Source organism: Lepidochelys kempii, chromosome 9 (assembly GCF_965140265.1).
Source record: "Lepidochelys kempii isolate rLepKem1 chromosome 9, rLepKem1.hap2, whole genome shotgun sequence".
NCBI lineage: Eukaryota > Metazoa > Chordata > Testudines > Cheloniidae > Lepidochelys > Lepidochelys kempii.
In genome coordinates this window covers 74,695,418-74,839,596 of record NC_133264.1, presented here as the reverse complement: position 1 = coordinate 74,839,596, position 144,179 = coordinate 74,695,418, and the positions used below count along the sequence as shown (strand labels likewise).

Here is a 144,179-nt window from a genome sequence, read left to right as displayed (position 1 = left end):
TATATAAAATGAATTCATTTCTTGATTTATAGCTTGCTCCACTCTAACAAATTTTCAGGATGCCTCACTGATTTGTAAGGCTAATCTCTGAGCTGGTTATCATTCCTTTCTCTTTTCTCCTCCTGGTGATTTTCTTATGGCAGCTATTCTCTTCCTGGCTTTAAACAGGAGTGACTGAATTTTAAAAGCGTCCTCTAGTTGGGGGTGGGGAGTAGAGAAAAGAGAATCCTGGTGATTTCCTAAAGGCACTGGCTTCCTGCATTGGGAATTTTGAGGAAAGTTATAGAGGATGCTGTAAAATACATAACCCCAACTGCCTTTTTATGATGCTGGTTGATGGTTTTTAAATGCTTCATTGTCTTATTTTAGCCTAATGTTGGTTTGCAAGCCACAAGAGTTATGCATAACAAATGATCTGACTCTGCTTGACCAAAGGGGTCATCAAATCCCAGGATAATTTTGGAGTTCACTCAGAGTTCAGTGACATTATGCTGTAGACTCTTTACACTTCTTTTTTCTTTTTGGCTAGAAAGGCTGGCAACCCTGACAAGAAACCAGGCAGACAATTTTTAAAAAGCCAGGTGCACGTTTCCCCACAAATTCTGGGCCCACTCCTGCATAGCAATGAGTGGACAGGCCAGTGGATGACATTGTTATAGTCAAGACATGGCACATGCCTTAATTCAGCTCTTGGTTGGGGAAAAGATCTGAGTGGAAAAAGCTGTAAGTGATAAGAGTAGCCAACTGGCCACCAATCCTCACAACTGTCTACACAAGCCAGTGAATGCTGCAGTCCCAGATAATAATTAGTCTAGACCATGTGTTTTCAATTTGGAGATTTGCAATGTTCATAAGACTGCAAACAGGTGTCAGGAGGGCTGTGACCACCCTGCCTTTCCAATATTGCTATGGGATGTGATGATGTCCTGAGGGTGGGGACTCCCCAATATGGAAAAAGTTGAGCACCAGTGGTCTAGTCTATGGATGAGGAGCTTGAACCTAATAGTGATCTCTCACTTAAGTCATAAGTTCATTAGAAGAGGAACACTGACACCATTTTAACCTCTAAGTCTTTTTCCCCCCTTGCTCTCTCTCTCTCTCGTGTCTCTTATTCCACAGCCTGGAGCAAAATGGGTCCAAAAATTCTTCTAAAGAAAGAATCCTTTTCCAGTTGCAGCAGCCTGCTTCCCTGTGGATAGCACATACAGAGGCTGGTAGCAAGGAATGGTTCTTCCCATCAAATGTTACTAAATAAACCCTGTCACGAGTAACCATGCTGCACACAAAACCACTGCTCACCAGTGATTTATAGAGGTAATTAGATTGTTTGGTAATGGCCTGAACTGTTGAAATGAAGGGAAGAAGGGGTACAGGAGAGACATACTGGTTTAAAATAAGATTCAGATGAGTGCACTGAACAAACTTTAATTAGATCATTCTTGCAGTTTCCGTTAAAAAGTGAACCAGATTTATGGAGATCCTTATCACATCAAATTGAATGTGTTCTGTGCTCCCAGTTCAAGTCAGGATGCTGAAACGTGTCTATAAGAAATTGCATCATCATCTTGGGGCCAAACCCCAGGAGGTGCTGAATGTCCTTCAACCCCTAGCAAAGTCAGTGGGAGCTGGAGGATGCTCTGCACTTTGCAGGACCAGCCCAACCTGCTATTAGCCAGGCTTAAGTAAGAATGATGGAGTGAAGAGATAAAATATAGGATTCCCCTCTGCCTTTCTGTAAGCAGCAGCTTCATGTTTACTGCTCTCATGGACATGGTCTCGTGGCAGGTGAACTGCAGTCCAGCTCCATTCCTACGCAAGCAACAAAGCAAATCAGAAGATAAATGATCACGACATGTTCGCTTGATCTGACCTTGAAACATGTTTCCCTTTTTCCTTTCTAAATGCAACTATTTTCCTTCTCCCCTCCTCCCTTCGGGGAGGGCATTTGTTCTTTTTTAAAATAATGGGGACGGGGGGAGGGGAGGGAGGAATTTTACAATTTTTCCAAGACAAACCCCTCTCATGTGTTGTCAAAATGACAAACCCTGGGGGGAGGGAGGGAAAAATTCCATGTCTGTTGGAACACCTGCTGCCCTTTCCCTGGCAGTATTTCACTATGTGGTAAGTACAGTTATCTGCATTTCAGCACTTGCATTTGTATTTGTTTTAATACCAAAATTACCCACAGCAGATTTAGATCTCTCTCAAAGGGCTGCCTTCTTACCCCTGGAGAAAACAAGTGAGATAAATATTGATGCTGCTATAATCTAGCCTGCCTATAGCCCAAGTCTCCGGACATGCCTTCACTGCACAGTTAACCCATGATCTTACCTGGATTTTAGCCCAAACCCCTCTCCCCCCACCTTCCACACAGAAAACCCCTGACCTGGGTTTGGAAGTGTTTTAAGCCTGGGCTCACTTACAAGGCTGGGAATGTAGGTCAGCGTTTAGGTAAGTTTCAGCTTAATTCAGGCTAGAACCCAGTCACTTTCCAGTGAAAACACAAGCAAAATCACTTGAGTGCCAATAATCCTCCAATGCCTTCCCACCATGCCTCCCAAAGCACAGACAAGTTCTCCCACAACTGATTGGGAAAGAGTCCGAGAGCATCACAACACAAAGAACCAGAGGATATGCCCCCAGACACACACAGGCAAGTGCAGAAGCTAAGGGCACAGTAACATGTGGAGGACTTTGCTGTGGGCACGCTCACCCCAGGCTGGGCTAACCCAATCTTGCCAATCACCCAGGTTAACTGTGCAGTGAAGACATATCCTCACTCTCTGCAACTGCTTCCTGTCTATGTGAGAGAGTCAGAGTCCACCAGAAGCCTGGCCTCACAGAGGCCTTGGGGCAACTTTAAACTTTTCACTGATATTTATCCCTTGAGAGTATAGGTATAGGGAGCCTCTTCCCACTATGCAAGCATCAGGGCAAAATCCCTCCTTAATGCACAAGAGTACCGGTGCATGACCTTGCAGTCTCCTTCTTGCGGGCTAGCACAAGCAGGCCGAGTCCCTGGAATGACAGTACAGACACATGCTCAGTAACGGGAGAACGTGTGATTATTACTGTATGTATTACCTCTCCCCTCCAGCTGCTGGTGCTTGCTGACCCCGGAGGACACTCTCCCTTTTTTGGGAAGGAAGAATATCCCCACCCTGCCTCTCTGGGTTACTTGCTCAGTCAAGGCTCCTTCCCTCTGGGAGGATCCACAACTTTTTAGAGGCTGCCTGTCTGTGGATGTGCCACACTAGCGACCAGCCAGCACTGGAGCCTTGTGACAATACACTAGGAGCTAGGCCTGGCTAACATGCCATGCCAAAGCAGTTTCAAGTGTCAGTTAGAGGGCGTATCTAGGTACCCTAGGAAATAGCACATACTCAGATTCTAAGGCCAGAAGGGACTATTGTGAACATCTATTCTGACCTGCTGTATAGCATGGGCCATAGAACTTCCCCACAATAATTCCTAGAGAAGATTTTTAAGGAAAGCATCCAACCTCGATTTAAAAATTGTCCGAGATGGTGAATGCACCAGGACCCTTGATAAGTGGTTAATTACACTCACCGTTAACAATTTTCTCCTTATTTCCAGTCTGAATTTGTCTAGCTTCCACCACCAGTCATTGGATTGTGTTATGTCTCTCTCAGCTCGGCTGAAGAGCTCACTATTAAATATTTGTTCTCTATATAGGTACTTACAGATGGTAATCAAATCACCCCATAACCTTCTCTTCATTAAGCTAAATAGACTGAGCTCCTTGAGTCTATTGCTATATGGCATGTTTTCTAATCCCTTTTATCTTTCTCATAGCTTATCTCTGAACCCTCTCCAATTTACCAATAACCTTCTTGAAGTGTGGACACCAGAACTGGACATATTATTCCAGCAATGGCCACACCAGTGATAAATACAGAAGTAAAATAAGAGGTAAAATCAGACGTTCTTGTCAACTGCTGGAAATGGCCCACCTTGATTATCACTACAAAAGGTTTCCCGGGGCCCACCCTGCTCTCCTGCTGGTAATAGCTCACCTTAAGTGATCACTCTCTCTTGTTACAGTGTGTATGGTAACACCCATTGTTTCATGTTCTCTGTGTATATAAAATCTCCCCACTGTATTTTCCACTGCGTGCATCCGATGAAGTGAGCTGTAGCTCACGAAAGCTTATGCTCAAATAAATTGGTTAGTCTCTAAGGTGCCACAAGTACTCCTTTTCTTTTTGTGGATACAGACTAACATGGCTGCCGCTCTGAAACCTCTCTACTCCTATTTTACATTCCCTTGTTTATACATCCAAGGACTGCATTAGCCCTTTTGGTCACAGCATTATGTTGGGAGCGCATGTTCCAAGATTATCCACCATGACCCCCAACAAACTCAGCACATGGTGAGCATGTATACAGCTGCTTTGCCATTCCCTATATAATCTGGCTGTGGTAAGCAGTAGTTTCCCTGTGGCAGAGGCGGCACCGAGCTGCAACTCTGCTTCCCCCAACCAGTAAAGGATTTTGCCCTTACAAAAGTAGCAGCAACTTTGTCTCCTCTCTATATGCTACAGTCCTCTTCCTTGTTTGACCTTCCCTCCCTTAGACATCACACTATCTTTGCTAAATGGCAAATTTACTCTGTAGCAGAAAACACTACAGCCCATGATTCTATTACCATATTTAAGGCATTCTGTCACTTACACTTATTTTCAGTTTGCCCTAAAGATGATCTGCAAAGGGGGAACAACAGGGCTGGTGTACTTTTTCTTAAAATAATGACAGGTTTCAGAGTAACAGCCGTGTTAGTCTGTATTCGCAAAAAGAAAAGGAGTACTTGTGGCACCTTAGAGACGAACCAATTTATTAAGCTCATGCTCAAATAAATTGGTTAGTCTCTAAGGTGCCACAAGTACTCCTTTTCTTTTTTCTTAAAAAAACATTGCAGGAAAAAATAAACTTTAAGAAGATAGAAAGGGTTTTTAAAAAAGCAGAGAATGGCATTAACCCAATTTAAAAAAAAACAACAACAATGTTTGCAGGTGACCTGTGAGATAACTCCCATCATGCAACCAGGAAATGATAAAACTCAGATGGTTATATGCATTAAACTCCAAGCAACTTTGAACAGGGTTCTCCTGGTGCCAAATCTCCATGCTGTGGATAGAGAACTTTTGCTGGGAGAAGTTTATTTCATATGATGGCATTACTGTACAAGCTTTTCTCTAGCAGCTGGCTCCTCAAGAATTCTTGGGATGGTCAGCATCCCCTCCCCATTTCTGTCTTCTCCAGTAATTCTTCATTATGACATTCTACACAGCAAAAATGTACCACAGAGTAGACTGCAACCCCTCTGACAGCTTGGGATTTCTATAGGGAGACCACATGAGCTGATTAAACAGCAGGCAAAAGCCAGGTTACAGGAGGGTATAATCTTGAAATCTTCCTTCCATAACAGGCTAGAAAGGCTCTTAAGGATTTAGCCAGTGACCAGCTGCAATAAAACCTGAAGTTTCAAGTTTTAAACTAAACTTGTGGCAATGAACACCTTGTAGAACAGTTAAAAAAAATCTGCACATTAGATAATAGGGTTTAACAAACACAGAAAAAAACAAACCTTAGAAATGCTCCATCTTGTGATGGTTTTGCCACAATCAAAGCAGATGAAATCCAGTTTGGTGCAATATGTTTTAGTAGTCAGAAGAAATGATGTAGCCATTGTTTTGATTTTACTACTTATGCCCATTTCCTCATAAAAGGCCTGACCCAGAGCTGACAGATCTTAATGGAAAGATACAGAGGCAGTGTTATCAAGCATTTGAGCTAAGAACTGGGAATCAGGTGGCTCAAATTCTATTTCCAGGTCTGCCACTCTACTCATGGAGACTTGGTCAAGACTAGCACTTAAAGGTATAACATTAAACTGTGTTGGCTAAATTGATTGAACTAACATCATCTAAAAGCTCAAGGCAAGTTGTACTTTAGCACATGCCAAGCTGGTTGAGTTAAAAGGACTATAAGGTGGACAGAAAGCTGTCTAGATCATCAGGCTCAACGGGTAGTGGTCAACAGCTCGATGTCTAGTTGGCAGCCAGTATTAAGCAAAGTGCCCCAGCGGTCGGTCCTGGCTCCGGTTTTGTTCAACATCTTCATTAATGATCTCGATGATGGGATGGATTACACCCTCAGCAAGTTCACAGATGACACTAAGTTGTGGGGAGAGGTAGATATGCTGGAGAGTAGGGATAGGGTCCAGAGTGACCTAGACAAATTGGAGGATTGGACCAAAAGAAATCTGATGAGGTTCAACAAGGACAAGTGCAGAGTCCTGCACTTAGGACAGAAGAACCCCATGCACTGCTACAGGCTGGGGACTGACTGGCTAAGCAGCAGTTCTGCAGAAAAGGACCTGGGGATTACAGTGGACGAGAAGCTGCAAATGAGTCAACGGTGTGCCCTTGTTGCCAAGAAGGCTAACGGCATATTGGGCTGCAATAGTAGGAGCATTGCCAGCAGATCAAGGGAAGTGATTAGTCCCCTCTATTCAGCACTGGTGAGGCCACCTCGGGAGTATTGGGTCCAGTTTTGGGTGCCCTACTACAGAAAGGATGTGGACAAATTGGATAGTCCAGCGGAGGGCAATAAAAATTATTAGGGGGCTGGGGCACATGACTTATGAGAAGAGACAGAGAACTGGGCTTATTTAGTCAGCAGAAGAGTGAAGAGGGATTTGATAGCAGCCTTCAACTACCTGAAGGGGGGATCCAAAGAGGATGGAGCTAGGCTGTTCTCAGTGGTGGCAGATGACAGAACAAGAAGCAATGGTCTCAAGTTGCAGTGGGGGAGGTCTAGGTTAGATATGAGGGAAAACTATTTCACTAGGAAGGTGGTGAAGCGCTGGAATGGGTTACCTAGACAGGTGCTGGAATCTCTATCCTTGGAGGTTTTTAAGGCCCAACTTGACAAAGCCCTGGCTGGGGTGATTTAGTTGGCGTTGGTCCTGCTTTGAGCAGGGGGTTGGACTAGATGACCTCCTGAGGTCTCTTCCAACCCTAATCTTCTATGATTCTATGAAAAAGTAGACACCCACAGGTTGAGCAGAGTTTTAGAAGGTGTTAGCCTGAGGTAGCACCACACCTTTAAATTCTAGTCAGCACAAAGGCTCTGAGAGTTTGACCAAGTCATCTAACTTCTCGGTTTCTCGTTTTCCCCAGCTATATTAGAGGGCTAATATTAATCACACCTATCCATACCATCTGTGAGGTTATTAATTCGTATTTGTAAAGCACTTTGAGATCTTTGGATATAAGGTGCTATATAAATGTGAAGCGGTAATTTAAATTGGGTTTGTTCATCTGCAAATGTTAAAATCTCTGCACTTTAGTTGGTTAGTCTATTTTTTGAGAGAGACAAGGTGGGTGAGGTAATATCTTTTATTGGACCAAGTTCTATTGGTGAGACAGAAAAGCTTTTGAGCTTACACAGAGCTCTTCCTCAGGTCTGGGAAACGTACTCGGAATGTCACAGCTAAATACAAGTTGGAACAGATTGTTTAGCATAAGTAGTAAACACAAATTTCAGAGGACCATTCAAGGTGAAGTGGCCCACTAAAACCCCTCCAGTCACAGGAAGGAAAGGAAACGTGTGCAGGTGGGGTTGTTAGTGGGTGACAGATTGTTGTAATACACTATGAATCCAGTGTCTCTATTTAGTTCATGATTTTTAGTCTCTAGCGAAGTTATGAATTTAAGCTCCCAGGCTCATCTTTTGAAAGTGTTGTGCAGGTTTTCTTTGAGGATGAGGACTGAGAGATCATACAGAGCAATCACTTTGTGAATAGTGTTCACCCACAGGTGACAGGGTGTTTTTGTCTTTTATAATTTTCCTGTGTAAGTTCATTCAAGAGCATAGTGATTGTCTGGTTTCACCCACATAGTTGCTATTGTGGCATTTAGTGGACTGAAGGAGGGAAGCTACTTACTGTGAGAAACGTGTAGGACCCATGGATCTTGAAAGGTATATCATGGGGAACGTTCATCATTGTAGCAGTGTAAATTTTTCAGTCTTTCTAGTTATTTAAACGGGCTCCATCACTGAGGAATCTGAGCACCTCCCAAGTAATTAAAGAAATTTCTTTTTCTTTTTCTTTCTTCCCAGCCTATAGCAAAAATAGCTCAATTAAATTTAGAGGTTTTTGCTCGGTTGTGATTCTGTGAGTGAAAGGGCGTGCTGTATGTGTGTGAAGAAATTAAAGCAAATGGATTTTTCCCTCCAGGTTATATTGGCTGTTTCTACAAGGTACTACCAATATGACTATCTATCTGTTATTTCAACATCAGTCCCCACCACTGGGGTTCACAAAGTTTGCTAAGATTGAAAATCCATCCATTTAGTGACATGCCTTGCAAGATTTTCCAGCTCTGATTTATTCTGGACTAGAATGAGTCTCCCCTCCATTCAAACAGTTCATTTGCTCCTGTCATAAATATAAAGGGAAGGGTAACCACCTTTCTGTATACAGTGCTATAAAATCCCTCCTGGCCAGAGACAAAACCCTTTCACCTGTAAAGGGTTAAGAAGCTAAGATAACCTCGCTGGCACCTGACCCAAAATGACCAATGAGGGGACAAGATACTTTCAGATCTGGAGCAGAGGGAACAAAGGGTTCATCTGTCTGTGTGATGCTTTTGCCAGGAACAGATCAGGAATGCAGTCTTAGAAACTCTGTTAAGTTAGAAAGTAATCTAGCTAGAAATGCATTAGATTTCCTTTTGTTTAATGGCTGGTAAAATAAGCTGTGCTGGATGGAATGTATATTCCTGTTTTTGTGTCTTTTTGTAACTTAAGGTTTTGCCTAGAGGGATTCTCTATGTTTTGAATCTGATTATCCTGTAAGGTATTTACCATCCTGATTTTACAGAGGTGATTCTTTTACTTTTTCTTTAATTAAAATTCTTCTTTTAAGAACCTGATTGATTTTTCATTGTTCTTAAGATCCAAGGGTTTGGGTCTGTGTTCACCTGTACAAATTGGTGAGGATTCTTATCAAGCCTTCCCCAGGAAAGGGGGTCTAGGGTTGGGGGGATATTTTGGGGGAAGATGTCTCCAAGTGGTCTCTTTCCCTGTTCTTTGTTTAAAACGCTTGGTGGTGGCAGCACACAGTTCAAGGACAAGGCAAAGTTTGTGCCTTGGGGAAGTTTTTAACCTAAGCTGGTAAGAATAAGCTTAGGGGGTCTTTCATGCAGGTCCCCACATCCGTACCCTACAGTTCAGAGTGGGGAAGGAACCTTGAGAGCTCCCATGTAGAACTGCCCATGCTCATTATAGAGCAATACTTCCATTAACACAGAACTGCCATTATCATTTTGGCAAAATACCACAGTGCTCACTTCTTTAATTGTCCTGCATCTGCACTGATGCAATCTCTCTACATTCTATAATTTGAAGTGGGAGCAAGTGGTTTGAGTGGCCTGTTATTTGTGTGACTGGTGAGAAGAATCAAAGAGAGAGAGAGCGCTGAATGCCATGGAGCAAAGTGAAACTTCCAAGTAGAGTTAATTCCAGACTATGCCCAGCAGTGTCTGCAAGTCCCTCATGTGATCTCTTTAGTCTTTCCTCCAACCCCCATCCCCCATTTGCATCTTCTAATTTGTTAGGAAAGAAAATTGTTTTGGGTTTTCTCATGTAAAAATATAAGGGCATAGTAAATCTGCTCTCCTGGCATTTAACATTTTTATTAAAATAAACTCAGTTTTCCAGAGTACAAATATTAGTGTATAATATACAGTAAGATTCAATGAGGTTTCCAGCAGGTTACTTTTAAAACTCTATGAGATGCATATGGCAGGTTATTTACCTGTCTAATTATGCTATCTATTATGCTGAGTATGTAATTCACCCCTGCACCAGCTCCTTGATGATTGCTAGTGATCAAAACAGGTGAGTGCCTGGACAAGTGCAAGGGGTCATGTTATCAACTTTCATCATATGCTTACAAGAAAAAGTCCTGTGAAACACGCAACATCATAAAATAAAGACAGACCACAGACAGATTAAAAATGATAGAGGGGATGGGAAAGAATTAGTTTTTAAAAGCTGACTCTGACAAGACCTTAACCACAAACTTTATATCAGGCAAAAAACAAACCCTAAGTTTCCTAAGCAGTGCACTTCTGCTCCAAAAAAAGCTTCCCAAGCTGCCTCTTCCTGTGGAAGAAAAGCACTTCAAACTGAAACAATTTATGCCACCTACTGAAAACAAGTATTACAACAATTGCATTTCACAGGCCAGCCAGAGAGGAGAATCTGCTGAACTCAAGTCAAATTGCTCCTGCCTACCATGTGCATAAATTAAAGAATTGCTCTGAATTTCAGTTTTAAAACTTCCAACAATAAGAGCAATTTAACAACTCTTGTACATTTTCTAAAATACAGACTTTCAGCTGCACTTGGAGCTTTTCTGGTCCTTCTTTACTACTGCACACCAAATCCAGGACATTTTCAAAAGGAAGGGCATGCCACATATTCAGAAATGCATAAACACAGGAGCATTGCTTCTCTGACCTTAAAAGGGAAGATGAGCTGTAAGGTGCCTGAAGCTCAACATGGTTGTCCATTGAGAGGTTTTTAAATGTTAAAACTAACACCCTGAACAGCAACAGGCAGCCAGAGCAAATCATGTAAGAGTGGGTAGGTAGAATCCTCTTCGTTCATTCCCAATAATAATCTTACTGCTGTGATCTGCAGAAGGCACAAACTCAGTTTCCTACTTAGCCGAATACAGAGTATACCAAACTTGATGCCACAGGTGTATGCCATTAGCTAGGTTTTTTTTTTTTTAAAAGTGGTAAAAATAAGCAAGGATCCCAAACCACACCAGATATCTGGTTTTTAATTAGCTCCTGGCCCTGACACACTGAAATTGTAACTCCCCAGCAAAGCTCAAGCAGCCAAGGAAAATGTCACCTGCTTCATACCATAATACAGGTTTGCTAGAAGAGAGAAATATTGAGCCATGTAATATGTATACAGCAAATATAATCCATGGTATAGCTTTCCCAAAGGCACCTCAGAGAAATGCAGCATGGGGACTGTACACTTGATCACCGCATAGGCCAATAAGAATTGATTCAGCGTCACTGGGATGTTCTGTCAGATACAGCCAACACCAGTTGTGCATTCTAGACATACTTAACATACCCTCCACTTGGTAGTGCAACAATCAGCCACGGCAAATGTTGCTGATGAATCCAATATCACCACCACAAAGGCCTCCCAACCTGTCCATTGTGGCAAGCAGAAATATCATGACTTCAACACAAATCTAAATACAGTGACCACACTGGTATCTGAACTGAACTGCATCTGACAGATAACTTTGTATATATTTTACTCAATTTTTTGTTCCATGTTCCAATTGATTATATTTAATGTAAGAAAAAAATACTAACCATGTACTATATCTGTATCTAATTAAAATATATTAACTTTAAAAATAACCTTGTGGAACAAAGGAAGGGAACAGTAAATGGAACCTGTGCTGCATTCTTCAGAGGTACCCTTGATAGTACCTTGCCATATACATTTGGCTAGCAACATCCATTGTTCATGGAATACATTTCAGTGCAAATGTTTGGAACACTCAAAAGTATATTTTAACCCTAATGTAGTAAGGTAAACTCTTAATTTATGTCATTCTGTGCTGTTACTTTCATTCCACATTTTTATACCACTTTCACAAAAAGTTGTTCAGATTAATGCATGCTTCAGCACTTGCATTCAGTTAAACTTACAAAGAGAACATATTGCAGAAGTGCTGTGTCAGTTCAAGCATGTGGGAAATAATGTGTCAGCTCTGGCTTATGACCAACAACAATAACGTCATTTCTGCATTCATGGAGATTACTCTTAGTACAAGAATAGTAAAATCAAAAATGAAAATCCAACTCCCCAGTTTCAGAACTATCTCCCTTAGAGTCATCAGAGCCCATTTGGTTCTTGAACATTTTTGACCACGGAAGAGTGCTTGATCATTTATAACCATTAAATTAGGTTTCAGAGTAACAGCCGTGTTAGTCTGTATTCTCAAAAAGAAAAGGAGTACTTGTGGCACCTTAGAGACTAACCAATTTATTTGAGCATAAGCTTTCGTTATGCTCAAATAAATTGGTTAGTCTCTAAGGTGCCACAAGTACTCCTTTTCTTTTTTCATTAAATTAGGGTGTTCCTCACGATGTTTATTAAAACAGCGTTACTTTAGTCTGAACATCACAAGCCTACCCAGTTGATATCACTGATGCTTTCCATTACAAGAGCAACATGTCCCACTATTAAGATGCCTTTCACCATACAGTAGTGAGGCACCAGACTGCTTTTTCTAAAATAGGTATATCACTAACTGCTGGGCCTTTCAGCATCCAATCTTCTTAAAAGGCATTCCATCCACAAGACCACTAAACCCTGACCCTCCCTTGTGAGGACTCTCCCCACTGTATTTTCCACTGCATGCATCCGATGAAGTGAGCTGTAGCTCACAAAATCTTATGCTCAAATAAATTTGTTAGTCTTTAAGGTGCCACAGGTACTCCTTTTCTTTCAACTAGACCACAGAAAATCTTCCCTCCAAAACCATGTCTTCATGTCTTTTTGCACGTGTTGGCATTATCCAGATAATGAGATCAGTCCCAAGATTATTACACGCACTCAAGACTGTATGTATCCCTAGGTAATGGGATTAGGAAATAATTTAATACAGAAATTTAACTCATAATTACTGTTTTATATTTTACTATTCTACAATTTAGAACCATTTCTAGTAGAGACAGACCTACAAAAAGAAGGTATAAACTGGTAGCAGCAACAGCCCTGGTGATCAAGTCAAGTCACCAGTGGTATTAAATATACATGAAATCTCGTGAAAAGTCCTTTCATTTCAGCTATGAATGCCCTGTGGAAAGTGGATGGCGCACTGCAAAAGCTACATAGGAAACTACTTTTAAGAAACAGTTTATCAGAGAACCAAGAGGAAGCAGATCAGCAGCAATTAATGGAGTGAGTCACCCAAAAGGCAGAGTGGGGGTATTACCAGACATAAGTTTTCATTGCTTGAGATGGGTGTCTAATGTCCTAGAGCTCTAGCCCCTACTATGTCTTTTTTTAATTTGCATCTGCATGTTAAGCCACAATTACCCTTTGTACAAACATATTCTATTTTGTCCCATCAAGTCCAGAAATCACCACACTTTTACATAGTAATCAACAAGTCACCCAGATGTTTCCCCTCAAGGGGCTTTATTTTCCACTCCTGCACTAAAAAACAAAGATCAGACCAGTTCTCATTTCATTACACTGCATTTATTTCTAATCCCACCACTAAGCCTATATCATTGATTCTTTCACCCACAACACCACTTAATGTCAGAGTCATCACTTGACAAGTTAATCTTGATTAAACTCCAGTATTTCTCAAAGGTGGATGCATCATTGCATTAATAAACCATGATTTGGGATCTGCCTGGCTCAGGTAATAGAGAGAAAAAGCTCTGCTCTCTATGTCCCCCGTTCAAATCCTGCTCCCGTTAACAGAGCCCAGTGATGAGCCCAAATGAAATCTCTGGCTCAAAATACCCCCCAAGCTTTCAGGCAACAGTATCTACACTTTGTCCTGTCTTTATAATAGGACAAACCAAAACTCCAGATTGGAATACCTGTGAAGTTTGAGGGAGTTTGGATCTGGACCTAAACAGCTCAGTCCCAATTCCAGTAGTGACAAAAAAAATTCCATCTGAAGTCTTCTTGATGACAGACTTCAAGCAGGTACATCTCACCAACGCAAAATTCACTCAGCATTATTGTCAATACATTAAATATTTACCTGTTATAGGCTTACTTTAGTGGGTTTACTTTAGTTTGCTCTCAGAAGTTAGAATGTATACATAGGAACTAGTTTTATTTTTAAAATATCAGAGGAGTAGTTAAACTAAATAAGCACTCCCCCCTCACACCATCTAAGCACACTACAGCTTTGATCCTGCATTTAAATGCACACAGGCAAATTGCTGCACCCACATGGAGCCCAGTTGAAATATATGGGGATTAATCACTTTTGGGATGTATTAGATATTCCTTCCTATTTGAAACATGCTTTATAACTCATTAAACTACCTTAAAAATTAAATTCTTATCTGTCTATAGCTCATAATATGGTTAAGAAAATTAAGCACAGTAATAAATGGTGAAGAATTTTGAAATATTAATTTGGCCTGTAGCGTTTAATATGTTTATTTGCATTAATTAATTTGAAACCAAGTTTATATTGCCTTTGTCAGTAGTTTGCTAGGAACTTTCAATTATGTTACTAATGTTCCAAAATTTACCCTTCTGGTGGTATAGTTCATCACTGATTGCCATTGCCAGTGCATTTAAATTAATTATTTTGGCCAGCTAAAAATATGATCATTTTTATGAGATGCATGAAAATTTAACAAGATTGCTACAGGGTTTGTTTTCAGTTTGGTGTGTGGGGAATTAGTTAAAGAATGCTTGATATTAATGGTGGTTAACTTCTTTGCCTCTGCACACAACACCTACACGGTAGTACTTGTAACAAACCCTCAGGTATCTTGATCAGGTTGTTAAAGATGGGCTAGAATGATAAACATATTGTTGAGGCTACAAACTGCATGTTTTGGGTGCCACAAACAGATAACAGAGCTGGATACTCAGCCTCTCTGTGGAGCAGGAGATATCCTAAAACATTAACTCCAAGGAAGTTGATGTTCAGACCAGCTGCTCTCCTCTTCAGATCTACCTGGCAGATGACCTTTATCCTGGTCTTTCGACAGCTCAAGTTAAATATGACTTAGTTGGTGCCAGGAACTCGTGTCCAGTCTAAATGAGGACCACATGGATTTATGATGCAATCAGTACAGTATAGAGATATAATATCTGGCTCAGTTTTGCTTTAAACCCCACTAGAAATGTAGACACAAGTCTCACATTATTTGGTTTCTGTAATTGAGACCATATTTGGGGCATTTGCCCTTCCAAATGAAGTACTTGTTTGTCTACATTTTCTATAGATTACTTGGTTTAATTTGCTAAGGAACAACAGCAATGACAGTTGGAACATCAGTGACAAATCTGGAGCTCTGCTGATTTTCCAGGTGTAGCCCACATATAAGGCCAGGCCCTGAGACTCCCTCCTCAGGGCTTATCCACATTGGGGATTTAGCTTGATGTGCTAAGTCACTGAGTTGATGTGCACGAATTGTTGCACAAGACCTAACCTGCACTCACAGCCACTCCTGTGTCATTTCAATGGCCCATTCTAGCTAGGCATCAAATCCTCTTTCATTTTAACTTCTGATATGGGGCCAACTCTAGATGGGGCTATACAGGCTTCTCTAATGCTTTTCCCTTGGTCTTTGCCCACACATCAGATGTCACAACAGCGCACAGGGGAAGGGCTGTAGGATGAGGATCTAAAGCCCTGCACGTCAGCCAAAGACTTTTGCCAAGAAGGCTGACATCTTGTCTAAAAGCTCATCCTTTGAAGCAGGGGGGCTGGCTTATGAGGACTGGCTTCCACAAGCCATCTTCCATGGCTATTTCACTGGGGACTGTAACAATCTTGGGATTCATTAAATAAAAAGCCAGTGAATGAGAAAGGAATAAAACTTTAACAAAACTGGAGAGCATCTTGGCTGAACTGCTGCACAAAGCCATGTGGTGTTCCCAACCACCACCTACAGGGCACAGAGCCAAATTTCCACACTCACAACAGAGTCCCAGATGAGGGAGCATCTCCAGATCACAATCTTCCATAAACATCTCTCTGCAGGGAACTGCAGGGGTTCCACTACAATCAAGCAGTTCACATAAAGCCACCTAGGCCTTATCCTCCCTCCTGTTCTCAAGCCCTCACACTTTGCTCCAGGCACTCCATGGCTGGTCTCAACTGATCATTAACTGTAGGCTTCAGCAATCACTGTTACCAAAAGGGATATTTTGGGGGTCAATACACACCACTTTGCACCTGTAAACTGCTGTGATGCCACTGATGTAACTAAAATATAATACAAATATTTTGCTTCCCCACATCGAAGAATTACTCAGGAAATGCTTGTGAGGGACACTAACCTAGAGGATCCTGTAGGAGCCTCCAAACATAACTCTTCTGACAGGTGGTTAACAGCAGCAAAAAGCGTCCTTCTCAGCAAATAACTAAACAGGCTCAAACTCTCAGTAATCTGGGCAAACTAAATACACCTTCCCTGGGTACCCTTAACTGACAGATCTTGCCCACTCACAAGCCCTCCAAGATAGGGTACACACAAGGAAAATTTTCTGGGGTAATGGAACACAGTCAAACTTGGGGAAATACAGCAACAGTACATATATGCAAATAAAGAATAAAATACCATCTCCCCCTTTTGGCAACTTTGGCAGTAGCACATCTAACCTCCTCCTCCTCCACTGGCAAGAATCTCACAGGGGATAGTCCCTTGGCTGCATCACTTCATCAATCCATGAAACTGCACTCGCAATTTTAATCAGTTAGTAGCAATAGTCCATGTGTCTCTTTATGGGTCTGTCTCCAGTCCTAAAGGAGCTGCTTGCCTGGTCACTGAGGCATCACCACCTGGACTAGCTCAGCAGTTCAGTTTTCTTTAAGTTCTGGGTAGGCTGGGCCTTACAGGAGGCCACTCAGCTCAGAGTTATCCCTCGCAGCAAAATTTTCATGAGCAGGGAACCAAGAGCATTTAGGAACCTTAAGCATAGTCCTTACTGATTGGAAATGATCTCATTACCACAAGATAAGAATCCCACTATCCCCCTCCTCCAAACATAAGTTCATGTTTGTTTATGGTAACTTCCCCAGTTTCACTTCAGGAACTGTGGGTAGTAGCCTAGGCAAATGAAGCTCTCTGTGGCAGCACTTTCCCCTTTTCAGCAATAGAGGAAGTAAAGTGCTCTTTCCCCTCTGGAGCTTTAGGCCATAGGCTTACATAAGATTGATATTAATATCCTAGAAGCATGTTTAAAACAAAGAGGAATCATGCAAATATACACCAACATTGGAAATTTGGCCTCATTCTTCCACAGACCTACAACATAACAAGAAATGGTTCCATGCTGCAGAAAGACGCAACGTTCTGTCCAGACAACACATACTGTTCTGGCAACCTTTCCTTAAAGTGCAGGCTGGAAAAGGAGGTAGGCTAGCCAGAAGACATTACTTGCCCTATGACGGACAGGTGATGAGATGCAGAGAGGTCAGGGAAAAGACCTAGGGAGGTTCTATGGGATCCAGGAAAAATACAAGAGATCTGCTATGATGACTTATGGAGGCAGACAAAAAGATAGTTTGCCTAGTTTGTCAACACACCTCCACAGCTATGTCCCAGTAGCATGCTTTGCCGTGATTATAGACTTAAAGGTTTGTCCACAAAATGGTTACGGGTAAAAATGTAATTAAAAAATTGAATTTCAATCCTCCCTTTTAGTATTTAGCATTTAATTATAATCTGACTTTAATAATTATTACAGATTAAAATCTATTTAATGAAATAAAAAGGTTTGTAAACTCTCAGTCGGATTACTCAATGGTAAAGAGGAAAGGTTAACTGCCTGAGTTTTCAGTCTAGTAAATGAAGCATACTTTTTGTACTCCCGTCATACTATGTAGCACCGCTTTGATAGTACCATTAGTTTAATTTAGGTAATGGCACCATCTAATGGCCAAAAGGAGAAGTACGGAGGAAAAGGAATAAATGGAGAGCTTTGTGAATAGCGTTCTAGGAATAGGGGAGATTTCCTTTGTCAACATTCTCTGACAACAAGGCCCTGAGTAGTGGCTGCTAAGTGGTGCAGTTGGTAAATGCACTTGATTTTCATAGCTAAAAATCCTGCTTCAGATTTGAGCAGATTAAATTAAAAGGAGCCTTTCATGTCTTGGTTGCTAGGTCACGTCTAGGTAGGATTAACAGAACCCCAAAGTTATCCTCTCAGAGCTGTGCAGTGGCCTATATGTAAGGCTATGATTTTGTCATGGATATTTTTAGTAAAAGTCACAGACAGGCCCTGGGCAATAAAGAAAAATTCACGGAAACCATGACCTGTCCTTGACTTTTAGTAAATATATCCATGATAAAACGGGAAGGGTCTGGGCAGCTCTGGGGCCACCACCACCCATGGGGGCTCAGAGCTGCAGAGGTCCCCTTGCCCTGCCATGGCGTCTGGGGAGCTGTGGGATACCCCCACTGCCCATGGCAACTTGGAGGCCCGCTGCCTCAGGCCAGGGCTGGCTCCACTGTGTTTGCCGCCCCAAGCAGCACGCCTAATTGCCACTGCCATAGACGGCTGAAGATAGAAGCTGCCACCGATTTGCCACCAGGGGCGGCTGAAGGGAGAGGCTGCTGCAGAATTACCACTGCCACAGAAATGCCCTAACGGCACCCGGACTGCCGCCCCTTGCAGATTGCCGCCCCAAGGACCTGGTTGGAACACTGGTGCCTGGAGCCGGCCCTGCCTCAGGCGGAGTGGGTACCTCACAGCTCCCTGCCACTGCCAGAGATGGCGGGACCCTGCAGCTCCCAGACCCTAGGCTGAAGTCACAGAGGTTTTTGGTACTTACAGATTCCGTGACCTCCATGACAAAATTGTAGCCTTACCTATGCAAAATGGGTTGGTGGGCTCAGACCAGCATTTAGTGGACAGTGTCCGTATCACTAAGTCACACGCAGAATGTTTGTAGGCAGTCCCCATAAAGGCATCATGACATTTTAGATTACCTGTCATTTCCTGTAGGTGGGGCACCGGCAGAGCTTAAAGCAGTCTGAAAAGTGTGTTTGTGTGTGTAGGGGGTCTGTCATTACCCCCACATCTGCCCATACCCTTGGTCCATCAATTCTGCCCCAACACCCAAATCTATCCTGCCCTCCAGCCCCATATCAATTCTGCCCTGTCCAGCCTCACCTTTACTCCTCCAGTAACTCCCAGGGTTCTTCACCCCACTCCCTCTCAGGTTGGGGACAGGCTGCATCAGGTTTCCTTTCCCCATTCCCAGGCTGGATGTTGCAGGGAGGGAGTGGGAAGGTAGAAAGAGGAAGTGGAACCACCCTGAGCTGCTGGACTCCCCACACTCCTTCCAATGAGCTTGGGGTGTTGGTTCCTGAGAGGAAGGGAAGAGGGCTTTGCCTGCTTCCTGCAGCAGCCCGGATTAGTTGCTCTTCCTCAGGAGACAAGCAAGTGGGGGAGAAAAAATCCAATCCAAGGGGATGTTCCCTCAGGTGCTACTAAAAACGTGCACCCCTCAGCAGCCCAGCTTGCTTTTTATAAACTTTATTTCCAAGGATTGAGACCTGGGGCACTTTAACCACTGGGCACCAGAACATAAACAAGTGGGAAGATAGGGTGGAATGCTGTATTGCTACTCCCTGCACTATAACCAGTTCTGTGACTAGAGGGCCTTGGTCACCCACGCTATCAAACTCATACAATCCATTAGCATTGGTTTACCACACCAAAAAAAAAAAAAAAAAAAAAAAAGAATTTAGTATATTTAGTGAAAGTGCATTGTGTGGGCTCATCCTAGTTCTCTGTAGATGTTTATCCAGATCTGTTCAGCAGACATCAATAAGGAGAGGCCCCGCAAGAGTGGGGTGCAGTTTCAAACTGAGCAGCATTGGTAGAGCTGTGTCTATTGTAGCGTTGCCAACTTTCTAATTGCAGAAAACCGAACACCCATGCCCTGCCCCCTCCCACTACATTCCCCCACCTGCACTCATTTTCACTGGGCTGGGGCAGGGGGTTGGGATGTGGGAGGGCTCTGGTTAGTGGTACAGGAGGGGGCTCAAGACTGGGGCAGGGGGTTGGGGTGCAAGCTCTGAGGTGGGGCCAGGGATGAGGGGTTTGGGATGCAGGCTCAGGGGGCTCTGAGAGGGGGCAAGGGATTGGGGTGCAGGAGGGGCTTCAGGTGCTCCCGGGAAGCAGCGTCATGTTCCTCCGGCTCCTAGGTGGAGGGGCAGCCAGAGCTCTGCATGCTGCCCCTGCCCACAGGCACCGCCACTGCAGCTCCCATTGGTTGCAGTTCCCGGCCAACGGGAGCTGTGAAGCCAGCGCTTGGGGCAGAGGCAGCACACTGTGCCCCCCTGGGCATCTCCACACCGGGGGGACATGTTGGTTGCTTCCCAGGAGCTGCACGGAGCCTGACAGGGAGCCTACAAGCTCTGTTGTGCCACCAACTGGACTTTTAATGGCCCTAGCCAATTGTGCAGATTATGCGCTGACCATGCCTGTGACCAGTGCCAGATTATGGCATGGTCAGTGCCTCCATATATGTGTCCTGAGTGTAGGCTTCAGAGCCCTCCCCCTTACCTTAAAAGCCAAAATAACCTATTTAAAGAACTAGGAATAATGGTGTCCCATTTTATGGGGACAGTCCCGTTTTTTGGCACTTTTTCTTATACAGGTGCCTATTACCCGCCACCCCGTCCCATTTTTCCACAGTTGCTATCTGGTCACCCGATCTACAGGCATCAACCGTGCAGCAGAGACCAAGACCCCTACACCTCCAAGTTCACACTACCCAACCAACAGTGACCTCCGCAAGGGTTGGAACTTGGAAGGAACCATTTGGGACTAGGAGACTGGGGCTGAAACTATTTGTGTTAATCTGTACACTGGGGTGTTGAGGGTCTGCACATATTGCATGACTGCCAGGGTAAGTGTGTAACTCCTTGTAGACCCACCTCCACCCCCAATCTATTCCTAATATTAACAGAGGGCTTGTCTCTACTCATGAGTGTGTTATATTGTTGAGTGTAGTATTTGTTCTTGAAGTTAATTCCTGCCTCCTGAAGGCTCAGGGACAGGAACCTGCGGGGAAAGGGGATTCTCAGGCACACAGATTAGGATTTGGGAACCAATATTTAAAAAGAGTAAATGGGATGATTCAGCTAATTATAGGCATGACAGCCTGACACAGATCCTGGGCAAAAGGAGTAGCTGATGCAGGACTCATTAAAAAGGGTAATATAATTAATGCTAACCAATTTGGGCTTATGGAAAATAGGGCCTGCCCAACTATCTTGATATCCTTTTTAGACATTACAAATTTTGCTGATAAAGGTAAGAGTGTTTGTAACAGTTCTGTAAGTCATTGGATTTGGTACCACATGACGTGATTAAAAACTATAATAATACAAAAACAATATAGCACATATTAAATGGATTAAAAATTGCCTAATTGTAAACAGGGAATCATCATCCACCAGGTGTATTTCTAATGGGGTCCTACAGTAATTGGTTCTTGGCTCTATACTATAACATTTTTATCAATGACCTGGAAGAAAACCAAAATCACCCCTGATAAAATTTGCAGAGGACACAGACTGGGGGAGTGGTAAAAAACGAAGAGGACACGTCACTGATCAGAGCAATCCAGATCATTTGGAAAGCAAGGCAACAAGCAAAGAATACGCATTTTAAAATGGGCAGATGTAAGTGTATACATCTAGGAACAAAGAATGTAGGCCATCTTTGAGCATAGTTTACAGGTCCCTACTCATGGAACAAACATTTGATCATGGACAAGGTATAACAAGATCCAGTATCTTGAAGTTCAAACTAAATAAATTCAGACTAGAACTAAGGCATATATCAACAGTCAGGGTAATTAAGCAATGGAACAACTTTCCAAAGATTGTGGTGGATTCTCTATCATTGGTAACTTTAAAATCAAGCCTTGATATGTTCTAATTCAAACAGAAATTAAGGCCTATGGTCTGTGCTATCCAGCAAGTCAGACCAGATGATCATAATGGCCCCTTCTGACCTTGGAATCTACGACTAGCCAGCCCCAGGTCCCCTCACCACAAGAGCAAAGAGCAGTCCAACATGAGTCACTTTGGAGAACAGGAAGCCTGAAAATGGACAATTGAAGAACGAACATCCTAAGGGGAAGGGCTGCTGCATTTCAAAAAGCTAGTCTGAGTATTTCAGGGTATGCAGCTTGATTGCTAAATAACAGTTGCAACAATCATGCCCTTCTGAAGACTGGATCATTCTTGCCAACTGTCACTTTGGCCAGGATTGCTTAAACCCTGTCCTGGGTGTTTGCATTAATGGACAACTGCCTGAGCTGTCCAAAAAAAAAAAAAATCCTGACATCCTACCATTAAAGTCCACTGTGGAGAACAAGGCAGCCTTATAGCATGGATCAACTTGCCTGGGTTTTTGTTTGGTTGCTTACAAGTAAGCCTTGCTCTGTGGAGGCCAGAGGGCTGGAGCTGGGGGGGCTTTTTCTGGTACGTGAGCGTCTAGGAGCTGCTGGCAGTAGCTGGCACAGGTCAGGGAGAATTCCAAGTTGTTCCTGCTGGAGTGCTCATGAACCACAAACTGCTAGAGGGATGTTAAGCAATGAACAGGTTAATGGGGCCTCAGAGGCCAATTATGCTAGCTGGCTGCACCTGGAGGATGGGCCAGACAAAGATGAAGGTCAGCCGGGGAAGGATCTGGATGGTTGCTTTAAAGGCAGGACATGTGGAGCAGAAGGAGCTGTGGCAGAGAAAGGGAAGGAGATCTACAGTTTCTCTCCTGGCACTGAAGAAAAGTCAGCAGGATCAAGGAGGAAGGCCCAGGGAGATCCTCTCTGAAGCAGGGAAGTCTGGCAAAAGGCCAGGACTAACCAGGAGCAGCCACTGGGGTGGAGCAAGCATTGGTGGTGAGCCCTGATAAAAAGGCAGGAACTTCCTAGGAGAGAGACCTGAAAGGCATTTAACTGAGGAACTGTGTAAGGGAAACTTGAGTAGCGACAGGTCAAGCCCAAGGAGGGCAGAGGTTAAATTGTACTTTTGGTTTGAGATTTATGGGGGTATTCCATGAGGAGGCCTGTCAGTCCTGGCTCCAGGAGAAGATAGAACATAGAGAGGTAGCGGGGAAGTGGCCTGGTAAAAGGTGATGGTAAGAAGCAGCCCAGGGAGGTAATCGGGGCAGGTCTGAATAGAGCTGGACTTTTCACCCTGAGATAAAGCAGGGGACCCTACATGCTTCCTGGGAGTGATCACCAGCTGGAGTCCATCTTTCCTTACTATTATGGGGGCCAGTATGGAGAAGCTGCTTCTTCAGAAACCACCTCTGAGGTATCTGGCAGCGTACAGAGCACTTTCCAGGTGCAAAGATGATGAGCAGGCCAACCAAAGCACCCTGGAGAGCTCTACAAATCTATTGAATGAGAAATGCCTTTTCTACCCCCACAAAAGGAGAACAATGTGTTGTTGGAGTCCCAGATATCAACCAAGAACAGGACAGTTGTACTTGCAGTAACTTGCTCGTGTGACTGAGCAACCTGGCTTATAGCTGGTGAACAAGCTCAGTGAAAGCAGATTTAAATTGAGCCCATAGTAGGAATATAAAAATCTGGGGACATGAAGGAATCAGTTTTCTTGCAACCAAGAGCACAGTCTGGGAACAGCATCTTTATCCCTCCACATTGGTTATGCCATTTCCTACTGCAATAATAGCCCTCTCATCTATGAGCCAGGCAAATTCTTCAAAGAGCTTGCATTGGTAGTTCAGTTTAAAATAAACTCAAATCGAAGTCAGAGACATGGATTGCAATTCGAGCTTTTAGACCCTCATCTGGCAAACAATGATTTCCATATTTAACTTTCAGCACTTGAGTAGGTCCCACTAGTTGCAATGGGGCTCCTCACATGTCTGAAGTTAAGTATGTCCATGAGTAGGATCGAAGCTTTTGTGAAAAAGCAATTCCTGTAGACCGGGGTAGTCAATAGATGGACTATGGGACAAATCTGGACCACCAGACACTTTTGAATGGACCTCAAAAATCTATTTACCTATTAGTAGTTATTTTTTTAAATGATTTTCTCTGGTGTCTGGACGTTGACTATATCTGGGCCCAGAAATTTGGGCCTCGACAAAAAAAATAATTGACTACCCCTGTTGTAGAGCATAAAAAGGATTTCTTGAACAACCAGGAAACCCACAATAAAAACACCAAAATCATGTGAAGTGGTGAATCATCCCACCGTTAAGTTCATACTTCACTCATATCTGTTGTGTAGGTATGTTTTTTACAGTGTTTACTATACACATTTTAAAACACTATGCTGTGATTACAAATATACAATGGGCTTTTGATTTATGCTTGAAATATACAGCAAGGTTCAATAAATAATGCAACTCACAGTAGAGGTTATTTTATGAAAGTTGGCTCACTGCTTTTTAAAAAAAAATTAAAATGGGCTTGGAAAGTTTCTGAATCACACGATCACACTTGGTCAGTTATAAAGTATAAATTTGCACTTTTTTCCTAGTACCCAAGGAACTGCCAGCTATTTAAAATTGTCCCTCTATAATTATTCACAACGCTTTTAACAAAAATAAATACAATTTCTAAGTCATCTTTGGCATGTTGTAATTCAAGGAGAGAGTAATATTTAGCAGCATAGTGTAAAAGAAAAAATACATACTGTATAATGCACTACTGGATTCAGCCTTACAAGGAGAAGAATGTAGTACAATGCAAACTTTAATGTCAATATATACAGAGCTTTAAAGAAAACATCTTTTAAAAAATGAAATAAATACAATATGATACAAAATCCACAATATGTTTAGAGAAGGAAATGATAGTTACAATATCTGACAACGGGGACCTTTTGTAAAGTTCATCTTTGAAGTACCTCAGCATATAATTGAATTGCACACTTTGTTTTAACTTTAATGCCCTTTCATATATTGAGATTTATGCCCAGTCACATGCCAAAACAGTTTTAGCTATAATCAGAGTATCAGTGCAAGAATGCCAAGTGCTTGGGAAATTATGACAATGCAATAGTTAGCAAATGTTCATAAGCCTAATGCAACGTACATATTATAGTAACACTTTGCCTTGCAAAGGAGATATCTTCTTGCTATTTTTTCCAGTACCCGAACAAAAACAGGTGTAATTACTGCTGATTACTATAAATGGAGTTTGAATGATTATTTCTGAAACATACTTATCAATAAGGAGACTTGCCAATTAGAGTTTAAAGATCCTCTACATACAGCTTTCAGAACTGTTCTTTTCATGAAAGAATTTGTTTTCCTTACACAGAAAAATCCCAATAAGAGAAGGATTTATATTATAAAAGGTTAAAAAAAGACTCGTTACTCTACTATTCAGCTTTAGCCATACAGCTGCTTTTCCTCAACTTAATTTCTGTATTATTTATACTCACAAAGAAATATGCAGGTTTATCAACAGTCAGGAAAATATTGCAGTTTGGGAGCAATTATTCTTAAAAAGATACACTGAAAATAAGGACAGCTAGTATTCTGAATGCACTTAATTGAACCGTTGCTAATACAGAAGTGTGGTATACAGCCAAGTACATGGTTTGTCTTCTATACACACACACACACACACGGTAACATGTATGAATGCTTTAATAAGTAATTGTGGATCAATTGTTCTTTCAAATATATTGCTCCTGTGGTATTATATATGTAAAGGATTCCCCTCCTCCCCCCACTTTATCACTACAATTGAATCAAACAGGAGGTTAAACACACTGAAAATTAACTTCTAAAAAAAAATCTTTCATTTATCTTAAACACATGCATGCTTCCAGTTTTTGGCTGGGAGTAAGAAACATAACTGTTATAGTAGTGCACAAAACCCTGTTTGCATAGCTATTTTAGCCTCATTCTGTTGACTAAGTGTGGATAATCACCACACTCATGGACAATTTATACAACTTAATCTCAATCTTTTGCAGGCTCCCCCCTCCTCTAACTGTAACATCTGAAAAAGAAATTAAGTAGTTTGATGTTATAGCAACCTGTTACAATGCACTGATGAACAGATGCCTACAATGAATGTTTGTTAAAGTACATCTTAAAATTTGCTAGAAATCGTTTTAATTATTGGATGTTTCAATTAATTTATATTTTCAACTCTTACAATATACAGTGAGTGTATAAGTTTGTTTTAATTAATTTTTTCAAAGTTAAAGAGAAAAGGATAAGGATAATTCAGCTCTATAGCTAGAAGTCTAAAGATAACAGCTGACTGGTGTGGGGTTTGCTTTCATTTTCATATCCATGAGATGTGTTTGAGATGTGTTCTCTGGAAGTACTCACTAAGCAGGACATCTAAGCTATACAGCTGTGCTACCAGCAATTGGACAGCTTTTGTAGAACCACATACATCACAAGTTCCTAGTGGGGCCAAAGGAATGCTCTCCTTTTGAGCATAAGAAAAATGCATAAAAAACTACAACCTGTGTTCAATAACAGATCACAAAAGCCAAAACATGTTGGCTTAAGACAATCTGCCCATACTGAAACTCCCTAGATACTGTTGATTCTGCAACATCTGCAATTTAGCCACCACATAACTTTTGAGTAATGGGGCCAGGAGCACATTGCAGATCTTTTCATTTTACAAATACCCAGTACTTCAGTGAAACAATCCCGCAGCACACAGGGTATGACATCTTTTATTACAGATCTGCTCCAGTTCAAACTGAAGTCAATAGGAGTCTTGCCACTTCCTTCAGTGGAAGCTGGTCAGGCTCTATGTGAATACATATTTGAAAAGAAAGGCTGATTACAACTGCACTACTGAGACTATGACTTTTGGCATGCTTCTTGCTGGGGAATGATATTTGAGATACTAGCCCATATTGGATCATATTAGGTAGGATGGTAATTAGCACTACAGAAATAGCTCTCTATTCTGTTTTTATAAAGGACTTAAGGATGAAAAAAATTCACTATATTAGTGTATCTTATTTTTAAGCCAGTACCCACAATAAAATGCTAACCAGTTTAGTCTTAGGATTGCCAACTTTCTAATTGCACAAAACCGAACACCCTTGCCCCGCTCCTTCTCTGGGGCCCCACCTCTGTCCCAAACCTTCTCCAAGCCCCATCCCAGTTCACTCCATCCCCTCTCTTTCTGATGCTTGCTCTCCCCCAACCTCACTCACTCATTTTCACTGGGCTGGTGCAGGGGGTTGGCATGCAGGAGGGAGTGAGGGCTGCAGCTGCAGGCTCTGGGATGGGGCCAGAAATAAGGCATGCAGGAGGGAACTCTGGGCTGCGGGGTGGGGCTGAGGGGTTCAGAGCGTGGGAGGGGGCGGGTGTTCCGGCCCAAAACTGGACACCTGGCAACCCTGTGTGTGGTAGCTTTATGTATATGACACAAATTATACTTTTCAATAGCCCCTACCAAAAGATTCAAATAATTGTAATTCTCTTCATTTTCAAACAATTCACAGATTACTCATGAGGAGTTCATGTTGCTTACCTTTTAAATTCCATGACTACTGGGTTCTGCAAAACTGGCATTTTCCTTTAAAATGAGAAAAATCAGCTCAACCCCCAAAAGAGCATTAATGAAGGTTGTGTCATGAAACACTGTAGGGGGGTATTCTGCAAATATGAAGGTGAAATATTATTCTGGATTCCAGCAATACCCAGAGATACTGAAAGACTGACATGATTAAATTGTAAGTCTCCAGACAGGATTTTGTTTGCACTAGTTACAATAAGTGTGCCTTATTCCCAAAATAAAAGTGGAAATAGACATGCCATATATGCCTGATGTTTGTGTCAAATATAACAAAGGTGTTGTCTACACAGTTTATCTCTTTGAAAAGGTTACCCCTGTAACATTGCAGCCAGGGAAACCTTATTTTTGCCCTGGGAGTGCCATTCGTAGTAGAGCTTAGTGATGTTCTTATCTAAACTGCAGGGTTGACTTTGAAAGTGTTCTAAATTGTGTGTTCACCAAGCAGCATGTCTTTGTACATTTTTCTTCTTTACAACACTATCCTTCACTCCAGGAAGATACCGTTACATGCTAAGTATCTTGGCCTGTTTATTACTTATTTAGTGCACAATACTTGTAAGGTGCTTATTGCACAGTGGGTCTGAACAAGTTAAGTGAAAATATCAATGAAAACACTGTTAAATCACTCATGAATAAAACCAAAAAAGACCAGCTGCCACTTTATGCGGGGGGAAAATTGAAGACAATTAAGCTTAGCATCTTAGATGTTCTCTTTCCCTCATTTTTATTACTTTAACATTAAAATATATATTACATATAGATCTTTGTTTTTAAATGTGCTTTTTGCTCTTTGTTCCCCATCTAGAGTCTGATTTTTTGTGATCTCAATTTTGATAGAAATAATATTTAATATTACAAATGAAATTACAATATTAGGTGGGAAATATGGAGAGGTGTACACTTAATTGCACGCAAAGGTCTCCAGTAATGAAAAAATGTTGTAAGATGCAGAATTATTTCTAAGTAGTATGTTTCCCATGTGGCAGCTGTGTTCTTTGATATTTTTCAAGCATTTCAAACAGGCACCTCAAATTAGGTACAAATGGGCCCTAATATTTCAAATACCTATTATACCCGAGAAATTGAGTAGCAGGCATGACACTAGTGTACACATGTTCTTCATATTCATTACATCCCATACCAACAAGCATCCCAATTTAAAATACTTAATTCTTCAGTAAGGCAATTCCTACCTCCTGCACAGCAATAAAAAGTAACTAGCAGCATATCTACAATACTCCCAATGACAACAAAAAAAGTAGTGAGTCACCTCCATATTTTAGGATGAGTTGCTGCTTCTTTTGTTATTTCAGAATCCCCCCCAAACCCTTCACACCATTTTATTATCTCAGTATGCAAAGTCTCCCCTCCCCCCAGATTAACATTTTATGATCTGTTATAAAAACGTTAGGGGATTAAAAATTCAATGACAGCAGACAAGTCTGGACAACAATTGATTTTTGGTCATAATGATTCTCAATGTGTTCAAATTTAGCAGTAGATCACTAGGTATACTTTCATAATATTTAAAATATTTATCATGCTATTATATTAGAACAATTGTGTAGTAGTGTCTAAAGCGTCGTGATCAAATAAAGCATTTCATATCCTCTGAGAATTGCAAGAGGTTCTAGTTCACTCCTAGGTGCAATTCAAAGTGTTGGTTTTGATTTAGAAAACTCTAAAATCATTTGGGACCTGGCAGTGCTACAGATTAACTCTCTCTCTCTGGGGGCTGTGTGTGAGTGTGAGAGAGAGAGAGATACCAAAGTAGTTCAGGTCAACCGAGACACTTAACTAAATGCCCATACATTCAGAGAGGGAGAGGGCAGCAGGATATTTTCAGTGAGGTCCACAACTGTGGAACCTACTCCCCCTCTTTGGTCAAAATCCTGTACCTATTGACTTTAAGGGCACACTTCGAGGCTTACTTATTTTCCCAGGCTTCACCTGTAGTTAGCCAAGGAGAGGGTTTTTAATAGGGCCATGAGTCTTTGCATTTATCTTTTGTAGTATCTGTACATGTGCCAAGGGACATAGGAGCAATTACATACATTTAAATAAATAAAACTAATAAACTATGTGCCAAATATGCTACAATGAAATGTCAATTTACCTAACAATCCAGGATAAGCTAACATTGAATATACTGCTCTTCAACAGAAAAGATTGCCAAAGGAACAGCAATATAGTCCACATACAGAGGGATAGCCAGGTACTGATGGACAGCCTTTGATACAGTGGATAAAACAGCTTTATGGAAGTTGCTATGCCACTATGGAATCCCTCAGAAATCTGTGATCACACAGAGTTTCTGTGAAAATATGACATGCCAAGTAATAAGTAACAGTGAGCTAAGCCAATTGAGTTTACTACCAGCAACTGACCAGGATGCCTTATGTCACCCATGATCTTTTTACTGGTAGCACATTGGGTAATGAGAAAGACCACAGAACAATCAAGTGGCATACAATGGAGTTTCACACAAAAGTTAGAAGATTTAGACTTTGCAGGTGACATCAACTTGCTAACCCATGCTCAGAGAGGCATGCAAGCTGAAACAAGTTATCCTTGGGCATATGCACAATTAGTAGGGTTGAAAATCAACACAGAACAAGAAACACCAACACTTTCTGGGCCTGACATAGAATAGGTCCAATATTTCACATATCAAGTACAACAGGTAGGACAGACATTAAAGTCAGAATATCAAAAACCAGACATGCCTTCATAACTCTAAAGTTAATAAGAAACAGAAATCTTGCCCTTCAAATGAAATTTTGAATATTTAACAACATTGTGAAGTCATTCTTAATAAATTGCACTGAAACTTGGACAATTAAGACCTTACTATCTAAACTCCAAGTTTTCATAAACAACTGCCTTAAACAAATCCTTAATATCAGATGGCCAGGAAAAAAAATAATCAAACTCTGGACGACGACAAAATATACTGATAGGTCAGGAAATTATGGAACAAAAATGAAGATAACTAGAACATACATGGAGGAAAGACCCACATAACATAAGACAGGAGTTGGACTGAAACCCTGAGGGCAAGAGGCAACAAGGTAGACCAAGCACAACATGGAAACACACAACAGAAAGCTATCAAAATGATATGGGAAGAACTAAGACTACAGTAAGAGACTGTCAAAAGATGGAAAGCAGTGGTGAAGTCCCTATGTTCCTCACGGAATAGACAGGCATAATTCAGTCAAGTAACAGAAGGATAGACAAGGTAACTAAAAGCATATGGACTACTTGGAGATATATCACATGTCCTATCTAAAGTAGTACCAATACTATACAGGCTCTCACTCTTGAACACTTACAATCATTTTTATAGCTCAGTACAGAACACAAAGATCTTTTATGTTGAAATCAAGGGGTGTTTCCCCAAGCTTATGACTATTGACCAGTGGTGGGCAACCTGCGGCCCGCACACAGCCCGTCAGGGTAATCTGCTCGCAGGCCGCAGACAATTTGTTTACATTGACCATCCGCAGGCACAGCTGCTTGCTGCTCCCAGTGGCCGTGGTTCGCCATTCCCGGCCAATGGGAGCTGTGAGAAGCAGCATGGGCCACAGGGACATGCTGGCCGCCGCTTCCCGCAGCTCCCATTGGCCAGGAACAGTGAACCGCGGCCAGTGGGAACTGCGGGCAGCCGTGCCTGCGGACAGTGAATCTAAAAGTGTGTCTCAGCCCACCAGCAGATTACTCTGACAGGCCACAGGTTTTCCACCACTGCTATAGACAGAAATACATACTGACATTAGACACACACATTCCCTAAACAAGGTCAGTTGTTATCCAGTTGTATGGTTCACAAGTGATCATTTTAATTTTATGGACAAAGTTCAATGTCTCAGCTGTACACCATTTTTTAATATTTGTACACAAAGCTTTTCAATTCTTGGCACCAGGCAAGTGTAGCTCTCCCATATTAGCACTAATGCATTTTGCACTGGCACAATAAGGTGGTCAGTCTTGTCTTCTAGCATCAATGAGTTAAATGAATGGAGTCCATTAGTAAGTGCCCAATTACAAAGTAATTTAAGTAAGAATTTGCAGATTTTTTACAAATGGGTTTGATGGTAAAAATACGGACGCTGACACTTTCTACGTACAACTTGGTTATTGGTAATGGTCCCCTAAACCACTTCTTCATGAACCCAGCAAAACTATACAGTATGTAAAGAATATTTGCAACAAATCTCTGAAAGGACAGTGTACAGAAATTCTTTATGATCTTTGTGATGTACCCTGATGTTTAAGTTAAACAAACATGGACACCGCCTGTAAAACAACACAGTGTGAATCCCCCTGAACCTGTGGATTTTTTTCTTTTAAAAAAGGACTTTTACAGAATTCAAGTAGTGTAGCAGGAAACCATATATGTCTTTCGATCACAGGTCAGGCAGATATAGAGCCACTTATTGGCTTTTCCTTTGCTCCAGTTTGGCTAAGGTGCCCCAGTGGATCTATAAGTCTGTTGAAGTTAGCTTTTTCATGCTCCGTCGTTGAGCTAAACTTGAAGCTGCAACAGGCTCTAAGACTGGCTGAAATGTCTTGTGATTCAGTGCAGAATATGTGGCAGCCATGGCCCCCTAGAGAACAATGAAATCCACAAAGATTGTAAAAGTTATCTGGGAACGAAAACACTGAATGTTAAATATTAATTCTTTATGAATCCTGGAAAAGCCACAGAGAGAATGTGTATTCGGGCAGAATTACTTTTGTGAAACCTTGTGTTGATAAAGGGATAATTAATATTTATGCCTGGGTCCTCAAGGCTGCTGATCATGGGTTCTTCATAGACCTTAGGTCTGTTCCCTCTTTCCAGTTACATTTATTTCACTTTCCATTAAATTTCCTTTATGTACATGAAGCCAGCAGTGCAAGTAGAATTCATTTCTTACCAGTACGCTGCACCCAGGGGAAGGACACAAAGGAGGGGCACCAGCGACCTCCCCATATGATCCCGCCCCCAGTTCAGGGCTCATGCACTCTCCCCATCATCCATCCCACATTACTGTGGGGAGGGCCTCTGTCCTTCTCTCGCTGTGCTGGAGACTTCTGAACTGCAGGGCTCTCCAGAACAGCAGCGGTGAAAGGAACAGAAAGTGTGGCTGCTGGGCGCGGCTGTACTGCCCCCAGCCCTTCCACGCAGCTGTCTCTCGAGTCCTGTCTGGGGTTTGTACAGCAGCCCCGTCGGAGGACAGGGCTTGGGACAGTACAGCCATGCTGGAAGAGCTGCACATTCTGCTCCTTCTGCTGCTGTGGTTCCTGGTAGAGCCCTGCGCGCACCAGGAGGGGCTAGCCAGCCTGAGATGCTCCTGTCTGAGATGCTAGGTATATATTCAGGGTAGCTAGCTCTTCTTTGTGTTTGTGCTGCCGCAGCTACGCTATTTGTAGCATACTAGCTTGATCAGAGCTAGTGCTGGTAAGTCTCCTCAAGCTGGAAGCTCGATTAGTTTGTCACATTTCGTTTGAATGTTTATGAGTGAGAGTGTGCATTGTGACATGACAGAGAGAATGCTAATTCTAAGAAAGATGTTCAGCATTTAGCTCTGAAAGTGGCTGGTTCCATAGTCTAGGACCAGCTCCTGAGAAATTTCTATCATGAACTACCTTCAACAGTTTCATTGTTCTACATAGTGGGAGGTCACAGTTGCAAAAAAATGGATGCAGAGGTGATTCTCAGGTAACTAGGGCCAATCCCCAAGGAGGCTTTGAATACAAGGACAGAGACGTTGAACTCTGCATTCAATGAGGAGCCAGTATAGAATGGATGACTGGGTGAGGTGTTCATAGCAACACAAGTTGTTAAGTTGCCAGTCTTCCGTGTTTGGTACTACTGGAGTTTTTGGTGGCCATGGATATTCTGGCATCCAACTGAGGAGCCAAAAAGAACCAAAGACCATCAACCAAGGTAAGGGCATATAGTGAAGTATACTTCAAAAAAGGTCCCCAATATCTAAGGGGCATTTCAAACAGTAGATACTCTCCTTCTCACTCCACATACTCCCTTGTGATCTACAAAGTCCCTGATCCCACAGAAATGGGTCAGAGGGGCTTCTCTGGGCAGGGGAGCAAACCTGGGAACAACTGCCCTCCTCCTCATTTCCTCTGCCAACACCCTCCATAGGGCTCTCCTTCACTGGCCATACTGGGGAAGGAGGGAACAAGTATCATCCCCTCAGGCAACAGAGCAACTATGGAAAGGACAACTTCAAGTGAAGCACATAGAAAGAAAGAAAAAAAAAAAGGATTAACCCCTTTTCAAAAAGGTCCTTATTTCAATGCTAACATCCTCTATAATAAAAAAAAACTGAAAAATCCCCAAAGCCATATCTGCAGTTTAGGACAGGAAGTGAAAAGCCATCCTATATCCAGCTGAAAGTGCAACTGGAATTTAGGCAGATGATAATTAGAGTCAGAAAAAGACTGCTTTTCTCTCAGAAGTGTTAAGCTCACACATATTGGAGGACTTTTTGTTTTACCTTAACTAGATGTGGTGCATCTTGTCTGTTTAGCTGATAATGAGGCAACTGGTCCCTGCAGGCTATCCACGAGTGTTTTAATACTTGCTCTGCCGTATATCGTTGATGTGGATCTACATGAAGCATATGGGACAGCAAGTCCTAGATTAAAATAATAAAAACACATATACAGTTGTTACATACAAATATAAAGTGCCAGAAAGTTAGTGTTAATTACTAACATGAAAAAAGCCATTTAATTCATCTGGAAGGATCCAAAAAGCCACACCAAAGAAGAAAATCAATAGCTGAAGTGGGGCATTCTAGGTCTTGACACTGCAAATGTCTGAATACAATGTGTGACACTATATAGATACAATGAAGTCTGTCAACAGAGTGAGCGTTCATTCTAAATAGAGCCTTATTAGAATGTTCATGATTTTTCATATTTTGGTTTGCTTATGAATCCCATCATCTTTAAGAACAAGGACAGAAATCGTTAGCATTAACCCAGAACAAACAAATAAGCAATCCATTTGCCTTGGATGCATTTTTTCTAGTGGCAGATGCTCCTCCTCACTCCCACTATATAATTAATGTCTGGACTACCAGCTGCAAAATCTAAAACTCAAATATAGTGATATGCCTCTAAAGTTTTTCCACTTTAAGGTACAAACTTGAAAGCTAAAACTGACCAGAAGTGTACATTTGGTTTTGCCCTGTTGGAGTATTAAGAAAGTGCTATTTAAGTTAACACGCAATTTGCAAGGTTGGTCAAAGGAAGGTGGGAGAGAGAACAGATTAATTAAAACATTAATAGGTGGAATGAAGGATATCAACAAAAGCAAGAACAAAGAATGATTACTGAGCAATTGGAGTAAGGACAATACAAGGCATTTAAAAAAATATAACAACAACAAAATAAATCCTAGTAATGGTATAGGTCCCTTACTAACAGAGATGGGAAAAGTGTCACTAATGAAACAAAAAGCAGAAGTGTTCAGTAAATATTTATGTGGCTTTTGGAAAGAAGCTGGGTGATGCATTTACATCTCACAGTGATGATTTTTTTGCTTTTTCCAGCAGTAACTAAGTTGGATGTTAAACAGCTACTATGGTTCAACATTTTAAAATATAATTTGCACCTGAGTATTAAAAGAACTGTCCAAGGATCTCTCTTAACCACTGATGTTGATTTTTAACAAATCCTGAATTACTAGGAAATTTTCAATTGGCTGGAAAAAGGCTAATGTGCCAGAACTTTAAAAGGGTAAACTGAATGGCTTGAGTAACTATAGGCCAACACCGATCCTGGTGAAATCAAGGAATGGCTGATACATGATGGTAGATTAGTGCCACTCAACAATATTTTATGGAAAAACAGGTAGTATCAAACAAATCTGATATCATTTTTTATTAAATTACAAGTTGGGTTGAGAAAGGTAACCATGTTGACACAATATACCTAGACTTGTGTAATGCATTTGACTTAGTACCATATGACTGGAGGCTGAAGCTAAAACTCAGATTAGAAATAAATTTTATTTTAAATTAGATAAAACTAAGCAATAACTAATTGAACAGTCTTTAAATCTAGATTTAACATCTTTTTAAAAGATGTCATAAGCTATGGGTTTGACGTGGGAATTATGGGTGAAATGCTACCGCCAGCATTAAGGAAGTAAGATTAGATGATCAATAATGGTCCCTTTGTAGCTTTAAAGTCTATTAACCTACTAATGGGTTAAAATTTATAATTATACTAGCACCATTTTAGATTACTAAAACTGGGAGATTTAAAATAACCTATTTTTTACCATTGACACTGTGTGATTACTTTTGCAGTTCACATAGCTAGGTCATGAAAAAATAGATTAGTTCCTCCAGTTGATTTTCACTGACTAGCAAAACATTCACCACAGGAGATGCAAAAATTGCAGTGGAATGTTTGCTCCCAAACCAAAAACTTGGTAGCATCTAAACATTGTGAGTAAGAGGCAACTTTACATGTTGAAATACTCAGAATAAATAGATGGCAGTCAACTATTTTTTTCTTGTTTTGTTGATTTGAGTCATATCCTTATTATCGTTTGTGTTTTGATTATTAATCTGAGTAGATTTTCCTTGTTTTTCTCCACTATCATGTCATTATATTTCACTGAAATTTAAAGTTTTCCACCTGGAGTATTTACCAATTTTTTTCAACTTTTTATGCTTCTATTTTAATTTTCTAGTTAAAATTCTGAAGTCAAGCAAATCCTAAACAACACATTATTTGATTTAAATGTGAATTGCCATATAAAAACTGTTACTTTTGATATGTCTTTATTGACATACAAGAAACAGTTTTTCCTTTTTCTGGAAGTATTTTCCTCCTGGTTTTTTCATTGGGTATTATCAGATGCAGTCTTTCCAACTTTTTACTGGAAAAAAATAAGTCTTAGAAGAATCTGAAAAGTCACATTTGTAAGCCAGACTGAAACCTGAGCTGCAGTCTTCACGTCAGTCAACTGACAGGCTTGGTGATGGTTAATTTTAGGGAGCTATTTTAAAATGACTCAGATTTTTGTGCTGAATGTCCTCATTAGACAGGTTATGGGGAAATTCAAAGACATTTATAACTAACCCTTTAAAACATTTTTTCCTTTAAACTTCTCTTGGCTTCTAGTTTATTGGTTGTATCCCAGAATGCATTGTCCTGTGCAATCACAAAATACCATGGAACACAAAACTTATTAGTAATAAGTAGTTAGTATTTACATTCCAGAACACCTTCAGTAAACCAGAAGGTAACATTATTTTGTAGAGGTGGGGTGAATTTTAAAAGTCAGTAAAAAACTTATTTCTCTACTGAAATCAACCTTTATCAGCAAGAACATTCAGTACAGCAATTTTGGCTTAACACTTCTCATTTTGGTTTTCCAGTTCACATCAATACAGTAAAACATTAAGCTTTCATCCTTCTGACTTTGTGAATTTGGAGTCCATAATAATATGTTGTTAATAGTGCCAAACAAGAATCAGGTAGCCACAACTCAACAGGAATCAGATTTAAGTAGTCTCACACAATATCCATCCCACATCAGCTGACTGTTGGAAATACAACTCCGGTTTTAGCCCTGAAATATGACATCATCTTTGTCCTCCAAAAACTCCTGAAAGTCTTCCAGTAAGACAGAAGTTGTAAAACACATCCCAAACCTCTTATATAGAGCACGTGGGCTTTGTGAGGCACCGTAAAACATTCTCCCCTTGTTAAAAATGTAGCTTGATATAGCCCTAGCATCAGAAATCATCAAAAAATATACCCACAGGTTCCATACACAGACAAAAATAGACCAAGATATAATGGCTAAGAGTTAAGTTATACTAGTCAGATATCTGATCAAGTTTAACATATATTTGCTTGTACCCTAGATGGTACTATAGAAGATAAAATATATTTACACCTTTGCTGCATCTGAAACAGTGTCCCAGTTGCCTCCACTTAAAGAGAATTTTCCACTGCCTATTCGTAACAGGATTTCCTCAGGAGTATCATTGGGACCATTGGCAAAAGGAGTATAGCTATTTAAAAAAAATTACAAGCAAAGAAAGGATTACATGTATATGAAATCTTTAAAGAAACATGATGTAAGCAAATCTTCAGAAAGCACTGTCATTTTGTCTAAATGCTTATGACACTGCTGTGGTTTGTTACAACAACTAAATTATGTGATTTCAGATATTTACTAAAAATACATGAAAATGTAATCTTTAAAAACTTTTCTTATTACTCATTGCAGTGGCTTATTCAGTGGAACAAACGAAGTACAGACCAAAGACCACAGTAACTAAAGGTTAACAACTTGCAGGCTATACATTCTTGCCATTCCAGAGTTCATCAATTAAATTGAAATATTTCACAAACAGAAATGACCAGGAATATCCTCACGTAAGGTCACACTTTTTAAACTGAATGGCAATGAAGTGACCAAGAAATCTGACTGAAACCCATAAATGTGTCTACACCTTTTATCATGGACAGAAAATACAAAAAAAAACGTGACTGGGACTGATTATAAGACTCCAGTCTGGGAGGCTCTCATTGTTCAAATTACAGAAAAGCTGTTTTCAGAACCTTTTAGAAAGTTTTAAGAAACAGTCTCTGCCTGTAAAGTCAGATCCCTTAGTAACCATGAATCCAACTGTGGAGCGCTCAGAAGAGTTAAAATGACTAAATATAAACCACATCCAAGAGACCTGAACAGTTCCTGAGAATGTTACGTTGTCTTGTTCCTTCCATGTCCAGAAGCAAACACTGAGTAAAACTTGTACAAGATTAGCAAATGACACTGTCTGCAAACATTTGCAACTACCCTTCAATTGTAATTTATAGTGACTTCAATAATTTATTAATCCCAGATGTATGACTGCTTGCTACCCAGAAAGAGCTGCATTTTTGAGAACTTTGTGATTGAAGCCTCTTGCCTTTCCCAAGCTATGAGCATAAGGATAACATACATTAACACTAACATTTTAAGATACACACAGTGAGGGTCAAGTACCTGGTGCATACTGAATATTAATATCCTTTAAAAGTTAATGATTTCATACATTTTGTTTAAAGCTGAAGAATTAACCTATGACATTTGTTATGTAACTGCTTTCATGGAGGACAAAGTCCACAATGTTCTAAAACAATCCTCTTTCAGGTCCTGGAAGGGCACAAAATTAAGCCCCTTTGAAAAGCAGAAACCTGCATATTTTTGTTGCTTTTCTATATCTTAAAAATCAATTACATTCCAGATGTTCCAAAAATATTTATCTTTTGATTGCAAATAATGAGACATTTCAGTCCAGAAAAGTACTTTTTGAAAGTGTTACAGTGGCAACACTTTCAAATGGCAATGGCAAAATTTACCATTTCTTGTCATAAGGAGCATGTCCTCTAAGGATTATTACTTTCAGTACTGTATTCTTGCAAAATCATCTTTAATTGGCCTAACAATTAACGCAATGCCCCTTTAGCAGATTGGTATAGGATAGCCACACTGAGAAGCAGTATGTACCTCAAATTTCAGTAAAATGGGTTGGATTCTTGTCCAGGAATATTATGACAGCTTGTGAAAGTTTTTCCATGTTTATTGCTAAATGTTTGTGTCACTGATATTCCAGCTCAGAGAGATTACTCTGAAGATCCCCAAAATACCCAGCACCATTATATTTTCAGATTTTGTATTCAGTGAATTTGAATTAGCATTCTGGGGAATGAAATCTTAACACTAAGCAGCTGTCTACAAAAGGTTCACTAGAACCTTACACAAAACTAATTTGGCCTGTTCGCTGCAAGGCAGTTATAAAAAGACAGTATGAACGCTTGATCTGCAAAATTTCTGATGCTGAAGCTAGGGTAGAATGTGTGCTAAATAGGAGTTTGACTTCACAATTTTTTAAAGTATTAATTACACACTATCATTGTCATTAGGGTCACAATACAAATATTTATATTTTGAAATTCACATTGATGAATCAACTAATATACTCCTTCAAATAGGTAGATATGAATCTATAAATTTGAATTTGCTGCTAAAATTTAGTCAACTGTCTGCCTAAAAGGAATAGGTGGTAGTATCATATCCTTAATCTTTAGTACTATCATTTTACTAAAAGCCTCGCTTTAAATCTCAATATCAGTTTATTATTTGCTGTGATAACTTCAACAGAAATTGCATCAATTTATATCTGGATGCTACTAAAGAAAGTAACTCAGTTCATTTTTTCCATAATGCTGTAATTTAGAGATTTCAAAACCCATCTAATGTAATGTTTCATACCCATATAATGTATGATTTTTGTGTCAACATCAAAACCTTTAAGGGATGTCGGCCACTTGAAATCTGATCAGAAAAATAGTTGTGTATCTGACCCTAAATCTCCCTGCCAAATCTGGTAGTTTTGTACTCTTTTTTTTTTTTTTTTAAGCACTGTTCTTTCCCCTGTTCCTATACAAAAGATACAGACCAGGATAATTAGCTATTCAGAGCAAACAGTGAAAATGGCTACATACGTAGGGCTGTCAAACACATCAAGCAAAAATGAAATAGAGAAACATTTTTCTCATATTTTAGTTATAGTAATCTTAGATACTACTTATAACGATATTAGGTACATTTTTTTTCCAGACAGGAGCACAATTACATTGAAAGCAACAGATTCTAGATTTTGAATATTTCCACAAGTTTATGTTAAATGTTAACACAAAGAACACTGCTGAATTATGGAAGCCTTCCATTAAAATATACTTTATATTGCAACCCATATATTTTAAGACTGCTACTTGGCATGCCACAATGCCTGATACTGTACACAAAGCTTATTGCAAGTAGGGAAACAAAGATTTTCCTTCAAACAAGTTGTAAAATCTAGAACTTTTACATTCATTATCATGTCTAATCTATCTCGGGGCTGCTGTCATATCAGAATGTCTGTGTGTATACATCATACAAATAATTCCAGGAAACTAAGATGACATCTGAAAGCTGAGAAAAATCTTACCCTGCCAGCATTGTGTAAAGGAGAACACCCAAGCTCCAGATATCACAAGCAGCATCATATCCCTGTCTCATGAGAACCTATAAAACAAAGATCTGTTAAAGTTTTATTTGCTGCATGTAAAAAACTACAGTAAGGGTAGCCAATCCCAACATTCTTTCTTAAAACCAAAACAGAAATATAACAAATATACTTAAATATAGATAGCCAGTATAAATATTTTTAAAACATGCTTGTGTCCTCCTACTGGGGGCCACTACCACCATTTTATTTGGTTTGAGCCACTCCTTGAGAGATCAGCAGCACAAACACACTGATAGTAATATTGTGCTGGAAACCCAAGAACCTGATCCTACTGTCCTTAATCATGGAAAACTCCCATAGAAACAATTTCAAGATTAAGGTCTGCAGTATTGTATCCCAGCGAGCTTTAAGGACAGATATAAAAGGAAAATACTTTCAGTGTCTTTTATTGTGACATTTCTCGTTCTCTGAAGGAACGTGTTCTCTTTAAAGATCTCACTGTAATACTAGACGCACATGGCACAGTTGATACAATCTAAAGATGCAGAATACAAGCAACATTGTCGCTAAGGAAAAAAGCTTGGGAAAAATGAGGAAAAAAGACACGAGTATTTTAAATGCATTTCCTGGACAAATATTTAAAGGGAAGATAAAAATGTTGAAGTTGTAATTAGAACGGTATATCGCCTAAATTAGAGTCTCTGGAATTTATTTGGAACTAATCTTTTTGAGACTTAGGATGGCAATATTTAAGATCACCACTCTAGAAACATAACCAGAGCACTGTCATGACAGGATGCTTCCCTTTTTAACTGTAACAGCCATTTTAGTGTAACAATGACTTCTAGCGGTTTTGGGAAATTGCTATTAATACTAAGAGTAAAACTGAGGAAGGAGTCCACAAAGCCCAAAATGTAGACAGTATCAAATCAATATTTTGTAGGACAAAAAGGGATCTAAATGTTGGTTACACAGCAAGGAAAGAATGTAGAGTTGATTAATTTTAGCCCATTAAGCTAGGAAATAAATTTGTCTCAAATTTCTCATTAAGTCATTCTTTCAAATTCCAAAGGAAGAGAACATCTTATTTGTATTAAATAAAAGCCATCGTGAAGACTTATGTACAGACTGTGAATGACATTTATAGATAAGTTTAGGGGAAAGGAGAACAAGGGTTGGAACAATTAAATGTGTTGTTCACACCTTTTAGTAGAAAAATATGTCCATCTCAGAAAGGTTATAATGGTGGAACATGGTTTCTTCAAGAGTCAGAATGGTACATATAAAGTCAATATATTAAACTGCTGAAGATACCTCTGGTGCTACAAAGTTGGCAGTGTAGCAAGGAGTTAAAAGAAGTCCATTCTCCCCTCGAAGTTGTTTTGCAAATCCAAAATCACAAATCCTGATAGAGTCAGCATTGTTTGAGTCATCCATATATAAAATATTACTTGGCTTAAGGTCTCGATGCACTACCTTTAAAAAAATAAATAGACTTCAAAGTATAATACTTGTAAAGATAACAAATGTTTATAGGGCACATCTGCAAAAATATGTAACTTCCTTACCTGTAACTGTTCTATGAAGGTAGCACAATAGTGATCCATATAATTACTTAAAGTACATGATGTAACTCCAGAAATTCTATATCTTTTAAAGTAACATTACACAGGAGTATCAGAGGGGTAGCCGTGTTAGTCTGGATCTGTAAAAGCGGCAAAGAGTCCTGTGACACCTTATAGACTAACAAACAGATGTACTGGAGCATAAGTAAGGCACTGCATTTACCACTACATGCATCCGACGAAGAGGGTATTCACCCACGAAAGCTTATGCTCCAATACGTCTGTTAGTCTATTAAGGTGCCACAGGACTCTTTGCCACTTTTACAGATCCAAACTAACACGGCTACCCCTCTGATACTTGACACCATGCAAAGCACTGCATTTAGCCGTATGGAGTGGAAATCTCATGCTGGAAATTTCCACTACATGCATCTGACGAAGTAGGTATTCACCCACAAAAGCTTATGCTCCAATACGTCTGTTAGTCTATAAGGTGCCACAGGACTCTGCCACTTTTACATAGGAGAGCTCCCAAATCATGGTAAAGATGCAATTACCCTTTATTGACCCCCCTCCCCACCCCAAACTGAGAAATAAAACCTACTCCATGTCATAAGCTATCAGAACAGTATGATTGTTACTACAATGTTAAATGATTATTTATGATAAAGTATATAATTTTTCTATTTGAAATACCGTTTACATTCTAATCTATGAAAGGTCATTAGCACTGATGTGATGTCAGATACTTTAAGTAACAATTAAATTAAACTTCTTACTTAAAAACTTATGAAAGACCAAATGAAAAAGCAACTTTTCTTCTAAAGTTCTTTCCTGACCTTGTTAACAGGGCTAAATCTGGGAAATAACTCTTTGAAATAAACAGTGTATAATCATAGGCATAAAATTATTATTGTTTTAATTACTGAAAAGATAAATCTCCTGTACTGGATAAGACAAATTCCCTGTCTGATGATGCTAGGAAAGCTTGCAATAAAGTGATAACCTCCCTAACACAAGAAGAGAAAGAGCCTAGGATTGAAATGGATTATGAAAAAGTTACCAGTATTTCTACACAACATAAAAAGATCCTTCTCTTGTTTCGTTCATTGCCCCATACATATGGTTTTGTACTAAATATGGCATTGTTACATATAACAATTTAACAGTTACTTGTTTGCATATAATTTAACCCTGTAAGATTTGGAAAAATGTAATTACTACATAAAATCAGAACTCCTAAATGGGCTTTCATTTTATCAAAAGTGCAGCCTGTAGTGAAAACTACGCTAAGTAGTGGGATGCCTGTGTTCATTACTGAATCTAGGTTTGTACAAATGGAATCAAACTATCTTGCCATAATCTTATGATGCATCTTGTGTTCAATTCAGTAATTTCAAGAAAATGTGAGGGTTTGTACATTTATTAATTATTCTATTACTTGATAGGAGGATATTCGTGTTCATTTTGGTTTTACTATTTGGGTGTTAGATATCTTTAGTGATAGCGTTCCACATATACAGGGGGCCCAATCTTGCAACAATTTCTGATCTAAATAGTCTTTACTCATGTGAGTAGATACTTTATAGCCAATAATCCTACTCTTGAGCAAGAGAGAAAGAGAGGTACTAGGACAGCATCCTCACACAACTCTGGTAATATACCTCAATCATTGTCTTTAATAAATATTTTTTACCAGAAGGCTTCATTTATCTGAATTTTAACACGCTTACATGGTTGCATGTGGACATTTCGAATAAGACTAAGATAACCAATCTCATTTGTGATCTAGACATCTTCAAAAAGTGAAAAGTTGGTGCACTCAGTTAACTAGATTTTAAACCCTTAAAAGTCACTTTGCAATAGGACTTTCATAAGATACATATATGGATGAACTCTCACCACTAAATATTCCTGCAAATAAATGTGTAATTAAAAAAAATCTCTCGCATAAAAACATTTCTAGTACTAAGCATGTGCTTTAAACATTTTAAAAGCTACTAAAATTGGAGTATATTATTGAAAAAACGTATATAAAGATAAATGCATTAGTAGCATTACAGGTTTAACAGACTACAAACTAAAAGCTGGGGCCTTGTAGGTGAATAAATATAATACTGTAGTTAAAATCCAACTACATTTTATTCTGAGTTGATAGTGGCTTTGTATTAACAACGTGTATTAACTAAAACATACAGATTGTACAGATGTGTATATAATGAAAGCAGAAATTCATAACAAAATGAAATCAGACTTCCACAAAATGCCCACTTCGTGCTGTGTGATGCACAAACCTCATTAGTATATATAAGTAGTTATCTGGCTGAGCTCTTCAAGGGGATTAAGCATTATCTGGTCATTATAAATAAAAATCAGATTATGGCAGTGATATAACCCAATTGGTATTTCCAGCTGGATAGTTCTAATAATTCAGATCAATTTTAAATAGAATAGCTGAGTAAACTGTTTGTATACTTGAAGTTCACATACACAATCAGATCTTTGGGCGGCACATTTCTATAGAAAACTTTGTTTCTGGTGGTTTAAATACTAATTTATTTTACATAATTATTCTACAGGAATTAAATACTTCATATTAGAATAACTTTGCATTCTAGTTTTCCATTAGAGGAGCAAAAAGATTTTTCTTTGTCTAACTGCATGAGTCAAAACTGAAATCTTGGTATGAAATACAGAAAAGTACTCCTCTTCCTCACCCTCCACGGAGATGTAGGATAATTAAAGGTTGTGTAATCCAACTAATTTTCCAGCAAGACTTTTTATAAATTATGCATAAAGCTTTAATTATGTTGTACGCAAATGAAGTCTCAACTCTCTTCATAATGTGTTCACGTACTAACAAGTCAACAAAAATTTGTAAGAAACAAAGAAAATATGATTGTTAATTATACAAAGTATAAATACAATCATGACATAATATGTATCACTTACTCCTTGACAATGAAGGTAGTCAACTGTTTTAGTTATAGTGTACAATACAGCACTAGCCTCCCGTTCTGAGAAATACTTTTGTCTGAGAATCCGATCAAGCAGCTCTCCTCCCTTCATCAATTCAGTGACCAGGTAAATATATCTGCCATCATCATATACCTGCAGAAGTTTAAAAACATACACACTCATTTGAATAATTCACAAGTAAATATACGTTCTAAGAATTTTAAGCACTAAATAAAAAAAGTCCTCTCAATCTTCTAAGTGTATATGAATACAGACAGGTATTGCAAAATTTAATTCTTCAACTGAAAATTCATGCTTCATGGCACAAGGACTAAAGAAACCTTACATCTCACTGAACTAGATAAATTCATGGAGGATAGGTCCATCAATACCTATTAGGCTAGGGACACCATCCTTGCCCATCCTGGCTCTGTTTGCCAGAAGCTGGGAATGGGCAAGAGGGAATGGATCACTTTATGATTATCTGTTTTGTTCATTCCTTCTGGAGCACCTGGCATTGGTCACTGTTGGAAGACAGGATACTGGGCTAGATGGACCTTTGGTCTGACCCAGCATGGCCATTCTTATGCAATGTGAAGGTAGTGGGTCATTAAATGATGATTCTGGGATTCATTCATTCAGTCTATGAACCTGTGCTGCCCTGGGAAGAAGCATTTTGTTTCTCCGTACTTTTATCAGATGCAATTTTGAGTGACGGCACTTAATATATCGCCTCTTAAGTAGTTTATTTCTCCATTAGAGCAACATCATATCAGGTGTTCAGCTGAGATAAGGATGGCAAATACAAGCTTCCAATATCAGACTCAGATACATATATTAAAACTGTTCAGGCAGCCATGGAACTTTACATTTATTTATATAACGTAGGGCTCTTTGTTATTATTTTAAAAACTAAATAAGCTCCCCATGCGCTGGCAAAACATATGGAAGAACAACTGCAGTTAGCCAAAGGGCGGCTAGAGATTCTAAATGGGAAGAATCACCCCTGTATCCCTCTACCATGTGTTCTCCACCCTTGTTCAACTGTGACTGTCCCAATCTCCAGTGGCCCATCAATTTGCCACCCACTGAAATGGGAGTGGCATTTTGGTTCTTTATAGCTAATGATGAAAGCCCCAATAAACTTGGTTTCTGCTTGGTTTGGGGTTTTTTTTTTTTGGTTTGGTTTGGTTTGTTTTTAAACCTTAGAAATAGCAGGAGTATTTTTTTGGTCCTTTTTAAAATTTCTGCTAACAGAATTCTTTGCAATGCCAGAGCACTACAGTAGAAGCTTACTGAGGGCTTGTCTACACTTACCGGGGGATCGACAAGCAGCAATCCATGTATCGGCGGTTGATTTAGCAGGTCTAGTGAAGACCCGCTAAATCAACCGCAGATAGGTCTCCTGTTGACTCCTGTACTCCACCAGATCGGGAAGAGTAGGGGGAGTCATCGGGAAAGCGTCTCCCGTCGACATCGCGTAGTGGGGACCCCGTGGTAAGTCAATCTAAGCCACATTGATTTGAGTTACGCTATTCATGTAACTCAAATTGCGTAGCTTAGATCGAATTCCCCCTGTACTGTAGACAAGGCCTGAGCCATCAGTTTAAAGTGTGTAAGTGTTGACTCTTTCAAAAGTAGATCTTTTAACTGTTAGGCATTTTGAGTTAAATCGACATTAAACAAAAACCAAGACATTATTAGTATCTAAAAATCCCATCCCCTCTCACATGCACAAATTCCATTAATTAATTATGGTATCATAACTCTACTAGCTCTCTAGCTGTCTACAGAATCTTCCAGTAGAAACATAACAAAATCTGAATTTCAAATGGGAGGGAAAGTGGAAATAAAAGCAAGTAAGTGCAGAATTTTCTTTTCTTTGCAGGGTCACCTTTAAAGCCCAGAATCATTTAGGAATTTAATTAATTAATTAGCAAAGGCCAAAAACATTTTGAGTCTCCCAAAACCTGGCACCTTTGCAAAAAAATTAAGATATAATTTTAAGTAACAGTATATGCCATATTTAAAATATTTTACCTTTTTTAAACTGTAAGTATTGTTTCCAGTATATTTTACTGGAAACGCAAAACATGGGATCCCTACCCAACCGTTATTTTATTTACTGTTTGACTGCTCTGTGGTAAGAATTGTAAAATTTAAAAAGAGTACATACATCTTTTAAAGTAATTATATTAGGATGTTGTCCATAGCGCATCAAAATCTCAATTTCTTCTGAGGGATCTCTCTTACTTTTATCAATTATCTGTGAAATAAATGGTGGAAAAGGCGTCAATGTTAAATGAAGTATTTCCTCAGACGCAAAATGGATGAAAATCCCGGATTTAGGGTAAGAGACCGCAAAAGCTACAAGTAACAAGAACTTTCAAACTGAGGAAGACAGCAGTTTTGACTATAAAAGTCACACATATTTCTCTTTACTTTCATGCTTCATCCTTAGTAGTCATGAATGACATTATCCAGCCTATTCACTTAAAGCTTGAGGTTAATAGTTACAAACAAGTTCCAGCATATATTGAAAATTGCTCTAATTTGAAGATATTAGTGAATTTATCAGACTATCCTAAATATTCCTACTTCCCTCCTCCCCACTTCCTCACCTGAAGAGCCCACTGATCTCACCTTTGTTGTACTCTTATTGTAAGGTTAAAGAAAAAAGGAAAAGGGAACATTTAACAGTATGTCTATTCAGTCTAACTAAACATGTGATAACTGAAGTAATTTCAAAGCTAACAGAATTATGTTTCAAATAATTGGATATATTGTTCCATAAGTATTTTTCCAGTAAAGTTTGATGGCAACCTTCCCTCTAACAAGAAATAATGGTAAAAGCAAATACAAAATTTAGCTGAATGGAAAAATGTACTCTTTTTCATTTCTCAAAGTACATACAACATTACGCTGACTGAAAAATTAGGTTAAAAAAGGGGTCTCTTTACTTACTAGTACATTAAAAAGATACATGACTCGACTGTGGAGCAACTATTCAAATACCAAAAAAGAATTTACACCAAGTACCTTCACGGCAAACTCCATATTGGTAGCTATGTGCACACATCTCTTGCAAACAGAGTAGGAGCCAACACCAATATCCTCCTTCAGCTCATACACATCAGTGAACTGTGCACTGTTTCCATGAAGTTGCTTTAAACAAATATAAACTGCATTTTAAAACAATAAACTGTACTTTAACCAAAACATGATTTTTACTTTCTCAAGCAGCACATTTTTCTTTACTTTGCAGTTTTTTCCTTTTGAAATTTGCATTTAAAGAGACATTCAACTTGATTTTTGACACTGGATTAGTTTAAATTGCTGCACATAATGTTTATATATATTACAAGGGTTTTGGTGCTGCTCTGCCGATATAAGGGTCTTTCCAACAGAGGAGAATGGAGGTTAACTATCAATATATACATCAGCTTTAGGCATTTCAGTTAAGAAATATCTATACCAAGAAAAATAAATTTTACCTGTACTATTGGCAATATATTGGTGAGGGGTGAAATTTTATGATCTTCTATGGCAGTAGTTGCAACAAAGCTAAATCCTTTGAACAGCTGATGTGCGTTAGCACTAGGTGGAACTCCTGGAGAATCTAATTGTTAAATACACATGGTTTAATTAGAATCTGAAGAGTATTCTGTTACTACAGTATATTCAAGCTAAGCTATTGTGTGTGTTTACCACAGGTATGTTCTCAAAAGTATTTTGAGGAAAATACAAGAAAGTAGAATTGGTTCTGAACTATAAGATGTAGTCAGGGTGCCAATATATCACCTTTCACTTATATTCTCACTTTTACTTAGTTTAACAGTATCACATGCTAAATGAAATACATGCTTGCCCCCCCCCACACACACACTTTTTTTTTTGTAAACTACAAGGCTTCAAGATGTGCATAAACTAGAATACATGTAATTTCATCTATTCTCTCCAAAAAACAACCCTGTCTGATTATTCACAAAGAAGAACTAAAGACTGGTGCCACGGTTTCATTCATAGTAGCGAGCTCAAGTATGTGGAATCAAAAAGGGTGCATACGAGGGCACTACTTGCTAAAAGTTTCAAATACAGAACCATAGATGTGGGCATGGCAGAAATACAGGGATCCATGGCGACAATACTTGAAGAATGTAGTGATATGTTTCAAACGTCATGAGAGCCAAGATCTTCCCCAGTGTACACTGTGTGCAACTCTAACTTCACTGTACCCTGTCTAAACACAAAGCACAATTTGGCCCAGAGGTATTTTAACATATGTATGTAAACTTAAGAGCTATATTGGAATACAAACTGCTGATAATACCCCACGTGGCCAGCAAACCAGTTTTAAAGTCCAGATGAAACCCTCAAGGGGAGATTTATAAAAGGGACCCTTAAATGAACATACTAATTGCTGAACAGTAATGATTATAAGCCTTAATTGAGTGACTGAACATTAGAACAAAAACGTTTCACTGTGTAGTCATTTCTAAAAGGTATTTAAAAGATGACTTCACAAAAGATATTTACACAAGTTTACTTGAAGCACTCCTAAAATTGATTTGATAGCACTGGCTCAAGTCAGGCAAAACATTAACATACCATTTTACTTTCCCCACACATTGAGTTTTACCACTGCACCTCAATGCTGACATGGAAAAAGCCCTCATCTCTCAAACCTGGATTTCACCTAAATTCAAATTTGACTGGGCAAAAGAAATAGTAAACCCATCAAAAACGTAATTGAGCCAAATTATTTCCAGCTGTTGAGGATAGTGATCCTGAAATATACTCAAATATTCACAAGGGACTAGGATGTCAGTCATCTTCACTTCACTTTTGACAAGATGTGAAGAACTATGTATTAACATATCTAGGCTCACAAGCAATGTCAAAGACTCAGACATAGGACAGATCTGCTCCAACAATTGTATTAACTAGTCCCAGTAATAGGCACACATTCTGCAGAATCAAGGCTTTTAATATAAAAATGGTTCCCAGCTCTTACAGTTGGAAAAATAATCTCTCATAATGTGAAACCAAATAAAACGTACTGCTGTCTTCCTGATCTATAGACAGGCTGGTACAATACCTTTATGAGGGTGAAGGGCACTAATTCATTACAATGGGGTGCTAATTTTGAAATTACAACAGAATTGATATTAATAATTTCAGTGCTAATCATTTTAGCAAAAATATTCAATGTCTACTACTAAATACAATCCCATTAGCTGGATATCAATCACTTAAAAAAAGAACAGTTCTTTCTCTCCATGACTGTCTGGCAGCTCTTACCCTCTAACACACACTGGTCAAAATAGAATAGAAGAAAAATGCGTTGCTGCTCAATTTCCTCTCATCTTATCCACTTAGAGGAGAAGGCAAAGAAAAAACACTTTCTCTGCAGTTTCTCTCTCCAGCAGCTAGGAGGGGATGAATGGGAGAAAATGATTCACTGACTAAGAATGCTCCTCTCTGGGGCCTGCACTGAGGTAAGGATGGTTTGTAAAGGATAAGGAAATGAAGCTAGGTGGGGGAAATTATAAGTCACTTGGGGGAGAGGAGGGAGATTTGGATTTCAGGCCCCTTTTTACCATTTCAAGTCAATCCACCACTGGAGAAAATAGGGATCAAAGAAAGATAAAGGCCAAAACAGGAACAAGAGAAATGGCGAAGGGAAGTAAAATTGAGACAAGAGTAAAACACACTTGTCTATCCACTAAATGACCCCAATTCCACAGCTGATTTCACTATGATTGGTACAGGGGTGAAAGTAAGTCTCGGAACTTCCAGGTATGGGGCTGGGCTGGGGCCAGCTCTGGCCCCCGGAAGGGGGGGGGGCGGGCCTCGGGCGGAAGGGGCAGGGCTGGGGAGGGGTCAGAGCCAGCCCCAGCCCACCCTGTACCGGCAACTGCCTCCTTCCCCCTCCCCAGGGTAACAGCGGCAGCCGGGAGCTCTGGCAGCAGTTTAAAGGGCCCTGGGCAGTAGCGGCGGCTGGAGCACTGGGCTCTTTAAATTGTCCTGGGAGCCTCGCCACTGCTTCCCCAGGGCTCTGGCAGCAGGGCTCCGGGGACGGGGCTCCAGCTGCCACTACCACCCCAAGCCCTTTAAATCGTCCCCGGAGCCTGCTGGAGCCCTGGGAAAGCGGCGGTGGGGTCCGGGGACGATTTAAAGGGCCCAGGGCTCGGCCCCCGCTACCACCCTGGGCCCTTTAAATCTCCGCCCCAGCCCCGCCGCCACTACCCCAGGGCTCCAGCAGCGGGGCTCTGGCAGCAATTTAAAGGGCTGGGGGCTCTAGCCACTGCTGGGAGCTGCAGGCCCTTTAAATTGCGCCTGGAGAAGCCAATCTACCCCCGGTACGGCACACCGGCTCTTGCCTTTCATCTTTGTGCTAACTCCCAAGATCAGTGGCTCTAATTTTATAGCTCTAGCCCCCAGGTACCAAACAACAATGTAATTTAGCCCTCCCCATACAATGAGATCATCATATTGACTCGTTATTTTCTAAATATATGCATTACCTTTGGGGGTTTTTGCTGTGAATTCTGGATCAAAACAGAAGGTATCTTCTGGCTTACCAGAAGCAGGTTTAAATGGGGGCTGAATTTCTCTTCTGAACAGTTTCTGGAACAGAAAAGCCACAAAAGAAGTTTAACTAAAATTCAGAATTACTTTACAGATATTATATATTTTGCTAACCTAAAAGAACCACCACTAGAATGTTTTTCATCTATTTTCAAAAGATTTAGTTTTCTGAAAGAGCACACTTCAAAATAGCAGGCACAAAACAAACATGTATTGCTGATCCTTTTTTAAAAAAGATTTATTCAGATTTTTCTGCTCTCCTGATTCGAAGGGCCATAGCAGGGAAGATAGAGTCAGAAAGGCACAAGAATATACCAAAGCTTTCCCCTGCTCCTTCCGCTGTATACACCTTACCCACCAGGCCTCTCCCCTTCCAACTTATTAAGTAAACAACAGCATACAATTGCCCCCACCAACTCATCCTTACCTCAGAAGGAGATGGGCTGGCAGTGGTGTATTCCCCAAATACCAGAACTGGAACCCAGTTTCTGGCTATTGTGGAAGGAGCCAGGTTCTCCATATCACTCCAATCCCAAGAGGAGGGAGAGAGGATCTATCCCATACTTTCCCATTCTGGATCCCTAGGGCAGGAGATTCTCCCTACTGTCTTGCTCTCCCTGCTTTAGGGGATGAGGGGATTTGCCACCTCTTAAAACAATAATCCAGGTCTTTCTTAGGTCCCTTAAGGGAACAATGTGGAAAGGCAGCTCCTCATTCTCCGTCCTGATGAGCAGTACAGTAGTAAAGCATTACCCCAAACAGGTACTCCCCAGCCCTATTCAGGGTTTGGGAAGAGAAAAAGGAGACTCATTCAGCATCTCTGTTTTCATCCTTGTATGTCGAGGCCTGTGGAAGGTTGAGTGGATTGTAGGGGCTTTCTGCCTCTACCCTGGCCAGGTGGTACTCCCTGACCATCACCAGACTCCCACTGCTCCCTGTCCTTGTGTGCAGGAATATCACTGAAGAGAAGTCATCCCAGGCCCACTATCACAGGGCTTGGGGAAAATATGCATGAGCTCACCCAGAGCAGTGCATGACACAGGAAGTGAAAATGACCATTACCAAACCAGAACTGATTACACACCAACTGCTGTCAAATATTCAAAGTGCACACTGTAAAAAAGCAGGTACAAAACTTTCAGGTAAAAGTGCAATTTCTCAGTGGTTTTCAACCTTTTTTCATTTGCAGACCCCGGAGAAAATTCTGAATGGAGGTGTGGACCCCTTTGGAAATCAATCTGTGGACCCCCAGTTGTCTGCAGACACAGGTTGAAAACTGTTCTAGATACTGCTCCCTTAGAAATCTCAGTTCCTTGTCAATAGAAATCCTCTTGCTACTGTATAAATATATTTTCCTATTACTCGGTATATAAAAATAGGATTTTTTTCTCTATTTAATATTTGTATTCCCATAACACCTGCCAGACAGAGACAGGTGAGTACAGGGAAATAAGTTAATATTAGTCAGCATGATAGGCAGTGGTCTCAGCACACCAGCTGCCGAGCTGTTAAGATTTTTGTAGGCATCACAGCAAAAGGACAGTTTTAAGGAGGATAATGTTTCATGGTTCAAGGACACTCCTTCAAAGCATGAAGGGAAGCATGGGAGAAAGAACAAAGGAACTAGTTTGAAAATTCAACAAGTGGGCACTGGAAGTTGGCCTCATGGGCTGATTGGAGATGGCAGTTGTCATCTTGGTAGTGAAGGAGAGATGACAGGTAGAGTTAAGACATGAAGGGCCTTGAAAAAGTGAAGACAAGCAGCTTATGTTTGATGGGACAGAGAAGGGGGAGCCAGTAGAGGAATGCAAAAAAAGGCAGGGAAGGGAGGTGATATGATTAAGTCATCGAGCTAGGGAAATTTTGCAGCAGCATTCTGAATACATATGAGCAGGGCAAGATTGCATTTGTGAAGGCCAGGGAAAAGGATACTGCAGTAATTGAGATGTGAGATGAGAATTTAGCTGTGTGGATGGGTTGGAAGAATTCATAGATGAGGCCAGAAGAGAGCACTGTGATCATCTAGTCTGACCTCCTGTACAACAGGTCTTTAGGACTTCCTTGCATTATTTCCTGTTTGAACTAGCGCATGTCCTTTTAGAAAAAGATACAAACACTGATTTAAAGGGCTGTATTTTAGAGATGTTATGCAGAAAGTATCAGTCAAGATTTAGACAAAGCCTGGATATGAGGACCTAGAGAGGTCCAAATGGAAGAGATACTGATGTTATGGGTCTGTAAGACAGTCAGAACAGTGGCGTTGTCCACAGTAATCAAGAAAGAAGGCATCAGGGAGGGTTTTGGTAGCAGAGATTAAAAGCTCTATTTTAGCCATGTTGAGCTTGGTCTGACAGCTAGACATCCACAAGGATATGTCAAAAAGAGGCAGAAGTTTTAGTTTGGACAAACTGAAAAAGATCTGGAGCAAAGAGGTAGATATACAAGTCAGCAGCATGGAAAGCGTAGGTTAATTTGGGCAAATGAAATTACCCAGATAACAAGTAGAGAAGAACCAAGGACAGAGCCCTGGGGAACCCACACAGAAAGCTGAAAGGGGAGGTGAGGAGGAGCACCAGGAGAGGACAGTCACAGAAGCCAAGATTTCAAGAAGAGCATGTCTGACAAGTCAATGAGGATGAGGATGGAGTACTGGTTCTGAGCTTGGGCAAAGAAAAGTTCAATAGAGACTTTAGCAAGAGGAGTACCAGGGATAGAAACCAGATTAGAAAGGGCCTCGCATGGAATTAGACAGGAACTCCAGACAGCAACTGTAAACACTGCATTCAATGAGTTTAGAGATAAAAGGGGAAAGGAGATAGAATGATAGCTGGGGAGGCAAGTGGGGTCAAGGATGGGGCTTTTTTTAAGATGTGAGACTAAACACGATTGTATTATGAAGGGAAGAGCCAGAGGAGAGTGAGATATTAACAAGTGCAAGGGAGAAGATGAGAGTGGGTGACTAGCTCCTTTAAAAGAAGCATGTCCAGCTTCCTTATATCATAGGAGGAGCTCTCATCTGGCCAATTATGAGGGTGGGGCAGTATCTGGGGCTATGGAAGAATCAGAAAGGAAGGAGGTCCATGAAGAAAGCTGTAGGAGGTTCCTGGAAAAAGGCTGAAGGCATGAGAGCAGCAGAGGATTGTTGTCTGACTTTCAAGCCAGACAGCCAGAACTGAGAGCCACAGAAGGCTGAGACAGGGGAGCAGCAGAGGGGTTTACCCTCTGACATTTCCATGGTACAAAGCTGGAACCAGTGGACTGAGCACCAGGATAACAGTGGAAGGGCCTACCTGCTGCCCTGTTTGAGAGTTACTGAACAGGGGAACCAATGGATGCTCTCCTGGTGAGGATGATCTCCCAGCAGAGAGGCAAGGGAGGGGTTACCTGCTGGGAAGAGCTGGGTTATGCTCCTGCTCTCATGGCAGAAAGACAGGAGAAGACCAAAGAAAACCCCAGGTGCGCTAGAAAATGCCAGAGTATAGTACATGCACTGTCGATGGACTAGATGGTTTGGAGTTTTAAGGATTCTATGGACTGGGGTGATAAATGACCTAGCTTTTGGGACTTTTGGTTATGGACTGGTTGGGCTATGCTAAGTAATAAACTGACCCCTGAGGAGGAGTATTACTGAGGCACGACAGCATGTCGTGGAGTCTTTACCGGCCTAAGAGAGCAAATGGAACAGTAACTGCAGCATAAGGACCACCAGCCACAAGAACGAACTCCGGGCAGAGGAGTAATTGTTCACAGGGTATAAATGTGTTCCGAGTACCTTCTCTCCTACCCTCATTTCCTTTCCCATCCACTCACCTTCTAATATTTATACTAATGAACAAGTGGGTTTTTTTAGGACATTTTCACAAAGCTCCACTGAAGAACAGTTACTTACTCTACAATAATTGGGGTTCTTAGACATGTCATCAGCATGGATCCCACTTTAGGTGCACACGCCCCTCATGAGCACAAGAGTCTTTTGAATAGCTGTGTCCACCTGAGTCGTACAGGCACCCCGCACCTCCCTTTGTGAGGGCATAAAGGGCAGTGCTTCTGTGACTCTCCCTCAATTTCCTTGCAACCTGAAGCCAGCATTAGCTGAGGACTCCTACAGCAGGGACAAAAAGTGGGTTGTAGGATTCGCACTGACAGCATCTCAAAGAACCAGTTACATAAAGGAACAGTTCATTCTTAGCTATGTGTCAGTATGGATCCCCTGTGGTTGACTGGCATAGAGAACTTCCCCCTCACCCCCCCCCGATGGTGAGAATGAGGCATTCCAGCTGCATCAGTAGAATACAGACTGACTTGGTCTACACTTGAAGGTTATATCATCGCAGCAATGTGAGTTAGGGGGATGAAAAACTGCATCTGATCAGTGTAAATGCAACTATGCCAATGGGAGAGGGCTTCTGTTGACTTAGCTAACTCATTTGAGGAGATTGTGCTCCTACATCAACAGAAAAATCCCTTCCATCAGCGCAGACATACTTGTAGCACTGCTCTTCCAAACTTGGCACCTGCTCTGGCAGCTAAGTCCAAGGTATAGTGCTTGGCAGAAGTCAGCAGCTTGTTCTCCGTTGCCACCTTGCCGACCTTTTGACACTAACACATTTCTGAAGTAGGCAGAGGATAAGCAAATAGTGGAGTGAGGCTTGATGTTTGGCAGGAGAGCTGCACCAGTCATTTGTAACACAGCGTGATACACTGCATTATCCATTTAAATATTCTTTGTGTTGAGATGGCCTGACCCTTGGGGTGGCCAAGTCCACCCAGGAATAAATAGAGAGAGAGCCTGAACAATTTATTTTTCTGAGCATAGAGAAGCAAAACTCTGGAAATGCCCAGTATGTGCAGCTTCTCTCCCAATGCAGAGTAAGGCTTGGGGGGAGGGGGGAGCTGATTGATTCAGAGGGAACTCTGAAACCACCTTGGGAAGGAATGTAGGTTGACATTTCAATACCACCTCATCTCTATAGAATGTCACGTAGGAAGGATCAGCCATAATAGTGCTTGAAGCTCCTTACTCACTCTCCTGGTCTAAGTGATATCAGGAAGATTGTCTTCAGATTGAGATGAAACAAGGAGCATTCTGAAAAAGGCTCAAAGGAAGGCCCCCTTAGCCTCAAGTGGACAATGCTGATATGTCAGGCAGGAGCAGGTTCTTTGACTGGTGGGTAAGTATGTGATAGGCCTGTGAGGAACTCAGATACCATACAGAGGGAGAAGATGGCAAGCAGAGATTGCTCCGAGGGGGACCTTAATGGAGCTGAATGGAAGGCCAGAGGGTTCTAATTGCAGCAAATAGTCTGTATAAGGTCCAGGCCATGTTGGGCCATCCAGATAGAGCACTTCTTCCATTCTGACAAATAAGTCCTTCTGGTAGACATCCTCCTGCTCTATACCATGATCTCCTGGACTTATTATAACAATTCCTGTCCATGGTACCTAAGCAGCCAACATCAAGGCCAACAAGCTCAGGAACTTCAGGTGGATGGAGTATCTGAGGTGCTGTGAGATCAGGTCTGCGCAGTCTGGGATCTGGATCAGAGTCTGAATAGACATTTGTAGCATGTCTATCAACCAAAACTGCCTCAACTAATAGGCAGCTATGAGAATGACTGTAGCTTTGTCTCTTGATTTTGGACATCACGCTGAGCATCAAGAGAAATCAGTCAAAAGGTGAAAAGGAGGCCTGGATTCCACTGCAGAAAGAACACATCTGGCAACGAGCCCTGGCTCCAATTTCTTTGGAACAGAAATTCTGACACATGGAATTGTCCTTGGTCGCAAAACAGGTCTACCCTGTCCTACCATAACACTGGCATATCTTCTTTACAATGGATCTTTGCAGGGGACACTACTGACTGGTCATGTATGGTCTCCTAAATAAGCCAACCGAGTCACTGCTGACTCCTGGAAGATGAAGACCCATCAGGGTTCTCTCATGTTGGTAGCATTGTGTCCAGAATCCGACAGTCTCCAGAAGAGGAGCAATCAGCAGGGTCCTCCTGCTTTCACATGCAGTGGATTGCAGATGAGCTGTCAGTCAGAATCTGCACTGTGAAATTTCAGAGGACAGGTAGGAATGGCATACAGGCTAGCCTGACGAATGAGTTCCAGGACTTATGTGAAGTCCCATGTCTTCTGGGAACCAGGGGCCTTGCATTTGCACGTGGTCCAGGTGGGCTCCCCAGCCTGTCCCTGATGCACTCATAATTAAAATTCCTTTTTGGGGTGAGAGGGATGTGAATATTCCTCTTTTTTCAGGTTCTAGGTACCACATCAAGTCTACAAGGACACGAAGTGGCATAGAGACCTCCTTGTCCATCTGCTGTTACACAGAGGGAGAGACTATCCTGAACCAAAGCTGTAAGGGCCCCAGGTAAAGTCTGAGAAGCAGCACCATGGACACACATGCTGACATATGACCTAACACCCTAAGGCAAGTCTGTACTGTCATGTTTGATTTTATCTCAAGAAGCAGTGATTGCATAACAGGATTCTAACCTCTGAGAGGTCTGCTCTCTCTTACCAAGAGTTGATCATAACTCCTATGAACACTTATCTGCAAAGGAGTAAGATGATTTTTCATTCTTCACAAGGAAGCCCAACCACGCAAACAAGAAGAGTGCATCTTCTAGACTTGCCACCTTCTCCTACTGAGACTTGACTCTTCTCAGCCAGTTGTCCAGGTACGGGTAAATGTGGATGACCTGTCTCCTCAGATGCGCCGCTACCATCACCAACCACCATTTTGTGAAAACTCTCAGCGCCACAAGTCAACTCTCAGAGTTGAATGGCAGTAACCTGTGTGCAAATTTCGGGAATCTATCTGTACACCTTAAGAAATTCTGGCAGATATTATGAAGTTGTTACTATGAAAACTTCTGTGTATGTGGATTCCACCTTTGCTGACAAGGGCTGAATCACATCCCTCCCATACCAGGAACAAAAGGGGGTCATTAGAACTCAATGACTGCATATTCTAATAAAAGCATCTTGGGACAATGGATTAGCTGGAGCACAAGACAACCAGTTTTTCCCTACCCCTCTGCAGGGGGCTGGTGTTTGGAAAGTGGAAAATCCCCAAACACAGGACAAAGAAATCAAGGTGTTGATGCTAACCTTTAAAAACCACAGAGACGAGCTGGGTCACAGGAGATGACTCAGAACCACGCTGGAAGTTTTGGGCAGGAGAAGAGCAGAGATGAGCATGCTTGCATGGCAGGGAGCCCAGTTTAGCTGTAGGACCAAACAAGTCAAAGCAAGGTGACCTGGATAGAGAGGGGCTCTCTGGTTAAGAAACCAAGCCATGAGCTGCAGCAGAAGGGTCCCTCGGACACCTCTAGAGGATTCAAACCCAAGCCCAAAAAATGCTGCAGAGTGACGAGGAAACTGAGTCAGCGAAATGTGTTTCTTTTCTTTTCTTTTTTTTTAAATAGATCTACGCATTTCTTGTGCTAATGAAGAAGGAGCGATGGCTGTTTACAATCCTGTGCAAGGTCTGAGAGTGTGTGTTGTATTACACATATCACAAGCCCCTGAACAGTTAGTTTATGGACCAGAACACCCACGTGCCTGGAGTTCTGCGAGAGTGTGTTTAAGCTACAGGACAGTTTGAGATATCAGCACTGGTCCCAGGGGTGAGGCAATTGTACCAGGAGGTTTCAGCTGAGGAGAGTGTGCTAAACAGAGGTGCTACACACCAACTGTGTGCTCAGAGACCACACATCCAGGGGAATGTTTCAACAGTTCAAACTCCAAAGGTGGAAAGTACATGGGATACAGTGAGGTGGTTGCTCACAGCATGAGTGACCAACAGGGGGTGCTTAGCTAGATCCAACACTTGGTACTGACAGCGATTTGGACCCACTCAGCTATTTCCTGTTGGCCAGACGGATGGCTATGTGGAAGTATGAGTCCTGCAAGTCGAGAGCCACAAACCAGTCCTGAGCCTACATGGATGGAATGGCAGAGGCAAGAGTTAGCATCCTGCACATGGGGCACCAGTGTATGTATTTGTTCAGTCTCCTCAAGTGTAGGATACGACTAAGACCTCTTCTTCAGGATAAGGAAATATCAAGAGTAGAAGCCTCATCCCCTGTATTCCCACAATTTCTCTTCTATGACTCCTAGACAAAGTAACAAGGCCACATATGTTTGCAATAAGCTCTATAATACGTTCTCTGAAGCTGGCCAGGGAGGGTATCAGTCAACACTCAGGAGCAAGAGATATAGGGGGTTCTGCAAGGGCATAACATGGCTTGGTTGTGGGCATCAACACAAGTATTGGGGTCCTGTACCTTATGCTGTTTCCACGAAGGTGGAGGACTTAGAGCTTCCGTCCTTGGAGAAGTGATGGTTTCTGTCCTTGTAGGATGGCCCCAGTATTGTTTGGAGATGCATTTATGCTCCACATGAAATTATGCCTCAGCTTCTCTTCTTCTGTCAGCGTGGCATAGGTGTTGTTGAAGTTGCTAGCCCCAGTTTCAACAATGTCCTCTTCCCCACCTTTCTATCTCTACCTGATCTCAGGAAACAGAGGCATCCCTCTACATGATGGAGTGCTGGTCAAAGCAGCCTCGAACCTCCATCTTGATGGTGATTGTTTCTTCTAGGTCTGAAATGACCTGCATGGATTGCTCAAGCAGATGTAACTAGAACTGTGTGTCTCTGGACTCGTGGGTCTTGGAGGAAAGCAATCAGCACACTCAACACCTGTCTGGGATATGGCTGTCCCCTAGGCAAAAGACATCGTAATCTATGTCTGTCAGTGAGGGGATGAAGCTATGACAAGAGAGGCAGGGTTTGAAACATGACTATTTAGACTCCATATTGGGGGGGAGGGGGCCCCGCAGGGAGAATGTCTTTTTTATTGGAATATTCAAATTAAAGAAAACGAGATAAAAAGGGTGAAGATCAATTCTCCTTAACAAACTAATTAGGAAAAGGACAAGTTTGACATTCAGAGGATGTAATGGGTTGGACGCTCACTGGCAGTAGTAGGGAACTGAGGGAGAACTGTGGCCGCACTGCCTTTTATGGCTTCACACAAGAGCACAAGGAGGCACAGTATGCATGCACAGCCCTGACAAACACTGCTATTCAAAAGAATCCAGCCTCCTGAACACAGGCACCTATCTTGGGCTTACAATGACACACACAAAGGACTCAAATTTTTGTACCTCTCCCCTCTTAGTCATTTTGAAGGAGTTCTATTTGGTATTTTAAGATTTAGAATGTTGCAATTCTAATCACTATTAAAAATGTTAATGTGTGTTTTAAAATTTTAGTGAGACCCTCAATAAATACTGTACAGCAATGAGGAGAAATACAGTCTCAGAATACTATAGTCAGAAGTCTCATTTGTTTAGTATATCCTGTTTAATTACCTTGCAATTTACAGAGACATTGCAAAATGTTGTAGCAAAACTAAAAATGGCTTTGAAATTAAACTGTTTTGTACTTACATTCCAATCAACTGTTGAAAAAAAAGGATGTCTCTTGATTTCTTCAACTCCATCGGAACCAGCTCCTGTAATTAAAGGGAACGAAAGTGACAATTAAAACCAGATTCAGCGTAAAAATCTCTAAACAAAATTGCATTAAAAAGTTAGTCACTTGGTTTCTTAGAAAACTGCATGGAATCACTTATTCATGGAATACTGACTAAGGTTAGCGTTTTCAAGCAAGATATTTGACTGAGAACAGACTGGTGTATAGCTAGTAGAATTCACACACGTTGAAGAAAAACAATCACGTTAAAAGGGAACCTGGAAAAAGGAAAAAACTGGACTTGTGCCTTGTTTGCTTCTTTTGGAAATATATAGGAGCCCTCCTCACAGGGCATCTTTACATCAGTTTACGAAGAATCAGGAGTACTTCCCTGCAAGTCACTAATTTAATATTAAACCTCCAAACAAGTAATTGGAGACTATGGTTGGGGGAGTATAACAGCATTTTCCAATCTGCTTCCTGATTTTTTGTTTGGCAACTTAATATCTAGTTTTTACTCCAGAATTACAGCCATTTGGATGGTCTGATAAGCCACTGTTCCATGCACCTGTGGAGGGCTGCCAGCAAAAACAGGAAGTTAAAATAAGACACAGACAGGCATATTGAGGGAGCTAAAATAAGAGAAAGGCTACTTTTTTCTGAGTGATGGCCTGCTGACCTTCCTCTGTCATTTACTCAGGTGAGCCAAACCCAGAACTCAAGCCATACTGCAAACTCAAGAAAATGAGAAAATGAAGACTGTTGAATAACCAAGAACTGATATGGCTATTCAGTGAAGCTTCACAAGTTCACAAGTTATGCTGTAGATGGTTTTACTTCAAGATCCAGGTCAAAAAGAACCAACCAAAACAAGATCACATTACCTAATCTGTTTGATGGGTTCCTTTTAAACAACATCCGTAGAAGGCTTTGCGCTTCAGGGCTAAGGAATTGTGGCATTCCAAGCTTTGCTCTGGAGAAAGACAATGAAGAAATTATGACTTCAAAAAGCATGTTTTGCTAAAAACGCTCTAGATGGACTCATTAAACTGAGGGTAAGAAACTCTGCCATCAGATCTGTCAATGAGTGTCACAAGACAGTGGAATTGTGTGAACGAGATTTCAAATTGAATATAAATATTAAAATAGCTACCCATTCAAGAAACTTTTAGAAAAAAACACATAGTGTGGCATAGTGGTTTTCAACAAATAGGCTGCTTCAGACTAATGCTGCATAAAGTACTGAAAAGTTGTGTATCCCTGAAGAGATCTAAGTCTAACCAAACATGCTGGCATATGACAAACAGGAAGTATTCATCCTTTCCTACCAGAACCAACTTTTGAAGGCACTTGGAAAGAACCAAAACGACCCCTGTAATCTACACAACCCCACAAGTCACCTTTTTATTCCTCCATTCAGAAAAAGCCTCAAGAATTAGATCATAAAGTCATTAGAGAAGGCCAAAGGGATCAACTTAATGGAGATTATTTTGTAAGGACAATTACTAAATTTAAAACAACTTTAGTGATTTGAACAATTTTATTAATAATCGAAGTGTCTAGTTCAGCCTGAAATTTCTAGGCAGAATTGTAACATTATGTTACACACGCACATATTCATTTTGCTACAAATCCTGAAATAGGTGGTGAACTAACCTATCTTCTGCAGCAATGCTGCTATACATTAGCCACACACAGGGTTTAGTCCCTCCTGCCATGGAGTCAGGACTAAACCCCCTTTTCTTTAGCACCCATCCCCCTCAGAAAGTCCCAGAAGTCTAACCACATGAGCTGCAGGATACCCTTTGACTACTCATAAAAGCAATAAATTCTTGCTTCCCTCATTTAAAGAGTGGCAAGAGTGTACAGTTAGGACTTGTTTACCAATCACCACTGTACACTTGTCTTACTATTACAACATGGATTAAACTATTTGATACAGAACGTGTGTATACACACACGCTTGTACACAGAGAATAGCATACACACAATCTGTATAAAATAGGTTGTTTTGTTTTTATATAAGCTATGTCGTAACACAGACGAACAGCATATAGAGAGGTTGTTGGCAAATAACTCTCTAGTGTACTTTACTGCCCCTATTTTTAATACTAACTTTACACACACACAAGTTTATGTTTACAGTTTTAAGCCTCAGAGATATTCTCCAGTATCCACATTGTTTGTGATCAAATTCTTACTTTTGTGTTTGACATTTTATAATTTCACATCCTGAAAATGAGCAAACTACAATACACAAGCTAAAGCATAATATCTATAGCTACATTTTGGGTTACTTTCAAAAACAAGGGTAATTCTATTAAAAAAAGAGAATACTTACTTTAGTATCATATTCATAGTTTCATTTCGATCTTTACCTTGAAATGGTAGTGTACCAGTAAGCATTTCAAACTGAAAAGAACAAATGTTTAATCAACATCAAGTGGTTAATTTTTTTTTTAAAAGTACTCTTACAAGATTTTAATTAAAATGGTATTTCACTTGTACTACACACACTAAGACCTGAGAAGTCTTCAGGGTGATTAGCAAATACATAGTAATTTTAATTTTTAAAATATCCAAAAGTTAAACATTTTCTCTTCAAAGGCAATTTACATGACAATCAATATCAACAGTAGATGGGATAAAAAGATGATGTAGAACACCTTGGAGGGCTTTACAGACTAATGGTGGTTCAGGGACCATAATTCAAAAGCTACTTGAGGAGTCAAATGGAATTCTCCCTGAAGTCATGTACTGCTACACCATAAAAAAGTAATCAAAAATTTGGTTTTTATTTTTCCTCCTAAGTACAAATGCTAATGGTGTAACAATTTACTATCCACAATGGCACATATATTAGTATTACTGGTGTATTCCACTTTTCTGTGTTGTTCATTCAACAGGCTTGCTGTTAAACATTTTTTTTAAAGGAATGCTTTGTCAAACTCAGTTTTTTTGTTTTTTACTAATAAGCTATATGTCAAAGAAACATTCCAACTGAAGCCTTACAACAACTAGGAAAGTGACTGAATAAAATTGTTCTGGACTGCTACAAAGTCACGTATATGTTAATAATCCTTAGAGGTATGCATTTCCTTAAAGGTCTAAACAAGTCAAGGTTCGACTTATTTCAAAACTATTGTTTCTTCAGTAGTAATCTAGTTACCACCTTCTCCCAGGTCTTCCCCTCAACCTAAAGTCGTCCTAATTCTATTTAGGCAGTTTATTCTAAATAAATTTAACATTACTCTGTGGAGGCATGCAGACTATTTGACTGCAAACAACATTATGCAATTAATCATACAGTACCATAAGAACACCAAATGACCACCAATCGGCACTCTGGTTGTGGCCTCGCCTGTTTACTACTTCAGGTGCCATGTATTCTACAGTACCACAGAAAGAGTAGGCCTTCTTTTCTTGATCTACTGATTCTTTGCTGAGTCCGAAGTCTACAACAACAGCATTACAAAGATATATCTAGTAAAGAACTTTAAAAGCAATATTTTATACAATAATTTTATATTTTGGATTCACACAACCAAAGACTGTTTATGAATAACGAAATGGTAATCCTAAAGCTCACTGGAGAATGAGAGTTAAATAGTGCATTACACAATCTATTGTACTGTGCCAGGAACAAGTGAACTGAAAGTCTCAGCAACCATTATGTTGCTTAGTTTTTCTGCCATTAGGTATTTAAAACTTTACATATTTAGAACCTTAAAATTATGAAAGGTTCTACATTTATATTTCTTATTTGCTGAGACTTTGCTGCTTGCTGTATAGGATGGAAAAACTAGATTTAAATGAGAACGCTTCATCATAGAAAACACCAGACTACAAAGGCCATGTCTATACTTACAAGCTTGCAGTGGCACAGCTGTACTAATATAGATGTGCCGCTGTAAGAGCCCTCGTGTAGTCTCGTTATCCCAAGGGCAGAGAGCTCTCCCGACAACATAATGAAACCAGCGCAACCCGCGGTGGCAGCTATGTCAGCAGAAGAGCGTCTCCCACCGACACAGCACTGTGCATATGAGCGCTTATGCCGGCAAAACTTATGTCGCTCCAAGGGGTGTTTTTTTTCACACCACTAAGCAATAAAAGTCTTGCCGACGTAACTGCTGGTGTAGTCACGGCCTTAACTTACGAAAACAGCTTATGTAAAAATCAGACTTAAGGTATTTCTACACTTAAAAATGCTACAGCGGCACAGTTACACCACTGCAGTGTAGACGCTCCCTTCGCTGACAGGAGAGAGTCTCCCATCAGCATAGGTAATCCACATCCCTGAGAGGCAGTAGCTAGGTCAAAAGAAGAATTCTTCTGTTAACATACCACTGTCTACACCAGGGGTTTACTACTGCAGATATTAGTAGCAAATAATAATTTGCCAAAGTCAGACTTGTTTATATCAAGCACACCTCTCAGTTCTCCTTTCCATTGTAAGAAGGAAAATGGAATTTTATAAGTGCTTGTTCATTCAAAAAGCTGCCTTACAAGCAGCTTCAAAATGCTGATGGGAAAACAAAGCCTCAAAGAATTACAAGAGGTTTTTTCCTTTGGACCCAAGTTGAAACTGAATTTAAGTATTGATGTACCCTGCAAAACAATATAATCTTGTAACCCTGATTTCTCACTACCCCCCACCCTCCCGACCCCACTTTCCCACTAGTCCCTGCACTGTGAAAGCCCCAAATGGCTAAGGTGTTTAAATGTGGTCTGGAAGGAGAAGTTAATCTAAATTAAATCCCTCAACTGGGCATTTCAAGAGAAGCAGAAAGCAAGAGAGAAAACCGCTCAGAGGCTGAAGGAGTCCAAGAGAATGGTATCCAGAAATCAATAATATTGTATAGGGATTCAAATCCCTGTTGTTGCCTAAGAGTCTAAAGCAAGTCTGAAACAAAAACACATCCTGTAGTGCTTTTAAATAATGAATATCCAGTAATTCTGTAATCTAAGCAAAGCCCATTTGGCTAAAAGTTCTATCAGAAACAATAAAAGATTACAAGTAAAACTATTGTGTATATTGTGTACATTGCACTAAATGGATGAGAGTTTAAATAATGTATCTCTTTTTAATCTTGCAAGGCGATTCTAATAGCTGTTAATACTTATACAGCACAGCATATAGTGAACTTCATGATATAATCAAAATGGTTACTTTACTATAATTTTAATATGGTAATATAATTTAAGAGTAAACTAGTTCACACTTTGTACTTATCCCAATGTTTATAATGCAAGTCTTGTTGGTGAACTTTAATTTTCCAAAAGAAAATAGCATTATTTTTTCTTGTAATACAGAATTTTTCTACACCTTTGTTTTTAAACTGATTAGACTATAATTTCTGAAATCACATTTTATATTTTTTAAAGAACATGTTGTCTGCACTAAATCTTTATCTTCCTTAAAAGACCGAGTCAGCATATTGACATTTCAGCTTTGCTGAACATCTGCCTTGCTCAATCGCATTAGCTGTTGATCTTCAGATAAAGAGACATTTTATAATCAACCATCATATAAGCCACTTAAACCTGAACAGTAGTTTATTTCTGTTATTGATGAAGTGTCATCTGAATTTATTTACCTTATTTTTAAAAATGAAGTAGCTTTCAATGTCTATTTTATAAACATTAATTTCTAGAACCACTTTACCCACAGAAATTAACCTTTACAGTGGTTTTTGGTTTTAGGTTTAACATAAATACGATGGCTCCAATCCTGCCATCTAATCCACGCGGGAAGATCTCACTCACGTGGAGTCACACTAACTTCAATGGGATTCTGCCGAGGCATAATAGTCTGCTAATGTAGATCAGACTGCACAATCTAGGGCTATATCAGTTAATTTAAAAAACTGTTAAATTAAGTACTGGTATATCAAGATTGTTATACAAGAAATGCAACTCCATACTAAAATACCTAATTTCATTAAAATATTTGTAATTTCATGAAAATATTTAAGCGCTAATCTATTAAATTTTACCTACCTGTTAACTTGATATGTCCTGCTTCATCAAGCAAAATGCTGAAAATTAAAATTCACATTCACCAATACACGTAACAGGAATATTTATATATAACAATTTAAAGATAGTAGCTAAAGACAGATCTCAACCAATCTCCCAATCTTTAATTTAAGAACTCTGTACATTATATTGCAATCAGTGCATATATTTAACTATTAAACCCAATACATATAGCTTATAAAAACATCTTTTACTCCATTTTTATAAAATTATAGAGATGTATAATGAAAATGCAAAGAAGCAATTAAACAAAATACATGTAATAGTGGATAAAATAAATTTTACTTTACTTTTCTGGCTTCAGATCCCTGTATACAATCCCCAAGCTGTGTAGATGATCCAAAGCAAGGGCCAGTTCTGCGAGGTAGAATTTCACATCTTCCTCTGTAAACATAACCTAATAAGAACTGTATAGATTTACCTTCAGATCTTGTCAGTTTCTAATACTGCAATCTAAAAACAGACAGTTCTTCTGCTTCCCTAAATTCAAATATTTCTCATAACTACTACATTTCACAAATTCTCAGGAGACAATTTCACTTAATACAGATGATATGCAAGAATAAACTATAGACTATGAAGTTTTCTGTAGATCTAACCCTGAAATTATTTTAGTGTTCCTCACAATCCAGCTCTTAAAGAATTAAAAGTAAAAATAAATGTTATTGCAACTGTAAGGTAGCATAATTAAAGGAAAGTTAACTTTTGTATCTGCCTTGCTGGTTTACCAGTATTCTTTCAGCCACAGTGCCCTATACAGAGCATTTCCTATTCCTGTTTTTCCAGTTTAACATGTAGTTTGATGTACTATTGCTTACAATAGTATAAAATATACAGGATGTGTAATTGTAACCTTAAAATTTTATATTTCCATTTTATAGTTTTCAATTGAGTGATGTTAACACTATTAAGACTTATTAAGTTTCCTTCTAAAAAAGGAACTGCTTGTTCCTAAAGTTAAGTTCATACTTCACTGAGGTGAACAAGGTTGAAGAGTGGACAGAATCTGCACATCATTTACATGAACAGAGATGCATTCAAACCTTTTCTGCTCCCTTTTTTGGAGGGGGGGGTTTGAACATTTTGCTACAAGGTTGGGCTGAACAGCAACGGTACATCTTTACATTTTGTTGTATTTTGTCAATGGGAAAAAAAATGAGATCCAGGAATTTTCTTCTTTAGTTTGCCTGCCTCTCTCCCTTATCACCATGGCTTTTCATGTAAAAGAGCCAAGGATGTTAGGGCAATGTCTCTACCTATTCCTCCCCACACCGCCCCCTTCTCCTCTCTTTGGTGTAACAGAAGTAGAGATGTTCTCTAGCAGCCCAGAGATTATTCACTCTCCTTATTCTAGACCTGCTTCAATACATTCTAAGACTTCCAGGTATTTAACTTGCGCAAAAAATCACAGCAGCAGTGTTGACAACTCATGATATTAAGTCTCATGGCATTTGTTGTTCTTCTCAAAGCCCTGGCTCCTCGAGTCAGGAGATTATGTGAAAATCTCAGCTTTCATTTAAAAACAAGTTTGTAGCCCAACTAGTTGTAGAAAAAAGCTCTCTCTCTCACACACACACACACAAATTTATTTGTGTGTATCTGTGTCGCTCTTCCTCCAGCCTCCCTTTCTCACTCTCTGGATATATCATTTTCAAATGCTTTGGTAATACTGTAATAGGTTTATATTTTGTATGCACACCATTTAGACAGTCTCTGCACAGACAGAAATTAGTCTGGGGGAGAACTATTTCAATGGCCATGATTCTCCACTGCATCACAGGGGATGGGGTGGAGGAGGCGGTGGGATTCTCAAATGATCATCTCTGTTCACTTTGTGCAACTTGGCCTATTAGACAAGAAATTCACACTCTAAATGCCACATATAACCCAGGAGACTTGAACATATATTCAATTGTATCTAGCCAAATGTTACACCAGGTGAGGTTAGTAGTGCCTAGACAAGAAGCAGGGAGATTGAGGGAGTTAGTTAAATAAAATAAGGAACAACTAGTCACATATGTGGGGTACAGATAAAGCATTGCTTTACCTATATACAATGCCATGTACGCTAGCTGGTTGACCCTGCATGACTGGGGCCTAACCAGGACTGAGAAAAATATATTTGCCCTCAGTAACAGAGTGAGTTCTCCCTTCTGCTCTCACTACTTGCTGTTCCTTTCACGCACCTTTCTTCACTTAGTTACACATTATTTTACCATTTTAACATGCTGGTACCATATGGCCACACAGACAATCATTATCTGAGGAAATTATAACATAACCAGTAATAACTTCAAGCATTTTGGATGTCTATATTCTTAGAATATTTTTTTTAGGTCTTTAAAACCTCAAATTATATTCCAAGATGAACTATTCTCCATTTGCTGAAATCATTGAGAGTACGAAAGGAGCGTAGAAACTTTGTTCATTTAGTCTCCTTCTATAGGACTAGTTAGTCTTGTGTAAACGATGTTGATTAAGCTTAGTAATATACATCAACATTTGGAACTATGAATACAAGATGTACTCTTATTGCTGAACAGCTCTGCTCAAGATTAAGAAATATTCCTAATTTGCACAGCGCACAGGTATTACTGTAGTTTGTCATGTCAAAGTTGTATGCAACAGAAATAATAAAAGAATGAATTAAGAATGAAGTACAATGAACAAAAATGACTGTTACAGTCCAAAGACACAAGTGAAGTTTCCAAATCTCCAAATACAATTATTCTAATTATTACTTTGCAACCTAACAAGATTGCACAAATTCATTTTAAATACGATTTTCCCCCCAAATTAAATGTGGTAAAAACAAATTGCATTAAGTTTTACTTCTGAAGGGAAAGCTGCAGTAAAAGTGCTTTATTGGATGGATATCAGACATTTTCTGCATTGCAGCGGAAAAAGTCCCATACGTTAGAATTTTAAAAACCAAAATTAACACTTAAATATCTTATTAACAGCTAAACAATCAAAAACAATTTCAAATATGCCTGATAATCCATGTGTGGGATGGTTTCAAGTGGCCCTAGGAACTGACCCCCCCCCGCATTGGCCTGGGTCATTCACTTTCCATTGCCATGTGGTATTGCAATAGAAAACAGTGTTTTTAAAACTATTGTGTTTTCTTTATAGAAAACATCAGGTGTTTTTTAATATACAAAATTAAAAGTTTTAAAAAATCATGGTACTTTAGAAATAATCTGAAGTTTGTTGAAAACCAAATATAAACTTGAGTAATAAGTGACCTCAAAATTATTGCTTATTTCTTTACTCCTAAAAGAGAGATTTCTCTCTTTTTCAGATACCCAGCCAATATTTTTACAGCCAGATTTGCACCCTTCATTTAAGTGTCTATTTTGGAGGATCCGTATATTCTAGCTGCACTATCACAACAAGACCTGAAGTCATTTCCTATTATACTGAGATTTCTTAAGGGAGACATCTCAGATCAAATGGAAATAGAGATTGACCACTTTCCTGGTTTATGCCTCATTCATTCTTAACAGGTCTGCTGACTCCTACAAATAGACAACTCTCTCAATATTTTCATAGCACAGCTACAGGATATTTACATTGAGTTTAGTTGTGAAATACTGAAAGATCACTATTGCAAGCTAATAAAACGAGTTCAATGTAATTTTAGGGCATATACTAGGTATATGTTCCCTGACCCATCCTCAATATGTAGCTTGACTTTAGGAAACAGATGCACTGAGAAAATCCAGCTCATTGGTTCTTAAAGCTTAAGGATACTAATTTGAAACAACTACTGACAATCTATTTCACATCAGCCAGCTAGTTTGCCCAATTTTAGACAATGTCCTCTGTTAGACATTATCGAAAGGAATGTCTTGAAATCATATGGAAGTAGATTTAAAATGAGAAACAGACTCGTGAAATTTATGAAGCACTAAAAACTCATTATGAAGATATTTTCAAAAGTTTAATTCAACACCTAGAATTTTTACAGAAAAGTTTTGAAAAACAGAATATTTCTTAGCTTGGAATATTACAAATACCATTATAGTCCACATGCAATTTCACAGACTGACAGATTTAAAGACATGTCATCAGAGTAGCACAATTAGCATTCCTCCCCAAACAAACAATAGTGAGCTGTCAATCAAGGTTGTGATTTCTCCAAAATTGGGGGGGGGGAGGAAGGAGGGGGGAGAAAAGTATTTTACCTAGAAAAAAAATATTCGGTTCAAGAAACTAAACACTAAAATGATTCAACAAACTCAGGGGCAGCTAAACTGACATCAAACTCTAATCACACCTGTGTTCTTTATTATATAAACCTGATTTACTTCAACTAGGTCTTTATGCAACAAGACCACTTTTAGATTAGAGAATTTGGTATGGGGAGGTACAAAAAAGAAATTTTAGGCCAATTATCAGTAAAAGTTTGACACTGAGGTTTCTTAAGCGATGGAATATCATCCCAAGGGATGGATATTATTATAATATATATATATTTTAGGAGCTCAGTTGAACTTTCACTTTTATATATATAAAAATGAAAGTTCAACTGAGCTCCTAAAAATAAATGGGTCAAGAATTAGAGAAAAAGACAAAAGGAACAATCCAATATTGGTAGGGGGTTAGACAAGGATGTCATTTTCCAGCTCTAATTTCTTTGCGTCTTTGAACCAATTTTTACTATTGTATTCAGTTAAAATGTAGGTACTTACCTCTTTGGATAATCGCGTGAATACATCTCCTCCCCTGAGAAAATCCAATATTAAATATAGCTTCCCTTCGGTCTGAAAGGCTGATTTTAAAACATCACAAAACTTAATGGATAGTTTTATATGACAATGGTGAAATTAGACACAATACTCAGGCATTCTATAATACTTTTTTACGGCTTTTATTTTAGCGTAATAGAGCAGTTGCTTCTGAACTGAGGTAATTCAATTAGGCATGAGAGCCTCATATGAGCTACTGAAATCTGTGAACTAACCTGAATAATTAACACCACACGAATACTGCATCAAAATGTACTATATTCATTTATTTGAGAAATGTAATTTAGTTTTATTCATTTTGTTAATACTTTGTACAGGGAAGTTTGCAAAAAGTAACCATTACTAATATATTACAAAGTGTTAGTGACAAGAGATCTCACTACAGCACTGACGTTCTAGTACATCTTTACTAAGCATGGGGAGACCCCCCCAGTATTTGTACAATAATTATGTTTTTAATTATTGATATGGGAATTAATGAGGTTCTACTATAATAAAATTTGCCTTGTTAGGACTTAACACAACAATTTGAAAAATTAAGAGTTTCGGAATTCAAACAAGTCATCCACGCACCACCACACCCACTGGTGTGCCAAACTCAGTTTTTATATTGGACTAATATTATTGTACCTAAATTATTACAAAGTATTGGTTTTAAAAATGGAAAAACAATATCTGTGGGACATTTTCCAAAAGCTGTAGGAAGTCTTTGGGGAGCTTAAGAATAGTAAAGGCATTCAAAAATAATGAAAATGTTATATGACTGTGATGGGGTGTTGTATTCCTCATTCTGGTTCTGAGAAGGTTGAATTAGGCCAGGCAGACCCAACCAACCAATTAAGCACCAAGTCACGAAGAAGAGGCTGTGGTTACTGGAGCAAGAGGGGCCTTCAAAGTGAGAAAAGACGACTGATAGGGACACCGCCAGAGGAGGGCAGAGCTAATCCCCAGGACTGCCACGAGGAGGAGCCACTAGCAGTAAGTGGACCCCGTGGCAATGGTGTACGATTGAAAAATGAACAAGGGATCAGATTCTGTGTGACTTGCTCATATATATGTACAGTGAATGGGAGAAGCACAAGAAGCCTCTTACTCCAACCCCTTGCACTGCCCATTAAAAGTCAAGTAATTACATTTTAAACTTAGCGATACATTTTAAACAGGGCCTGCCAATCAGATTCTAAAAGGACATTCATTTTTCACTTCTGGTCAAAAGCTTTCTACCTGCAGTTGGTAAAAAAATACTAAATGAAAGGTAAGATAAAAGCACCATTTTCCCCCTCCCCTCCCGTTTGTTTACATTTGACTGCACTTTGTGCAGAGTCTGTTTCAGTTTTTCCCCATAAAGTTAGTCAACTTCCACTTTTGTTTGTTACAGCAACAAGGGAGAAAAATATTTTAAATAAGAAAATTATACTATAAAAATTGACTGGGGGGAGGTATAACAACTGAAACCAAGCTTAACTTTTTTTTTTAAATTGAGTGGATTTCAAGTTGATTGTGTCTCTCCCTATAAAGAAAACAAGTTGGAAGTAGGTGGGGTGAGGAAGAGAAGCATTTCAGCCAGTTAAAGACATAGGATGGCAGTGCTTGAAACCTCTGCCAGTGGAGAAACAACAAGACCAACAGCAGAATTCAGGTCTAATGAAACTTTCAAAAATAGGATTGTGGGGAGAGTCTGATGGACTGTGAATGAGAAAATAAAGAAGCAAAAACGGAGGAAAACAGAAACCAGTGACCAAAAAGGGCTATAATATAGAGGTCAGGATCCCGATAATACATGCCCGATAACTTTTCAAAGGTCATGAAAATCTATTTCTTTTAAAAAGATTAAGATAAATATTTTAATTCTTCAGTCTTATCAAGGGAATCTTTTTTTTTTTTTACACTATACATGGTCTATTTAGATGTTTTCTTATGTGCATGTTACCATTTTACTATGTGAAGATGTTAATTGTTTATAAATCTATCATATGCTTTTAAAGTATTATAAAAAGGTAATTATGTTTTCTTGATTAAGTGCTTAGGAATTGTTTAATGTGTGTTAAATTGTTCACATGCATGTTTTATTTAATGTACTCTTTAGTCTCTTGGGAAAAGCACTATCCTGATCTGAACTACATTGGAACAGATATGCGCGTACATGAGAGAAATATATCCCTGAGAGGTCTGCAATTCACCTTAAGATGTGTTCATATCTTACAGAAGAAAACTCAGACAAAAGGCCTAAATGACAAGACTCTACACCATGCACAGGCTGTCAGTATAGAATGGACTAGGCAGATACTTTGACACAGAGTGAGATGTAACCATAATAGTGAAAACTGAGATATGCTCTGTAATTATAAAAGGAATGTTTACATAACTGAGGGTATAGTCAAACCTCTCAAGGCAGAAAATACTGGTTCTGTTAAACTCTGCAGAGATTAATGCTTCAGAAAGGCTGGATTGATGTTTATCTGTTAATGTCACTTTTTTCCAGAAAATGTCCTTAGTTACATACTGGAAGGTAGAAATTACTAGTCATCTATGCCTAGCTTTCACATTATCTGTACCTGCTTACAATAACTGTTAACAAAAATAAGGCAGAAGAAGATTACATTTGACGTGCTTAATGAAAACTAGGTTTTAGAGCAAATCCACTCCAACTATTAAGAAAGAGATGACTAATGCCCTTAACATGCTAATCCTGCCAAAAATATATAGGCAACGGAACAAAAATACCAACCATAGTGCAGTTTGACGATAAATGGATGATTTACTTCTACTAATATATCTCTCTCCATCTTTGTACGAACTCGATCTCGTACTGAAAAAAAGCAGAATACTAATAAATAATCCTCTATTTCAGTAAAGTGAAGGTAGAACAGGAAGGAATAGATAGTAAGTTCTAAATATCCAGAGAAATATAAAATAATCTTTATTTACCCTTTAAATCATTTCTTTTTATTTTGAGATATTACATTTTCCCTCTTACCACTATATATTTTAACCTTTCTAAATTCTGCAACAAATCCAGCTATATTTAGTGATCTAGCAAGTTTCTTTTCAAAAATCGTAAAAAAGTTGGGGAAGGTTGGGTTGTTTGGTGGTCAGGTTTTGTTCTTTTTTGGGGGGGGGGGAGGGGCTTCAGCTAATTTCAACTTCTAGATTCTGCCCCCATGAATATGTATTGTCTATTAAGATCATATTTTGGATTTTCTAGCAGTAACACTTCATGCCCAAATGTAACCCACAGTGGAGTAGAGTCCAGTGATGTGTCTTGTAAAGACAGAAACACCTTATAATTTGGCTTACTTTGACTTCCCCAATAAAGCAGGGTTGACTCAAAACTTGACAAATGAACAGTTTTGACCAAATTAGAACCATGGAAAATACAGGAAAACTGTTTATCTGTAATTCTCTTGTTGTAATAAAAAAAATGTTAAATGGACTTACAGAAGGTTAATATTAAAAAAAACCTGAAGACATCTGGACAGGTTTGAAATAAATTCTTAAGGCATGGCCTCAAAAAGGTTAATTAAAAAAATTGATGTCAAAGAAAGAATTATGACTTCACTGAAGGAACAGCTTGTTTAAGACAGAGGGCTATTTAATACAAAAATATTGACAATACTGACTTTAACACAGGAAGTATTTTCCAAGACCTTTATAAAGAAAACACACTTACCTTTCAGAGAAGCTTTTTTCAATACTTTCATTGCATAAAGCTGCTCAGCATCAGGACCAATTATTTTCCTCACAAGAAAAACCTGACCCAAAAAATATTTTATATTTCAAATTATTGCTAAAATTGTTATATATAACAGTGATTTAGTTTGAACAAAAAGTTATCATGGTCTGTTTTAGTATGAGGAAAAGAGAACAGACTGCACCAAATCATAGCCTCCATAGGGAAAAACTAAAATAATGGGAATAGGGGCAGAGAAAATCAGCAGGTTTTCACAGTACACCATTTTTTTGAGAAAGCAATTATTAAATCCAGTAAGGGACTATGAGATGATCTTTTGGTTGGATGTAGGAAGGAGCACCAGATGCTAGGACACACACACACACACACACACCCCCCGTGCAGGCAGAGCAACAAAAGTAATTGCACTCTCACCTCCACAAGTAACCGGATTGCAGGTGGTAGAAACCCCTAGGGTTCCTGAAGTAGCTAGACCTGGGCTCTAGGCACTCTTCAGTTTTTCTACAGAGATCAGCTTAAATTAATGCTTATAGAATGAATATTAACTTACATGCCACGTACCTGTATATTTTACACTAGTGTGTTAGGAAAGGGCAGCATGTCAAACAGGTGTCCCTAGCTCTGTCTCCTTCCCTACAAATGCTATGTAACCTCAAATACATAATCTCTGAAGTTGGAGTGTGAGGAGAAGGGAGTGGGGAAATACACCATTTAAGATCAAGGCCCTGCACCTTGGGGGAGGAGGGGGTGCCACTACAATTTTTCCCCTCAGTCTGCTTAAATTTGGAGAGTATGATCTTGCAGAGTAACAAATGTGATTAGAAAAATCGATTGCTACGGATTATGTGCATTTCCATACTATGAGCTCTTCCAGCGTAACTACTGAATTACCATTTCTAATACATTTCAATGAGCAAACTTTTACTACATCATCATAACATTAAAGTCCAATCATAGGTTTAAAAGTATGCTAACAAAAACCTGAGGTTCAAAAGTCTTTTCATTCTTATATTTATTTCCAGATTTTCAACACTAGAAGCAAAAAATGTTACCACTCTGTTTATGGTTTTAACTAGAAGTGGTTAAATAAAAGTATACCATATATACTCGTTCATGAGCCAAATTCTTTTAGTAAAAAAGAGAAGCACCAGAGAAGGGGGTCGGCTTATGAACGGGTATAGAGAGGGGAAATAGGTCCTTCCCCTTGCACTTGCCCCTCAACCACGCACCTCATTTATGCTCAATTATTTGAGCGTAAGCTTTCGTGAGCTACAGCTCACTTCATCGGATGCAGTGAGCTGTCTCTAAGGTGCCACAAGTACTCCTTTTCTTTTTGCAAATACAGACTAACACGGCTGCTACTCTGAAACCTGCCAGAAAGAGTGAAGGAGACAGCTTTGGGAGGCATGAGAGAGACAGTTCTCACACATACAGGTGACAGCTAATAGCCAGAACGATGACACCACAAAGAGGGAGAAGAAATAGAGGGAAAATAGAAGGAAGAAAATGGAAAAGGCAAGGATGAAGAGAGCAGGGGAGAGAAAACATTGAACCACAAAACAAAAGAAAGACCTAATCAGAAAAAAACTGAGTGGAGAGAGAAAAATATTGAGATATAAATAGTACTGAAAATTAGTGAACATTAATCTGAGTGAAACAATGAACCCTAAAGACCACTGAAGGAACAAAAGACAACACATTGTGGACAGGGAAAGAAAAAGAAAAAAATATACGTTACTTTATTTTTATAGAAAGACTGCTTTATTCAATGCTTTAATCAATGATTTTATGGTGGTTTGGCTGTTTCCAATAAGACAAAATTTAGAAGTTCTCACAGATTTTGGATGCAGAGGCCAACAACATTTCCCTGTAATTTTAACCCAGAAATTGACAGATGTAGAGTAATAGCTTCTCACCTCCAATCCATGCCTCTTACAGCTTCGCTTCCCTCTCTACAAGAGGTCCCACTACTGAACTAACTGCTCATTCACCCACTGAAACTTCATCCTTAAATCATCACTGGACACATCCTTGATCATGTGTGCATCACAGTCCAAAATATGATTAAAAAGTGCTAGGAATTTGAGGATAAAGAGACTTAATATCGTAGGCATAATACTGAACAACTCAACCAATTTTGTGACTGTATAGTTATTTGCCAGTGAAACTAGACAATTTTAATTTTCCCAAGTCAAATGAGGTCTACTCTGAATAGTTTTCTGCACTGCCAAGTTTCTCATGCAGTGCTTATAACTAACACAAGGACACCTGAAAAAAGTTTTAACTCTGAGTTTTACACTTCTAATGTGAAGTGCAACAGAAGAAAGTTTAACTTCAAAAATAATATTTTTAAATCAGTTCTATATCTATCTTTATATTTATTTTTCAATTAAATCAGGTATAAAGTTTTTAAGGTCTTGAAGCTCTATTTGGATAAGAATTCAATTCTGCATTTTGAAAATGATCTCACCCAGCCATCACTGAAGAAGAACAACTAGAGCCTGGGGTTTTTTCACAAAATGCAAAAACACAACAATTAAAATGAAAAACTCACCCCACAGCAGCGGCCCCTGAGTCTCCTGTCCCACAGCGCTGGGCCCAGCTCCAGCCATTACAACCTGGCACAGGGGACTGGAGCACCACTGAGGTTTGGCCCGTCCACCTCCCTCTGTCATGACCCCCAGACAGGGCCTCCACTGTGCCTGCCCCCCCCCCCGGACCCTTCCCACATACTCCTGAGGGCAGAACCTGACCCCCCAGGTGAGAGGAAAATGGATACAACCAAATAGCAAAACACTCCCCAAAATAAAAAGAATTTCACAGAACTCTAAGTATAACCTTGGTGGTTAAAGCAATAATTAGTACTGAATTCTATCAGATGCTTCATCACTCTGTAGGCCTACGGACAGTGATCAGAAAAGCCTTGTATCAATTTCTGAGGGCCAATATATCCACATTCCTTTCCTACACAGGCCCAGTAGCAGTTGCATGTGCATTTGTCACCTTAGGACTTGATTACTTCAACTTACTGCATATAAAGTTGCTCAAAGGCTTAGGAAGCAATAATCTACCCTCGAATACCAGAGCTAGAGAACTAGACATCTGTCAGAGTAACTTGGGTGGCTTCAGTAGTCCCTCACTGATGAGCACTGCAAGACGTCCAGGCATGGAGGTGTGTAGGAGGTCTAAGAGCTCGTGCAACTTCCCCTGGACAACTTCCAACGGAATCTCAAATGTACCTGTCATTCCGCATAGCAAATTTGTCTGTAAGGTAGATATTACATGTACCACCCCTCATCAAGAGGTAGCAACAAGACAGGTGCTGGGATGGAACAGTCCTCCACCTGTAAGTCCTCATCAGAGCCCTGATCATCCCACACAGTCAACACCACGGCAGCATGAGCTGACAGTGGAGTGGACAGTGGGGAAGGGGTTCTAGCTCTGGACTGGGTGCAGAAGCTAGTCTTCTGGCTTGTAATCTCCATAGTGCTCAATAAGGCCATAGGTTCCAATAAGTATAGGGAGAAGGAGGCCATGGGGTGGAAACCAAGGGATAGTACCAATGGGATAATAAAAAAAAAATCATCCTAGATTCTCACTCTGAGGTGTAAGGGTTTCAATACCTAGACCACAGAGTTTCAATACCTAGACCACAGAGAATGTACTGGAGACTCCTCGTTGCTATTATCTGAGCCTGAGGAAGAAATGCACTCCTCCCTTTGTGGGGCTGGAGCTTGAGTAGTTGGGAGCACACTCAGGCTGTGCTCGGTACTAAGCTTGGGGTATCAGACCATACCTTTATTACCAAAAACAGTGCCCAGTACCAAAGAGGCCATAAAGTAAGGCTATGATTTTGTCACGGAGGTCAGGAAGTCACCGATTCCGTGACTTCAGCCCCCAGGGGTAGCCCTGCCACCCTCAGCCTACGCGGGCAGCAGGGGAAGCCCCACTACCTCTGGCCCAGGGGGAGTCTGCAGCTCTGAGCCGCGGGTGGATGGGCACCGTGGAGCTCCGAGCTGGCCCCACAGCTGCCCAGCGGCTTCCCATTTTCATAGAAGATCATATAGTCCAACCCCCTGCTCAAAGCAGGGCCAATCCCCAATTTTTGCCCCAGATCCCTAAATGGCCCCCTCAAGGAATGAACTCACAACCCTGGGTTTAGCAGGCCAATGCTCAAATTCAGGGACAGGTCTTAATTGCCTGAGACCTGTCTGTGACTTTTACTAAAAATATCCGTGACAAAATCTTCACCTTAGCCATAAGATCCCTTGATATCACACAGGTTTCAGTATCAAGTACATTAGTGCTGCAGGTGGGCAAATGTAAGGTGCCTGTACCAGAGATATCAGTAACAGGGGCTTCAATGCAAGGGGTTTGTACCTGGTAATTTCTGACTCAGTGGAGAAGTTGGTCCCAGTGTTCTGTGACTGATGCCTAAGTGGGCAGCATAGGGTCCCTTCTTGGGCCTTGAACTACTCTTCTCAAATGTAATTCAAGGGTATTTCTAGTTTCTTAAGGTAGGACCCAGTGATGGAGGTCTAGACCTCTTCCCCTTAGAGATTTAGTCCTCCTTCCTCCCCCCAACCTCTGAGGTTTTAGCAGCTGTGGAGGATGATTCTTTACAAGTGCCTGTCTAAGATATAAAACCGAGGAGTACTTGTGGCACCTTAGAGACTAACACATTTATATGGGCATAAGCTTTCGTGGGCTAAAATCCACTTCATCAGATGCCCAAATAAATCTGTTTGTCTCTAAGGTGCCACAAGTACTCCTCGGTTTTTTTTGCTGATACAGACTAACACAGCTACCACTCTGAAACCTGTCTCAGATATATAAGCCTAAGAGCCAGTGGAAGCACTCTGAGGAGGAATAGTCAATATTTTCACCCCCAGCTGCTTCAGGATCTGAAGAGAAGCGCAATGATCTATCCAGACAAAACAATTCTGAGCAAGACTTTCGACTTTTGAGTTCTTTGAGAATGATTTACAAATGGCACTTCTTTCTTGTATGTACCCCTCACCATGTCACAATAAGCACCTCATACGTCCATCAGAAAGAGTCATTTTTAAGCCTGGAGGTGTGCATTCAGTCATAACGATAGGATCCCAGTACCAGGAAGTCTCACAGACAAAGAAAAGGGCTGCTTCTTACAGTAAGAAAGGAAACAAGTGAAAAATAGCTCAACTAATCCTTTCTATTTACAATACAATGGATAGATCACAGTGAGGGAGAAACTCACTGGTGGTTCCAACTCATAGCCACAGTAGGGACAAGGAACTAAGACAGCTGTGGTCACCCCACCCTTTATGCTCTCAGATGGAAGGCACAAGGACACTCAGGGAGCAGGCGTGGCCCCAAACAAATACTGCTGACCAAATGAATCCAAACTCAAGTTCATGGGGTGCAGATGCTCAGATATTGCAAAGTGGACAAATTCACATTTTTGGTCAAGGAGCATCTGCAACAAAAATCTTTTCAGCAGTGAAATGTTTCATGGTACAGCATTGTTCTAACAGAGTCAATTTAGAAAGTTGGCCACACTCCTGGTTTAAATATTGCATATTGTAAAAAGTTAAGCCCACACAACATCCAACCAAATGACACCTCATGTATGCTGATGTAATACCTAACGAGCAAGTTAAGGACATGTCCCAGCAAAGGACTAAAGTCAACATGACAACACCCCATACCATCCCCCATTTAAGGCTGAAACATGTTTCTCTGGTCCATGCTGTATTCTATTAATAGTTCTTTCCAAACTCTAATTAAAACCCGCCTTCTCAATCTATTGTTTAATGTCATTACCTTCCTAACCCACCTGTCTGTGTGGGGCTATCACATACATAGAATAAAGAAACATTTAAAATGCGGAAGAGATGGACTTAAGAGAAAAGAATTGGCTAAACAACAATTCAGGGGGTACATATGACAGGTCAAGCATATATAACGTATGATTGTAAAAACACCCAACAGGTATAATTAAGAGTTATGGAATAAAAGTGAGAAGGGATCATTTATGCTGAACTTCACAGATGCCAGACCTTGACAGATCTATTAGGCTGTGAAGTAGTCTCCCAAGGAAAGTCTCAACGCATAGGTCAATTAAAGCTAGACTGGACAAAGCACTAGTAAGTGCACAACAGGGAATAATCCTACATTAGCAGGGAGATTGAGTAGATAAAAGACTTTTCCCATCTCTCACTTGTGAGAAAATATGTACTCCACATTTAGAGACAGTAACTGTGGAACAGGATAAAGGAAACTTGCCACAAATATCAAGTGATACTATATACCCTTCCACAAGAGTTTTATCCTCCTCATGTGACATGGCTAAGTAAATGAACCCCACCGTACATCTCTTCTGCAAGAAACTGACAATTGATCTCAGCATGGATAGCAGGAAGAATGGAGTGGAAACACTGGTCTTAGTTAGACTTAGTTATAGCAACAAAAAGGGTAAAGAATGTCTAAAGGACAAGCAAGTTCAGGTTAATAGAGGGCTACTGGGTGCAAGGTTTAAATTTTCTAATACTGTCACCTCCACATAAGAACGTACAAGTCAGGGAATAACATCCTCAAAAACAAGCCAATTTTCACAGGTGTGTGTTTGTGGCTTATTAGGCCTCTAAAAACCATGTCGGCCTTCTCTAACTCAGTCTCAAACTGCTGACAGTAACCTGTTTCATCAAGATTAAGAATGTTTTTGTATTGTTCTGCACCCAGCCTTGCAGTCCTGTTACTTATAGGAAAATTACCCTTGACTTTAATGGGAGTTTTGCCTACATGAGAACTGCAAGATTGTGCTCCTAATGCTAAGGAAAAACAATATGGTGATCAAAGGGAGAAATTCATGTCCTGCTTCACAGGCAGAGTTGCAACATACAAAGGCCTCAAGAATCCATCAGTACCCAGTGACACTGTAAACTCTACAGGAAAAAAAGATGTACTTTTGACAGCAGACAGGAGTATTCAGAAGCTATAAAACCAACTTTAATGGAGAAGTTCATTAATGTTAACAAGTAGGACTAAGTAGCTGTCTATTAGAAGTCTAGGATTGGGATAAAAAAAAGTTTGTATCTTACCTTTCCAAATGATCCCTGACCAAGAACCTTAAGTAATTCAAACTGTGCGGGATCTGCTTTCTCACACCCTTCTTTCACATGATGGGTAATAGGAATTTCTTTCACATTTCCTTCATCCTGTTAAAAAAAATGAGGTGGGGCGGAAAGAGGGAGGAAATCAGCACAACACTGAAAAGTATTGAAATAGTTATCTCTTACAATATGTATATACAACTACCGGCTGCATTTGTAGATAATTATTGAAAGGGCACTAATGTTATTTTTATAATTTAACAAGTCATTTTCCTTACTGTTCATATATATTCTCCTTTAGGAATCCTGAACTTGAAGTCTGTTTCCTCACCAAATTCCCTTCCACTAAGACAATATTCTTTATGGAAGGATTGTAACCATATTATGGATTGTAACCATTACAAATTTCCCCAGAAGAAAGGAATTACAGCATCACAAGGCTGAGATGGCACATCCATTCTAAATCCCTGGCTTCAGTTCCATTTAGCTCTCTCAAAAATAATCATCTGGGGCTGAAATTTATGCTTGGCCTTGGCCAAAATATTGTTAATTAAAACTTACTGGCGATTCCCTCATCCTTCTGAATTAACTGAGAATAAAAGGAAGAGTCCAGAACAAACAGCAAATGAAGTTATTGACCTGAACAACAGAAGGATGTGCATCATTTGGTGACAGTCAACAGAATCTGAATAGTCTATCTAAGCTTAAGAATTCTTCATGGAAAAGCCACCCCTGTGATATGTAAAACAGTTCACAGAAAGATCAGTCTTTGCTGTGATCAGTTCACTTTTTTCAAAAGTTGAGTACAAATCTGAGGTTGGGTAGGAGATTCACCAGGTCTTCAACTACTCTAGCTGCTTCTTGCAGGGATGGCACCTTCTCTAATAAGCAGTGCAGATGACAGTATGAAAATCTGTGTGTGCAGCACGACAGCAGCTACTATTAAGAAAACCCTGGGAGCCAAGGTGAAACCAAATGAGATGATGTACTGTTGATGTATTTAACCCAAGGTGAAAGAGAAAAACTTCTGGTGAGCCACACAGTTAGAATATCAAATAAGCATCCTTCAAATGAAGTTAAGTGCTTAGGTCTACCACAATAACAGAAAAGGTCATTTGAGCCTTGAAATATTTGAAGGTGGAAGAGATCGGATCGAATGAGAAAAATGCTGAAATTTCTTGAGCACTGCAAGCAGAAGTGAATAGACTCCAAAGAATCTGGCCTGAACTGACATTGGGCTTACTGCTTTCAAGTCCTGGAGGTGCCCAGTTACTACCCACTTCCACATTATTAGTTCCTTCCCATGCTCAGAAGCTACGTCTTGAGGGAAGATAGCTAAAACTCAATACATACACTATGGTATTGCACCTTAGATATGTGGGGGGATGGGAAGGGGAAAGCCAACCCTGCCTTTTGTGGGAGGACTGGCTTTCTGGCATCAAAATTTTTCCATGGCCAGTTTGAGGAATGGGAGAGCTACTGCCTAATATCATGCATCAAAGCTTCCAAGGTCAGATATAGAGAGTCTCTTGAGGCAAGAACAGATATGGAAACTCCCAGATGATCTGTGGAAGCTCTGCTGATCCTGATTTAAGCAGGAAAAGCAGTGCTTCCTATAAATAGACAGTCTTTCTCCTTCAGGTCTTGATTCAAGGCCTCCCCCACAAAAGCCTCTTCTTTGTCAGAATCGACAATAAGATGTTTTGTTTGGAATCCCGACAGCCATATTCAAAGCTAGAGGGTCCTTCTACTCATATTAACAGGCAAAAGTAAGAAAACTGTGTGCATGCTTCTGGGGGAAGTATCAAAGTCAAAATCCAAGGTTAGGAGTTAACTCATTAAGCTTTATGCCCAGGCAAACAGGTTAATTTTTTCCTTTGGTGCAAGAAGCTACAACTGTAAAGTTAACTCTCTGTTTTGTGACAAGATCATTTCTCCTTTAACTATATTAAATGCCCAGAGACTTCATTAATACAGCAATACGGTCTCCTATTGGTTTCTTGTGCCCTTCCAGAACAAGAAGAGTGGCTAACCTTAATTTTCTGAAAGGTAGAAAATACAAAGTTAAGATGCATTCCAGGGATGGCACGTATCTTAACTCTGCTTCTTCAGGAGCTGGCAACAACCACTGGGAATGGTTCAGTAAGGATGCTGCAAAGGTTAAACAAACAAAGAAAGCGGTAGATTGTCCATCTCTTGATGTCTTGAAACCAAGACTGGATGCCTTCATTTTCCTCCTTTCACCATTCCCTCCCTAAAGGTCAGCATGGTTTCATGCTCAGAATAACTGATACATATTTTGTTTTATAAAATGCCTCATAACTGATTTGAAAGATCTTTTCCCAATGTAAGTCACCAATACGCTGCAATTGTCTAGGCACATGAATCTTGCCAGCTTAGAGAGAGTAAGAACAGAAGAGAAAGGGATGAAAAGAAGAAAAAATAAATCAAAAAGATCTTTTTTTAAAAGAATCACCACCACCCCCTCTCAGTTGTAGGACAGCACCTATTTCCCCTTTTGTGGAAGTGCTGGGAGTGGTCACTGCTACTGAAGCTTATGAATAGCTGAGGTGGCATCTTCATAATGCTGGCAAACAGTTTGAAAATTTGAGTGCAGGAACAAGTCAAAGCAGGGGGATTATAGGAGTGAATAGTGTGATTTGAACACATAATAAGATTAGTAAGAGATAATTGTACATCTATAAATACTTGTATCCTGACTAAAAACACTAGAGTACAAAGATCCATACATTGTACAATTGATAATTTTGCAAGCTAGATACCCAGAACCAAAGTGTGGAGGCAGATGGGGACAGTCCAGTTATGCATCAGGAAACGTACCATTTCTGAAAAATATGCTGTTTCACCAAAACCAAAATGTTTAGCAGATATGTTTCCACAAAACTTTAATTGGAAAGGTTTCTGAGTCCGAGGAAGAGAGAGAAAAAACACAGTTTAGCTCAGGGGTTCTCAGACTGGAGGTTAGAAGACAAGTGCTCGTTTCCTTTCTTTTCACCTGTTAAGCTGGGGTGGTCAAACTACAGTCCACGGGCCAAATCTGGCCCACCAGCCATTTTAATTCAGACCTTGAGCTCCTGCTGGGGAGCAGGGTCTGGGGCTTGCCCCACTCCGGCGCTCCAGCTGGGGAACAGGGTCAGGGGCCACTCCACACAGCTCCAGGAAGCAGCCGCATGGCCCCACTCCAGCTGAGTAGCAGGGTCGGGGGCCACGCCACATGGCTCCCGGAAGCAGTGGCATGGCCCCCGCTCCGGCTCTTACACATAGGGGCAGCCAGTGGCTTCCACTCTGCACGCTGCTCCCGCCCCAAGTTCCGCCCCTGCAGCTCCCATTGGCCAGGAACCACAGCGAATGGGAGCGGACGGGGCAGTGTCCAGAGCCGCCTGGCCACATCTCCATGTAGGAGCCGGAGAAGGGACTTGCCGCGGCTTCCGGGAGCCATTTGAGGTAAGGGCCACCCAGAGCCTGCACCCCTGAGCCTCGCCCCAACCCCCTGCCCCAGCCCTGATCCCCCTCCAGGTCTCCAAACCCCTTGATCCCAGCCCAGAGCACCCTCCTACACCCCAAATTCCTCATCCCCCATACCACCACACCCCACTCCCCCACCCCAGCCCGGAGCCCCCTCCCGCACCCTGAACTCCTCATTTCTGGCCCCAACTCAAAACCCGCACCCCCTTCTGCACCCCAACCCCAATTCTGTGGGGATCATGGCCCGCCATACAATTTCTATTCCCAGATGTGGCCCTCAGGCCAAAAAGTTTGCCCACCCGTGTGGTAAGCTAAGGAAGCACAGCACAACTTACCACATTTCCATACCCTCCACTTCCATACCACCCCTCAGTGTGTTCTGGTAGGAGCAGTGGCAAAGCTACTTCATTTTAAAGAAGTATGGCTCTCTCCATCAGCACAAGGAAACAGCAGCTGAACCACACTGGTGCAAAAATCCCTAATGTAGACAAGTTCTAACATCCAAGCCCCAGTCCATCCAATACAAGAACCAAAATCGCCTTTCCAACTGGTTTTCATTCTACACATATTAGGAATTTAAGGCTATGTCTACATTAGCAAGCTTACAGCAGCACAGCTGCACTGATGCAGCTGTGACGCTGCACTGATGCAGCTGTGACGCTGCACTGATGCAGCTGTGACGCTGCACTGATGCAGCTGTGACGCTGCACTGATGCAGCTGTGACGCTGCACTGATGCAGCTGTGACGCTGCACTGATGCAGCTGTGACGCTGCACTGATGCAGCTGTGACGCTGCACTGATGCAGCTGTGACGCTGCACTGATGCAGCTGTGACGCTGCACTGATGCAGCTGTGACGCTGCACTGATGCAGCTGTGACGCTGCACTGATGCAGCTGTGACGCTGCACTGATGCAGCTGTGACGCTGCACTGATGCAGCTGTGACGCTGCACTGATGCAGCTGTGACGCTGCACTGATGCAGCTGTGACGCTGCACTGATGCAGCTGTGACGCTGCACTGATGCAGCTGTGACGCTGCACTGATGCAGCTGTGACGCTGCACTGATGCAGCTGTGACGCTGCACTGATGCAGCTGTGACGCTGCACTGATGCAGCTGTGACGCTGCACTGATGCAGCTGTGACGCTGCACTGATGCAGCTGTGACGCTGCACTGATGCAGCTGTGACGCTGCACTGATGCAGCTGTGACGCTGCACTGATGCAGCTGTGACGCTGCACTGATGCAGCTGTGACGCTGCACTGATGCAGCTGTGACGCTGCACTGATGCAGCTGTGACGCTGCACTGATGCAGCTGTGACGCTGCACTGATGCAGCTGTGACGCTGCACTGATGCAGCTGTGACGCTGCACTGATGCAGCTGTGACGCTGCACTGATGCAGCTGTGACGCTGCACTGATGCAGCTGTGACGCTGCACTGATGCAGCTGTGACGCTGCACTGATGCAGCTGTGACGCTGCACTGATGCAGCTGTGACGCTGCACTGATGCAGCTGTGACGCTGCACTGATGCAGCTGTGACGCTGCACTGATGCAGCTGTGACGCTGCACTGATGCAGCTGTGACGCTGCACTGATGCAGCTGTGACGCTGCACTGATGCAGCTGTGACGCTGCACTGATGCAGCTGTGACGCTGCAAGATCACTCATGTAGCCACTCTATGCCTACAGGAGACAGCTCTCCCATCTACATAATTAAACCACCTCCAATGAGCAGCAGTAGCTATGTCAGTAGGAAAGCGTCTCCCGCCGACATAACACCATCCACACCAGCACTTCTATCAGTGTAATTATGTCGCTCAGAAGGGTATTTTTTCACATCCCTGAGCAACATAAGTTACACCAACAAAAGTGCTAGTACAGACATAGCATAAGTTTTGCTTTAAAGAAAAGGCAGGAAAGAAATACTAGCAGAATTCAAGTTGCCTGGTGACAGCAAGAATTTCTTTAGTTATACATTTAACTGCCTAATAAAATCTTAAATAGCTGTTGATGCTTCACATTAAGACAGAGAAACATTTTACTTAGAAGCCTTTCTATTTCAACATCACTGTCTTCATTTTTGTTCCTTAATACTTAGAACATTTGCATGAAAACAAATTTCTTAAAAGTTCATCTGCTCTTATGTTTATCACCCACCTTGAATCATTATCCTCTGACATCACAATTGGTTGCTGTGGAAACTGACAGTTATTAAACGGGGAACTCAGGAGAAAAATTTGTTTTTCATGCTAATTTCAATTAAAATAAAGAAGAAGTCAATTATAAAGGATGCTTTATAAAGGTAAAATATTTATTTTAAAAAGCAGCTTATTTTATATTTAGTATTCTCTACTATTAGAGAGTTGCAACTTGGCACCCTTGCTGGACATGCAGAGACCTCTGCAACACCCGTGTCAAAGAATGAATAGATTAAAAAAATGATGCTCGGTTTTACTTTTTGGTGCATAAAAAAAATTAACAATTTCCAATGCTACTTTTATAAATTTCAATTAGGTGAAGCAACTACCAAAGTGTGGTACATTTGCAGTGTATTTGCTATAGGCATGTCTACACAGTCAGTGCATGGCAAGCCAAGGTGTGAATCTACAACACACTAATTGCTGTGCAGATGCTCCTATCAGGCACTAGAAGTTCTGTAGTGCACTCTGACTTTTGGGAGTAGCTTCGGCAAGTTAGTTTGCAGCAAGACAATGCACTATAGATTCACACTCTGGCTTGTGCCCAGTAACTTGCCCTTTGCAAATACATTTCACCACAAGTATAATTCCACATAATCTGACCCTGATCATAAACTTTAAATTTTAATATTTATCCGCAAAGGGTCACTCTCAGATTACAAGTTTCCCCAACAAATCTGATATAATTAAAACTGAAAATTTCTAAATGCTAATTTATTTTACACTATTCCTCTTTACGTTCATTCAGGTTGAACACTGAAAATATATTAACCCGTTTCTATTTTATTTCTAGTCTAGTCTCCCTCGATTATAAATCTGGTTAAGTGGTTTTGTGCTTTGCTGCCTGGGCAACAACATCCATTTCAGGGCTTAGCATGTGCCAAGCCTCACTGACTTGCTTGCTTACATAAGAGGTAGTTAGTTTCAGCTGCTTAAAGTGGAGGTAATCCAGCACCTACAGCAATATCACTATCAGTTTTGGCTTGTTGCTCAATAATTTATTTACAGCATGAGGGGAGGGTGGCTCCAAGCGCTTCACAATCGGATCAAGCAAGCTCTGAGAGATTCCTTTAGTTCAGGTAAAGCAAAGGGCTTTGACACAACCTACTGCTCATCTCCGTTTACCATGTGGAACAGATTTCTACCAAATTGGAGTCTGTTTATTCCATTGTGCTGGAAGATGTACAAACAAAATAAGAGTTGCTGCCCCAGGCTTACAATCTACACCACTTAAAGAAGACTCAGATATTTTGGTAGTAATGTAGTAGCACACATACTGGCTATTATTACATATAAGGTCTATTTGACACCTCTTCTCCAGGGGCCCATCCAGAGGCTATGGATATCATATTTGCTGAGAAACTACTTTTCCCATTATAAATTTAGGCTTTTTACTGTGGAGAATTACTTAGTTTGAGATTACTCTGAAACCTTAGTTTGAGATTGATTCTGCACGGAAAGTACCAATATTCAACATGTTTTGGGGATGTAACTTGACAAAACATTGGACAGGATCTGTCTTTGGTACAGTATTTCTAAAAAGGCCATCTTCACAGAAAGGTCAAAATGACTATATCTTTGTTTTCAATAGGCAGGTTACACAACTTAGTATTTATCTTATGGGAGTGATAGACACTTCAGAAGATGTACAGTCAAACTACCAAAACAACTACAGTAAAAAGGGTGACTGACGTTTTCAAAGTCAAAATAGTAATGCATTAAGCCCTGTCACCCAACACAAGATCTGCCATAGCTGACCAAACAATCTGTCACCAACAAAATCTGGTCCAATAAAAGGTATTACACTTCACCCACTTTGTCTCTCAAACAATCCACACAAATTCAGTATCCCTGTTCTAGCACCTGAAGCTTCAGAGGGCATTGAAAACCACTTCATAAAAGCATTTAATCTCTCATTTAATGTAGTATAGAGCAAGAAAAAGTTCTTTCCTAATCCTTGCCCGTGAGTAGCTCATGCCCTGAAGCTTGACAAGTTTTCTCCCTTTCAAATCAAACTAAATTGACTAAATAATCTGGGCTAGATCAATCAAAATATTTAAATTAAGTGGGTCTTGGAAGATTCACAGAAAATTTAAGAATTCCTAGTTAGCAGCCCAGGATCCAAACAGCCCAATAAAAAGAAACAGGCCACGATTTTTTAAAATGATAGACTTAATTTTTGGGCACCCAACTTGAGACTCCTTTAAGGAACCCATTTTATAGAAAGAGCCTTTCCTCTGAACCTTGAGAAGCAATGAAGTGTAGAGACATAATTGCAAATGAGCCCTGTCCCCAATAAGAAAAACATTTACTGAACTTCAGATGCTTGCTTTGAAATAAAACATCAGATATGTAGCTTGCAGGCTTGTGGCCAAAAGATTCACGCCAGATATCTTTCAGAATTGCACCTATAAATATCAACAGTAGAGTCAAGCTCAGTACAGGACTTTTCTACCTTCTTCTCAACCCCAAAGAATTGAAAAGGGAGCATTATACCTCGACTTAAATGGAGATTTTATGAGCCAGTCATCTTGGCAAGGTTATGTGTTACTTATGAGGATAAGAATGATCAGTCACCATCATCAGATATTAAGTGAACAACTTTGTGGAGTGCAGGCAGCACAAGATATAACACCATAAAATGGAAATGGTCGTTGCCCAGTTTAAATCTGATACACATCCTAGGCATACTTCTGATCAATATTTGGGAGCAAGATGTATACTTTCATGCCTTGATCAGGAGAAAACCTGGAAGAAGCTATGCTGAAACTGAGGGCCATAAACCAATCTGATAATCTGGAGAAGGGAACATTTTCCAGGAAAAAAAAAACAAAAACAAAACATGAATCATCATCTTCCTGAGATGCTTAGTCAGTTTTCAAAAAGGTCAAAAATGGGGTACAGGCCTGCTTTTTTCTTTGGAATAAGAAAACCGGAATTAATCTCTTTGCTCTATTATATATCTACTGTAAAATCAACAGTTGAGATCATCCCAAGGAAATGAAAGATTAGGAGGCCAGGTCAAAACCCAGCCCCTTTCCAACTGGAAGGCAGCCTCATTCAGTCATCTCCAATTGTTTATACTGCTTGCTTTGTGGCTCAAACCACGGTGCACAACTACTACAGTGGGTAACTCTTTTAAAAGGACTTCCCCACGGCTCTATGCAAGCAATAAGCATCCAATACTATATTCATCAAAACGTACTTACATTGTAAGAATATGGTTCTCCTTCTTCCATGGGTTCATCCACCATTTTAAGACCATTCAGCTAGAAGGGAAAAAAGATTAATCAGCAGCAGCTACGTGAGAGAGACAGGAGTAAGTTAGAATAGCATTACAACCCAATTCCAACAGAAATACTTTCATTGCTAATCTGATTAATATTATAAAGCAAGCAAAAATGAAAGTTGGGTTTCCTTTTGGATTGACAACTGCAATTTTGAACCAGGTCAGACTACAAAGAGACAGCTGCTTATTCATTTAACAAATTGCTTTGTAAATTTTGCTACGTTGTGTTGATTGACTAGGGATTAATTAAAAATAGAAGCTGTGCACAACACTTATGTCAGACATTGCGTACAGTGCCTTCCCCACTCTTGCTAGGAAATGTCTGCCACACAGTTTAAGAAACTGTAGTTTGCCAGTGAGCTAATTTAGAGTTTAAGAAGGAAAGATTATGAACAGGTCTTAGATTTATCGAAGAAAACATGGAAATATTTATCAAGAAGTTAAAATCAAGTATAAATTCTTTGTGTACTAGAATATTTTGGAAAATAATTTGAGATTCCATAACTATATGTCCTTAAAATAATTTTGAAAATTTTTATACTCGCCATTATTCAATGGATCTAAATCAGTGGTTCTCAAACTAGGGGCACCGCTTGTTCAGGGAAAGCTCCTGGCGGGCCGGGCCAGTTTGTTTACCAGCCACGGTTCACTGCTCCAGGCCAATGAGGGCTGCAGGAAGAGCAGCCAGCACATCCTTCGGCCCACGCCGCTTCCCACAGCCCCCATTGGCCTGGAGCAGCGAACCGCGGCCAGTGGGAGCCACGATCAGCCAAACCTGCAGACACGGCAGGTAAACAAACCGGCCCGGCCTGCCAGGGGCTTTCCCTAAACAAGCAGCACCCCTAGTTTGAGAACCACTGATCTAGATAATTCTACCTTGGCAAACTGAGTAATTCTCAAACTTTGTGACGTACTACCATTTCTAATGGAGGAATTGAGGTCTACAGGATTTTTAAAAAATTAGGAACAAAGAATTATAGATGCCACAGAGAAGGAAACTTGTCTGTGAACAGATCATTTTAAAACGGCTGGTATGTAAAAAGAAAAGGAAAAATAGGAGTAATATTGTGTAGATTTAATACCAACAATTTGGAAGAAATGAAACTAGTTTAATTAAAACACTACCCCACCTGTAACAAATCTTCCTTTCTCAGCTTCTCAACCAACTAGAAGTACAGTAAGCCAACATACTAAAACATGTAATTTATAAAATTAGTAATGTAGATGTCCTGTAGTTAAACTTTTCCTCCTCACTAACAAACACTAAATTTGGCTTAACAGTTGAAACTTAACACAAAAATAAAAGGATATGCCCTGCTTCAACATGCAATGTATTAATTTAAAAACTGGAAAAACCTGGTGAAAAGGGTGAGGCCAATTATTCATTTTGATATAGCAATTACCATGCAATTCAAAACATTAGTAATTATCACAATATCTCCACCCTCATGTGGCACACACATCACTCAGGAAAATGTTAAATAATATAAATTATGAGAAACATATTAGTGAACTAATATTTTTTATTTCTGGAAATGAAAATTCAGGCAATACACTAGGTTACACAGCTAAATACAAGCCAGATTTTAAATTTTACCTACTCTTTTTGGCCTATCTAAAATATCAAGAGAAAGAATAGGATGTTTACCAATACATCTCTTCCTTCACTGTTGCATGTGATTTTTAGGAGAGGTTTAATTCTTGAAGTAGTGAAATCTGATGCAAACTAAATCTGAAATCTGGTTAGCAAAATGCAACCCAGAAAAAAGTGGAAGTATTCTTTTTTTTTTTTTTTAAATGTACTCAAGATGCTGTTCATAGCAAAAGTTGAGGTTTCGGCTAACTTCGGTCTCTTCCTAGTGTTTTTATTTTATATATCTTTTTTATCCGAGTTAGTTGATTTTTTCACATTAAACAAGTATCTCTTAATCTGACCGCTGGTTAATCAGATGCTAGCCAGTTCTGCCCCCTCTTCCTAACAATATGAACAAACTCCCTTTCCTCAAGACTGCAGATCCCTATGCCACTACCTGAAGGTTCTGGATGCTTCCAAAACACTTTTTAAAACAGCTTGCTACTGAACTGTACACAAAAAGTCTTAAGTGAGAAACTTCCGAGGGGAAGTTAACATGCTACCTGGAGCTGTGCATGCGCACGAACATGTGCGCAAAGTACAACTTCTCTCTTATGCACTCCACCACTTGAGATTTACTAGACTTATCGGGTTTTTTCATTATTATTATTATTTTACTTTTAAGTACATTTAGTGTTCATGAAAATTGCCATAACAACAACTCTGGAGAATGAACACTGTTTATCCACTTGTGAATTATAACCACCATCCCTCAAACAAATCCTCAGATAAACTCATGGACTGCAAGACACAATCCAAGGAGTTTTAAACAAGGGCACAAACTTCGTGCTATTGACCTACAAAAAGTCAAAATTATGATAAAGTGAGTCACTAGCTTTTTAATATTCTGTAGAATTACTTGTATTCAGCAAAGGTTTAATATTCAACATTATCCATTACCTTACCTAAAATGTTATACAGCAAATACTAAATAAAATATCAAGCCTAACTCCCACCCGTAAAGAAACACAAAAAAATATTAACTTGAATTCTGGCGTTTCAGATTACTTTTTTCAGTAGAAGTTATTACTGGCAAATGGCTTATCCACGGAGATATATTCAGCTATTTTTAATAAAGTTTCTGATTGTTGTATGCAAAGGATAAAGGAATTATTCTAGCCCATCAAGTAAATAATATGTATCTATTTAGGGGGGCACAAAACTAAATTTAGAACATCTAGATCCTTGGGTGCATTTATCTTCAGAAAAGAAATAAATATGTGAACTAGAAAATATAGGCTAATCCTTTCACAGGCAACTTGTGAAAGGAAACAACGTAGCTAGTGAGAACCAACAAGTGCCATCAGAATGAGAGACAGTGGAATCACTCAGCCCTTCAGTATTTAACTTCGTTGTAATTATTAAAAGGCTGAAAATATTAAACCATCAACACAAAAGCTAACTGCAGCAGTACTTTTCAGCGAACTGTATACATTTTAAAAGGTGCTCTAGGTTGCTGGTTAGTACAGATTAAAAGAAACCTCTGCATACAAAAAAAGACAAGACTAAAATCATATCCTATAAGCCAAGACAATACTAATGGTGAAAACTTACTTTTTCAGATGAACAGCTTTGAAGGTCCAACCAACCTTTCAATGCCAAACTGCCTGTCTACATGAAGTTAAAGTGTAATTTGCTTTCTAATTTAAATACATTGCTACAGCTTCAGTGGATCCCGTGACTGGTTGGGAGTGCACTGTATTAATTTGGGAGAATACATTAATTTTTTTTTTATTTCCTTTAAAATCAAGCCTTTTGGCTACGTAGGATTTAGTCAACAGGCTGAAATATGTCTACTACAGTAAAATATCACATTGCACAACAGCCTGAGTTCCATAACTCCTCCAACAAGAGAAACTTTCAATGTCATCAGAGGCCCCTTAAAAAAAAAAAAAAAAAAGATAGCCACAGTAGTTCTAACACTACTTAAATGTCTCAGCTTGTTTAGTGAGTTTTTTTGCTTTAATGTGCCTGGAGGTTTTAGCTAGAAGAAGAGAAGAACAGAAGTGGAGCATTCCAACAGGTTGACAACAATTCCAAACCATGAGAGAATCCAATTCTCAAAGGTCAAAAACTGGTTGGATTACCCCTCTACTTAAAATTCTTCATTTTGTCTTTCCAACAGAATTAAAGAATAAAAGAAAAATCGAAACAGCAGAAGTGGGCATTTTATACATGCAATACCACCGGGGTGCAGGAATAAGATCTACAGTCAACAAGGTAAAACCACCACATATAAAGGAGAGCTCATAAGTTTGCAGCAACAGGTAAAAACATTGCATTTAGATTACGTAAAAGTTTCTGCTAAATACTATGCTTCCATGAAGATGGTCTTCACTCTTATAATACTCCTGACCATGCTAAGTGACTGCAACTATATTACTTAAGATTTACAGCTTCCCTAACATTCTTTCAAAGGGACACAGGATGAGCCAGTCCTTTATTCTGCAAAAGGGATAGGATTTTTACAAACCCACATTAATGTTTTAAATAAAATGTGTCTACTGAAATGTCAGTTATTTTGAAAAGGTTTTTCAAAAAAAAAGTATTCTTTCTTTTTAAATAAAGCCTGTGCAGAACTTGCCACATTAGTGAGATTCAAAGGACAACAATCTTGCTAATTAAGTTCCTGAGATTTGTTTGGGAAATTCCACATTTCTGTGCACAGGCAGAGACCTCCCCCTCCCCCACTACCTAGAAGTTTCTTTCAGCAGCAATTGTTTCCTTTTTGATTACAGTGACTTGCTCTTACTATAAAAGATGCATCAACTGTATCTGTACCCGACTGAAATGTCATCATTGTGGTATCCGATCACCTGAGTTGCATATGTTAGCTATCTTATAGTACAGGTTTTGCATGCTTCCAGAAGGGGATGTAGGTATAAGTCTCACCTGACACTGTTAAGTAGGTCTGGATGTAAAGCAGGAATTCCATTTTACAAAATATTGAGATTTTGACATTTGTTTTCATTCTAATGTGGAACAAAAACAGACCTTTCAAAAAATTTTAGCAAAAAAAACCAGAGGCACCCCAGAACAAACATCAGCCCAATGACTGCGGCATTCACATAAGATATGGGAGACCTTTGTTCAAGTGCTGTTCTGGCTAACCACCGACTATAAAATCCTTTCTTTGTATGAATAGTTAAATATTCATTGGGCCAAAGTGGAACAACTGTAACTGTGGTTATTGCACTCATCCGAGATGTGGAAGACCCAGGTTCAAGTCAATCATTCACTGGGCTACTAGCTATTGTGGGATATTTCTGTGTCTCCCTCCCACCCTCTTCCAATTGTTTTGTTGAAACCAATACATTTCCAAGAAAAGATTTGTTTAAAAAAAAAATCAATACTTTCCACCAAGAAAAACACATTAAAAAAATTCCTAACCAGCTCTAACAGTAAGTGAACAAATGAGGAAATGAATTATGGAGGTTATTAGGGTCACTATACATGGAACTATGAGTCTTGAATAGAACCTCTGCAATACCTGGAAGGACAGATGAGACAAGAAGGAGGATGGTCTACTAGCTAGGACACGAACCTGGGACTCTGGTTAAATCTTCTGCTCCACCAGGGCTGTGTAACCCTGAGCAAGTCACTTAGTCTCTCTCTGCTTCAGTCTCTATCCATAAAAATGGGGATATTACCACCTCCACTCATGGCGTATCAAGAGGATAACTACATTAAAGATTGAGATGTTCAATACTACAGTAATGAAGACCATATGTTTACTTTAGGTAGGTAGGGAAGATTTGGTCTGTGTAGCTCACAGCAGTCTATGTAGCTAAAAGATGTTAACATTTTTTAAGTCCTTTGTATACGATACATATAACTAAGTTATTGGGGCAAGTTACAAAATGTTTGGTCCCTGATCTAGTTCAACTGTATGAAGGATGGATGGGATCTCACCAGGCCCCACAACTGCATTAAATCCCTGAATAGCCCAAAACCAAGGATTTCACCAGCTGTAAGGACATAGTAAGGCTCCTTCCACACTATAAGCTTTAACTAGATTGGGGCAGCTGCACTGTAAATGTGTCCCATATCAGATATAGCGAGGGCCCTGCATAAATCATGATTTCACAGAAGGCATGGATGTGAAAAATGCACTCAAACTGTTATTTTAATTTTGTTTTTAAAGATAAATGTCTACAAAGTCTTTAATATAATAAAATCGCCTTTGCTAGTCAATTTCAAGGACAGAATGAATTTAACAAGTATCCTTAGTCAAAATGAACTAAGTTTACTGGTAAAATTCATTCCATCCTCAAAATTGGCTAAATTTAAATTGAAAAATTCTTTGTCCATTCTATGATAGAAAGACAGTTTATAGAACAGTATTTAGTGTATGGAAGGAAACTATGGTCCATAAAGGAAATTCAGAAAAGAGCTAGAATAGCACCAGGATGATTGTGTTTACTGAGGTTATTGAAAGACAGAGGATGGACAATGAAATAGGTAAGATTTAAAGTTGATGGGGATGTATTTAAACTTGTTCCTTAACTTAATGAAGAGGTCTAAATATGTAAATTAGTTCATATCCCAGATGACAACTGTGTTAACTAGCATATAATGATATTCCCTCAGCTAGAGCTGCAGCAAAGTTTCTTGCAAGCTATCCTGGTGGACTACTTCAAGTAATCTAACTGAAAAGACCAGTGCTGGTCTTTTCAGAGGTTCATACTCCACAACAAACAATTCCAAGATAAGCTACCCCAACTTCTAAAGCAGTAAACAAAAACAGTAATACCAATTATTATAGTATGTAGTTCCACAACTAGCATTAATTCACTGGTTTCAGATACTGTTAAAAGTATTTGTGTGCTTAGATATTTTTGTAAAACCTGTTCTCATTTATGTCAGTTTTCACAAAGTTGTCTATCATTGTGGGGCCTGAGCACTGACATCAATTCACAAGTTATAAAACTACTACTATGCCTCTCAATTCTTGTATCTTCAAAAACAGGTTATAAGTCTTGTAAACTTTCAGCCAAACACAAATTTAGATACTTAATTCACCATCCCAGACTGCCAATATTCATAACAGTTGTATGCCTAGTTTCTAGATACTCTGCCAATAGTGTACACCAGTCTTTACATGGGTCAGTATTTATCAAAATATGAAAAGAACAAATTTAAAAGGATGTCTTATAAACAGCAGCCAAAATCAAAGTGATGCACACTTGTTTCAAACTGATACAACAATAAGCACCAGGATAAAAAAGACGCACAGACTTGGCACAACAACAAAAATAGGAAGGCTTAACTCATATACATAACAATATTTGCCTTCTCCAAAACTAACGGCATTACCCTAAGCAAATATCCCTTTTTTTATGGTTGAATAATTTAATTTCTGGTCACTGTTATTCTGATTTTATTTCCTTGTGGATTTTAACCAATGAAGAGATAGCTTTCCCATGTACAAACCTATTCTTCAAAGAGCTTACAGGATGGGCAAAACAATTTACAAAACTAATAGATGCTAACTGAAGAGACTGACAGATGTAATAAACTCAATTAAAAGACATAGGATTTTGAAGCTAACACTAATTCTAATTTTGCATATTACCATCTTTAGTTGATTAAAGGTTGATTAATACCCAATTTAAGTAGCTCTTTGCATTTCTTAATTCATGTGATGTTTCCAAACAGAGAGAAATTTTCAATTCCCCCTTACTCTCTTCAAAAGAAAATGCTAAAGTAGTGCAAGAATGCTGAAATAGTATCAAAACACAAAAATGCAATATTAGTACAAGTAAATTATTAATTTTAATGACATTTTTAAAGATTGACCTTGAAAACTGAATATATGTTGTAAACAAACAAGTTTACTTATGTTTCTTAGTAGTGCCAGAATTTGCTTGTCTTGTGTGTATCTGGCTAGCTTCTCTAGAATCAGTGAATTGTTCAATATAACCTAATTATTCAAAAACACTTCACATCTAAAAGACCCAACCACACACAACTTCTTGGAGAGTTACAGCTTTTGGTAGGTATATGCAGGCCTTCTTGCATTTGTACATAAAACTGTTCTCTTTACAATTAGCTTTGACGTTCTAAATACATCTGTTCATTGTACATAAGTACAATGTTCATTTTGCTTAAACTGCCTGACCTAATAGACAATGCAGTAAGTTTTCCACTTTTAACAACAACCATGTTTGCTGACTAGAAGATGCTTTTAACTTCTTGCCAATCTTACAGGAACTTTATAACCCAAGTATGTTTTGGTATGAGCCCTTAAACAGAGGGGTTCATACTCAACAGGATTTCTGGTTTTGTTGAATGAATTATTTTAATCAAAACTTGCCTTAGTCTGTTCCAATATGAGAAAGTCAAACATTTGTTAATGATGCTTTACAAGATAACTAGAAACGCAGAGTGAAATAGATTTCCTAGTATTATCTTACACTATTTCTCTATGGAAACACACAAAAGCACAATGAAACACATCCTACAGGTTTAATTAACCTTCAAAAATAGAAGCATCTTTTGGTATGAGTAATGATGAAATTCACTTGACTTATCTTTAAAGTCAAAGTGGCCATAGATTCTACAGACACTGTAAAGGTGACCTGAAAAAGAAGTTATGCCCTATTTCTTTCTTTAATGTGTATAAATAAGATTAGAAAGATGTCCTACCTCTCCCCTCACAAAAATGTCCACTTTTTTGTTTAACGTAATTTCAATCCTTGATAACTGTTTCCAAGGGAGAGTCAATGGACAAATAAAGCAGTACATCAAAGAAAACATATGTGAAACTCGATAGGAAAGAGTAAGTTATTTTTATTTAACATGTTGTTCCACATTTAAGTAAAGCTCCTGAACACCCAGGTAGATAAAAAGTAGTTTCTTTTTGTTTTGGTAAAGATTTGACACCAAGTCCCTTTCAATAAGAGCTTTAAAAAGCTCACAATGTACATATAAAGAGCTCTGTCATACCACCTTTCAGGTATTTTATACATCATAAAGAAACAAATACAGGGCACAACCTCTCCTTCAGATTGCTCCTAAATTGGCTGTAGAGCCAACTGAAATGAATGGATAAGATGTAATTCAAGTGAACCAAAAAGTCAAATGAGGAAGGCATGAACCAAACTGAGAATGGCTCTGACTCTGCAATTGTATCTGGACAAGCAGATCCTTGCACTCACATGAAGCTCCAGTATTTCCAATGCGGATTTGGCTAGACAAATCCAACTGTAGGATCAAAGCCAAATTCTCAAAGTTCCATTCATGTTCTCATCTTGGGAGACAGATTACATTTGTAGAACTATTAAAAAAAAAAAGACATGGCCAACATGTCACTTTAAATAGTGTCCTGGTCACTTTCACTTTCTAATTCTCATGTAATATACTGTTATTACTGCATAGATATTTATAAGCAAAAACTTAGTTTTCATCTATTTAATAACATGAAAACATTTGTGTATACAGACTGTTGTAAAAATATATTTCATTCGCCGTACATATGAAGCGTTAACTACTTGACAGAGATCCTTAACTCACTCATTTAGAAGAGGACAGTTTATAGGAAACAGTGTCAGTGATTACTAAGTGACTTCTTATTTTTGTCACAGGAACATAAGAATTACCACACCAAATAAGACCAGAGTCCATTTAGTCCAGTGCCTCTGATGCTTGAGGATAAGTGCAGAAAAACTGAACTGGGCAACTCTGAATAAATTATCCACAGGGAAAACTTATTTCTAACTCCTTACAAGTTGGTTTTATGCCTTAAAACAACAGTACTTCCCATAATAAATATTTGATTTTCCCTCCTCAATTGTCAGTTCAAAAAATAAGTGCCATTTCACTGGAAATGTATTTATCTACCTTAAAACATGGGATACATTTAGCCAACAAGCGTATCCTCAAAGATAATTTCTGAATGGTCACCTTAAACTATTTAACCCAACAGACTGGAGCACTGATACTAGAGTAAATGACCTGCCCTGCAAAATCTAAGTTATTGAAAAACTACCACTATTAACTCCTTGCAACTCCACAGAGTCCATGGTCACTTTAGACCCTCCAAATCAAAAACACGAAGTGGCATGATGCACTACAAATTAAGGTTAATTCTACACATTTACGTAGAGGATCAAACCCCACCAATATAAAAAAGATTTAACTCAAAATAAACTACAGTTTAAATCCAGTTACTGAGTGAACAGGGACTTTCTAAAAGGAACTCAAAAAATGCTACTGTCTGTGTGTGATCCAATTAATACAAAATAGTATATTGCAAAATGGTAAATATTTGCATTTTTAGTTTATGAAAATGCAGCTGCAAGGAAATGTCCTTTGTGCATTTAAAACATAAAAGGAGAATATAAAATAAAGACTGTTAGGCAAACACAATTTGGTTTTAACATCATGCATACTAATTTCTGTTCTGGAATTACAGTGCGTCCAAAAATCTAAGAGAGTTGTATGAATTCATAACGAACAGTTCATTCCCTCCAAACCTTTAATATCCAAGGCATACTTTATGTATGTTTGTACATACGGACGCACGCACTGTCTCACTAAGTACAGCCCAATGTACCACAGGAAGTGAGTGAGACCTGTTTTTAGAAGCTTTTACTTAGAAAACATCTTCCATATGTGTAACATGTAAATCAATCCCTCAGACACATACGTGTGATCATTCAGTTCAACTGTCTTACCTGACAACTCTGGAATCCCAGGTTCCAGTGCACTTCTGATTTCTACATTTAAGTGCATAAAATAATAATACTGAACTGTTACTACTAGATAAATACAGTACTAAATACATATATAAAAATTACACAGTGCAGCTAAATCGCATTTGGTGCTCCACTTCTGCCTAGGTCTCTGTTTAAGAGGAAGTAAGGAAACTGTAAGGCTTAAGCACTATTTAAACTCCTCTAGCAAGAGCTTTTGATTTTACTCTGCGACTGCTAAGTTCCCAAACCTTTGCTTCATCTCAGACTTCTCCCTATAAATCACTAATTGGCAGATATTCTATGTTTATTTAACGAGAAATGTGGTAGTAGCCTCTGTATGCAGGCACAAAAATACAGGCTAATTGGTAAAATTTTGCAATCAGAAAAACCCAAATAAATGTCTAACAAAACTATAACAGCAGCAAGAGTGTTTAAATTACCAGGATTGTTTATAGGAAGTCCAATACCAAACAGCATTTTCTTCACCACAACCTAATAGCTTGGCAATTGTTAAGTTAAACACACACAGAACGCAGCACCACATCAAATTAACATCTCACACTCAATGACCACTAATTCATCCAAAGAGAAGCTGACACTGCTATAACTTTGCACGTGTTACAGGTAGCATAAATCCATGAGAGAAGAGGTCTGTCAGCTCCTGCTGAGCCTAGAAACAGGGCTCTGGGTGTAAGGAGGTGGCAGCTAACTGAAGGGGATGGGAACAGTTCAAGGCGGTGGTTTAGGAAGTGACTGGTGCCTCAGGGGAATAGTTGAGGGGATGAGTCGGGGGAAGTCTCAAGTTCTTTGGGATGGACAGGTTAATGGGCACTTTGAGACCTCAGGAATGCACAGTTCAGGTGATGCCCGAAGGGGCAATTTAGGATGAGTAGGCTCTCAAAATATGAGGTCAAATTCACTGTGTAGCTGGGATCTAGGAGTGGCTAAGGATGGCCAGGATGAGGAGTATGCAGGATCTATTCAGTCTGACTGGGGGCAGCAGGAAGATGAAGAATAGTAGGCACTGGGGGGGTGGCTGGAGGCAGCAGGATTGGAGTAACAGGAGGGACCTAGCTGGGTTGTTTCAGGCAGCAGAATTGGGGTGAAGGGCAAGTGGTCTCTTGGGGGCCAGGAAAATAAGGGTGAGGAACAGCAGAGCTCTCAGGAGAGTCACAGCCACATCTAGGGGAACAGGAGCTGGGAAAAGCAAGATCAGGATGGGGCAGGTGGGCTCTCAGGGGATGGCAGCAGGATCTAGGGGAAAGGGGCACATGGGCTCTTTGGGAGAGCATCCGGGTGAAGCATGAGCAGGCTCTCCAGAGGTGGCAGTTGGGGGCAGCAGGATTCAAGGGTGGAGACACACATGGGCTCTGAGGGGAACTAGAGGAGGAAGAGCGTGCAGACGAATTCTGGGGGAGGACTGCTAGACTTGGGCTGGGGGGTTGCCAGACTTGGGCTAGGGAGAGCAGGATCTCGAAGTGAAGGGCAGGGAGGCTCTCAGGGGGAGCAGACGGGGGCGGATAGTCTCTTGGTGGGGGGAAAGTGAGCTCTCTAGGGGACAGGACCGGGACGGGGGGTAGGTGGGCTCTCTCAAGCACGGGATCGGGGGGCCGGTGAGGTCTGACAGACACGGGGGGGGGGGGCTGATACGGACTGACAGTCTCAGGGTGGGGGTCAGGTAGGCTCCCGGCGGCAGATCAGGAGATGAGAGACAAGGAAGGGCTGAGTGTCTCCGGGGGCTCCAAGCTTTACGCTCTCCGGCCCGCTGCCCCAGCAGCCAGCCCCAAGCGTGGGAGTGGGGCGGAGACAGCAGGTGCCCGCCGGGCGCCCCCATTCCTGCTGCGCGGCGCCCGCCCCCGGCCGAGCCCCGCACTGACCTCGCCGCCACTCATGCACAGCTCCATTTTGTGGCAGGGCTCCGGCTCCTCCGCGTCCTCCAGAGGGGCGAACGGCACCATGTCCCCGCGCCCGCTAGCCGGGGAGCCGCCGCCGCTCGCAGCCGCTGCTCATGTCCCGGCTCCGCGGCGGCGGCTACTGCTTCTGCGGCCTCAAGGGCAGCGCGCTGCCGAGCCGGCGGGTCCCCTCCGCCGGCCCATAGAGCTCGGCGGCGGCGCAGGAACTGGCTCTGCTACTGCTGCTGCCCGGCGGGGGCGGCTCCGCTCTGCCCGCACCGCGCCCCCTCCCCCAACATGGCGGCCGGGGAGGGGGCGGCACCGATGCAGCATGGGAATGACGTCAGGCCGGACTGGAGAATCCCCGGCACGGGGAGGGGGGGATGGGAGGCGCACGTGGAGCGGGCGGTGTGGGGGAGGCGGGGGATGACGTAAGCCATGGCGTGGGTGTGATGCACGTCCTTTGTAACGTCCTCAGCCGGCTGAGCATTCGGAGCCTAGCCGCTGCGCGGGGGGCGCCCTTCCCCCTCCTCCGCCCGCGCCGTGCCCCGGAGGATGCTGCCTGCACCCGCCCTGGGGCGGGGTCCCCACTGCACGGTCCGTGCTGACCGCCTCTCGCTGGCGGTGGCAGCCCAGAGCCCCAGGGGGTCAAACGGACACCGGGGCCAGAGGCGACCCCGCACGGGGTGGGGTGTGATCCTGCCTTATCGCGGGTACTGCTGCTTATTGCAGTCAGTGGGAGTTAGGGCGGCCAGACCTCGGGCTATTATCGGGACCGTCCCCTGTGTTAGGGGTTTGGAGTTATATAGGCAAGGATACCTCCCTCTACTCCCCTGCAAGAAAAGAAAAAAAGTGCCCTGATATTTCATACTTGCTATCTGGTCCCCCTGTTTTGCCTGGGGAAAACGGAGTGAGGACTAAAAGAAGAGTACTTGTGGCACCTTAGAGACTAACCAATTTATTTGAGCATAAGCTTTCGTGAGCTACAGCTCACTTCCTCAGATGCATTCAGTGGAAAATACAGTGGGGAGATTTATATACATAAAGAACATGAAACAATGGGCGTTACCATACACACTGTAACGAGAGTGATCAGGTAAGGTGAAAAGAAAAGGAGTACTTGTGGCACCTTAGAGACTAACCAATTTATTTGAGCATGAGCTTTCGTGAGCTACAGCTCACTTCATCGGATGCATCCAATGAAGTGAGCTGTAGCTCAAGAAAGCTTATGCTCAAACAAATTGGTTAGTCTCTAAGGTGCCACCAGTCCTCCTTTTTGCGGATACAGACTAACATGACTGCTACTCTGAAACCTGAGTGAGGACTGCAGGATTTGGCCCTGTTGCAGAGAGGTGCTGCAAGTGCCAATGCAGCCCCGGGGGCTGCTGGGGATGGGCATCGTATCTTTAAAGCCAAGGGGAGTAGTGCCATCAAAGTCAATGAGGTTATTCACACAATGAAAGTCAGGGATGTGCTTATCTTGTGGAATCGGGCTTAAGCCCTGATCCTGCAGTGAAGTTAAATTGCATACACACAATATTGTAACTATGGGCACTTTGAATTCCTCAGGTAGTAACTGATGACTAGTTTCATAGAGTCCAAGGCCAGGAGGGACTATTGTGATCTTCTAGTCTGACCTCCTGTATAACACATGATAAGACACCTACAGAGCAGCGGCAGTAGTTCATGAGAAGAGGTCGTTCAGTTACCAGTGCTAAACTGGTTTACAGATATCATTTCATATTTGCAGTGAACACCTTCTGTATAAGCAAAAAAATAAGCCAGTGATTAACTTGTGAAATTCACTAAATGGGAGGATGGGAATATATACTCAGGTCCAGAAGCTGCAAGATCAAACTAAGACCCTGTTGGGGTCTTACAACCTTTTAGAGCCAGAAACAGCATAAAAGCATGTACATGTATGCATGAGAAAGGAAGGGATCATGTATTTCACCTTGGTTACAAGCACCAAGAGATTTATTCCTCTGTTTCCAAGTACGTAATTAGGAGGAACATTGCATTGTTTCCGATTCTGAAGGAGTTTGGCACTGTAGTTAGTTTGCCGTTTGCCAGATAAAAAGATGTCTGAGATTCTCTGAGTGAAAGGGTAGGTTTTTTATTTTTTTTCCCTACATCATTCTTTGATCTTAGAAGGAAAAAAAGTTGTGGTTCTTGGAACGTGGTTAAAAATGTTTGTTTGGAAATTATTACCCAAGACAGAAAACTATTCTGAGAACATTTTAGACTTATTTAAACATGCTGCATGACCAGGGCCATCCTTAGGATTTCTGGGCCCTACACAGTATTATTAAACTGGTGCCCCGATGCTCCACTGAAGGCGGTCCCCAGCTGGTGCCACTGACCCCAGTGTGTTGAAGGGGCACAGCCACCACCCCGCCCATGGACTCCCGGAACCTCCCCATTGCTGACACACACTGAGCTTCAAGCTTCGTACACCGCAAACACTGCGGCAATGGCTCAAGGCAGGCTTCGCACTGTAACATGGGGGCTGCATCTTGCCAGAGCCCACGGCCCTCCTGCAGTCCCTAGCCACTCCTGGCTCATCACGAGCATTTTGACAGGAAGTACCAAGCAGTAATAACAACAACAATAATACAGGTGTGTGTGTGAGAGACAGAGCCAGTGTGTTACAGTGTGTTGGGGAGTGGGGGAGGGAGGGGGCAGGGTTGGGAGCCGGCAGAAGCCTCCTGGCCCAGCGCAGGGGAGGGGCCAGAGAAGAGAGGATTCCAGCAGCAGTCAGCGAGGGGAATGGTGCCCCAAATTTTCAGGTGCCCTACGCAGTCGCATATGCTGCGTATGCCTAAGTACGGCCCTGTGCATGAACTTTCACAAAGGAACATCACATCAAGCTAGCAAGCACCCTTTCAACAAGAGACAGTTCTTGATTGCCAAATAATTTTTATACAATTGGCAGGACAGGGAGCAAGCTGGCACACCACATGGTTCAGAACTACTCAGCCTTGCATATTTCTTTTTACTAAGTGCGCACAAGAGGATGTTGTGGTGCTGTATTCCCTGAATACGTTTGGAAGAGCAGCATGTCTCACAGAACTAGCCATGATGCATTATAACTGAGCTGTGTGACTACAAAAGAGAATTGGATATTGTGAGTATGACATTATAACAAGATCCAGTTAGCCTGTGAGCACTTCCATTGTAAACCTGTTTTTAAAGGCTTACAACTCAGTCATCGAAAAAAATGTTTTGGCCTGAAACAAACCATATGCGTGCAGGAACATTCCTCCTCCCTCCCACCCCCTATAAAATGTAGTTCACTTGCAAAATATTTAGGTCCAAAATGAACATACTATACACAGTGTTTGAATATTTATGGACAACTAGTTTTGATTCAAAATATGTAACTGCTTCTGTTACATAAAAGGCTACTCAGGTCTCTCACACCTAAAAAAAATCATTGTTGGCTTGCAAGACGGATATTCAGGTTTTAGAGTGATCAGGTGACAGGACAGGAAATGAACTTCACAGATTCTAATGACAAATGCAACCAGGAGATGCAGCCAAGTTTTTGTGCCTTTAGTTCACACCCTGGCTGCTCCTTACTCCTACGCCTCTGTTTGCACACAGGCTTTATTAATGTTATTGATGTGCATCAGCAGAAAGCCAAAGGACCAGACCTCTTCTGTGTGGTTAAATATGTAGGCAAAGAAGTACCACTGGACAGCTATTAATTTAAATCAAAAGGGATGGAAGTGAGAAGTGACTTTTTTTGCTGTTGACACTTCAGCCCTCAGCAAAGCCTGCCCTTTCCTCCTGCATTCCAGTCACTTATTTTGAAGGTTGTTGAGGCAGTTCCTACTTCCCAAAAGGGTGACGGGTTACAGACACATAGTCAACGACATATAACATTTCAGAATTACAGGGGGTTCGGAGAAGAGCAATGTAAAAGGATTAGGGGTATGGGAAAACTTTCAAATGAAGACAGATTGAAAAATCTGGATTGTTTCCTTAGAAAGGAGGTGAATAAGAGAGCACATGGTATATATAAAGAATGAATGGAATAGAGATCAGGAGCTTTGCTTTTCCCTGTTTCATAACAAAAGAACAAGAGGCTATTCAATGAAATGTAAAGGTGGTAAAGTCAAAACCAATAAAAGGAAATACTTTTTTCACTCAATGCATAATTAAGTTGTGGAACTCATTGTTATGGGATGTCATTAAAGCCAAAAACCTGGCAAGATCCAAAAAGAGATTGGATATTTATATGGATATTAAAAATACCCAGAGTTATAACCATTAATGCTAACAAAGTGAGGAAGAGACATTAAACCTCATGCTTCGGGGTTCATGGTTGGGGATGGAATGCAGGACCAGATAGACCACGGGTTTGATCTAGTGTGTAATTCCTATGTTCCCATGTTAACATTTGTGCATAATGGAGCCTTAGTTTGGAGTGTAAATGCCATCTGTTATAGTTGAAATAAAAACATGTTGTCTCATGTCAGCATCAAAATTTTAACTGATATTTTCTGTCAGCTACAGTTCTGTGATTAACTGTTTTAGACAAAGATTTAAAGCTAACATGTAATTTAAAATATTTAGAAGCTGGTAGCTTTGAAATGACTGGTATGCATTGCATGTCTTAGTAAAGTCCAGCTGGCAAAGTCAAATACATTTTCGGTATAATTTGCATATTCACTGTTTCTGTATTCCCAACATCCTTTGAGGAAAGAAATAAAAATAAGGTTCTACAACCTGCATTGAACTTTTTTTCAACTTTTCCTACACCAACTCAAACAGCTCTGTTCCCTTTATAGACCTCAAACTGTGGTCATATGTCAATAACCAAGTTCTTAGACAGGTACAACACAGAGAGTGACCATGCACATCATATCTTCTGTTATGTGTCTCAAACTTATTCCAGTTAGCCTATTTCAAAAGATATATACAGTCTCCATATCCATTCAATTATTGGCTTCTCTAAAAAAACTACAAATAAGGGCATTGTACCATATGGACAGGTTCTTCTGCTTCCCCACCCCATCAGCAGGTGTTAGAATCCTCCAGGAAAATGCTGACTGCGGCAGGTACAGCTCATTAACTCCACCCTGGATAATAAGGGAAGCAGGAGTGGCAATTTGGGTAAAAGGAACTGGGCTGTAGGTCAGAGAGATCTCCGCAAGGAAACCCTTAAAACAGCAATGTTTGACGAGAAGAACACCTAGGCTGAAGTGTTTGTAATTCTGTGATTTATCAATAAAGCCAAACCCCAGGAAGAGAATAAATGTCAACTAGTTGTGTGTAGACCCTGTTCAGAGCAGGGTGGGAACTCAACATACTTGCAAATGTCAATTAGTACCAATTGTGAAGATAGTTTTTGTGATATGGACACATTTACAATTGAGTCTGTCATCTCATTTCATCTGCCTTGTCTACCTACAAAAGATGTATCACTTTAACTGTAGAGGTATAGTACAACCCCATCCCCACTCCAAGTCTATGGATGCAGTTATACAGGATAAAATGTGCTTATAGGGTCTAGTTTATTCCTGTATGGGAAGAGGAATAAGCTATACAGGTTAAGGCACATTTATACTGGTGTTAATCCATCCACACTTTGAGTTGTGCCATTGTATCTATTTCAGTAAAAAAAAAAAAATCACGCTCCTAACTGAGTTATAAGTACAAAACCTGCATGTAGACCAGGCCTAAGCCACCAGTAATACGAGCCTAATAAGCCACCTAAGCCACCACTAATAAGAGCCATTAGTTGGTAATGACTTTTGTACACTACCAACCTGGGTTGGACCTGAACTAGTGAACTAGAGGTTAAAAGCACCATATTCCATTATTGGATCTTGTCTGTACACATACTAAAAGAGCATAAGTAAGGACCATATTTAAAAATACATATATTTACATAAATGTGGTATAAACCATGCTATGAAACTGTTCTGCTGGTTTTGTAAATCAGTTTATTGCATGCGTCATCCCTTTCCACACATGGTAAGGAAAGTCATGTTCACATGATAAGAGCAAGAATTGATTTAATGCACAGTTCTGGTTAACATGGATTTGCCATGAGTGAAATGACCCTAACAGAACTCTTTGCCTCATTTTTGTTTTTAAGATGATTAATACTTTCTCATATCAATCTTTCCTAATTTTTGTAGTTATATTGTTAAAACTCATGGAAAAACACAATCTGCCCCTTTACATGTGATGCATCACATTTATCTGTTTTCCATTCCCAATTTAGAAATGTTCATTAGCCTAGATAAATAATCTGATCTTGTTTTCAAGGATAAGAATCAAGCTGCCTGAAAAAAATTAACTAACTATGGAACCCTTATAGAAAGAGAACTCTATCATACCTGACACTTGGTCTGGCAGGTCTCTTTTAATCACTGGAAGAGCTTATTGTGTACAACTATGTTTTGCCTCCTGCATTATTCTGCTCCAAAGGAGTGTTACTTAGAAACAGGCAATCCTAATTAGATGGAGTTAATGTAAAACTAATTTGAAATGTTAAATCCTCTACCCAATGTAACACAATTGCATTTTTAAGTAAAAAAAATATGTATTTTACAAATACTACTAGAAAACTCACTATGGGCCAAATTCTTCACTGGTGTAAATCCACTGAAGTCAATGGAGTTTCACCAACAGAGAATTTGATCATATATATAGTATCAGATGCCAGTTGCAAAGCATTTACCATTTCAATCCCTAATTTCACATGCTCAGACCTTTTGGAGGAAAGTTTGAGAGCAAAATAGCTGCCACCATTTTTTAGTCAGAAGACAGTGAAAAAATACATTTTTCCCCATTTTAAAATAATTCCAACCACACTTTTTAAAAATAAGACTACAGCAAAAATGTCTGAAGGCTGAAGCTTGAAACTTGTCTTGAATATTGTGCAAGAGGTTAAGGGCCTGACCCTTTAAGGTGCTAGGCACCTTCTCAGAGGAAGGTGAGAGCTCTCATCATCTCTCCAGGTTGTGCCCTACATGCACTCTTGGGGACTACAAGTTTTGATGACAGAATTGTCAGTTCATATTAAATCCGCAAGCCCAATATTTCCAGATTAGGGATCTTGCAAGCTATACATGCCCCATAGATCAAAGATTTTCTTTTCCTATTTTTTCTGTTTAACCTAGGAAATTAAATGACAAAAACTGTTTTAATGCAATATTAAAAACCTGGAGGCTTCCCTATCTGAGAAGCAGAGGCAATATTCATTGGGAGTTCCTCCATGCCAGGGATTCCTGGATTGATGGGAGCAGCAGAGTGTGCTTGAGAGATATCCATGCTGGAAAAGGAAAGCCTGACAGCAGATGAAATTGTGCCCTGGGAATTAAATTAGGCCACAAAAAGCCAGAGAACAGTCTGGCTAAGGACTGGGCCGGGAAACAGAACTTGGTGAAATAGGAGTTCTGAAGGACACAAAACTTGTCTAGAGAAAGAAAGACTTCCTCACACATGTAGACTGATCTCCCATACAGGAACAGGGCCGTCCTTAGGATTTATGGGGCCCTAAGCAGCATTATTAAACTGGTGCCCCTATGACTGATGGCAGCCCAGGCTCGCAGCCCAGGTTGGGGGTGGAACAAGGCAGCAAAGGACATTGAGCTGCCTGGCCTATCTCAAGGCGGCGGAGAGTCACAGTTCCCTGCAGAGACCCCCGTACCCTCTCCCTCATGCAGAATGTGCGGCACCAGCTCATTCGGCTCTGTGAATACGGCCCCTGCCTAAAGACACTGCAGCGCGCGCTGAGTGTGCGGGAGCCAACCTGCTGTTACCTGCTGTCATAGGTGGTGGGTGACGCTGCCGCTTGGGGAGGCTAGCTCCCCAGCCCACCTCTTCTGCCTGTGGCCCCACCCATACTCCACTCCTGCTCCTCCCCAGGCCCTGCACTCACTCTGCCCAGGCCCTGTCCTCTCCCCACTGTCTCCCTCCTCTCTTCCCTCCCACTCCCTGATCACCCTCTTCCAGCCAAATCCCTGAAACCAAATGAAGCAAATGACATTTGAAAAAAACACTCTTCTGCAATTTCTTTCTAAAGAAAATGGAGCATGTTTTCCACTGCATGCCAGAAGGTGAAGACTGGACACGCAGAAGGTACCTAATTAAAAGCACTACATTTGGGAATAAAAAATGTCAGTTGCGGGTTTTTTGATATACCCAGAAGTTTGTCAGAGATTTATTTGCAAAAACTTTGTAAAAAGGGCAAGTCAGCTGTCCTGCTAAAAACAAAATTAAATATTATGGAATACATGATGCAGCTCTTCTCTGTTTTACGTTTTCTTAATCAGTATTTCTAAGCTGATTTTATATTTTAAATGTACTCTTAAGCCTTCAGAAAGTAATCATTCCAGATTACTACATATTTAACTCACTGAAACAAAGACATTATTTTAAATTAATCAGTCACAGAGGTTTAGTGTGTTCATAACAATGTTCATTGCTTTTAGAAAAAGGGAACACCAGTTTACTTTGTGTGATCTCCATAACAATAGACATGTTTATGAAATTTCACCAACTTTAAAAAATATGTTTCCAAAGATTTTAGGCATAACAAAGGATTTTATATCTTACAAAGGTACTGATTTTGCTAGAAGGTTGTCTTAAAACTAGTTCATCAGATAGTCAGAAGTTAAGAAAGGGAAACTGGTTTGTCCAGCTATCTGGCAGGAAAGGGGTGTAGTCCCTTTAAGGGCTCTCTTCAAGGATTTTTTAGAGATGCGACTTTGTCATTTTCAGCAACATCCTAATGAAATATTTTAAAGCAATTTTTAAACTAAGATCCTGTAGACTAACATGTTCTGAGTAAATATTACAGTAATGCATAACTATTTTTGTCAGTAAATTCAGAAACTGACAGTATACACCTGGGGGTTGGCAAATGCCTGTGAAATGGCTTCATTGCCACTTGAATGGCTCTTTAACAGTTTTAATGTTGTGTTAATAGGTCTGGCAGGGTGGAAGGCTTTTTCACTTTTAAGTAACTAGATCCACTCTGGAGTAAGCTAGCTATGGGAGCCTGCAGGAAGGGTCAGAACAGTGATAGGAAGAGTGGGATGGGTGGACACTAAGATCCAGGGGTGCCCCAAATTTTCGGGTGTCCTATTCGGTCAGGTATGCTGCATATGTCTAAAGATGGCCCTGTACAGGGACAGTTGATAATGAGGCCAAAGTCCATGAAAAATGGTAAAAGCCTGAAAAATTTAACAACCTGAAACATGAAAATATATAGAAGTTATAAGCAAATGACAACAGCATTAGACTATAGAAGCTTATGCTACCACTCCTGCTATAATAAATCAAGGGCCCATCCTACAGTCATTATACAGGCAAACTCTCACTGGATTCACTGGAAGTTTTGCTGCAGTGCAACAGCACAGAATCAAACCTTCCTGGTGTTCTTACATGAGTGTACATAGTATTTAATAAATATATTTGAGGAATTGATCTTTTTCCTAAAAATATCTCTGTTGTCCCATTAACCTTCAGGGCAGTTTATGTGATGGTGTGATGTTACGCTATGAAATGGAATAATGACAAATATGGCTTTACTTAACTTTTGTTGTCTGCTAAAGAGATCATCCTGCCTTTTGACTATAATGGTTTATTACAGACTTGTCTCTTTAGAAAAATATCTTATCTCATAAGACTGAAATGGGAGCCCATATCTCTCTAAAACAGAACAAGTATAGTGGATTGTATCTTTGCAGTTGCAAGGTACTGTTTTAAAATGTTATATTTGGCAGTCATTTGCACTTATTGCTGGACAATGAGATTTGATTACATGTGCAGAATGTTGCTGTGAGTAACCAACAGCCAGGCTACTGACTACAATTTGGAAGATATTAGTTTAGGTCTTAATTAAAGATTCAAAAGTCCTGCACCAGCATCACCGGTGTTAAACATCCAGTATGTAGGCTGCATCTGGCCCACTTGAAAGATTTAGATTCTGCAAACCCCATGATTTTTTTTAAAGTAAGTTTCAAGCTCTTACAATTGCAAAGAAAAACCAAAAAAAAATCCCCAACCTTCTAACCATAAACTGAGTATAAATGGATGTAACATTTATGCAGTTATCTTCCTGAGTCCTTGTTCATATACAAAAGTTGCACTAGTTCAACTAAAATTGGTTTTTAAGTAATTCAAAGTGATGTGAAGCCTCAAGGTCCTGTTTGACTCCTCACTAAGCTTAGACTAGCAGGTAACGCCAGGGAAAACAATATCTTCTTCCATTGCATCTTGCTAGGAACTGTCACCCATTCTCGGAGCCATGCATTTGTTACCTCAAGAACTGATTACAGCAGCTTACTATCTTCGGGTCTTAAAGTGGAAGCAATGTAGAGGCTGCAGTTTGTGCAGAATGATTCAGGTACTGTGAACATATCACCCTTGTGCTCTGATTTCTCCACTGGCTGCCAGTCTGCTGCCAGTGCCAAGTCAAGGTCTTGGTCCTAATCTACAAAGCCATCAAGTATGAAGATGCAGCTTCATACCAAGACAACTGCCCTCTCCTGGGAAAATGCATCTGACAAAGTTGAGGATGAAACATGGGAAAATCAGAAGAAAAAGGGTTCTCAGTTGAAGAGGCTTCAACTGTGGAATGACTTTCCAGAGGAAATAAAGCTAATCCAGAATCTGACTGACTTTAGAACATCTGCAAGACTCTGTTGAGTCTCTTCTTCAATAAAGCTTTCCCACAGTAGCCAGCAGGATGTATCAAATCAGTTCCCTGTGATGCTACTACCCACCTTATAACTTTTAGCCCACTGTTTAAAGCACTCCCCTAGGATGTGGGAGACCACGGTTCAAGTGGTTAATGGGGAAGAAAGGATTTGAACAGGGCTCTCCCACCTCTCAGGGACAGGGCTCTAACCACTGAGCTACAGGATAGTCAGATATGAGGCTTCCCCAGTCTCCCCTGTTGAAACTGTTCCACTGTGGATAAATAATGAAAAAGTGATTGGAGCAGGGGCACCACACCATGGGACTCCAACCTCCAGGTGGGTGCCCTAACCACCAAGCAACAGAGCCATTCTCACTCTTTTTCTGGTCCAGTGACTATTTTAGTATTTACCCGCAACTTGGGAGGAGAAGGAGCAGAGAGAGAGAGAGAGAGACTTTGAACTGGGACTCCATTTCTGCAAAGAAGGGCTCATGACTCCCTACCTAAGGGGAAAAAGACACTGAACTGGAGTTGGGGCCTGGAGGGCCAGTGTGTAAGGACTGAATAAACTGGACCCACGAGGGAAATGTTGTAATTACCTTTGGACAGAATGAGTTATTAAGGGTCCTTGAAGAGGGAAACTGCTGCAGAGTGACCCCTAGCCCCAAGGTGGCAGCCAACCCCGTTACACTCCCCTCATATAGAGTTCTTACATGGACAAAGTTGACTTGTGCCTGCACTCCAAATGTCTTACTAAGGTAATTTCCAATTTTCATATGACTCCGTTTATATACTTGCCAACCTTTTCTACAACACCTCATTCTCACAAAGATGAGGAAAAAATATTTTGGACATCCACTGTGCATCACCATTATACCTGGACAGGACTAAGGCATTTGATCATCCCCTCAACTATTTGTCTTTTCTGCTGATAGAATGAAGGGAAAGCCTGTTACCTGTCAGATGATACCTTCCTAGATCTCCTCCTGGATTTGTTTGTTCTATGATGTTGCTAAAGATCCTCTACCCCAGAGAGTTTTAGCACATCCTACAGGGGCTCAAGCACCTTCAGCAGCTTTCCTGGATCATGTTCCCATTACTGACATTTGCAGGGCTTCCACCTGGTCTTTGGTTCATACATTCAGCACTCATTATGCAACCTCCCAGGCCACTAGGGATGATGCTAAGTTTGGAAGAGTAATGCCTCAGTCCTTGTTTAAACAGACTCAAATACCGTCTCCATATGGGACCACTTGTGAGTCACCTAAAGTGGAATGGACATGTGCAAGCACTCGATGAGGAAAAAACTGATACATACCTGCTCAGTAACTGTTCTTCGAGATGTGTTGCACATGTCCATTCCATGACTCACCCACTTTTTCCTCTATATTGGAGTCAGGGGAGTGCACAGGAATAAAAATTTGGCTGCTTTCGGAGGGGCATTTTCTGTGTCCTTCATGGCTGAACAAGCTGGCTCTCTCCCCGTCCTCTGGTGGGCATGGCTTTCCCCTTCTCCACCAGCAGCCCTGGGCTCAGAGGAGCTCAGTCTCCCTGCCTCAGAGGAGTTCTGTGCCCACACTGATAGGGGGGGCATGCCCCTGCTTGCTCCCCACTGTGCACACCTCTGATTGGAGTAATTTAAAATACTGGCTTCTAGTGTGAAGGAACTGACGGGGATCAAAGTGTCTCCACCCATTTATACTCTCAGCTGGTGGCATGAGTGTGCAGAGGGCACGTGTGTCGCCCAGCAGGTACCTCTATGGGAAAAAGTTCTCCATCTCTGGAGCATGGACACCTAAAGTCAAACAGTCACATGCAACACATCTCAAAGAATAATAGGTACTGAACAGCTATTTAGCCCTTTATTAGATATGAAGGGTTCATTACTAAATGCCCTTTCAGAATATTAAGCAGGAAAATGTTCTTGGTGCTTAGGAATTGCTCTCAGTAGGAGAAAAGTTTATCATGATGAAAAAAACAAGTTCTTATGTGATCTCTCTTTTAAAAGACAAAGATATGTAAACCCTTAACAACTACTATTTTTATAAGAAGCTCTGGAACATTAAACAAAAATATACACATACCTACAGGTAAAACAGAAAGACAGACAGCTGAAAAAGTGAGATCAAATCATACTTGCCACAGAAACAATTTTTAAAAAACCTAAATTAGCTTCTTTCAAGAGAGTGTTTTAATTGATGCACTTGTCTTTTTTCAGATAATTATTAGAGTACTTACTTTAGACTGGGAGAACTCCCACTCCTTGAGAAACAGAAGGCAACTTATCTCTCCCATCCAATATTATTACATAGCTTTCATGTATCACCATAACTTGAATCAATTTCTATTTCTTCTTCACTATCAAGATTACTTTCAGACCACCTTGACTTCTCTTCTGTCCAAATTTGGCCACACCTTGATTCATCAGTTCTTTATCTGGAATACACATCACGTTTCTTCCTTAAATAAGCTTTCTTCTCAGTGAGATCATCAGTTTATGGTCATTCAATCCTTTCTTCAAGTTCTGACTTCTTAATTGCTAGTAGTGCCAAGAATCTTCCTTAGGGCCACAATTCAGTAAAGTATCCCTAATCAGGAAAGCATTTAGGCACATGCTTAACTTAATGCATGTGCTTATGTCCTACTAGAGCCAATAAAACTTAAGCATATGCTTAAAGTTAAGGGCATGCTTAAGTGCTTTCTTGAATCAGAGCCTAAGGGCATGATCCTGTTTCCACTGAAATCAATGGCAAAACTCCTCATAGCATTCGTGGGGTAGGATCATGATGTAAGTCATTGCTATCAAGAATGTAATTAAATCTCATGTGTTTGACATTTTTTGTTTGGAAGGTTTCTATTTCAGAACAAGTGTCTTGCTAAAATATCTCTCTTCATCTTAGTCATGACTGATAACAGATTAATCATCCCAGCTTCTTTTCACTTTTTTCTGAATATGAATTTTTACACATCAAACATACAGGACTTGAGTATGGCTGTCCTTCATAGCCGATGATGTCACAGCATCTCTTGTGGCTGTATAGTCTGATCTGCGAGGATCCAGATCACAAACAGATGTCACATAGTAATGTGTAGGCTCCCACTAAAGACTTGGCATGATGCTTGACCCTTTTTTTTAAAATCAGTCTTTTGCGTCTGTCTCTCCCAAAGTGTTTACAACCTTTATCGAGAGCTGCTCTCCATTGAGGTCTGTCCTTGGCTGTGTCTCTGAAGTTATCAATATTTATGCCACATGAGTTGAAATTGTGCTCAAGGGTGTCTTTGAAGTATTTACATTGACCACCCTTCCTGCATTTTTCAAATTTCAGCTCACCATAGAAGACTTTTCTTGGGAATCTGTCATCACCCATTCTGATAACATGACCCGTCCATCTAAGCTGAGCTTTGATAATCATTGCCTTGATGCTGGTTGTGTTTGCTTTTTCAGGGATGTTAGTGTTTAACATTTTGTCTTCCCATTGGACCTTCAGAATAGAGTGAAGATAGCTCAGGTGAAATTTTTCAAGTTGATTAATGTGTCTGCAATAAACTTTCCATGTTTCAGACCCATATAAAAAGGATGTTATCACTGCTGCATTGTATATCATCAGTTTTGTTGACAGTTTAATAGTATGCTGGTTAAGTATCCTATGGTGAAGTCTTCCAAAAGTCTGGCTTGCCTTTCATATTCTGTTTGATATTTCTCGATCTAGGGAACCATCACTTGAGTACTGTCAAGTTATATAAAGTGATTGACATTCTTTAATTTTATACTACTGATGGTGATGTTTTATTCAGTGGCAGTGATTAATGGGGCTGGTTGGAAGAGGACTTCTCTTTTTTCCAGGCTGAAAGTAAGACCAAACTGTTTAGTTGCCTCTGGGAACCTCTCAAGGCTAAGCTGTAGGTCACTTTCACTATAACTGAGAGAAGGACAATTATCCACAAAAAGGCCTTCACATATGAGTTCCTCAAGGAGTTTTGTCTTTGCAGAAAACCTTCAGAGTCTGAAGAGTTTTTCATCAGTTCTGCAAAGAAGAGACCAAAGTGAAAATGAAATGAAAAATTACTCTGATGCAATCTTCTCTTGATGCTGATCATCTATGGTGGCCTTTAACCGTAGTCTCATCTCAAGCTCTTTCCACCTATGGAATGCTCTCTGGTGATTTGCTGCCTTCTCATGGCATGCCATATTTCTAGCCAGATTTTTCCAGACCTTTGTTCCTGTAGAACCCAATGTGGCTGGAACATTAGACTGGAAGACTCTCTCTCCCTGCAGCTCCTGCTGCTTTCTGTTATTCCCTCTCACCTTTTCTCCTGCCTGCCTGTTATGTCTCTTGTGCCCTCCTTCCTCCAGCACAGCACTCCACCATCTCTGTGCAACTAGAGCAGAGAGAATACATATGCACCAGCCGCAGACACAATTTTCCACACTCTGGGTCCTAGTGGCGCCCCCCCCCACACAGTCTGGTACCTGAGGTGGCCGCCTCAGTTCGCCTCATGGTAAGGCCAGCTCTGCACACATGTATTAACTGGAGAACAGATCTACTAAATACCTAACTAGCACGTCATACAATTGCTTGTTACTTCATTCTGTTTCACTTAGCCTACTGTTCTTCAAGAGTTAACTGTTCAGTCTTGTAAAAGCTGTCTGATAGTGGAATACCATCAGCAAAGTCAGAACCGTTTATCTCAGTCACACTGTGCTTCTTCAGGACAAATCTAAAGCCACAATTACAATTGTAATTTATTTTTAAACAGAGTCTTCCATACAGAGAAGCACCAGAAAATGCTTCATAGTTCATTTCATTATCTTGTTTCCTCTAGCACTTTAATAAAAGATTGTAATCACAGGGCAGCCGAATGCTAAGATGCAAAAGGATGTACTTGTGGATATTCCTACTTCTTTACAACATTTTCTCATTTGCCATAAACCACATTTGTGAGATCCACATATTATGAAGCTTTTTAAAACCAGCAGACTTTAACAATGAAAGAGCTGCCTCCCTTTTTAATGATGACCCTCAAAGCTTTGGTTAATAAAACCCCACATTAAATGCCAGGCATTTCCTGCTGTCTCCACCCTGTAGGTCTGCCTAACCTAATAGATGCTCATATTCAGTGAAATCCACTTGAGAGCCTGACCCATGGGTATGTTCGCTCTCCTCTAGCTGACAGGTGCATTCCTAAATCCTGTAAAGGACAGACAGTGATCTCAGAAATGTGTCTTTATTTCCTGAAGTATTGGAAGAAGCAGAGACACTATACCAGGATACCTGCATATCTCTCTCTAATCTCTCTCTCTCTCTGTTACTGACTGTCTGACGTTATGAATTGATATTTTAATCATTCAGAGAACCTTAACTTTGCCACTCTTGCAATTTTTTTGGAAAAAGGGAGAGAGTAGTTATCAAAGACATTTAAGACCTCCAACAGCAAAAGAGAATACATTTCTTCCCTCAGCAAAACTAACAGAAGGTTAAAAATTAAGCCCCAAACCTGCAAAAAAATACGAACATGCTTAACTGTATCCATGCAACTCATCCCACTGAAATCAATAGGATTACAAGTGTGCGTAGATCTTTGCAGATTCAGGGCATTAACAAATCATATGAAGCAGGACATTCTATGATGAGTTATCTGGCCCAATCCTCCATCCATGCATACACTGAAGAGATAGTTTAGCTTTGGGAATAATTCTCTAGCATGGAAATACAGTGTGTATTCTTGTACGGGGTTAAAAAGCTCTACTGAATTACTAATTGTATAAAATTGCCACCTCACTATTGTCTCTATTCCTCTTCATAGCCAGGTGTCACATAAAGGTAACAAAATACTACCAATCAACAACTTTTTGAGGCAGAATGCTTACTGAATCATTAAGCTGGGCAATTTTTTTCCAGTTCCTGTGGATCTGCATGGACTCATTCCACAGAAACACAAAGCCTTCAACTAAATCCTATAAATCCTCCGCATCCTTAGATCACAGGACGCTGCAAAGCAATTGTCAAAAAACAACCTCCCGCACATTTTCAACTAGCCCATATGTGTATTACTCAGCAGCAAGGCACTAATATTGACTGAACCAGGTCATTGAAAGTCACACCAGTATTGCCACTAGCAACATGGTGCATGACAAACACTGTAATCTAAATTGATGGTGCAATCTAGTCGCGGGATTCTGAGGTCAGAATGAAACACAAAGGAATTAGGCCAAGAGCATGAAGCAACTCTTTCCTAATGCAGAGGGTCCGTGTCCATTACGGCTGTTTTTGAGTTAAGTTTCTCACTACACCTGGTGACTCTTGTGTGTCACGTCAAGATTATTACTCAGAAAGGACTTGCCTACATTGTAACCTCTTTCTGCAACCTGGCTCCTGCCTGCATCACAACCTGACAGGCAGCAGCCTGAAAAATAAAATATTCAACAGATTTCAGATACATAAATATGTACTACAGCTACAAAATACATGTTTATGAACATATCGTGGTCTTCTAAAAATGACTATTACTGTAATTTTGTATGAAGATATCAGTCCAGAGCATCAGCTGGTATACATTGGCACAGTTCCATTTACTTCAGTGAAGCTGCACTGATTTACACCATTTGAGGATGTGGCCCATTCCGTTTAAGATTCCACATCTAACTTTAGAAACTACTGACTGAGATTTCCAGCACTTAATTCTAAGGTGGTTACTCAATCCATTCTCAGGCACAACTCCCAGTAAAGTCAGCGGGAACAAGCTTGAGCAGGGACATAGTAAAAATTGAGTAAGGAGCTCAGAACCTAGCCCCTAGTGAATAATGAGTCACAAACACATACACCTACACAGTCTTCGTTTTAATGATCACGCTCTCCGGCCCTATCCTCACACTTAATTTTTCTTTGATAAATATGAGAAAGTCTAAGGTTAAAGTGAAGAGGTTACTATCTTTTGGGCTAGTGCCTATTGATTCTACAGTTTCTACATTCCAAATTGTGATAAGCAAAATGTGGGCTAATTACATGGAAAGGTCTGTTTATTCCTGCTGAGAATGTATACAGTACAGTACTTGGTTTAAAAGAATCTTTCTGCTTTATCCTTATTTAATGTTTGTATTTAAATGAGCAGTTGCCCAAACCTTGCCATGAGCCTCTAGGGTTTTCTAAGTATGTTTTGCAGCAGTATTCTTAGCATTCAGGTGGGAGGGGGAGGGAAGGAGGGAAATGATCTATTGCTGCAGTAGAAATGAAAATGGTAATGCACACATGAGTAATGCTTTGGTGCTCTGAGCTGTATGCTAGCTGAAGCTTAGTTGAACCACTTACTGATGCATGTACTGATTTAAGTCCAAACATCGCCTTTTAAAATTAATAACACAGTCAGTATTCCCATGGAATATTTCGGCCATGAAGGTGAATGTTATCATTATCTTACTTGTAGAAAGACATCAATAGTTTGAGTTCCTTTCAAACTCCTTCTTTATAAGTATTCAATAGTTAAATGTCTATTTGACAAATATCTTACTAGCCACAAACAAATTAGCTGGCAAAATCCATCATTCTCAAAGATGCAAATACATAACTAACCTGTAATCCAACATTATCTGGGTCTTGGCTAAAGAACTAAATTCAATCTATTCTCATTTCAAAGAAGGGTAGAGCAAAGTGCACTAACAAACTGTAAATGCATATCAACGGGGTCCACATGGACAGTTAGTTCGTGAGAGCCTAGTGCAGGATAGAGTCACACTCCAGTTTGTTAAAAGAAAAGGAGTACTTGTGGCACCTTAGAGACTAACCCTATACTGGAAACCTACTGACTGCTATTCCTACCTACATGCCTCCAGCTTTCACCCTGACCACACCACACGATCCATCATCTACAGCCAAGCTCTGTGATACAATCGCATTTGCTCCAACCCCTCAGACAGAGACAAACACCTACAAGATCTCTATCAAGCATTCTTACAACTACAATACCCACCTGCAGAAGTGAAGAAACAGATTGATAGAGCCGGAAGAGTTCCCAGAAGTCACCTACTACAGGACAGGCCTAACAAAGAAAATAACAGAACGCCACTAGCCGTCACCTTCAGCCCCCAACTAAAACCCCTCCAACGCATTATTAAGGATCTACAACCTATCCTGAAGGATGACCCAACACTCTCACAAATCTTGGGAGACAGGCTAGTCCTTGCCTACAGACAGCCCCCAACCTGAAGCAAATACTCACCAGCAACCACATACCACACAACAGAACCACTAACCCAGAACCTATCCTTGCAACAAAGCCCGTTGCCAACTGTGCCCACATATCTATTCAGGGGACACCATCACAGGGTCTAATAACATCAGCCACACTGTCAGAGGCTCATTCACCTGCACATCCACCAATGTGATATATGCCATCATGTGCCAGCAATGCCCCTCTGCCATGTACATTGGTCAGACTGGACAGTCTCTACGTAAAAGAATAAATGGATACAAATCAGATGTCAAGAATTATAACATTCATAAACCAGTCAGAGAACACTTCAATCTCTCTGGTCATGCGATTACAGACATGAAAGTTGCGATATTACAACAAAAAAACTTCAAATCCAGATTCCAGCGAGAAACTGTTGAATTGGAATTAATTTGCAAATTGGATACAATTAACTTAGGCTTGAATAGAGACTGGGAGTGGCTAAGTCATTATGCAAGGTAACCTATTTCCCCTTGCTTTTTCCTACGCCCCCCTCCTTAGACGTTCTTGTTAAACCCTGGATTTGTGCTGGAAATGGCCCAACTTGATTATCATACACATTGTAAGGAGAGTGATCACTTTAGATAAGCTATTACCAGCAGGAGAGTGGGGTAGGGCGAGGTATTTTTTCATGCTTTGTGTGTATAAAAAGATCTTCTACACTTTCCACAGTATGCATCCGATGAAGTGAGCTGTAGCTCACGAAAGCTTATGCTCAAATAAATTGGTTAGTCTCTAAGGTGCCACAAGTACTCCTTTTCTTTTTGCGAATACAGACTAACACAGCTGTTACTCTGAAACTCCAGTTTGTTGTGAACTAAATGTTTGTGTGAACAAGCCCTCCGGGTTTCCTTTCAACCAAAGCATTTTTGAGACTGTCGCATTGAATTTCCTCCTGTAATTTTTATCTGGAGTATTTTGCTTTTAATACTAGTTATTATTTGTGCTTAGACTTTATTTATGTGATTTTTTTATATAATATGCTACGTGCACTAAATCCTTTCTTTCATGCTTTATGAGACACGGAAGAGGAGAACAGATGTGCAGCTCCAGGGTTAGTAATACTGAACCATATCTTCCCCTACAAGACAACCTTGCAGATTACTGGGATGACCTTAGGCATCACTGGTCTTCCCCATGCTGGGTGTTTTCTTGGCACATCTCCAGGCCCCCCGTCTCCCCTCACCCTGCTGCTGTGGCTTGATTAATGATGCAACTGAATGCCACCTTCCTTCTGCCATTCAGAAAAGCTGGAGAGGGGAAATCCAAGGTGTTGTCTTGAGCTGTCTGTAAGAGCCATACTGAGAATTCAGGGGTGAGGGGGAGCAATCTCATTCCTTCCACCATCACAAAAACCAAGGTAGCATTGGAAACACACACACACACACACAACTTTGCAGCACTTCCTACTCCCTCTGTGGGAAGTGTTCTCATATGGGAAGTCCTCCCCTCATTGATAAAATGCAGCCACCTCTAAGTGAAACATGGCAGCTGTTTAGCAACACACAGCAACAGCAACAGCGAACACCACTTCAGGCCAGGGATTGACAAGGAGTTGGACTAAAGCTGGAATTTGGTCACGATACTGGTACTCTCGTGAAAGATTTTAAGGGCTCGTTAATGTCCACAAGTAGTCAGGACTTTGATACAATATAGTAACTTCTAACACCACATTCAGATATTGATTCAGCACTGACTCAGAGGGGAAAGTGCCACCCCCAAATCACCAGCACCTCATTTGGATTACATGCAGTGCATATGCACACCCTTTTCTTTCTGTGGATACCCTTTGAATGCACAAAGAAACCTATGCGTGTATAGCTACATTATATAAATCAGACATTTATACATATAATGTGCTGTCAGACTTTTGAGTTTTAACTATTTGACTGATGTGGTAGCTGGGAAATCAGATGTATTTTTATAGCTTCCGGATGCACAAATCAATTACACACCAATTCAACTGCTTCACTGTGGAAGAAGCATACAGTCAATGATGTCAGCAATCTCTTGCTGTCATGGAAGCCAGCATTGTCACCAAGCACTTCTTTTCTCCCATGCTAAAGTAATCTAAGGAAAGCTACACCAAGAAGCCTTGGGGCTTTGACTAAGCAGCTAAAGTTAATGATTTTGATTTCAGATATTTTAGTGGATTGTTGTTTAAGCTGAAACCTCTATGAGACTTAAAGGGAGACCACATGTTTAATTCACACACTATAGCCAGAGCTGATTGAACTCTTCATTATGAATAATAATTGCATAAATTTTTCCCCTTTCAGTTAGCAAATTGTCTGTGGACCAATTCTTATTTTCTAATAACCCCATTCACTTTTTCTAAGTACTTATAGGTAAGTCTGCGTAAAGTTGTGACCCATCCTCTGCAAATTAAGTCACATGTTTCCGCTCCCTGAAAGGGGGTTAATCCTGCAAGGGGCTGAGTGTGCTCACCACTCACTGAGCTCAGCAAAAGTTGCGGGTGCACCGTAGCTCACAAAAGTACTCAGGATCCTGCAGGAACAAACCCCAGATGAATGACATTTTTTAAACAAGAGCCTAAAAAATAGGGGAGGGGGAAATCACATTTCAGGGTGAATTGTTGGACAAATAATAATTTATATTACAGTTTGTGAAACTTTTCTAAATACCCAGTGATTTGTCCAATTCTCTGTAAATACAGCATATGACCCCATGACTCATAGCAAACCAAGCTATTCACAACAATACTCTCAGATTTACTATTCAACCTGCTATGTGCATACAGCAGTGTGTTGAATTGTTAAAACTGGGCCAAAGGTGGGATTACAGAGCTAAGAGAGTGTGGATTGCTAAAAGAAGAGATTGTTGAACTAAATATTTGGAAGAATTAAGGCTATTGGGAGAGAACTGTAGGCAGAGGGAGATAAAATAATTTAATACTGAATATTTGGCAGACTCCTTAAAACATGTTTATAATGCAGATGGGAACGTGGGTCTGATCCATTCACTGAGCAAGCAACTTGCTTCCTATTATAGCAAATAAGGCACATTGTCAAAGGGCTTTTGCTTATGATGACTTGGTCAATATTACACAGTGAAAGAGATCTCATAGCAAACCTAAGTGTATGAAAATTGTTAATGAGCTTGGTTAGAAGGGGAATAGTTTATAAATTATTCTATAATATGCTGCTTTGGAGGTTTTGTGTGTTTGTTTTTCTCCTCTGTTCTGATTTCTACGGGATTCTTTGCCCTTCTCCTCCTGATATGGATTTTGATCTCTTCCTCCTTCTGTGTTTTCTGATTTTGTATTTCCTTTTCTTCATTTTGTACCTAATCGGCATTTTATTATTAATCATGTTTATTACAGTAGTGTCTAAGGGTCAACCAAGAATTGTGCTAGGCACTGCATGGACACATAGCAGTAGACAGTCTCTATCTTCCATCCTTCAATCTACATCCCCTTTCCACCTAGTCTTTGCCCTCACTTGCCCTCTCCTTTATCTATTCATCCACATTTTTTCACCAGTTACTTGTTCCCCTCGCCCCATCATCGTCCTGGGAAATAGCCCACTGTCTGCCTTTGAATTCTGAAAAGTAAGATGCCTTCTATACCCATGGACATGTGGAGAAAAGCATTCCCAATTGCCAATCGTGGGAGACTCAGACGCTGTAGTAGATATGACTGTGAACTAAAAGGACCAAGTGAACCCCAGTCCTGATGCAGTTTGCAAAAAGGGAAAAGGCTACATTAAAAAAAAATCTTGGTGTTCTGAACCATCTGGCCACCCTACTCAAGCAGGCTGGAAAGAAGGGAGCAGCCCATTGGAGAGTCAGCTTTGCAACTCTATGATGGGGCAGAGACAAGCCACCTACCCTCAACTAGGGTGCAGTTTGTGTCCATTGTGCTAGCACAGTTGACTCAAGCCGTAGGTCTCTAAATAGGGATATTTCAGTCATTGGGGACAACTCAAGCTCAGGGTAGGACATAAGAATAAATATAAACCTTGCGGATTGAGAATTAAGAGGCTCATTTGGGGGAACCATACTCACTGATGCAGGCCCCAGAGAAACCCTTGAGCACAGTTCTGTGGGACCATGAGCACTACTAGCCACACAGGAGATGCAGAAGGGCCTACTGAGACCGCCAGACAGCACCAGGAAAACAGAAACCGCATCAAGCTCAGGCCTGATTTTGTTTGCCCTCTAAGAAAGAGATGGGTATGAAGAGACACTTGTGGTCCTAGAGTTGAGGAACCCCAAGAAGTCAGGTTCCCCTTGTACCTCTCTGTTGAACAATCACCCAGTAGAACTTCCTAGGGACTATATCTTCCATATTTTTTTCCAGTAAAGTGTAATATATCAAGTCTATGGGATGAACAGCCTTTCTTCCTGCAAGCCCTAGTAAAGATCATCTTTATTAGTAGACATGTGAGTGTGACTATTAGGAACCCTCCTAAAACAGGACCCTATTAGGCCTAGCATTTGAAGTGCCTTCAGCACTTACCTCAGAGCCTCTTGTACACCTGGCATACCACCAAGTATCTAAAAGGATTTGGTGTGCTACAACACTTATAGCACTTTACGGGGGTTGATTTCAGCTTCTTGTCTCCTATACCAATGGAGTCAGCTCTCTTGTTTGCTGCTACAGCTCTGCAGCGAAAGCAGAAATCAGTGCCAAGGATTCAGTGGCAGATGAAGAAGCAGTATTTTCTTTCTAAAAACACAATTTTATAATGTTTTTGATAAATACAGGAAGGATTTTGGAAAAACATACTAAAGTTCTTGAAGCTGGAAGAGGCTAGGAATTTTGAACAACAAAAATTAAGCAGTGGTCCCTTAGGAGTTATTTTCTGTTCTTCTTCCAAGCTGGTAATAAGGAGAGTGGAATGGGGGGTTGAATAACCACTGTCTCCATGGACTACAGCAAGTGAGTCTGGATGTGTGCATGTGTGGTGATTAGATGTTGGATTTGATTGCTAGCATGGTGAAGGAGAGCCATTTTTTCAAGAACTTTAATGTGAACAAGACTGTCATGAGAGAGATTGTTCTTCAGCTACTTGTGGTGATCAGAAATTACAACTGAAAATAGCCAGGAAAAGCTTTAAAGGTAATACGTTCAACCAAATCAATCAAATCTCTGTTTCGCATAAAGAATCTATTGGACAACTCTTTATTTGAGTTTCTTTTATAGTTTAACACCTTCTAAATGAGGGTTAATGCCAATGACAGGTTGTAAGGAATGTGGTTCAAATATAAACAAAAGTGAGAAGCTGATTCTATGTGTAGTACAATTATCATCATCTTTGTTTATGTCTAACTTCTTATTTGTGAAACATCTTTCCTCAGACATGTCAAATGCTTTCGCTGAGGTCTAAGTTCAAATCAAGTGTGAGTAAAGAACTAACCTGCTTTGAGTTATCTGAGCACAAAAAGGCAACTTATTTTTTTAAAAGGGACTCTTCTTCCAAGTTTGCACAAATCAAAAATAGGTCAACTGACTTTGCTAAAACTTTATTTAAAAAAAAAATTATGTTGTGGCTGAGGGAAAGCAAGAGAAAAAAATCAATAAGAATAGTCATAGTCAATGTCTTATATTTATATAGAATCATTCATTCTGCAGGATCCCAAATTTTAACAGCACACAATGCAACACTATACAACAATTTAGGGACCTGATTCAGGAAAGCACTTAAGCATGTGCTTAACTCAATTGAGTTCAATAGGCCTTAAGCACATGTTTAAAGTTAAGTAGTACATATTTCAGTGAATTTCTGAATCAGGTTCTAGAACAGGAAGTGAAGAGTACCTTATCCAGTTTAAAATGTAGCATTTTACCCACACTAGAATGTGGACTGGACACCAAGGATACGCTCCTAGAGCCCAATCTGCATGTGCCATACAGAGTTAAGCTGCAACAGGAAGTTTAAGGTTGCCATGTATCCTGCAGGACACGCTTCTTGGTGACTCTCAGGATGTTTCTTGCACTGGAGCTGGAAGATGTAATTTCTGGCTCAAGTAGACAAAGTCCTGCTAGCTCTGATCAGGCTAGTGCTTTAATCAGGCTAGCTCTGATCAGGCAGTGCATCTGGACAGCATGAGTGACAGGAGGGGCTAGCTGCCTGCATGCATACCTAGGGTTTCAGACAGGACAGTATTTGGAATGGCTAGCCCCTCCCACTGCTTGTACTGCCACAGCCACACTTCTATTTTTAGCGTGCTAGCTCGATCAAAGCTGGCACAGGTATGTCTACCCAAGCTGCAACCAGTTCCAGTGTAGACATACCATCAGACTCACACCACCAAATGCTGGACCAATTGTAGAGTCTGAGGCCAAGAACACAGCCAGGCTAGGTTACAGCAGCATCAGTACCTCACTCATCACTGAAATACTGTAATACATGAAAAAGCCTTATTCACATGATCACTCCTTCCTCACATGAGGAGTCAGACTGAAATCTACTATTACTCATATGAGTAAGAGTTTGTAGGATTGTATCATAAAAGAGCTATGGAATACTGCTAAATTAGCAGTGTATGGGGAACAGAATTGGAATGGAAATTTAGTTTATTTGGCTGATTTTAGGTTCTTATTGTTTCTGGATGGGGCAGGTAACCTTCCGAAAGACCTCCACTAGTACAAAATCTACTGACATTTTAGCCCAAGAAGAAACACCTTGAGACAGTTCTGAGGGAATTAAAATAGGGATCTATGCTCCGCTCCTGAAAAGATTTAAGCACCTGTGTTTTCTGACTGACATGAGTGGTCTCACTGATTCGAAACTTGTTTGCATGATTTCAGGAATGACATCAATGGGACTACTCACATGAGTAAAATTATGGATGTACTTTAATCTTTGCAGGATTGGAATCGTGGAATGGAATACTCATACTTACTCTTGCAGAGGACAAAAGGAATTGGAAAGGTACTCGTACCTATTTTGGTACATTGCTAATTGCATTTTTAAGGGACAGGCATAATTTTTTTCTCCCTCTTTCTTTGGGCTCATTCAAACATGTTTACGCTTCTGCATGAATTAAAAAAAAAAAAACTTTGCAATTCATCTTAAACAATTTGGACCAAAATCATCCTATTGATTTCAGTGCAGTCACTACACTGGAGATAAATGTAGTCCCTCACTTAAAAAATAAATCAACAAAATGCATTTTCACTTCTACGTAAATGGAACAATGATACATGCTAGCTCACTGTTGTAGTTAGGATATTCCTTTTGACACAGTGGAGAAGAGAGTTACCAAAATACATAATCAATGCACCACATATGTTTTCCACTTTCATGGTATTTGGAAGAGAATACATCAAAGCTGCTCAGTTTTGCCTGGTCTTAAACCAGTTTTGTTCTGGAGTCTCAACCCCTGTTTTTAGAGGACCTGCTCCTCTCTCAAGTTGACATGCACCTAGCTACACTACCTAGCTGTGTTGTGGGATGCCAAAGACAGGGCAATACTTCACATAATTTCCATGTCATTCACACAAGTTTTGGAACACAATGTGCAAATCAGGATTGTGTGACTCATTCCCTGATAGCGAGATAGTTCCCTTAGTCTTCACTTCAGCCAGCCAGGCCCAAGTTGTCAAATGTGAAACTTGTGCCGAATAGAGAAAGCCCTGTGGGTACAGCAAGTACAATCTTGCTTAATTCTTATCTTTAAAAAATAGACAAGAAATGATATGATCTCTCCTCCCCCTCAGCAGCCCAATTACACAATATTCTAAGTTATAAAAATGGGCTCTTGCCCAGGTCCATGTCTGAGGGATCCCCAGATTTCCTCTTCAGTGTGGTACCTTTGCTCCTTTGATGTCTCCTATCCTCCCAGTCACTGTCAGGGCTGAGTAGATCTAGAATTTGTTAGGATAGTTTGAGGTATTTAAAACTTATTAGTTGCTAGAGAGATGGAGGGGGAAAATACAGAAACAGACATGGTTAAAGAAAACAACAGAGGCAGAAACAGACGGTGATCCTGCTCATTGCATCACGTGTGCACTGTTGCATGCCATTGCTTTTTTTAGTGACACTAAGGCAAATGAGGAGTCAGCAGTGGAAGGAAGGTTGTTTAGTTTGTTTGATTCACATGGGCACAATAGAGGAAATCCAGCATTTCCAGTCAGAGAGGAAGGTCAGCTTGGAGAAGAGTGACCTACTATTTTGCAAGCTAGAGTTTATACACAGTTTTATTCAGCCCTGAAAACTCTGGCTCTCTTCAAAAACAGGCAGATTATATGAATGGCTTCAGCCCCAAATAATAACACTACATTTTTATTTTTATGGCCCTCCAAACCCAGAGGAAGGGTTGGTTCAAGGGAATTTCAGTGTCTGACCTTTCTTCACTCCTCTTGCCCCAGACAATGGCTGTGTGTGTTTTTGCAGAGAAATAAAGGAGTCGTTGATGGTGGTTTCCTACTAAAGAGGAGAAAAGAGGAACAGATGACAGAAGGACTGAAGCTGGTTAACATTTTTCTGTCAAAACATTTTTTTCACTGAAAAACAGCCTTTTTTTAAAAAAAATGAAAATGTTAGTTTGTCTCTAATATTTCCAGTTTTTCAATTAAAAAAATCAAAAATGGAAATACAAAAACCACCAAACCCAGAAAATGTTTTAACTTTCGTAAACCAAAACTGAAATGTTTATGGGTTTTGGTTGTTTCAGGTTTTTGAACCTTAGAAGTTTGAGGTTTTTTCCCATCAAAACATCAGATAGAATAAGAAGTTTCAGAAAAGGTTTCCCCCCCCCATTTCTTTTTTAAGTTTTCCACAGCAAAAACGTACCGTTTTCTACCAGCTTTGTGCCCTCAGAGTTGCTGTGCCCTCACAGAGCCCTCAGAGCTCAAGGTACAGTGGATAAGCAGTAAAGAGTAAAGACACTGCTGTTTCAGCCTATCCCTCTTGGGATGGCGTCTGTGTGGGCGTGTGGTAGGCATGCTCTGGGAAAAGATTTGGCACTGTTCTATGAGCCAGTCCTGTCCAAAGTCACCTGAGCACCTTGTGACCACCTCTCCCTCAAAATATCTTACTAGGCAAGTGTTCCAATAATAAACCAGATCCAACATACATATTCACCAACAACCCACCACATTAGCAATAATAAATGAATCCTTACAAGCAAATACAAACTGACTAGGAAACCAAATGTTTTTCCCAGAAGGGTGTCACTGATGACCGTGTGTATGGCTTTTCTTCAGGGAGCTGGCTATCTGCAGTGTGGACAAGAATGTCTTGACCACAGCTGCTGAGGCAGAAAAGCCATTTGTACTGTCACTTTTCAGAACCACACTTCAAGGTTGCCCAGAGAACCTTGATTTTTGAAAGCCTTGGTTTTTGAGTTCTTAAACTGTTAACTTTCACATTATATTAACATGGATTCATGTATTTAATTAGATTATAATTAGGGATAGATCTGAACCAAAACCTAAATGTGTGTGGGATGTGAGGACTTGGAACCAAGCTACAAAAATAAGATCTGGAGTCAGACTTCATCTATTATTTTAAACAGTGCATCTATTATTTTAAACAGTGTAACATTCTTATTGTGGGGTTCAACGTTCATTGTCGCTCAGTAATCCATACCTACTGTGTTCAGCTTTCTAATAAAAAAAATTGGCCCAAATTTTCAGAAGTGGCTAATGACTTTGGGTGTTTCAGTTTCTGGGCGCTCAATAAGAAACACCCAAAATGATGAGTTACTTATAATGTAGGCTGTTTTTTCTGTCAGCTCTGTGCATTCAACCCATGTTCTGCAACTCTACTGGAATGGGTTCTTAGGCCATTTTATGCTTTCAGCGACACCTGTGCAAACCCACTGCCTTCAGGAGGTTTGTACAAGTGTAACAAGCTAGAACTTTGTTCAACAACATAGAACTAACTGGACTTTAGAATAACAGTTCTGCTGCTGATAATCAAGGACAACTAGAATTTCAATGGCAGTCACTTGAATCCTGGGGGATGGGAAGAATAGGGCCCTGTTCTCTTTCTCAGTTGTATTGGCTCAGCAGGAATAACAGGTGTGAAAATAGTAGATATCAGATTGGATTCTGATTAATATACATTGGGAGTGGGCTCTGCTGAGTATGAAGAGGCTATTTTTCCATAGCTCTTTTTCAGAGTAGAACTGCACTTACACTGTCTATTAATACGTGTATTTATTAGAATTACTATTACTGCAAAATATGTGTAACGTGGGTGAACTGAAGTTATTAGAAGAACCTTAACACTAGCAGCTCTTGACTTTTGAGCATTTTCAGCTATAAATTTAAGGTAACATTAGCTACAATTTTGAATTTGTTTCCTCATTTTGTGTGTTTTTTAAGAAAAAAGAGGAAGGTGACAGTTGATAAAAAGCCCAGTCTCGTGGATTTCCTGGTGCACTTCCACAGGTGAAAGTTCATAATCTTTGGGACTTTGCAGTGAATTCAGTATGGTGACCAGATGTCCCGATTTATAGGGACAGTCCCGATATTTGGGGCTTTGTCTTATAGGGGCCTATTACTCCCCACCCCCATCCCGATTTTTCATACTTGCTATCTGGTCACCCTAGAATCCAGTCTGTATTATCTTACATACACACCCCAACCACATTCCCCCTCTCCCTACACAAAAGTAGAAAAGTGGAGATTATTCCTCCTGTGCAGTAACTCTTCAAGTAATTCTTCAGGATGAGTGTCCCTGTGGGTGCTCCACTCCAGATGTTGGTGTGTCCCTGTGCCTTCACTCGGAGATTTTTACAGCAGTACTCACACAGGCCGCACACGATGGTGCCTCAATAACGCACGCACAGCCCGGGCTCCTCAGTTCCTTCTCTACAACGGAGACCACTCCAAACTCTGAAGTAGAGGAGAGGAGGGTGGGTAGTGGAGTACCCACAGGAACACTCATCTCGAACAACATCAGGTGAGTAACCTCCTCTATGAGAGAGAGAGATGTCCCTGTGGGTGCTCAACTCCAAGAGACTGAAAAGCAGCATCTCTTGAGGAGGTAGGGACTTTGGATCTAGTAAGAAAGCTGTAGACAGCACAGCTTGGCCCATTTGAGGGTCCCTGAGTAAGAGCATAATGTTTAGCAAAGGTATGACCCAAAGCCCAGGTGGCAGCTTTGCACATATCTGTGAGGGGAATGTTACATAAGAATGCCACCAACATTGACACAGGTCTGGTGGAGTGTGCCCTAACAGAAGTTGAAGGATTCATATTATTTAGTTGGTAGCATAGGTGGATGCAGGCTGCTATCCAACTGGATAGTCTCTGGGTAGAGATCGATTTGCCTCTGGATCGTTCTGCAATGAAATGAAAAGTTTAGGGGAAGCCCTAAATGGCTTAGTCCTGTCCAAATAAACACGCTGAGTGTTTGCATTGCTGCTTCGAAAGTGTTTGCATGCAGTTTAGGAAAGAAGGTTGGTAGATGGATAGGTTCATTGAGGTGGAAGGACGAATGCACCTTCAGGAGAAATTTGGAATGTGTTCAGAGTGTGACTTTGTCCTTAAAAAGCATAGTGTATGGTGGGTCAGCCATAAGCGCTCCAAGTTCTCCTATACATCTGGCAGATGTAATGACAACTAAAAACATAGTTTTCATGGATAGATGTTGGAGGCAGCATGTTGCTAGCGGCTCAAATGGTTGGTGCATCATGTGAGGACCAAGTGCAAGTCTCAGGGTTGAGTGGGTGGTCCAGGTATAGGGTCTGGAGGCCCTTGAGGAACCGCTTTGTGATGGGGTTGACAAAGATAGTAGTGTCTCGGTCTTATAGTGAAACACCATAATTGCTTCTAGATGTACCTTTATGGAGCTAAAGGAGAGCCCAGATAGTCTAGTAGTAGTGAAAGAGGCGCAGAAGCAGGAATGGTTTGCCTGGCGGAGCACCAGTGAATGAACCTAGGCCACTTATGGACATAGCACAACACAATCCACATGTACCACCTATGTGACAGTACTCTTTGTACCTGTTCACAGCAATCTAGTTCCTCATTAGAGAACCATTATTGAGCCATGCTTTGAGGTGCAGCATCATTATTTTGGGGTGGTGTAGTTGACCCCTGTGTTGTGAATATAGGTTTGGAAGGGGCAGGAAATGGAATCGGGGAGCAAACTGACATCCTTGTTACAAATGGGTACCATGCCTGCCTGGGCCATGTAGGGGCTATTAGTATGACCCTGGCCCTCTCCACTTGTATTTTTTGTAATGCCCTGTGAAGAAGCGATATCAGGGGAAATGCGTATAGTAAATTGTCACTCCATTTGATCATGAAAGCATCTCACATCGAGTGCTTTCCTAAGCCCGCTCTGGAACAGAATTCTGGGCATTTCTTGGTGGTCGTGGTTGCAAAAAGATCCAGTTGTGGGTAGCCCCATATTTTGAATATGTTGTGTAGGATTGTATCGTTTATCTCCCATTCATGATCTAGGGGGAAAGATCTGCTGAGGTCATCTGCAGTGGTGTTTAGTGAACCAGGTAGGTAGGAGGCTGAAATTTGATATTGTGTTGGAGGCACCAATTCCAAAGTTTCATAGCCGCCATGCAGAGTGAGTGGGATTGAGCTCACCCTTGTCCGTTTATATAAAACATGCAGTTGGTGTTGTTGGTCATGATCCTGATGTGTTGGTTCTGGATATGTGGGAGAAATTGGTGGCAGGCGTTGTGGATTGCTCAGAGCTCTCATAGCTTTATGAGTGTAGTGAAGCTTCTGTAGGGGACCAGAGTCCTTGAGTGGTGTGGTGTACCATATGTGCCCCCCAATCCATGAGGGGAGCATCTGTGGTAATTATAACAGAGGGGGACTCCTGCATGAACGGGATTCCGGAGCAGAGGTTGTGTGGAAGAGTCCACTGTGTGAGTGAGTCCTTGACTTTGGTAGGTATGGATAGAAGTTTGTTTAGACCATGCACATTTGGTCTGTAGATGGTGGTCATCCAACCCTGCAGGCACCACAAGTAAAGGCATGCATTCTTGACCACAAAAGTGCAAGAGGCCACATGGCCGAGAAGTTGCAGACAGTCGTGGACAGTGACCTGGGGGCTTCTTTTGCAACTTGGCGACAAGATTCTTTATGGTGTTGAATCTGTCAAATGGGAGAAATGTAAGTCTGGTTATGGAATCAAGGTGAGCGCTTATGAACTCCAGTTGTTGAGTAGGGGTTAATGTGGATTTTTTTTGTTTATTATTTGTAGGCCAAGCCCTGGAAGCAGTCAATGGTCATTTCTGTGGCTTGGATGGCCTCATCGAGAGTGTGCGACTTGAGCAGGCAATCATCCAGGTAAGGAAAAATTATTACTTCTTTTTTCTAGCGGTGCACCATTGCCACCATGAGAATTGTGAAGAAGACGCAGGGTGCTGTTTAAAGGCCACAGGGCAGAACCCTGTATTGGTAGTGATTTGAGCCCATAACAAATCTGAGAAAAATGCCTGTGGGCAGGGTGTATAGTTACATGCAAATAAGCATCCTGCAGGTTGAGGGCTGAAAACCAGTCTCCCTGCTCCAGAGCTGGAATTATGGTTGTGAGGGTAACCATTTTGAATTTTTGCTTTTTAACAAACTTGTTGAGTAGCCTGAGGTTGAGAATGGGTCGCCATCCCACACTTTTCTTTTCTGTCAAAAAATAGTGGGAGTAAAACCCCTTTCCTCTGTGCTGATTGGGCACTGTCTCCACTGCTCCTATTTGTAGAAGATGTTGCACCTCTTGGTGGAGCAAGTGGTCGTGAGAGAGGTCCCTGAAGAGGGACCGGGTGGGGGAGGGTATGGACAGGAAGTTGATGGAATAGCCCAGTCAGATGACCTCAAGGGCCCATCTGCCCATAGTGATGGCTCGCCAGTTGTGGTAGAATGGGAGCAAACAGTGATCAAAAGGTTGGATGGGAAGTATAAGCGCTGGAGTGGGTGGGAGGTCTTCTATACCCTCAACCAAGGCTTCAGATCTGCTTATTAGGTGGAGGGGGTTGAGACGGTGCCAATGGTGTGAGGTGTCATCGTTGATGCCTAGATCTCTGGCTTTGCTGCTGATGGTCGTACGGCCTCTGTTGTTGTTGTGTGTAAGCTGGGTATCATGGGTATTGGTAAGGCTGATACCTGTATTGCCTTCTTTTAGTATGGATGTCTAGGGATCTCAGCGTCACTTGGAATCCTTCCTGATGTGCAGCACCTCGTTGGTTTTCTCTGCAGATAACTTCTTGTCATCGACGGGGAGATCCTCCATGGTATTTTGTATCTTGCATGGGAAAGAAGAAGAGGTAAACCATGAAGCTTGACGCATAACAACGGCCATCATGGTGGACCTGGCAGCTGTGTCTGCAGCATCAAGGGCAGCCAGCAGTGCCATGAAGGAAATAATCTGCCCTTCAGAGACTACTGCTCTGAATTGTTGTCTCTTGTCTTCTGTAATGTCATTAATAAAGTCCATGAGTTTCCCACAATTCCTGTGGTCCTGTTTGGCTAGTAGGACTACATAGTTTGTCACCCTGAATTGCAGCGTAGATGATGCATAAACTTTGTGGCTGAGTAAGTCCATTCTTTTACTGTCCTTATCAGAGGGAGTGGACCGGAAATGTTGCTGTTTGTTCCTTTGGTTGGCTGCTTCTACTATCAGTGAATCTGGTGCTGGATGCGTGAAAAGGAACTCAGAGCCCCTGGAGGGGACATAGTATTTCTGGTCTGCCCTTTTGTAGGTAGGGGGTGTGGTGGTTGGGGTTTGCCAGATATTCTTGACAGGGTCCAAAATGGCTCCATTAATAGGTAGGGCCATCTTGGAGGAGGTTGAAGGGTGTAATATGTCGGTCATCTCACGCTGAGACTCCGACACCTCCTCCGGAGTGATCTTGAGCTCATTAGCCACTCTTTTGAAGAGCTCCTGAAAATGAGTAAAATCATCTGCTGCTGTTGGGGGTGGGGGCATAATAGTCTCATCTGGTAAGGAGGATGAATTATTATTATTTGGAGAGGTATCAGGTGCCTCCTCTTCTCTTCCAAAAACTATCATGCAAACCCCATTTTTAATTTCTCTCTTCATATGATAAGGAAAACAAATCATCCCCATTCATTTTAGGACCATGTAGCTCTGACCCTACAGTGCATTCTGGATATTCTAGGTAGCAAGTGCATAGGGATTATTTCTTCAGTCAGATATTATGGCAGCTTCCAACATGTTTAGTTTGTTGAATATCCTAGAGCAGCTACTAAACAGTGCACAGAACTATACACTCAACTCAACAATACAGCTGGGTTGTGGCAAAGCCTCATCTCTGATGCAATCCTTTTAAGTGCAGCAATCATTGCTCTGATGGGAAATGAAGGACTCAAGCCTCTGACTGAGAGCAGGTTTATACCATCACTTATGTCACTCTAATTTACCTCACTCAGGCGTGTGAAAAAGCCACTCCCTGATCAACACAAGTTACAGCAACCTAAGTGCTGTCCATGCCAACGCTATGTTGGTGGGAGACGCTCTCCAGCCAACAAAGCTTCTGCCTCTCGCAGAGGTGGAGTAATTCTGCTGATGGGAGAGCTCTTTCCTATCGGCATACAGTGTCTTCACCAGACACACAGTGGAGGTGCACCTGCACCGATGCAGCGCTTCTAGTGCAGACTAGCCCTGTGGCATCATTCATGTCTCTATGCTTGCTGATCAAAGCACTGCATCAGTTACTGGTGGTGAATTAGTGAAATGAGCTTTCTTTACCTGTGGTTTGGAGGGAGTAAGTGGGACCTGATTATTAAGGATTTCCATTCATTACATCTGTTGGATTGCATGCGTTACTCAACCTGCTAGAGAATTACATTGACCAACAATAACGTCCCTAGGCACAGAGTCAAAGAAATGAAAGATTAGCTAATGATAAGTTTCACTCCTGATGAATCTGTCAGTGCAATTAACAAAGCACAAAAGAGAAGCTTAGAGAAGGATATGGGGGAAGACAGCCTCGGTTTAACATATGGGGATATTTTTTTCCAAATTGCTGAAGGCCCAAGACATTCTTGTTAGAAACATGAGAGATAATGCTGGCTTCCTACCACCCCTTACAGAGGGGAGAGTAGAATGTGCTGCTGTTATATATAAATATTTTTTAATTAAAATCTTTTTGTCCACAAAACAGGATCAGCAATACAGCAAACATCCCACACAGAGCCCTGCTGACATGCTTTATGCCTATCTTGAAATGACCATGTCTATGAGACAGAGATTAGGTCAATCTCCATGCTCATTCAGTCCACTACCTCTGATGAGACTACAAGTAAGAGTGCAATCCATGCTCACTTGGGTCCTCTGATGTTGTCCTCAACTCCACTTATTGCTCTGTCTTCCCTGGCATTCAGAAACTGGATCGCCTTAGACAGTTCCAAGCTCTGAAACTTTCATAATGGGTGTTGTACACACACTTCTTGTTCTCAGCTCCTGCAGAGGAAACATTTAGTTTGATAACACTCCTTCAGCAGCCAACCAGTGCAAGCATTAGCCTTACCCTCTGTGGGCTAAATTCAAAAACAGAACTGAAGAAGGGCTCTGTGGAGCCTAAAAGCTTGTCTCTTTCACCAACAGAAGTTTGTCTGATAAAAGCTATTACCTCACCCACCTTGTCTCTCTCATATCCTGGAACCAACATGGCTACAACAACACTGCAAACAATAAAAAAGGTTAATTGTGACCAGATACTTAACACAATTAATATTAACAACAAGGGGAGGGGTGGGGGAAAGGAATGCAAGCCAAAATAGGGAAAGAACAGAATAGGGAAAAGAATATTTAAAAGATATGTTTGATGTATTCCAGTCAACTGGGCCTGATGAAATTCATCCGAGCGAACTTAAGGAATCTGGGATCTATTAACCATTATCTTTGAATTGGGTGCACAACTAGTTGAAAGATTGTACTCAACAAGTAGTTATCAATGGTTCATTGTCAAACTGGGAGGGCATATCTAGTGGGGTCACGCAGGGGCCAATCCTGGATCTGGTACTATTCAATATTTTCATTAATGACTTGGAAAATGGAGTAGAGAGTATGCTTATAAAATTTGTGGATGGGACCAAGCTGGGAGGGGTTGCAAGTACTTTGGAGGACAGGATTAGAACTCAAAATGTTCTTGACAAATTAAAGTATTGGTCTTAAATCAACAAGATGAAATTCAATAAAGACAAGTGAAAAGTACTTCACTTAGGAAGGAAAAAATCAAATGGACAACGTCAGACTGGGGAATAACTATCTTGATGATAGTACTGCTGAAGAGGATCTGGAGATTATAGTGGATCACAAATTGAATATGAGCCAATGTGATGCAGTTGCAAAGAAGGCTAATAATTCCTTCTGTCTTTAATCTCTATGAATCATTCTGGACTGTATTAACCGCAGTGTCGTATGTAAGACATGAAAGGTAGTTGTCCTGCTCTACTCAGCACTGGTGAGGTCTCCGCTGGAGTACTATATCCAGTTCTGGGCACCACACTTCAGGAAAGATGTAGACAAACTGGAGAGAGTCTAGAGGAGAGCAACAAAAATGATAAAAAGTCTGGCCGATGAGGAAAGGTTAAAAATGCAGGATATGTGTAGTCACAGAAAAGAAGACTGAGGGGGTATCTGATATGTTAAAGGGCTGTTACAAAGAGGACAGTGATCAATTGTTCTCCATGTCCACTGAAGGGAAAACAAGAAGTAATGGGCTTAATCTGCAGCAGGGAGGTTTGGGATAGATATTAGGAAAAATTTCCTAAATATAAGTATAGTTAAATTCTGGGATAGGCTTCCAAGGGAGGTTGTAGGATCTCTATCATTGGAAGTTTTTAAGAACAGGTTGGACAAACACCTGTCAGGGATGCTCTAGGTTTACTTGGTCCTGCCTCAGCTCAGGAGGCTGGACTTGATGACCTTTCAAGGTCCCTTCCAGCCCTACATTTCTATGATTCTGGGTTTATTATGTGATTAGTGAGGTTTAGTCCAAGTTTCAAAACACAGCTGATCGTGTCTTGCATACAGTGATTTTTGAATGCCATATGTTGTTGGCTACTGGTACAGGATCAAAGAAAATAATTAATGGCAGATTTTAAATTAACTAATTCTTGGGCTACAGTTAATTAGTTTTTTCTCAAGTAGTATTTTTTTTCACATTACTGGATTCATTTTATCCCTTGAGATTTCCATCAAATGTATTCTGTAAAAGCAATTTCTTTTAAATTCATCAGTTCCTGAAAATGGTTGATATCTGAGGAAAATGCATTTAGTCAGTTATTGAATCTTCCACTGAGCAAATGGCTTGGATTTAGTTTGAATGGTGTCAGACCTAGATTAAAAAGTAAAGTCTCCTCACCCATAAACATTTCAAGAGGGCAACATAAATAATTCAATGGAAAATAGAGAAGAACACATACATTTAGGGAGAATTTGTAAAAGGTCTTCTGTGATGATGATGATGAAGAGGAGAAGGAAGAGGAGAAATGCATGCTTCTATTTATTCTCCCAGCTGGCATTGCTGAGATATCTAGGGCCCAATTCTCACCTCACTTAGCATTTTATGCTGATGTGATTCCTTATTTACACTGGAGTAAATATGATCAAAATTGGACTCCTAGAATTAACTGTTCTTCAGAAGCCTCTTTCTGACACTATTATAAACTAAATCAATTGATAGTCCATTGCTAATGTCTAGACTGTTTTTATGAGGAGACCAAATGACACACACAAAAAATTGGGGGCCAAATGCAGCTGTGTTGTAAGAAGAGACAACCCCCCGCTCCCCCACGGAAGAGAGTGGAGTTGTGCCCGCTTATGCCAGGGCTGAATGTGGCTATTGTGTACAGTACATGATATTTCCCACTTTATGTCTGTAAAAAGTCACTTACAAATGTGCATACAGTATTCCATGAACATTAAGATACTTTATCTTCCCTCTGCCTAACGTTTAGAGATTTACAGTCAGTGCTGCAATGTTTATTTTTTCCCCTTGCAATGCAAGGTCAGTGTGCATATGCTTTCATGCAATCCAGTGCAAAGTCTGGTTCCACTGAAAATATCAAATGTTAATTTGCTCCTTACTTATTAATAGAATCTACACTGACTAAATTCCAGCTAACACTAATTAGACCATTGCAATCTAATTTCCTATACCATAACCCAGTTTTTATATCAGATGTTTGAGAAAGGAACATTTCAAGACTTCTCTGGATGGAGAAAAGACAATCATCTTTCACTCTCTTTAAAGTTCACTGAGAGTGAATACATCTCATTTGGACAAGTCTAAATACATGAAATGTATCAGCTGCCACAGTTTCACATCTGGCAATGTTCCTTTCTGAAGGATGTGGGACAGAAAACTGAGTTGACCTTTCAGAAGCAAAAATATAACATTTTCTTGAACAAAAAAAGTGTATATATTTTTAACCTATTGTACTCTAACAATTCAATTACAAGCAATTACTACAGTGTAGCACAAAAAGGCTTTTGTTTTAAGGAAGATGTTAAATATACATGTACAAAACTATTTAAAAATAAATTAACAGAATAAATCAGCATAACAGAGAGGATCCTTTAAACACTATATCTAATTATAAAGAAGAGTAAATCAGGGGAGGGGGCGGGAGTGTCTTAAATAGGAGATGGAAGAAACCTCACAGTAACTAACAATGAAACAGGAAGCCAGCAATTTGGCAATTTTAAATAGTGCAAACTTGTGTACAGATCCTGCAACTGTGAACTGCCACACCATCTGGAGCGTCAATGAATGATGCACCATATGGGCACAGACATTCCCATTGAAACTTCTGATTGCAGGAACAGCACAAACATAAGAATATAAGAACGGCCATACTGGGTCAGACCAATGGTCCATCTAGCCCAGTATCCTGTCTTCTCACAGGGGCTAATGCCAGGTGCTTCAGAGGAATGAACAGAACAGGTAATCATGAAGTGATCCATCCTCTGTCACCCATTCCCAGCTTCTGGCAAACAGAGGCTAGGGACACCAACCCTGTCCATCCTGGCTAATAGCCATCGATGGACCTATCCTCCATGAATTTATCTAGTTCTTTTTTGAACCCTATTATAGTCTTAGTCTTCACAACGTCTATGGCTAAGAGTTCCACAGGTTGATTGTGCATTGTGTGAAGAAATACTTCCTTTTGTTTGTTTTAAATAAGCTGCCTATTAATTTCATTTGGTGAACCTTATAACACTTCCTTATTTACTTTCTCTGTACCTGTTATGATTTTATAGACCTCTAGCATATCCCCCCTTTGTCATCTCTTTTCCAAGCTAAAAAGCCCCAGTCTTTTTAATCTGTCCTTGCAGGAAATATGATATTTTCTGTCTTCTTATTTATCCCTTGCTTAATGATTCCCAACATTCTGTTTGCTTTTTTGATTGCTGCTCCACATTGAGTGGATGTTTTCAGAGAACTATCCACAATGACTCCAAGATGCCTCAGAGGGAATGAACAGAGCAATTACAGAGTGATTCTTCCCGTCAAACAGGCCCAGCTTCTAGCAGTCAGAAGCTAGGGACACCCAGAGCATGGAGTTGTGTCACTGACCATCTTGGCTACTACCCATGGATGGATCTATCCTCCATGAACTTACCTAATTCTTTTTTGAATCAAGTTATACTTTTGGCCTTCACAATACCCCCTGGCAATGAGTTCCACAGGTTGACTGTGCAATGTGTGAAGAAGTGCTGTCTTATGTTTGTTTTAAACCTGTTGTCTATTAATTCCATTGGTTGACCCCTGGTTCTTGTGTTATGTGAAGGGGTAAACAACACTGTCTTATTCACTTTCTCCACACCATTCATGATTTTAGAGCCCTCCCCTTAGTTGTTTCTTTTCTAAGCTGAAAAGTCCCAGTCTTTTTAATCTCTCCTCATATGGAAGCTGTTCTATAAGCCTAATCATTTTTGTCACTCTTCTCTGTACTTTTTCCAATTCTAACAGATCTTTTTTGAGATGGAGTGACCAGAACTGCATACAGTATTCAAGGTATATGCATATCATGGATTTATATAGCAGCATTATTATATTTACTCTCTTACCTATCCCTTTCCTAATGGTTTCTAACATTGTTAGCTTTTTCTACTGCGGCTGCACATTGAGCAGATGTTTTCAGAGAACTATACATGAGTCCACAATCTCTTTCTTGATTAGTAACAGCTAATTTAGTCCCCATAATGTTATACATATACTTGGGATTATGTTTTCCAATGTGAATTAATTTGTATTTATCAGCACTAAATTTCATCTGCCATTTTGTAGCCCCATCACCTAGTTTCTCTCTTTATAACTCTTCACAGTGCACTTTGGACTTAACTATCTTGAGTAATTTTGGACTGTCTGCAAACTTTGCCATGTCATTGTTTACCCCCTTTTCCAGATCATTTATGAATATGTTGAAGAGCACGGGTCCCAGTACAGATCATTGGGGGACACTTGGGGGATCTCTCTCCATTCAAAAGACTCAGTGTGTCCTGCCTTTTAACCAGTTACTGACCCATGAGAGGACCTTCCCTCTTATCCCATGACTGCTTACTTTGCTGAAGAGCCTTTGGTTAGGGA

General features: G+C 40.5%; 1 protein-coding gene and 1 long non-coding RNA gene across 5 annotated transcripts; one reads left to right on the top strand and one right to left on the bottom strand.

The window, feature by feature from the left end:
• Positions 1-24,077: 24,077 nt before the first annotated feature.
• RPS6KA6 (ribosomal protein S6 kinase A6) lies at positions 24,078-104,071 on the bottom strand. Of its 3 annotated transcripts, XM_073360914.1 has the most exons (22): positions 103,769-104,071; positions 91,480-91,539; positions 82,577-82,693; positions 75,474-75,555; positions 74,532-74,612; positions 71,747-71,826; positions 67,340-67,446; positions 67,011-67,048; positions 64,323-64,465; positions 63,352-63,422; positions 61,895-61,983; positions 60,986-61,050; positions 51,455-51,557; positions 48,422-48,546; positions 47,967-48,092; positions 47,104-47,193; positions 44,922-45,080; positions 41,719-41,880; positions 40,384-40,460; positions 37,296-37,413; positions 33,868-34,008; positions 24,078-31,971 (listed from the first exon to the last, which is right to left on the bottom strand). In XM_073360914.1, exons 1-22 carry the CDS (start codon positions 103,847-103,849, stop codon positions 31,846-31,848), a joined length of 2,241 nt encoding a protein of 746 aa, XP_073217015.1. In that variant the 5' UTR covers positions 103,850-104,071; the 3' UTR covers positions 24,078-31,845. The 3 variants fall into 3 exon arrangements, with proteins under 3 accessions (XP_073217015.1, XP_073217017.1, XP_073217016.1); XM_073360916.1 differs by lacking the exon at positions 71,747-71,826 and having other exon boundaries at positions 67,340-67,433; XM_073360915.1 differs by lacking the exon at positions 91,480-91,539.
• Positions 95,315-137,045, top strand: LOC140917646 (uncharacterized). Of its 2 annotated transcripts, none has more exons than XR_012160939.1 (4): positions 95,315-95,412; positions 129,512-129,574; positions 135,827-135,912; positions 136,816-137,045. It is a non-coding gene; the product is annotated as an uncharacterized lncRNA (long non-coding RNA). The 2 variants fall into 2 exon arrangements; XR_012160938.1 differs by having other exon boundaries at positions 95,315-95,459.
• The last annotated feature ends 7,134 nt before the right edge of the window (positions 137,046-144,179 follow it).

Coding starts and splice junctions, on each gene's coding strand:
- RPS6KA6 (XM_073360914.1), bottom strand. CDS start 103,849: ATGGTGCCGTTCGCCCCTCTGGAGGACGCGGAGGAGCCGGAGCCCTGC. Junction 75,556..82,576: donor GTCAGGGATCATTTGGAAAG/GTAAGATACAAA, acceptor TTTTTGGGTCAG/GTTTTTCTTGTGAGGAAAAT. Junction 71,827..74,531: donor TATCGTCAAACTGCACTATG/GTTGGTATTTTT, acceptor TTTTAAAATCAG/CCTTTCAGACCGAAGGGAAG.